At 42.2% G+C, this 144179-nt stretch overlaps 1 protein-coding gene and 1 long non-coding RNA gene across 3 annotated transcripts; one reads left to right on the top strand and one right to left on the bottom strand.

Annotated features, from left to right (window-relative positions):
• Window positions 23488-79673, bottom strand: BASP1 (brain abundant membrane attached signal protein 1). Of its 2 annotated transcripts, none has more exons than XM_003483806.4 (2): window positions 79455-79673; window positions 23488-25087 (listed from the first exon to the last, which is right to left on the bottom strand). In XM_003483806.4, exon 2 carries the CDS (start codon window positions 25076-25078, stop codon window positions 24392-24394), a length of 687 nt encoding a protein of 228 aa, XP_003483854.1. In that variant the 5' UTR covers window positions 25079-25087; window positions 79455-79673; the 3' UTR covers window positions 23488-24391. The 2 variants fall into 2 exon arrangements, with proteins under 2 accessions (XP_003483854.1, XP_013840158.1); XM_013984704.2 differs by lacking the exon at window positions 79455-79673 and adding an exon at window positions 62371-63156.
• Window positions 80270-98816, top strand: LOC102167846. Its single transcript, XR_308347.3, has 3 exons — window positions 80270-81185; window positions 89344-89640; window positions 96560-98816. It is a non-coding gene; the product is annotated as an uncharacterized LOC102167846 (long non-coding RNA).

The following is a 144179-nucleotide window of genomic DNA, read 5'->3' as shown; positions in this document are numbered from 1 at the left end:
CAATGAGGAGAAATGCCTGAGTCCATTATTAACAAACTGAGTCTACTGCCATGGTACCAATGAGCAAAAGAAATAAATCTTTTTTTTTTACCTGATGATGGGGCTTTTTGTAAGGACTTTGAAATGTCAAACTATAGAGTATGGTACCTTCCTTAAAAACACATTGGCCATGTGTACAAGACTTTATTTTTTTGTTGCTTTTTATTTTTTTAATTTCTGTTATAGTTGATTTACTTTGTTCTGTTCATTTCTGCTGCACAGCAAAGTGACCCAGTTATACATATATATACACATTCAAGCCTTTATATTTTATATATATATGGATGACTAGGTCACTTCGCTGTACAGCAGAAATTGGTGCAACATTGTAAATCAACTACACTTTAATTTTTTTTAAAATCAATTTAAAAAAGAAATTATGACTTGTGGTTGCCAAGGGGCAGGGGAGGGAGTGGGATGGACTGAGAGTTTGGGGTTAGTAAATGCAAATTTTTGCATTAGGAATGAACAAGCAATGAGGTCCTGCTGTATAGCACAGGGAACTATATCCAATCACTTGTGATGGAACATGATGGAAGATAACATGTGAAAAAGAATACACACACACACACACACACACACACGTATAACTGTGTCACTTTGCTATACAGTAGAAATTGGGAGTTCCCGTCGTGGCGCAGTGGTTAACGAATCCGACTAGGAACCATGAGGTTGCCGGTTCGGTCCCTGCCCTTGCTCAGTGGGTTAACGATCCGGCGTTGCCGTGAGCTGTGGTGTAGGTTGCAGACGCGGCTCGGATCCCGAGTTGCTGTGGCTCTGGCGTAGGCCAGTGGCTACAGCTCCGATTCGACCCCTAGCCTGGGAATCTCCATATGCCGCGGAAGCGGCCCAAGAAATAGCAACAACAACAACAACAAAAAGACAAAAGACAAAAAAAAAAAAAAAAGAAATTGGCAGAACCTTGTAAATCAACTACAATAAAAAAATTTTAAATAAAATAAAGAAATTATGCTCAAAATAAGGTGAATAGAGATGGTTTCCGTTGAGCACAGACACAGTTGGGACATTAATTTCCATGCCCTGGAGACTGGCAAGATGATGTTAGGTGGCTCTGGGAACCAACATGAAATAAAATTCACAGTGGTTTCCTTTTCAGTGCTCTTCTGTCCAAATGAAAGCCAGGGTAAAGTCTCAGTTTGTTCTACTAGCTATCTCCACTCTAGCACTGACTAATCTCGCCTGAGCCAATGCACCTCCCATCCAGAGTCTGTGTCAGCCCACACCACCTGGCTAAGATTCAAGTCTTCTATTATGTCCTATTTATGGCAAATTATAATGGCTTTCCATTTTTGATGGTGAAATGAATGTTCCCGTTTAAATAAATATGACTCAGTAGAAATAAATAAACCAGTGAACTAATTTGAAGAAAACATTTAAGTAAACAAGTCGGGGTGTTATAGGAATTGTAACAAAATTATCAAGTTTGTATATGAGTGACTGAAAGATAACATTGCCTTAGAGACATTTGTAATGTATGTGTACCATTATAAGCTTACATGTGTATTTATCATATACATATATCGCTTGTTCGGTTTAAAATCTCCTTAAATATGACCAAGAACATGCTTTAAAAGAAAAAAAAAAAAAACCTGGAGTTCCTGTTGTGGCTCAGTGGTATTGAACCCGACTACTATCCATGAGGATATGGGTTCAATCACTGGCTTCACTCATTGAGTGAAGAATCTGGCATTGCCGTGAGCTGTGATGTAGATTGCAGTCACAGCTTAGATCCCCCCTTGCTGTGGCTATGGCTGTGGCCAGCAGCTATAGCTCCAATTCGACCCCTAGCCTGGGAACATTCATATGATGCAAGTACGGCCCTAAAAAAAAAAAAAAAAAACTAAAAAGGAAGTAAAAAAGTATCTACAGTGCCTATTTTTTTAAACTAAGCTGTCAATTCCCAATACTAGTACAAACATTAAACGTTCATTTCACAGAAGAATGCTTTTTCATAGCCAATTGACATTTAACATAGTAGATGATCAAATATGTGTATTCTAGAATCATTTCTAGAAATGTCATGGTGAAGCAGGAGAATAAACTTTATTCCTCATGGTAATAGCATATATGTGTTTCATGAGTCTGAGTTCCTATCCAGATATTAGCCAAAGAATTTTTCCCTCAAATTTCTGTAACAGCCTTGTCTCAAAATTTCAGCACATGGTTCTTCTATTGGGCAAGAAATACTCTGAAACATTAGACACATATCCCTTCCCCCACCCATGTTTCATCTCAGAACTTTGTCAGGCAAAGTCAGATTCATGGTGGTATAAAGATTAGATCAGAGGAGGCAGACCCAGAAATGGAGAAATAAGCCTGCCCCTGAATTTGAGAATAAGGTCGACTCCTACAAGTTCAAGAATAAATTCTGAGCAAAACTCAGAATTCAGAGAATTTGATAAATTTTCTTTTCTTTTCTCTTCTGATTTTTTGGCCACCCCTCGGCATGGCATATGGATTTCCCAGACAGATCCAGGCCGAAGGGGCCACCTAAGCCACTGTGGCAGTGCTGGATCCTTAACCCACTGTGCCTGGCCAGGGAATCAAACCTGCATCCAAGCACTCCTAAGACACAGCCAATCCTATTGTGCCACCACTGGAACTGCAGAATTTGGTAAATTTTAATCAGTCCAGGCAATTTGTCAGTGTTAGGAGGCATAGGATGCAGAAACAAGAACAGGATTATCTCCACAGGTAGGAGGGGCAGGGGATCCAGGTAAAAAACGAAATTCAGAGATTCTATAGGCAGCCTCTGCAGAGTCTGTGGAAAGCCAATTGGCTGCTGGCTGGGATCTTGCCACTAGCAGTGGGCTCAGGACCTCCCAGTCACAAAGAGGACTGGCAAGATCTGAGAAGGACCTCAATTCTGGAGGAGCCCAGTTTAGGAAACCATAGGTTCTGGCATACGCTGCTGATCCTCTTTTCCTAAGTGGGTCCAAGGGTAGACTGGGCCTCCAAATCAAGGTCACAGCACCTTCATTAACCTTGAAGTTGGCAGAGTTCCCATCATGGCTCAGTGGTTAACAAATCCGACTAGGAACCATGAGGTTGTGGGTTCGATCCCTGGCCTTGCTCAGTGGGTTGGGGATCCGGCGTTGCCATGAGCTATGGTATTTGTCGCAGATGTGGCTCGGATCCCTTGTTGCTGTGGCTCTGGTGTAGGCCGGCGGCTACAGCTCCAATTGGTCCCCTAGCCTGGGGACCTCCATATACCATGAGAGCAGCCCAAGAAATGGCAAAAAGACCAAAAAAAAAAAAAAAAAAAACCCACAAACAAACAAACAAAAAAACCTTTGAAGTTGGGCTAAGGCTTTATGGGGATAATGGTGTAACTCAGGCTCTTGCTGCCTAGCACCATGTTGTTCTGGTGAGCTGTGATGCAGCAACTAACACATAATGATAGTTATGCATATGCAGTAAAATAGGATGACAACCACCCCTTGTGTGTTATTTTGGCAAATTGCCAGCTTTGTTGTATACTGATATAAAAGGTAGGTGGGCCTTTCTCCACTTGTGAAGCCAATAAAGGGATGTCTGACCTACCCACAGCACCTCGGCTCTTCTTGGGTTTATGTGAATCCAGGTTGAATCTGCCTGGTCTTGAGAGATGACAGAACAGGCTTCCTATATCCCCTGACAAGACTGAGATCAAGGAATGGTCCCCTCTGCTGGAAGCAAAGATGAGTCTTCATGTGAGAGTCAAGTGTTCCCAGAGGCAGGTAGAGGAGGGGTTCCTAGGATGAGAACCTAGAAGATGACAGCATGATCTTTCCATTATTAGCTGGAACAGTCATGACCTGGAAGGGTCAGTGGTCCAGCCCTCTAAGTCCAGTGGGTTATGCTCTGAACCAGTGGTTCTCAATCAGGGCAGGTTAAATTAGAGTCTATTATCTTTGAGAAGGCCACTCAGTGATGAAGATTCTTATGTGCCTCAGCATTCTATACATCCCTGCTATGTACAATCCAAAGTGATGCAGCCTTAATTTAACCTTATTTCTATTTGAGTCACATATGAATGTGGGGGTGGAGGGCATGTTGGGAATGACCAGCAATCCTCTGAGAAAAAGAAAACAAGAACTCTCCAAGTGTTTAAAGATACGATGCTGTCATTTAGCTGTTTCTTTGTGGAGGCCAAGCAATGTCTGTTCAACATTCTGTGACTTAAGCCTAGCAATCATTCAGACACCAAGCAGAATGCCTGGGAATATTTTTTTTAATACAAGACTGGAAAAAATTGGATACTCACCTATGACATACATTTCCAGAAGTAGACGTTTTTCCACTTGTGTAGGACAAATAATATTAATTATTTGATATCCCTTAAGACCTAGCTATTGATGGGTGGAGGAAGGACCACCAGAATGGACATCCTTTGGGAGGTTTTTAGAAATGATAAGCCTGGAGTTCCCGTAGTGGCGCAGTGGTTAACGAATCCGACTGGGAACCACGAGGTTGTGGTTTCGGTCCCTGCCCTTGCTCAGTGGGTTGACGATCTGGCGTTGCCGTGAGCTGTGGTGTAGGTTGCAGACTCGGCTCGGATTCCCCGTTGCTGTGGCTCTGGCGTAGGCCAGTGGCTATAGCTCCGATTCGACCCCTAGCCTGGGAACCTCCATATGCCGCGGGAGCGGCCCAAGAAATAGCAAAAAGACAAAAAAAAAAAAAAAAAAAAAAAAAGAAATGATAAGCCTTTGCCCCAATCCAGACCTGCTGAATCAGAATCTGTAATTTAATGAGAGCTTTAAGTGATTCACATGCATCTTACATTTGAGAAATACTCTGAGATATATATTAATACCGTTCCCTTTCCAGGGTGCTCAATAATGAAACTTCAGAAAATTACACTTACTTCTTATGCAGGAAACTCCATCATGGTTACCATTATTTACCTCTAAATATGGTTCTTTTCTTATACTTATTTATTTATTTTTCTTTCTGGTCTTTTCAGGGCCACACCCATGGCATATGGAGGTTCCCAGGCTAGGGGTCAAATTGGAGCTGTAGCCACCGGCCTACGCCACAGCCACAGCAACTCGGGATCTGAGCCATGTCTGCAACCTACACCACAGCTCACCAGCAATGCCAGATCCTTAACCCACTGAGCGAGGCCAGGGATTGAACCTGCAGCCTCATAGTTCCTAGTCATATTCATTTCCAATGCACCACAATGGGAACTCCTAAATATGGTTCTTGGAATTCTGGTCACATGGCACAGGGGAAACGAATCCGACTAGGAACCATGAGATTTCGGGTTCAATCCCTGGCCTCACTCAGTGGTTAAGGATCCAGCGTTGCCATGAGCTGTGGTGTAGGTTGCAGACTGGCTCAGATCTAGCGTTGCTGTGGCGTAGGATGGCATCTACAGATCCGATTAGACCGCTAGCCTGGGAACCTTCATATGCCCCAGGTGTTGCCCTCAAAAGACAAAAAAGACAAAAAATAATAATAATAAAAACTAAATATGGTTCTTAAATGGTAAAGGTAAATGCACTAAGCAACTACTTCCTAGCTCCACCTCTGCCTCTACCATATCAAAAAGGTAAAAATTCCCTTATACTCAGCAAACCTATTATTGGAATGAGGAATGGTGCAAAGAGCTGGGGGAAGGCCCACACATTCAGGAAAAGCCCTGGGAGAATTGGGGAGATGGCAAAAGGCAGGCAACAGTCTAGAGAGAACTTGGAAGCATTACGTATCCACGGTAAATACACACATGGTTGGGTATTTGGCTTCATAAATCACAGAGATCTCTGATTTCTGATCACCTTGCCTGTCAACTGGGTGCTTAAGTGGGTTACGAGCTTCTTCTTTTGATTTGCTCATTTACAAGGCTCATTCTTGGGCCCTATTGGTTTGGGGGGCATTTATCCTGTCTACAGCTATTATCCCTGCACTTTGATCTTCCTAAGTGATCTTCCTCAAAGATTATATGACTCTCACGTAACTCTTCCATAAAACAAATTTTCTCAAGGGACAATGCAGAGCCATAGTCGAAGATATAAAAAAGGAGCCAAGGAATTCCCATCGTGGCTCAATGGTAATGAACCAGACTGGAATCCATGAGGATGAAGGTTCAAGCCCTGGATCTGCTCATTGGGTTAAGGATCCAGCATTGCCAAGAGTTGTGTATGTCACAGATGTGGTTCAGATCCCAAGTCACTGTGGTGTAGATTGGCAGCTGTAGCTCTGATTCGACCCCTAGCCTGGGAACTTCCATATGCCACAGGTGCAGCCCTAAAAAGAAAAAAAAAAGGAGCCAAAATTCTCTTCAGGCTGAACTCAACAACATCATCTGAATCGTCAGCAATACTTTGGCTTCCTCTTGCCTTAGGGAGGGGTGGTGGCTTGTAGCTGGTATGAAATCTCTCCTAGAACAAGTTTGGCTTGCTTCAGAGAATCAGAAGATGGGGAAAGTTGGAAGAATTCCGATCAGAACATCAGAAGGACATTATGTGAGTCAGTGAATCTGAGCTAGGGAGTACAGATTGTTGGGCATCCAACAGAATGGTGGCCTTCAAAAAAAGGTAACAGAGATTTAACGTAGCAACTTCTCAGTTTTTAGAGCCACTAAAGATCCAGATGTTCCTCAAAGACCAAGATTATAAGGAAGTATCAATCAAACTAGGGAGCATGACCAGCTAAAATTTCTCCCTAAAATCAGATGCTCCGGATAAACAAAGGAACTACCCATCTGAGTGCTTTTTAAACATAATAATCCCTATGTCTTATTACTTTATACATATTGTTTTCATGGTATTATAAATTTGATAATTGAAAATTTTAAATATAATAACAGGATTTTTTTTCTTTTTAAAAGTAGAGCATAAGGAATTCCTGCTGTGGCACAGTGTGTTAAGTGTCTGACATTGCTGTAGGTTACAGCTGTGGCTCAGATTCTATTCCTGGCCTGGGAACTTCCATATGCCATGGGTGCCACCATGTATTAATTAATAGTTAAAAAATAAAAGTGAAACATGTTGAAATATTTTTGTATGCCTTATGTAAATGAAGAATAATAAGTTTGTTTAACTACAGATACATAATGAAGATACAGGTGAATGCATAGTAGCTTTATATACTTGATAGAAGTTATGAACACATTTTTTTTCCATCAAGTAGAAGGAAATACCATTGTTATTCAAAAAAAAGAAAAAATCTAGAAGAGAATCATGTACATTTCCATTAGAAGTTACCAAATTATCACGCATTACACATAAAGGGAAGAGAACACATATATTAGTTTACCCTAGGGGTTTTGCCAGAATAAACTTATGCTCTGGTTACTTAATAACTCCTATGGATTGATTATAGACTTAGTATGTAAACTCCTAGTTCCTTGTTTTAAAGATAAAGCTATTCAGTAATTATTAATTGTCTTTAGACAGACTTAGAGGATTAGGTAAGCAAACACCAGCTCTTCTAACTGAATTTTCTATGGGACCTTCAAGAAAAGGCTGAAACCAGATGTCAGATTTCCAGGAGCCCATGATGACCCCAACTATAAATGCTAGTTTCTCCAAAGAATATCAAGCAAAGCAGTTTGTTACCCTAATTGTGTTCCTTTTTTTTTTTTTTAACCCAAATTTAAATTGAATAACACTGTGTATTCAGCAAGATCACTGTAAGGCTACAGCTCTGATTCAACCCCTAGCCTGGAAACCTCCATATGCAGCGGAAAATTCTCACCAATAATACTCTCCTGCTCACTCAGAATCACCCTAATCTTCCCCAAATAAATACCCCTCCTCTGCCTGACCATTTACCTGAAATTGGAAAATTGAAAGTCATTTTTTTTAAAGTGTATTTTATTTACATTGTTGTGTACTCCAGTATTTTCTTTTCTTTTTTCTTTTTTGTCTTTTTTTTTTTTTTTTTTTTTTTTTTTTTTTTTTTTTGCTATTTCTTGGGCCACTCCCACGGCATATGGAGGTTCCCAGGCTAGGGGTCGAATCGGAGCTGTAGCCACCGGCCTACGCCAGAGCCACAGCAACACGGGATCCGAGCCGCGTCTGCAACCTACACCACAGCTCACGGCAACGCCGAATCGTCAACCCACTGAGCAAGGGAAGGGACCGAACCCGCAACCCCATGGTTCCCAGTCGGATTCGCCAACCACTGCGCCACGACGGGAACTCCCGAAAGTCATTTTTACTTAAACTTTTTGTCTTATGTTAAAAGGCAAGACTTCCTATTATGGAGCAGAGGAAATGAATCTGACTAACTAGTATCCATAGGATGTGAGTATGATCCCTGGTCTCGATTAGTGGGTTAAGGATCCAGCACTGCCATGAGCTGTGGTGTAGGTTGGAGATAAGGCTCGGATCCCACATAGCTGTGGCTGTGGTGTAGGCCAGCAGCTGTAGCTCAGATTCAAACTGTAGCCTGGAACTTCCATATGACACAGGTGCAGCCCAAAAAAGAAAGGAAGAAATAAAGAAAGGCAAATAGGTCAGGGAGAGGACATGAGGTCATATTACAGAAGTCAACTATATCTCAACAATTTTTTTTTGCTTTTTAGGGCCACACCTGCGGCATATGGAGGTTTCCAGGCTAGGGATCCAATCAGAGCTATAGCTGCTGGCCTACACCACAGCCACAGTGACGCCAGATTCTAGCCGAGTCTGTGATCTACACCACAGCTCATGGCAACGCCAGATCGATTCTCAACCCACTAAGCAAGGCCGGGAATCGAACCCACAACCTCATTTTTCCTAGTCGGATTCATTTCTGCTGCGCCACAATGGATGGGAACTCCTCAACAAATATTTTTAAAATACTAAGTGGGAGGCAACATTCCAAGTCCTAGAGATAAGGAGTTCTCTTGTGGCGTTATGGGTTAAGGATCTGGCATTGCCACTTCTATGGCTTTGGTTACTGCTGTGGTGAGGTTTCAGTCCCTGCCCTGAGAACTTCCACATGTTACAGGCACTGCCAAAAAAAAGAAAAAAAAAAAAGTACTGGAGATAGGAAAATGAGAAGGTAGGTCCCTGCCCTCAAGTCACTCACAGACTAGTGAGTGAGATATAGAGCACAGAAGCTTAAAAAAGTCCATTTAGACTAGATTTTAGGAAATATTTGGAGAAACAGAGTGACAAGACTGCAGGTTTTCTTTGGTCCCTCACTGGGTTCCTGGTACTGTGCTTCAGGTCTGTTACATTATTGATCTTGGTGACAACCCCATTAGTTGGGTGATATTATTATGTGCACTTTACAGATAAAAAGGTTGGGTAGCTTGTCCAAGATCACTGAGCCCTTAAAGCCTCAGAGACAAGCTTCAAACCAGGGAGTCTGCCTATGTCTTCTCAGCGTAGGCTGTGCGAGAGGAAGGGTCAAAGGGCGTAAAGGTACAGGAGGTCTTTGGAGAGATTTGAGGTGATCAAAGCAGTGTGTGCTGAGCCCAGGTGTAAAGCGGGTTCACCCACCACATGAGTTTGGTTTGAGGTCCAGCCTGCAAAACCTCCTGGGGCAAGATGGAGAATACCATTTTGGCCATTAGGGCCAGAATTTATTGTCCTCAAATTGCATGTTAAAGCACAATCACCAAATCTCTCATCTCCAGTTACCATCGATCAACATCCAGCTGCAAGCTATGGGTGGGCCGCATTTTGCTGCAGCACCATCTTTCCCATAATGCACTTGTTCCTTCACAGACCCGGCTGTGCTCTCCTCCTCACCCCCGAGACTCTGCCACTACATGCTCCAGAATCATGGCATCAGACCCAGGAAATTCCTTTTTCCCTTCAATCCTCTTTTGGGAACATCCCTTCTGCCTCCTTGCCCTAACTGAAGCCGCTGAGGATGAGTTCCCCACCAACGCTCTCAGGTGAGACTGGCAAGATTCTTGCTCCCTGCAGCAACTTCCAGAAGCTTATTCTCCCACTGTTTTGTGAAAAACATCACCAAGTCTGCACTGAAACATCTGCCCTTTGACAAAGCATCCCCTCCTCCTCACATTTCCATAGGCTCCTATTTACTTCTTTTCCCCCACATCTCAGACCAGCATCCTAGATGGCATCACCTTCCATGTGGACAACTTAGGTCCAGTCCTGGCTTCTCAATGTCTTCACTTCCTCTGATTCAATAACCCACTCACCCCCTCGGCCACCTTCTTCCTCAACCTCCAGGAAAACTGTCACCATTCAACACTTCCCCACCTCCAAAATTTCCAGCTTAAGTGTCCTGCTCCATTTCTCCAATGTGCTTTTCCAGCCTCTCTTACCATGTCTGTAGGTCAGATTCCTCAGGGTGTTTATCCCATCAATTGCATTCCTTTCACCCCTTGTTCTTTGCATTCTCCTGGTCTTATTGTCATGTGATGGCTGCCATATCAACAAGAGTCCTGCCCATTCCTTAATTGGTTTTTGAGGGCTGGGTGTCTGTCACATGCACCTAGAAAAATCCAGCCTTGGAGGCACCCACCTGTGCTCTTCTTATGTGTCTGCACCCAAGTAGTCAAAGGATTCTGGGGAAGAGCAAGCAACAGAGGATCATTACTCATCATTCAAGATCAACTATCTCCAGTGGGCCCTCAAAGTGTGTCTTACCACCTTATTAAACTTCCTTCTTCATCTTCAAATCCCCTACCGAGCTATCTGCCTAGCACCCATCAATCACAGTAAACACTCTTCCCTCAGAGGAATATTCACAACTTACCCAAGAACAGGGGTGTGGGTTTCAAACCACATGACTCAGTTTGGGACTTGGACCCAGGGACTCGAACCCACTGACCTTTAATTAAAATCATGTACCTGATCTCAGGACTTAGTGAAGTTCAGGTTTTTTGTGTCTTGGCACAGAAGGAATTCAACGAGAGGCAAAATGATAAGTAAGAAGTAGATTTATTGAAATACAGAGTATGGGCCAACCCAGAAAATGAGAGGCCTCGAAATATGGCGTGGTGAGTTTTTATGGCCAGGGTCCTTTCATAGCCTAAGGAGTGGGAGGGTTATTACAACCATTTCAGGGAAAGAGCAGGTATTTTCAGGAATTGGGCCACTCCCCACTTTTTGCCCTTTATTGTTGGCCTTAGAACTGTCATAGCAAGCGTGGGTGTGTCACAGCATATGCTAATATATTATAGTGAGACTCAAGGTCCACTGGAAGTCAAATCTTCCACCATGTTGGACCTAGTTGTTCTAAATAGTTTTTGTCAGGATGGAACTAGAGACTCTCATGCTAAGTGAAGTAAGTCAGAAAGAGAAAGACAAATACCGTATGATATCACTTATATCTGGAGTCTAATATACAGCACAAATGAACATTTCTACAGAAAATAAACTCATGGACGTGGAGAACAACTTGTGGTTGCCAAGAGGGAGGTGGAGGGAGTGAGATGGACTATTGTGTTTGAAGTGGATAAGCAATGAGATCCTGCTGTATAGCACAGGGAACTATATTCTGCCACTTGGATGGAACATGTTGGAGAATAATGTAAGAAAAAGAATATATATATATGTATGACTGGGTCACTTTGCTGTAGAGTAGAAATTGACAGAATACTGTATATCAACTACAATAGAAAAAATAAAAATAATTTTTAAAAGAAATTTAAAAAAATAGTTTTGTCATATCCTCAACAGCTATGTCATTTTTTTTTTTTTTTTTTTAAGGTTGTGCCCTGCCCCCTTCCCTCTGGTTTCATTTTGGACTCTGAACTGATGCAACATTCCTTCTCAGTAGTTTTATGGACTCTTCATGCTGTTATCATGGCAACTGTCAACTATCCTGGGATTGGCAGTGTGTCTTTAGCATGCTAATGTATTACAATGAGCCTATAAGAAGTCTCAAGGTCTACTGGAAGTCAAATCTTCCACCATCTTGGGCCTAGCAGGTTCTAACCAGTTGTTGTTTTGTTCTCTTTGCAGCTTCCTCCTGAAACTTAGATAAGAGTCATATGTTTCCAGAGTTCACTGGCGGTGCAGCATTTTACGGATCCAGTGCTCTTACTGCATCAGCTCAGGTTGCCACTGTGGCAAGAGTTCAGGCTGCAGCCTGGGAGCTTCCACATACCACAGGAATAGCCAAAAAAAAAAAAAAGGAAGAGTAATTTGTTTCCATTTGAGGGTGGGGCAATGGTATTATTCTGGGGCAAACAGCCTTGGTAATACTGCTGAAATTTGACCTCTGTCTACCAGTGCCGAATAGAAACTTGGAGACAGAATTTTAGGACTAGGAGAAAAAAATTGCTTTATTGCTTTGCCAGGCAAAGAGGGCCACAGCTGGCTAATGCCCTAAAGACTGTGCCCTCCCATGGGAGAGATTAGGAAGTGTTTTTATAGTTTGGGACAAGAAAATAGGGCCACAGATAAGGATCTGGATAGATGCAAGCTTTTATTCTTTAAATTTAGTGTTTAGTGGCCTCAGGACTGGTTCTGGTGGTCCTTCTCTCTGGTTTTCATTTGTCAGGGTTTTAGTTCTGCAGAACTCAGGGATATTTTTACGCATATTCCTTGAAGAGGAACCAGAACTCTCCCCCCAAGCTGCACTCTTGTTTCTCGGCTGTTCCTCCCTTGTCTCTGCATCCCCTTCCTTCCCTGATGAGCAACTGTTTGAACCTGCCCTTCGGAACTCAGGGAAGGTCATGGAGGCTAAAGCTTATTCCCTAAAAACAAGAAACGGAGGACACAGAAAGTCTTGTGCCCAGAAGCCCATAGGGCCCTGCTAGATACTCTGCTAAACAGGACCTTTGATTCTCTCCACAAGCCCCCAAAACAGGGATATTCTCTAGTTTTCAGACTGGCATGTTGAAGCTCTGAGACGTTAAACCTGTCCCCAGGTCACAGCGCTAGAATTCTGAGGTCTTTACCTGCCATACCCAAATTGATTCTCCCTCCTTGATGCTCTTGGTTATCTCAGTAACCTAATTTGAATATTCTCAGGAAAACGGTTAGGGGGTCCCCAGAGAAAGAGAACCAGGAATGGCTTTCTTGACATAAAAGAAGCCATTTTGGCCTAAGCCATTTTGTGACCTGAGCCTGGTCACAATGCTTGCCCTTGAACAGGTCTTGGTAATTAATGATCTGAAGGAAACAAAGGAATGAAGGAATGCAGGCTGTCAAAAAATAGTGTAGTGATAAAGCAGAGTCCCAGTTCCTCCCCAAGGGATACACATAAAAACAAAGCTTCCACAGGAACTAAGGCCCCCACCCAGGTGGAGGACAGAATACTGCTGTTGAGCCTCCTGGCTTCAATTAACTAAAGCTTGGACTCTGTTGACCTTTGACTCAATTCTGTGCTGAATCCTCCTCTGCTCAGACCCCTTCATGAATATGCATGTAGCCTTAGCTTAAATCTTCTCCAATTTTGCTGTTCTTGGAGACACTGCTTTGGGAAAGGTCACAGGAAAACCTTACTTGCTGCAAGTAATAAATTCTTCCAGAGTTCCCTTGTGGCACAGTGGGTGACAATGACAACAGCCCAGGTCACTTCTGTGGCTCAGGTTCGATTCCCGGCTCCAGAACTCTCACATGCCTCAGGTGCAGCCAAAAATATAAATAAATAAATTCTTCCTTCTCCCTGTCTTTGGCTCAGCACTCACCAAGAGACAAACCCAGTTTTCAGGTATAAACCCATCTTGGATTTTGACCTGCTTCCAAAAATGGCTTTCTTCTTTTCCTACAAACCAGGCTGTCTTGTCTAGGATAATTTGGGTTTCCATTCCACATTCATTTCCTTTGTATTAATATTAAGAAATGTCTTCCCACTGCATTTTCCTTTACAATTTAAGTAGGGTAGACAGGCCAGTGTTTACAAACCCTGCTTGCTTTAGAAAGTGAAGACTTTGCCATGGTTCATTGACTAAATATTAAGAGCTAGTTACTTCCAGCTCTTAGTAGAAATATTCACAGCAACTTATTATTCTTCCCGTTTTTTCTAACAAGGTAACTGAGCCTTTGAGGTGTTGAGTCATTTACTTAAGATCAGAGAATCACCCACAAAAATAGATTCTACCTGAAGTCTCCCTGCAAATCTTGGGAAAGTTGCACGGTCTCAGACAATTCCCAAAGAAAAGCTTTATGAAACCCTTCCCCTCCCTCCACCTTCCATAAGAACTACTGAATCCAAATCATGACTTTTTGCATGGAATGTTTTTAATTTTGATATCTAAAAAATTTTATTTAGCCAGGTTGTATGGCATTTAGGAACCACTGCCCTGCATTCTGGAATAGAGCCTCTTGAGGTGAAATCTGCCAGTTTTGGTTTTTTGTTGTTGTTGTTTTTAGAGCTGCATCCTCAAAATTTGGAAGTTCCCAGGCTAGGGGTCCAATTGGAGCTGCAACTGCCAGCCTACACCACAGCCATAGCAATGTGGGATACAAGCCATGTCTACGACCAACACCACAGCTCATGGCAACACCAGATCCTTAAACCAACTGATGGAGGCCAGGGATCGAACCTGCGTCCTCATGGGTACTAGATGGGTTCATTACTGCGGAGCCATGACGGAACTCCAAAATTCTTTTTTAATAAGCACTCTAGATCAAGGACTACTCCAAATGATGTTTGATCTTGAATGTTGACAGGTTTCCTGGAGGATGGAGACAGACCGCCCCCCCCCCAGCACCCCAAATGTGGCTGTTTGCCTTGGAGACCTGCTATGGACACCCTCTCCCAGAATGTGGATGCTCAAGTTGGGCAGCAGGAAACAAAGGCCTGGAGAAAGCAGTGGCCTGCATAGATTAACCTCCTACAAGGATTAACTGCCCTCGACCTCCTACCCCTCCCTTGACTTTACCCTCCTTCTTCATCGTTCCTGCCACAAGTTCCCACCAAAAACTCCATCCAGCCGCAGATTCCCTCCAAAGATCCTTCCTAAGTCTAGCACCTACCTCCTCATGGTCAGGGCTGGCACTATCTTGAGCTCAGCCCATGCCCCGCTGATGCCTTAATAAATCTCTTTTGCTTTACTAACTTGGCCTTGGGAGTTCCTCCCTCAGCAAACCTAACAAATGTATCCTCCATTAATTTCTCTATTTTTCTTATAGATAAATGGTGGGAGGGAGGAGATATAAGTAAAATGCAGGCAAGTTCCAAATAAAGTATATTGTTCTTCCTGACCAAAGAACAAATGGTAATAAAGGTTATGATATGCAAAGTCAAAAACCAAACAAAACAAACAGCACATTAACAGTATATTTAAGTACTTTTTTTTTTTTTGTTCCTTTCCAGGGCTGCTCCACAGCACATGGAGGTTCCCTGGCGAGGGGTCTAATTGGAGCTGTAGCCACCGGCCTACACCACAGCCACAGCAACTCCGGATCTGAGTCGCATCTGAGACCTACACCACAGCTCAAGGCAATGCTGGATTCTTAACCCACTGAGCGAGGCCAGGGATGGAACCACAACCTCATGGTTCCTAGTCAGATTCGTTAACCACTGAGCCACGACGGGAACTCCAAGTACACATTTTTTAAATGTGAGTTTTGTGGGGTTTTTTTTCTTCTCTTTTCTTTGGCATTCCCCACAGCAAGCAGGAATTCCCAGGCTGGGAATCAAGCTTGTGCCACAGCAGTGACCTGAACTATAGCTGTGAAAATGTCAGATCCTTAATCTGCTGAGCCACCAGGGAACTCCAAGAAGTACACATCCAAGTAAATGAATAGTTTTCACCTTCCATTTGCCAGTAAGTGACTGGATATTTTGCTGTATAAAGTACACTTTTGTTCACCAGAGTAGACCAAGAGGAGATTACTCCGGAGTCCCTGCTATAGCGCAGTGAGTTAAGAATCCGGCATTGCCCCAGATGTGGCAGAGGTTGCAGCTGCAGCTCAGATTCCCTGACCCAGGAACTTCCATATGCCTTGGGCACAGCTAAAAAATACATTTAAAAGGGGGGGGGGATTATTTCTATTTATCAAGCTTAAGGGAATTTTAAGAATTTTTCCCTTAAAAAAAATCATGTTACCTTAAGTATTTAGATATTTTGAATGGATTTTTTTCAGAGGGGGATGCTTATTATAATAAACCAAAAGACTTAGAAAATCCAGTTATTCTGACCAAAATAAACATTTTAAGAGACTTTTTTTTAAAAGTACACATCAATTTCTAGAGTTAGTTCTGACCATTTGCCTCAATCAGTGGAAAGAAGGAAAGAAGGAAGGAAGGGAGGGAGGAAAAAAAAGGCAAGAGGGAGAAAGGGAGAGAAGACGGTGACAATGTCACTTTAGAATGTAACTAGCCAATTCAGTTCCCCTCGTGGCTCAGTGGAATCGAATCTGACTGGTATCCATGAGGACGAAGTTTCGATCCCTGGCCTCCATCAGTGGGTTTACGGTCTTGCGGTGAGCTGTGGTGTAGATCACAGACGTGGCTCAGATCCAGTGATGCTGCGGCTGTGGCCTAGGCCGGCAGCTGCAGCTCTGATTCGACCCCTAGCCTGGGAACTTCCGTATGCTGCAGGTGCAGCCCTAAAAAGAAAAGAAAAGAAAAAAAAAAAAAAGAATGTAATTAGCTGATCAGAAAAAAGAAAAAAAGTAGAAGTGAGAGATTTGATGGGAAAGACAAAGTGCAGAGGAGACAGAATAAATAAGAGAGGAAATAAAAGACCAAATAAAAAGATATAATGAAGTTCTGAGTAGCATCAGAAATATAAGCAATTCTTTTTTTTTGTCTTCTAATTAGCTTATTTTAAATTTTGTTGTTTTTGCTATTGTCTGTGTGTGTGTATTGTGTGTGTTTTATTTTGAAAAGGTAGAATTTGCTCTGAATGTCAAGGCAATTTCAGCTCCTGCAAGAAAAGGCAGTTGAATAGGTAGCAAGCAAAATATAGTCTCTATTATCCTTAGCTAAAAAAAAAAAAGAAGAAGAAGAAGAAGGCGAAAAAGAACCCTCTGGGGAATTTGCATACTAGTCAGACTTTGGTGGCTGCGGTGGGTGGTTCCGGCTGAGAGGCAGCTCTATTCTTAGATGTCTCTGCTGAGGCTGGGTAGGATAGAAATTGTTCACTGCTGCTATAGGACATTCTGCTAGTCAGTGCTTTTAATGGGGTTCACCTGCCAGATCCAACTTCCCAAACCTGCCTAAAAGACAGCTGTATTCAGACATGTCATCCCCTTCTGCTCATGTTGTTTCCGTTAGTAAAATGCTAAAATGTAGTTTTTCCCTTTCATTTAGAGGACTGCTTTTTTTTTTTTTTTTTTTTTTTTTCTTTCTTTCTTTTTAGGGCCATACTCATAGCATGTGGAAGTTCCCAGGCTAGGGGTCGAATCAGAACTGCAGCCACCAGCCTCGCCACAGCCACAGCAATTCAGGATCCAAGTCCCTTCTGTGATCTATACTGCAGCTCACAGCAACGCCAGATCCTTAACCCACTGAGTGAGGCCAAGGATCGAACCCTCGTCCTCATGGTATTAATCAGGTTTGTTATGCCGAGGCCACGATGGGAACTCTGGAGGACTGCTTTCATTTTAGGGGCTTAAGAATGGTTTTTTTCAATTTCTCTGCACTGTTATTTTTGTTAACAAAAGCATATGACAAGTGAATCTATTCTCCTCTAGGTTAAAAATGTGCCTTTTCCCTTTGAGTAACAAGGGGATGGGCCTGACTTTTTGGATGTGTGAATATTCCATCCAATCCAATCAACATTTAGGATTAATTGAGTCAATTATAAGGCAAGCATCTTTGGCGTCTATTCCAACATATTTTCTTTTTTTTTTTTAATTAATTTATTTTTTTTCCAGCTGTACAGTATGGGGATCAAGTTATCAACATATTTTCTACTTGAATAAATCCACAGCTTAAAAAAGCCAAAAGATAGTGATATGGCCAATAGCATTTCTTGTGATTGAAACTCAGTCTTTAAGGTATATGTTTTTAATGGATCAGAATACTTACGTGAGTTTTTTAAAACAGACTTCTTTTTAAGCTTTAGTAGACTTTTCTACACCCACCACTTCAGGGAAGCACACAGCCAGACTGACCTTCTTGTTATCTGAAACTGCCTCAGAATTAGGGAAATACAACTAAAGTCATTTTCAAAATCAGCATACCCCAATACAGCATTTTTGAGACACTTTTCCTTTTCTGTTTTAAATCTCGGACTGTATAAGCAAAAACATAAGTGAAGAAAGCAAACAGGAGTTCCCATCGTGGCTCAGTGGTTAACGAATCTGACTAGCATCCAGAGCTCGGGTTCAATCCCTGGCCTTGGTCAGTGGGTTAAAGATCAGGCATTGCTGTGAGCTGTGGTGTAGCTCGCAGACGTGCTTTGGATCTGACGTGGCTGTGGCTGGCAGCTGTAGCTCTGATTCAACCCCTAGCCTGGGAACCTCTATATGCGTGGATGCAGCCATTTAAAAAAAAAAGAAAAGAAAAAGCTTTCTAAATAATTCTTTCTTTCTTTCTTTTTTTTTTTTTTTTTTTTTTTTTTTTTGTCTTTTTGCTTTTTCTAGGGCCACTCCCACAGCACATGGAAGTTCCCAGGCTAGGGGTTCAATCGGAGCTGCAGCCGACGACCTACGCAAGAGCCACAGCAACTCGGGATTGGAGTGGCATCTGCAGCCTACACCACAGCTCAGGGCAACGCCAGATCCTTAACCCACTGAGCAAGGTCAGGATCGAACCCACAACCTCATGGTTCCTAGTCGGATGTGTTAACCACTGCGCTACGACGGGAATAATTCTAAATTGGTGCTTATTGCTCCATCGTTTTGTCATTTGACCACTAAAAACATGGACCTGAAATAGTTAAAAGAACTAGATGCATTCTAGAAGGCCAATTAATTTATAAATGAGTGATATGAAACGTGAATTTTCCTGGACTCAGAGGGAAACATGGGAAACATAAAACCACCTTCAAAGAAAATGAAATGAAGAACAAATGTGATATTTGGACTTTAGGAAAATATGAAAGTAAAGGGTCCATGAGCTAGATGTAAGATATTGCTATTTGATATTTCTATTTCAATGTGAACATTTGTACTAAGTATTCTTTTTCAAGAGCATGGTTCTTTTTCAAAAAGATATTGCCTCTAGGAATTTAAATATGTGTATGAATGAAGTATACAGCTTCAGAAGGAAAATGCTTTTAATAATATGAAGACTGAGAAAAAGTTTGAGAAATGTACTAAACCAATGGTTCCTGAATTTTGAGATTTCATACACTAATAAAGTTTCTATCCTTAAAAAGGCATAAAGTGTGAGTTCCACATGTCTCAGCAGTTAACGAACCTGGACTAGTGTCCATGAGGACTCGGGTTCAATCCCTGGCCTTGCTCTGTGGGTTAAGGATCCAGTGTTGGCCCCAGCTGTGGTGTAGGTTGCAGATGAGGCTCAGATCCCACCTTGCTGTGGCTGTGGTGTAGGCTGGAGCTGTAGCTCCGATTTGACCCCTAGCCTGGGAACCTCCATACGCCATAGGCACAGCCCTACAAAGACAAAAAAAAAAAAAAAAAAAAAAAAAAAGGCACAAAGCATATAGGCTCACAAAAAGAAATACCTTCTTTTCAAAATTAAAGACATACATGTTTATGAAAAACTTTCTGCATTACTCTCTTCACTTTTCCATGAGCAGAAAGATTAACAAAAGCGAAAGTGACATCCTGGCCAAATAGCCATCTCTGAGCTAAATGTTTAAAGTATGATCTACTTGGCTGATCAAAAAGAGTGTCAGATGTAAATGAAGCAACTTTTGTTTCTTTTTATAAGGATACATATAAAAGCTCATCTGATTCAAACATTAGTGGCACTGTTAATTTGATACATTCTTCTCTCTCTCTTTTTTTTTTTTTTTTTTTTTTTGACCCTGCTCATGGCATGTGGATATTCCCAGGCCAGGAATCAAACCCAAGCCACATCAGTGACCCAAGCCTCTTCAGTAACAATGCCAGATCCATAACATACTGCCCCATAAGAGAATTCCTATTTGGGTTTTTTTTGGGGGGGTTTTGTTTTTTGTCTCTGTAGGGCCACATGTGCGGCATGTGTAAGTTCCAAGGCTAGGGGTTGAATCAGAGCAATGCCAGATCCCAGCCGAGTCTGTGACATACACCACAGCTCACCACAACACCAGGTCTTCAACCCACTGGGAGAGGCCAGGGTTCGACCCACATCCCCAGTTGGGTTCATTATTGCTGAGCCACAATGAGAACTCCTATTTGGTATATTCTTAAAATTATCTTCCAAGCATCCAATTTTCATTATTGTGCAAATGAATTAAAAATAAAGATCAAAATAACTGCAGTTACTTTTGCTCTGGAAAATAGAAATCAAAAGAATGCCGTTCGATTCCTGGCCTCGTTTATCATCAATCTTGAGACAAGAATTTAGATTAACAAAAAAATAGTGAATTATCTAAATAGTAGTTTTTTTCCCCATAAATGAAACTTGAATGAAATTTGTGTATGTCAAAGATTTTTATCTGTAAAGGAACAATCTAAGATGGGTGTCCCAAAGTTGGCTCCAACAATGGACCTTGATGTGTTGACTGTTTCAATGAATATAATGTATTTCAATATACCATGGTATTTCATTTAATGAAAATTAAGATTTCAGGATGCTTTATGAGAACAAACTTTATTAGTTGCTGGCACGTGATAATTTCCCCAACTTAGGCAGTGAAAGATTGTCTAGATCTTGTCAGCTCCAAACGGTTGACAACCAACTCCCTGATGTACACTGGACCTGGGTCTTGACCCCATTGAAAGGAAGGAGACCATCCAAGAATGGCAGATGGTGTTCTTGGATCATGGTCATGGAGGCCTCTGCCTCAATGGCTAGGGACAGGCTGAATTTGGTCCACTCTTAGGGTTGAGGCCAGGTAGGATCACCATGGAATGCATGGCACACTCCAGCTCTTGGGGACTTGGATCCATCCCTATCATGCAGAGGCAGTTTCGGCTGCTGGGCAGGACATTCGAAGTGGAGGGCAAAGCTGGTCACCGAGGACAAGTTCATTTCCATTCCTGTTAGTTTCCTACTTGCAGTGTGCACATAGGTTCCAACAAGTGTTAGGTCCTGGGACCCTTTCTTCTTGGTAAAGGAGATACTAAACACACATGAGTTAGTGAGCCAAACAGGCAGTGACTCCTCAAATAACTTGCCAGTTAAGCACAAGTCTGTGCATTACCTTCCCTTTACTTAAGATCATTCAAGATAAGGGAGCAAAAATTTTTTAATTAATCCAAAATCAAAATGGATGCTCAACATTGTCCCTTCCTGGCTGAGCCAATCATTCCCACACATTAAACACTTTCTGCTGAATGTACAGTTTCAAACTCAGGTTTTTGTTTGTTGGTTGGTTTGTTGTTTTTGTTTTTGTCTTTTTAGGGCTGCACCTGCAGCATATGGAGGTTCTCAGGCTCGGGGTCAAATCAGAGCTACAGCTGCCAGCAAAGCCAGAGCCACTGCCACTTGGGATCCAAGCTGAGTCTGTGACCTACACCAGAGCTCAAGGCAGCAACACCGCATCCTTAACCCACTGATCAAGGTCAGGGATCGAACCTGAAACCTCATGGTTCCTAGTTGGATTCATTTCCACTGTTCCACAATGGGAACTCAAGCTGTTTTTATTAAGTGTGGTAAAGTTAAATATTGTGAGCCATGGTTAGGTTAAAATTCTGATTTAAATATTTGGGGGACCACATTTCTCATACTTTTTTTTTGGCCATGCCCACAGCATATGGAAGTTTCCAGGCCAGGGATCAAACCCACACCATAGCAGCAACCCAAGCCACTGGTCACCGCGGTGGATCTTTAACCCACTGTGTCACAAGGGAACACCTCTCAAATTTTTAATTGCTTGGACACCTAAGTTAGAAAAGTAGCTCAGATTTCACTTCTCTCACACACTTTAAGTGTAAATAAACTAAGAAAACTGTCTCCTTAGTTTCTTCAACCCCTAAGCTGCAATTAATTGTGATATACAGTAACCCAGAAGGCTGATCTAATCACTCCAAAAATCTAGTGATTTTTTTATTAGAAAAGGGGGATGAAGAGTGAATTTATTAATTCCATTAGTTGCATCTATCTGCAAGAAATGCATAGTACTTAATATTAGCAACCATTTAAATGTCCTCCATGGTTCATAGAATCTGTTATCTCCCAGCCGTCACTACCAACCCACCCCTGAGCTATTTTATATATGCAAGAACACACTAATAATAATTTGGACATTCCTCTGGTATTTTTTCTTACCTAAAACAGTGCCTTGGTGGTTAACATGTTTACATATTTCTTGTTTGTTGTGCTTTCAAGCATCAAGAGTTTAAATTTATTTCACTATAGAAACAAGAAGCAAAAGTGCCAAAAAATTGATCATGAATTGTAACCAACAGGAATATAGCTCAGGAGTTCCCTTCATGGCTCAGCGGTAACGAATCCAACTCAGGATCCATGAGGATGTGGATTCGATCCCTGGCCTCAATTAGCGGGCTAAGGATCTGGCATTACCTCAAGCCGAGATGGGGCTCAGATCTGGTAGTGTTGTGGCTATGGTGCATGCTGGCTCCAATTCTACCCCTAGCCTGGGAACTTCCATATGCTGGAGGTGTGGCCCCCCAAAAAGAAAACAAATTACAAGAAATCTTTGTAGTGGATAGGGTTAAATTCACTTTTAAGTGTTTTATGTGTGAGGTGTGGTTTCTAATGTCCAACTGGAAAAGACTCAAACCACTACAAGAGATCTGAGACAATTCCTTATTTTCTTACGTTACAGAATTGATGCACACGACTGGCCACTCCATAAAAGCCACTGCTAACACCAATCCTCCAACCCCTTCCCTCATCTACAGAATACATGGAACTTGAACTGGGGGAGGAATCAAAAGATGGAGGAGTGATGTCACATCTGTTGGTACTAGCTATAGATCTTACAAGATCATCACCAGGCATATACACCAACTGTTGAATATTTCAGAAGAGAAAAAGGCTTTTCCTTAACCCTTTTGTAGGTGATGCAGGGAAGTCTGCAGGTTGGACATGACTCAAAAGCCATACAAGTCATTAATGCAAAACCTGAACAGTAATCTGTTCACTTCACAAGTCAGGTCCAGGCTTGTATTCACTCCATTGCTATCTCAAGCACAGCCTATACTCAGATCCCCTTTTCTGGGCTCTATCGCAATTTTGGGTGGTTTCACAACCTACATCTTACATGTGACACTTCTACAAGAACTGATAGTTCTCTTCTTCCCAGCCTTCAAGACACAGTCCATTTATATCTTTTACTCAATGTATTTGTGACTTTAAATTAATCACACCACATTTTTAAAGGGTATATCTCCATAGACATAGTAAGTTTCCAGTTTACTTTCTTCCAAGATTTACTGACACTGACTCAGCTGATTTTTAAAACAGATGACATTGAGATCCTGCTCTAGACTTCTGTCCAAACACACCCAAGAAAATACCCAATACATTGTTCTGTTCGCTATTGAGCCAATGACCAAGAAGGAGACAGAGTGGTGGTAAAACAAAACCAGCAGTCCTCATCACTTCATTTTAATTGTTTTAACTTTATTACTGTTGCACCATTTATACAATTACATATAATTTCAATGCATCCATTGTACTTTTTTTTTGTTTTTTATTATTATTATTTTTTCCATTTTCCAATGAGTGGTGTGTTGGTGTCTGTGACACAGAATGGAAGAGAAACTGGAACTGCAATGAACGCAGACTTTTTTTTTTTTTTTTTTTTTTTTTTTTCATTTCCACTGACCAATAAACAGAACTACAGGTGCACCCAACCACGGACATGCATTAACTCGTCATGAGAAATCTAGGGAGGCTAAGTAGGATGAGAGAATGTTTGTTCCTCCCAAAAATACCTGGGGAGGAAGAATGGAGTCTTGGTATCGAGATACATGTGGACAGGCTAAGTGGGCTGTCTGAAAGTTAGCATTCATCCACAACATTAAAAAAATATCAAAATAAGAAAGGCTGTAAATCAAAAAGAAAACACAGAAAATACTGCTTTCATAAAGATCTGATTGCCTTGGCACAGGCCCTGCGGGCAGAATCAAAACGTATCACCCCCGACTCCCCCTTGCAGAAGACAAGATGTTTCGGACCTTAGTGGTGGAGTGCATGTAACAGCAGTTCAGGTACAAAGAGATGTACTGTACTTTCAGACATTGCGCTTTAAACTCCAGGACTGATTGGTAGCGTTGACTGAAGGTATATTAGATATTTCCCCACAAAAATACTATTTGGATTCTCCCCACCCCCTCCCTCCCTCCCTTGATGGGACCACATCGTTTTTCTTGGGCAATACGTATCATTACTTCCAATTTGAAACGAGTTAGTGTAGGAGAGAGAGACAGAGAGAGAGAGAAAGAGAGAGACAGAGAGACAGATCATTGTTAAGCGGTATTCGTTTCTCCAGAGGCTGTCCTTGTTATTCTTTGACTGCTACGGTTTGATCGGAATTAGCTGCCGGGGTCTCGGCAGGTTTGACCTCGTCTGCGGGGGCTGCGGGGGCCTGGGCCTTCGGCGTGGAACTGGGTGCTTCCGTGGCTGCTGGCGTCTCCTTGGAGGATGGGGCAGCCTCAGTGCTGCTGGGTTTTGAGTCTGAAGCTGGGGCCCCGTCACTTTTCGTCTCCTGCGCGGCAGGAGCTGCGGGAGCCTCAGTCTTTGTGGGTTCCCCTGCCTCCTTGCTCTTGTCATCCTTGGTGAGGGCTGCGGGCTCCGCTGCCTCGGCCTCCGAAGCCTTGGGGGCTTCACCGCCGGCCGCGGGGCCCGAAGCAGCTGCCGCCTCCTGCTCAGCATCCTTTGGGGTTTCCTGCTTGCCCTCGGCTCCCTCCGTCTGCTCGGGCTCTGCCTTCGGCGCATCTTCCTTGGCCGCCTCTGCATCTTTCTCGCCTTCCTTGTCGTCTGGCTTGCCGCCAGCGTCCTGAGCATCCTTCTCTGGCTTCTCCTCCTTGCCCTCCTTCACCTCTGGGGTCTCTGCAGCCGCCTGGGTCTCATTCTCCTTCGGGGTTCCTTCCTCTTCTGTCCCGGCTCCTTCAGCCTTCTTGTCTTTGTCCTTGGCCTTCTCATCATTCACATTGTACCCCTTCTTCTTCTTGCTCAGCTTGCCTCCCATCTTGGAGTTCTGTAACACAACACAACACAACACAACACAGGAAAGAGTTACTTGGGGCTCTGGACGGATGCCTGAGTCCTCCCAAATTCATGAGTGGAATCCTAACTCTCAGGGCAACGGTATTGGGGGGGGGGGCATGGATGGGATTAGTCCCCTCCTAGGAGAGAGCCCATCACAGAGCTCTCCCAGCCCCTTACCCCACGTGAGGATGCAGCCAGAAACCAGCCGTCTACCGCCACAAAGTAGGTCCTCGCCAGACACCCAATCTATTGCACCTTTATCTGGGATTCCCAGCCTGCAGAACTGAGGGCAGCCTCGGTGTCAAGTCTAAGAGCTGTGGCGTTCCCATTGTGACTCAGCAGAAATGAATCCGACTAGTATCCATGCGGATGCGGGTTTGATCCCTGGCCTGGCTCAGTGGGTTACGGACCTGAGGGTGCTGTGAGCTGTGGTGTATGTAGCTCATAGACATGGCTCTGATCTCACATTGCTGTGGCTGTGGCTAGGCCGGCAGCTGTAGCTCTGAGTGGACCCCTAGCCTGGGAACCTCCATATGCCGTCAATGTGGCCCTAAAAAGAAAAAGGAGAAAGAGAAACACTTCCCTTTACAGGGTAAGGAGTTCAGAACACTACTGGTCTGTACACTAACGGTTAACACAGGAGTTCCCACTGTGGCTCCACAGGATTGGTGGCTTCATGGGAGTGCTGGGGTGCAGGTTTGATACCTGTGGGGCACAGTGGGTTAAGGATCTGGTGGCGTTGCTGCAGCTGCGGCTTAGGTCGAACTTGTAGCTGGGATCTGATCCCTGGCCTGGGAGCTCCCCGTGCTGCAGGGCTGCCAAAAAATAACACAGTAAATCTTATGCTACATGTATTTTGCCACAATTAAAGAAAAATTTTAAGTAAGCCATAAAAAAGTCAAGAGCTCTGTTATAAAGGATCTACTTGTAGCAAGCTGAGCACATACTAAGCTGCAAGCAAAAGTCAACAAAGACTCTGTGATTCAAAGGCTAAGACTGTCTGTAAAGAGAAGCTAGCAGTATTTGTTCATCTGCTTTCCAAGGTCCAACTCAAACATCTAATGTGCACAAAATGGCAGTGACAACCATTTTAGGTCTACAGTATAGTTAGTAAAAGGCTTCATAATTTTAACACACTTTCTAGAGAAATGGCACAGCTGGAAAATCACAAATCAGAAATTTCAAGAAAATAATCCCAAACCTCAAACTCCTTTCAAATTCCATTATTCACACACACACACACACATATTCATATAAGCACACATATCTTAAAGACCAAAGGCAAGGAGGAATCTGGTCTATCTCATTACTAAGTAGGTCCCATTAAAGGAAAACTATCATCCAAGAAATGAAAAGCAATGGTGTCATACTAAGTGAAGTCAGAAAGACAAAGACAAGTGTCATGAGATCATGAATATGTGGCACCTAATAAAAATGATACAACAGAACTTACAAAACAGAAACAGGTTCCAAGATTTTGAATCCAAGGGGAAATCTGGGGTGGGGTGGGGAGGGATAAATTAGGGGTTGGGATTGATAGACACACACTGCTATATGTAAAACAGAAGTAACAAGGACCTACTGTACAAGGAAGTTTTCTCAGTACTGCATAATAACCTATACGGGAAAAGAATCTGAACAGGAGCGGATATGTGTATAGGTATAACTGATTTGCTTCACTGTATGCCTGAAATAAATTAGCACAACTTTGTAAGTCAACTATATTCCAATATTTTTTCTTTCTTTTTCTTTTTCTTTCTTTTTTTTCCGTTTTAGGGCCATACCTGCCACATACGGAAGTTCTCAGGCTAGAGGTCAAATTGGAGCTGCAGCTACTGGCCTACACCACGGCCACAACACCATGGTATCTGAGCTGTGTCTGCAATCTATACCACAGCTCAGGACAATGCCACATCCTTAACCTACTGAGTCAGCCCACCCATATCCTCCTGGATACTAGTTGGGTTCATTAGCAATTGAGCCACAACAGGAACTCCTCTAATAAAATCTTTAAAAAGAAAAGAAAAGCAATGGTATAGTCAGTTACATTTAGTTTGTTAGTTGCATCAGACATGCATTCACTGCCTTTCAAGGTGTTTTTGGCTTATAAGAAATAGTTCTGTAGTAATGTACACATGCCCTTCATTATCAATTTCCTGATGAGAATCCAAACTAGATACACAACTTCCATGGTCATCAACAGGCTTTTTCACTCAAAGTTAAGTTTCCAACTTTCTGGAGGTTGACGTGATTGGGGTATAGTAACCTGCGAATATATTTGAGTCTTGAATTTTCCCCCCTGGTACTGAATCCACATCAACGATCAATTATAAATTTATAGATAATAATAAATTAAGTCCAGAACCATTGTTGTAGCTGAACAGGTGCTGCATTTCTTTTTGTTCACGTGTATTTTTATTGGCATCATGTATCAGCGGGAATCCACTGAAACGTTGTTCCTTAGAGAAAAATCACTTGCCTTTCCTTGATGAAGCATGGCAGCAATTCCATGCCAATATGCCCTTTAGTCCTTAGGAGGACCTAAATAAGCCCAGGGGTGAGGGAAGGGTGAGAAAGAGAAGAGAGCCATATGCCTTGCCCCATGTCCCCGCAAACAGGTGTACCAGGTGAGAGACCTCCTGGTTCTGTTCTGCTCTAGGTCAGGCAGGGTTGACTCCTGGAAGAGTTAGAATAATATAATGTACTCTTTGACCAGTCTTTTCTTTTTTTTTTTAAATATTATTCATTTATAACAGAGAATTGGCTGCTTACTCATTCCATTCCTGGGAATCATGATGACAGTGAATAACCTACATTTATTGTATTTGAAAGCCAAGTTTTGGGTAGGAGAGTACTGTTCATCAGTCAAAATTTGTCTTGCCACTCTACGTGTGAATTTCCTGTCTGGAATGACTTTAATAGTTGGGGAAGAAAAAAAGCAATAAACCAAAAGATGACGAAAATACTGCTCCTGTTCTCAATGAAGGCCTTTATCACATTATCAAAGTAAGAATTTCTCTCATGCTTTTTAAAAAAAGAGAGTGGGTTTTGGTCATAACCTACTTCAGGCATCCAGTGGGCTCTGACTTAATTTTTGGTTATTTCTCCCTCCGAAGTGGGAGCAAACATAAGTGGTAAAAATACTATTAAATGTACTGTTATCCTCTATGCAATCACACAGCAACAAATGAAAACACAGAAGTAAACCAGAGCAGTGCTTTAAATTACAGTTTACAATTCTTTCACTGAATTCTTAATTACCCACTATGCATGAATGGTGCATGTCAAAAATAAAATAATGCCAGCTCTGATATTTCAGGATATTTTGGTACATTAGGTTAGAGCTAAGAAACAGAAAATCTGACAGGTCTGCCTTTAGGCTCTTCACCCAGTTCTATAATAGAAACCCATACTCCAACTTGAAAATTACAGAATAGTAGACAAAGTACAAATATAGTGTGTATGAACATAACCTATGAATGCTTTTTTTTTTTTTTTTGGTCCTTTTGTCATTTCTAGAGCCGCTCTTGTGGCATATAGAGGTTCCCAGGCTAGGGGTCCAATCGGAGCTGTAGCCACCGGCCTACGCCAGAGCCACAGCAATGCGGGATCCAAGCCAAATCTGCGACCTACACCACAGCTCATGGCAACGCCGGATCGTCAACCCATGGAGCAAGGCCAGGGATCAAACCTGCAACCTCATGGTTCCTAGTCAGGTTCGTTAACCACTGAGCCAAGACAGGAACTCCTGAATGCTCCTTTTTAACCCCCATAGCATGAAATTCTATTCAGCTGTCCCCAGAGGCTCAAGGTCATGTTGGTTTACAAACCTAAAATCTACATTACTAACACGGGTGTTATGAAACAGGGCCACTTTTTTTGTCTTTTTGCTATTTCTTGGGCCGCTCCCGTGGCATATGGAGGTTCCCAGGCTAGGGGTCGAATCGGAGCTGTAGCCACTGGCCTACGCCTGAGCCACAGCAACACGGGATCCGAGCCGCATCTGCGACCTACACCACAGCTCACGGCAACGCTGGATCCTTAACCCACTGAGCGAGGCCAGGGACTGAACCCGCAACCTCATGGTTCCTAGTCAGATTTGTTAACCACTGTGCCACGACGGGAACTCCAGCAGAGCCACTTTCTATTCTTTGTTTACGGGTAGTAAACTGAACACACATAATCAAATTCTAAGAAAGTGTGCCTCCATTTCTGTTTTTCAAACACAAAGTTAGTGGACTCCTATTTTTTGCTAATTTTCTTGTGTTAATTATAGTGAGGTATCAAAGGGGGGCTAATAGAATCCACTAGAACCCTGCAAAAGCAGAGTAATCTAAGTATATTCTAAGACATTATGGGTAAAAACCTTGCCTACATCCAGGGATAAATTAAAATTACAACTTGAGATAAGCAATGAGATCCTGCTGTGTTGCTCTGGGAACTATATCTAGTCACTTGTGATGGAGCAGGATGGCGGATGATGTGAGAAAAGGAATGTATATGTGTATGTGTGTGACTGGGTCACTTTGCTGTACAGCAGAAAATTACAGAACACTGTAAACCAACTATAACAGAAAAAATAAAAATTATTATAAAAAATAAATTACAACTTGAAATCTATTAACTCAAGCTGTCGACAAGATTAAGGACAAAACCTGAATTTCAGGTCCTCTCTCTCCCCTAAACCTTTTATTACCCCATTTGCCAAGATCCTTAAGAAATAAGGAGCGGTGGGTATATATTCTACTTATTTCTCTCATTTCTATTGCTTCTAATTTTGGAAGAGATCAGTTGGTGTAGAAAGCCAGAAGTTAGAACTTCTAAGTTTAACAAAACAAAACAACCACAAAAAGCAATCAAATAGTAATATACCCTGGAAGTTACTTAAACCCAAATCTAAGCTAAGGGCTTGTATCTCTTCACGTTGGGGACATTCACTAGTCATTGAGTGGCAGAGCAAGAACAGTCAGACCCATGCTGATGTACTGAACTAAGCTTTATGTGCTGATACAACATCAAACACTAAAGTTGATTTATCAGGTAAAATATCTCAAAGGAAAGCACACTCGGAGTCATCCTTTAAAATCATAGGAGAATTCTATGCTACCAGGGCCAAATTTATAGACTTTGGGCTTCAAATTAGCATTGAAAACAACTAATCAACCGCAAGAGAGGACCTTCACTGTGTTTATTCTGGAAAATGTTGGGCAGGACTTATTTCACCGAGACTTTGCACATTGTGTCATTGTAGACGCAATAAGATATTGTGATGAATCACATCTGCACAGCACACCTGCCCTGAATTCCTGGGCAAGTGACTTAACTTGATTGCCCTTTCATTTCCTGTAGCATAGGAAATGTCAATCTTAAGAATGTTTGACGTTTCATGGGCCTGCAATAAATATTAGTTCATTTCCTCATCATTTACTTTTGCAGTTCTTAGATAATGCTGTGTTTGTAAAAGCCCAAAGGAACAGCAGGACCGAGGGCCCACACAAATACACACAGAATCAGGAATTAGAAGCACTGTCACTGAAATATTTAAAAACAATTTTCAAAGGGCATCAAGGAGATTTTAGGTATGTGTCCCAAGCATATGCTCCTGCGGACTGGGTATGTGTGGAAAAGAAGTCTGTACCATCACCTGCTGTCACCATCTTGCAAATATTAAAATCAGTCTACTTCTTTGGTTTGAATCTCTTATATACGTAAGATTCTTGAGGTTACAGTCTTTTAAAACTATAAACAGTCTATTACATTGAGAAATCATTTTCCAGATAGAAGTAAATATTGTAGACTCGTTATCAGATTTATTTCCTCTCAATGTGAGCTGATACTGGAGTGATCACAGAAGAAATACCATCTCATCTTCCCACCACCTTTTCATCACATGGTCCAAAGAAACAAGAAAAACTCCCTTTCAGTTATTAGGATGAAAACAGAATCCAATTCCTCGGTTACGACTGATTTACTGACTCTTATTATATACATAGGTGAAAGGCAAAAAACTTGAGCTATACCTCATCTCGGTTAAGAAATTAAACATGCGAAGTTCATGAGGGAAAGTAACAGTCAAATGCCGCTCACTGTTTTTTTCCAACTTTCCACAGAGGAAAATTTTCTTTTATCAAGTACCAATCATTGACTATCTTTAAGATACTAAAAAAGTGTTTTCAATCTCCCATAGCTGTCTCGTGACTTATCACCCCACCCCACTGCCCCATCTTATAAAAGCCAGCCGCTCTCTAGTTGATTCATCCCACTTGGCTATAAACAATGCAGAATTTTGCTTTTAAGTGAAGAGAGAAAGGGACATTCTCGTATGGTTAGGTGATCAAAGCAACCGGGGATGGGACGTGGGAAAACAGGGGAGAAGTCATGAAAATTAGAGGGAAGATGGATGGCGTTTATGAGCCCCCCAGCCTGGGTCTCTTTTGCCTGCACCTCCATCTGGGACTCAGAGAGAGAGCGCATCTGTGTCATACACCCACCACCTCTGCAGACTGACTTCACAGTGTTGTCAGCTTACATTACAGTCACTTCTGACACAACTTTTCTTTGTCTATTGGCAGCAAATGACTTGCTAATAAATGACAGTGTGTATTTATGAACCTATACAAAACTAAAGGTGTGTCTTCCAGGCACATAAGAGCTTAACTTCGTAGCAGGGAGGATGGGTAAGGTGAGGATTATTTTGTCCTCAAAAATAAGTACATGAAGTAAAGTAATAAATGGCCTCCGTATTAGGTTTTCATTCTTTCTCCAAAGCAAATATTTGGAGGCTTGTGCTGAGTCTTGGAGCTAACAAGCCTTTCTTTTGTAAAAGGAAATCCTGTTGACAAGCTAATGTTCAACCACCAAGTTGAATACTAAGATAGACCTCCAAAAAACAAACAAACAAACAAAAAAAAAACAAACAACCTGTGATGCTATATATTGCCACTATAGCCCCCCTAAAATAAATTGGGGGGAGGGGTTAGGGACAAAAAATAATTTGAAATGTTATGTTATAATAAAGATACCATAATAGACAGAGATAATAAGTCACCTCCCATCTGGGTCTCAAATTCCCCTTTCAGTAAAATGAAGATATTTAGGGCTTGTTCTCTTTCTGAAAGAAAGAAAAATTACATATATATGTATGGATGTTTATAGTACTAAACCAAAAGGTATATGTGAGATGAACGTGCTATGATCAATTCTATTTATTTTCTCTCCAAAAAAAGTACGTTGCAATCTAACCCTCCAGGTTACAGTAGTAGTAAGTAGGACCTTTGGCCAAGAGGTGGAGCCCTCATGAAAGGGATTAGCGCCCTTATAAAAGGGTCCCCACAGAGCTTTCTGGCCCCTTACACCATGTGAGGATAGAGCAAGAAGATGGCAACCCTTACCCTGAGGGCCTTCACCAGAGGCCTGGCACGCTGGCACCCTGAGCTTTAGAATTCTACAGCTTCCATAACGATAAGAAATAAATTTCTATTGTTTATTTACACCACCCAGCGGTATGGAACTTTGTTACACCAGCTCAAATGGATGAAAACAATAAAGTTCTATACTCCTGACCATTGTTATCATAAAAACTTAGACCAGGAGTTCCCGTTGTGGCTTACTGGTAACAAACCTGACTAGGATCCATGAGGATGCAGGTTCGATCCCTGGCCTCACTCAGGGGGTTAAGGATCACAGCATTGCTGTGAAAAGTTTGCAGATGTGGCTCAGGTCTGCTATTGCTGCGGCTGTGTCATAGGCTGGCAACTGCAGCTCCAATTCAACCCCTAGCCTGGGAACTTACGAACGCTGTAGGTGTGACCCCCCCCCCAAAAAAAACCACACCCACACAAAAACCTTATACCATCTTGCACCCTGAAGATTAAACTGACAACCAGTTGGTTTATTGCTATGATTCTATTTTGTTTTGTCTTGTCTTTTTCAGGCCACACCTGCAGCCTACGGAGGTTCCCAGGCTAGGGGTCTAATCGGAGCTGTTGCTGCCGGCCTACACCACAGCTCACGGCAAGTGTTGTTATTTCTTTGTGCATAATCTCAACATATATGAAACTCATTAGAAATTAGAAATAAAAACTTAAAAAACAATATCCAAATGTTTATCAAATCCCAGACATTCCTTCCTTCAATAAGTCTGAAGAAGTGACCACACCAGTCACCAGCACTACCACCACCAGTCGATTATACCACTTGCTTTGGGGGGAATCTTTTGTTTTGTTTTGAGTGCAGAAATAGGCAATATTGGTTCTAAGGAAAAAAATTTTCACTTGTTGAATATGGCCCATTGTGGATTTTCTCGAATGTTCAGAACCTGATTAGTTTTATGTTAAAAACTGAGGCTTTTTTTTTTTTTTTTTTTTTGCTTTGGCACGCAGCAGTGAAAAGAGCTGAATCTTAACCACTAGACCACCAAGGAACTCCCTGAAGTCAAATATTCTATCCTATAAGCTTCCCTAGCAGGACCTTCAGAGGCAAGAAAAAGAATCTAGCAGTATAAAGAGTTTAAACCTTGATTTCATTCTTCACTGAAGGTAAAGCAATGGTATTAGGAGTCAGGAAGCCCACTAGAATGGTTTCCCTGTTCCCCAGGGCTAAGAAAGGAGCCAGCTGAGGTGTTCCTGTGGTTGCTCAGTGGAAACGAATCTGACTAGTATCCATGAGGACACAGGTTCAATCCCTGGCCTTGCTCAGTGGGTTAAGGATCCAGTGTGGCCATGAGCTGTAGTGTACATGGCAGAGGGGGCTCAGATCTGGCGTTGCTATGGCTATGGCATAGGCTGGCAGCACCAGCTCCAATTCGACCAGTAGTCTGGCAACTTCCATATGGCATGGGTACAGCCCTAAAAAGACCAAAAAAAAAAAAAAAAAAAAAAAAAAACCATAAAGAAAGGAGTCGTCTGGCAGACTGGGGTGAGTGAAGCCATTGAGCTGACCTCAGTAGTCTCTTAGAAGTTCTGTCCCTTCCAGTTTCTGAAGTTCCCATATCCTTTGGCAACTAAGTGAAAACACAGCCCTTCTGCCTATATATTCCTTTGGTCAAGACAAATGTCAGTGTTTTTAGACATAGGAAGGCACAATCCTACCCACCAGGATAGACTCAAATCCATACTTTATCCACTATGGAAGTTGTTTTTCTGGCTTTCTAATAAAATGTGAGATTTCCAGGAGGTATCATTTACAGTTTCCTTTCTTTAGTCTTTGAAATAAAACACTAAGTAGTCTGGTTGGGTGTAGGTGAGAGAGAAAGGGGAAATTGTTGGGCCAAAGGTAGTTTTGAGTTGGACAAACAACAACAGAACTATTACCACTAACTTTAAAATCTCAGTCCTTTGAGGCAGATCTAGGTAGTAGCATGGTATCATACATCCTAGCAGAATCCCTCTAGAGGGTTGGGTCTTCAAAACAGCTTTCAACACCATTCTGCATTCTGGTGGTAGGCAAAATTACTGACAATTACATGTTAATGTTCATCTCAGCCCAGGTACTGAATTTGATGTTTTTGATATGCACCATTCGTGACTGCTGAATTTTCATCTAGGCAGCACTTTGTTGGGTTATATCCATTAGTTAGTGTTGTCCACATTTTCAGAGGAAAAATGCAAGCCCCAATTATAGCACTGTCCCTCTTCAGAAAACGCAATCTTGCAGAATGACACAGTTTTCAGGCGGTAGCTGTCCTCAAACTATGGGGGTTAAATGCACTATGTTCTTCTTGCAAATAGTCCACACTCCATGACCATCTCCCATTTCCATTTCTCACTAGCATATTTCTACATTTTTCACTGTCAATCAACAATAATACAATTCTGTGACAATGAAAATAACTGGTATATGTTAACTGGTGTATTAAAACGAAGTAAGAAAATGATAAATTCTTCACATGATGTGAAAGTTACTGTATTATGACTTCACATGCTATTTCTATTTATATCTTCTTTCTCTGAGCTAACATCCAGGCATTTTCTATATCGGACAATTTGAAGCACACGAAGGTCCCACTCACTGCTAATTTTCTGTTTTGAAAATACAAATTTGGATTAATTAACCATTTCATCGAGAACCAAGGGACTAAAGTTAAGGATGATGTTAACTAGATTATGAAGAAACATATGACTCTAGCAAAACCCAACATGAATATGCAACAGTATGTGTCACAGACTGAAGTGTTATTTTTGGTTTCATTGCTGCTTCATGGTGTGATCAAAGACAAGAAATAGTCTCCTTTTGATCCTGTTTCCATCTGTGAGGCACATCTATTTTCTTCTGATTATAAGATGGAAACAGAATCAAAAGACTATTTTTGTTTTGATCGAATCAGGAGAATGAATCAATGTTTCTTGACAAAGTTAAATATGTGGCCATAGCATATTAATTGTGTCACTCTGCAAATTCAGGGCTGCAAAAGTATATATGTACAAGGCACTCCATTATTGATTTTTTAAAGGTAACATATGAAGTTAGAACTGACTCATATGTTGCATCTGCAGACAAACATGGCCAGACAAACTGGGTTTATAATGACTCAGGCTGAAAGAATCCAAGTTGTTGGTCAATGCTGGGATAAGAGAATGCCAAAACTTTTATTCTGAAAGAGGAAAAGGAAATAAAGAAAATGTAGCCTATGTGTATTCTGGTATTCCTACCAGGATGTGCTTTGTCATAATGACTTGCTCAGGTTTTATCAATGCCTAGTGAGAATTTTCTTTATTAGAATGAGTGTTGTCAGTATCTAACAGGGTGAAAGCTTCTACTCAACAATTCAACATTTAGGGGACGGGATGTCCTCTGGGGAGAGGGAACTAAGGTAAGAGTTGTCAAACCATGTCTAAATTTCTAAGGCAAACCCGTTAAATACCATGAGTAAAATTTTAGAGAAAACTCTCAAAGACAATTTATTTCCTTGTCACAATACGCATGTTCAACATTGCAAAAATGTACTGTAAAATGGGCAAGAAATATTTGGAAAACACACAGACGCACAGACACTCACACTGCTACACCCTAATTTTCTCAAAGACATGATGAAAATGAGTTAGACCCTCAAAGTCAGAAAAAGCCTTCCTATAGGGAAGGAAATTAATCACAAGCAATACTTCCATTGATCTCCTTCACCAAGGACAGACTAGTCTCATGGAACGTCCTTAAAAGCATCTTTGAGGACCTCTCATCAAAAATCCGACATGCAGAGTAGCCTTAAGAACTTTAAATCTTCAGAAATTATTCAAGAAAAATGTTTTGAAGTTAAGACAAGGCAAAGGACCTAAGAACAAAAAACCTACTCTAGTCTAGCAAGAGGGTTAAGACATTCAGAGACAATTTGTTAAACCTCATAAGAGACAAAAAAAAATTAGTTTTTCCAGAAAAGACGACCTTCAGTTGGAGTGAAGAGATCAGAAAAGTCTTATGCAGAAGTTGGAGTTTGAGGTGGTAGATATATCAAAAGCACTCATACACAGGAAGTCCCTGGTGGCTCAGCGGGTTAAGGATTTGGTGTTGTCACTGCTGTGGCTTGGGGTCGATCCTTAGCCCAGTAACTTGTGCATGCCACAGCAGTAGCAAAAAAAAAAAAAAAGGTACATAATTATACACACAGTACTTACTCCGTCTAGGACTGTCTTACTATTTAATCACTACATCTATTCACCCGTTAACTGTCTCATCAATCCTACAAGGAAGGAAAGCATTACTACCTCCACTTTACCACGAGGAAACTAAGAGATGTTGGAGCCAAATAACTTACCCAAGATCACACAACTAGGAGTCTGGTGATGTGGTGGGGCTGAGAGGTCTCTTAACCATCATGATAAACTGCCTTGAAAGATGAACTGAGCTACATGGACACGAAGATGGGGAAGTGGAAAGTACTCATGTTGGAGCAAACAAACAGGAAGAACTCGGTAAAGAGTATAAAAAAGCTCTATTTACATTTAGGAGGTAGGTGAGGACTCATCTCCCTGGAGGGACGGTGAAATATAATGTACTAAGGTTGCCTAATAGAATGTTTGTATTTAGATGGCAGAAAGCAGAAAATCAGTTTTGTGCTTGTGTTTTTCCAGAAAGGGGAAAAAAAAAAAAGCCTCAGAAATCAGAAGAGAATTTGGGGAAGCAGCTTGGAGGAGTTATACTCTACAGCAAAAAGATAAAGAAAAAAAACCAAAAAAAACAAAAAACAGAAATTGTGCAATTTGATCTTGTGATGAGTTATTAAGTGCTGACCCTGGAGTGACTCAGGTAGGAGTGAAGACATAGGCCTCTTTGGAAGGGCTCAAAGAGCACGCAAAGAGCCAGCAAAGATACTCGCCAAGGTCCCCAGAGAAAGTTGTTATAGGGAGTGAAAGCACCATCAAGGCAAGAATTTGCAATTTTGTCAAATTCTGTGTATTTCTTTATAAGGATTTGGAAGCACTGAAAATATATATGGGAAGATGGGATGAGACAACGAATAAAGAGAGAAGTGGAAAGACCCATGAGAAATCATGGACAGGGCAAGGTTTTGGAAGATTCAGACAGGCCTGTCAAGATTAAGGCTGGTGAGCAAGAACCCTTACTATACAGATGAGAGGTTGAGGGGGGAGTACAATCCAAATCCAAGGATTTTCCAAGACTGGGCACTGGCATCACTCTCTTTCAAGTGCATGCAGTCAAGTCCAAATTATTCCTGACCAAAGACTCAATAAGGTCTCTCTCTCTCTCTTTTTTTTTTTTGTCTTTTTAGGGCCGCACTCATGGCATATGAAGGTTCCCAGGCTAGGGGTCAAATCAGAGCTGTAGCCACCTGCCTATGGCACAGCCACAGCCACACCAGATCCGAGCCACATCGGCAACATACACCACAGCTCATGGCAACAACAGATCCTTAACCCACTGTGAGAGGCCAGGGATTGAACCTGCGTCCTCATGGATGCTAGTCAGATTTGTTTCCACTGAGCCACGATGGGAACTCCTCAATAAGATGTCTTTATAGTAAATGTTTGATCATGCGTCTTTGAAATAGTCGTTTATCTTCTCGGTTCTTTCTTACAACAGTCGGGATTTCTCAAGTACTAGGAGGAAAAGGACAGATATTTCATCAACTAAAATGTTTTAAAATGTTAAAGAATTAACATAGTGACCACTAAACCAGGAGAGGTCTTGTTGTGAAACAGTTTGATGTGCAAAAGTAGAGCAAATAGGCTCACTGCATTACAAAGGTGTTAAGAGTTTCTCAGATAGGAAATGCATAGCCGATATCTAGCCCAGTATTCATAATAACTATAAATAGGACATTAGTTCTGCAGAACTAATTACTATCCTTATTCTTTCCTTACTAGGCCATCTAATCTTGGTCTTTAGATAAGCCTCCATCTTTGGTTATTTATCTGTATCATCGTTGATAATATCCCCCACCTTTTCTTTTTACAGCCACAAGTGTGGAATATGGAAGTTCCCAGGCTAGAGGCTGAAGCTGAGCTGCAGCTGTGACCTACACTGTAGCTTGTGGCAAAGCTGGATCCTTGACCCACTGAGTGAGGCCAGGGATCAAACCTGCAACCTCATGGATACCAGTCAGATTCTTTTTTCTTTTTCTTTCTTTCTTTCTTTTTTTTTTTTTTTTTTTTTTTGGGTTTTTTTTGTCTTTTTAGGGTTGCACCCAAGGCATATGGAGGCCCCCAGGCTAGGGGTCTCATCAGAGCTATAGCTGCCAGTCTACACCAGAGCCACAGCAATGCCAGATCCAAGCCGTGTCTGTGACCTACACCACAGCTCACAGCAATGCCAGATCCTTGACTCACTGAGCAAGGCCAAGGATGGAACCTGAAACCTCACCTCAGATTCGTTTCCGCTGCGCCATGATAGTAACTCCAATTAACCCTTTTGTGTTTATATTATATTATACTATACTAAACTATATTATATTGTATTATACTATATTATATTATATTGAGATGGAAGTTTTAGCAGTATATTTAGCATTATATTATATACAATAATATATTGTATTATATTGTATTATACTATATTATATTATATTGAGCTGGAAGTTTTAGCAGTAAAATGGATCTGACCCCCCTTCAACACTGACCTAAAGTATAACGTCAGAACAAATGTTTTGTTTCAAGGTTGGTAAATGCACAAAATATTACAGACTCACTATCCACTGAAACATGCAATTTTCAAGTTATATATTCAGTAGATGAAAGAGTCTATACAACCATATAAATTGAGTTAAGTAAATGGCCTCTACTTAGCAGTAGAAATAAGTATGCTAAATTAGAACCAAAATTTCCATTCCAGAAATGAGACATGGCCAAGTTCCAGGGATCATCCATAATGTCAAACTCTAAAGCACAAGGATGCATCACATAATTAAAACAAGTACACACAGAAATCACTGCAAAGACATTGACAAGACATTTTTTTAGGTTACTATGTGCATATCACAGATCACTTTTTCAAAACATAGCTCCTAATTAAGTCTACAAGATTTGAGCATAAAACTCTGAACTGATGGTGCTGCTATAAAATATGGCAGACGACAATTAAGCTTGTCTTTGAATATAAAGGTTATCTAAATGCAGACCTCATGCAGAGTTTTTCCCCCTTTTAATGTTTCCTGCCACATACAGCACACATTATCAGAAAACATGTATTATTCATTCTCATCAATAGTCTAGTATGCTTTTTAGAGTCTGCTGTACATTTACATCATTATTTATTTGCACTTAACGGGTGAGATGGTCCTTTCAAAAGCCCTGGTTACAGCATTCTAACATATGACTTTACATGAATCACCTGCTCTTTTGGTCAATAAAGCTAGTAAGTGAACCACAACTAGCCCAGGAAATGCAAACTACTGAGATAACTTCTAAACTCTTCCTCTCTTCCACATAGCCAGGAAACTATTATGTCTTATCACCACAACTAATTTTGAACCCTCAACACAGAGTTAAAATGAAGCACAGGGAAAAAACTTACAGCAGCTAAAATATATACCAACAGCAAACATAGTATTTCCAACCCCAAAGCTATTTCATATTTTAATCATTTTTTATGAAAACCATTCCAAAATTTTGTACACAAATCCTTCATTTTTAAACAAAGAATTTGGGTTTTTTTCCCCATGGTGTTATGCTTAGCACAAAGAAGGATTCAGTAAATGTATGCTGAATTTAAAAACAGTGTATTAAATCCACAGGTAAATAGTACATGTTGTATCAGTCTTCAAGAGGTTACTATGATGTTGAGTTTAAGCTTCACAGTGACAATTAATGTCATTTGTAACCCAGCCTCTCCTTACAAATCAAATACATCTCTCAAAACTTCTCAACCAACAGATCTATCCCAAGCTGTCTGTTCACACTTTCTGCCATGCTTTCAGCTTCTTCAAATTTGAGTATCCTGGATATTTACTAAGGCACTGAGCAATGAAGAAACAGTGAAGGTTTGAGTCCTACAGAGCTGTGAGATCTAAAAATACACCTGGGGTGTATTTCTTCCTAACCATGGAACTACTAAAGAAAAGCTTGTCTTTATCCCCAGACTTGGCATATGGCAAAAGCTTGATACATAGCTTTTCAAGTAATAAATGCATGAGTGGAAATGAGTTCTATCTAACTGAAGCATCTAGAATTTAATACCAATTTGTTCCTTATTCATGATATCATTTGGAACAAAGGCACTCAAATTTCCTTTTTGGTTGATATTTTGATATAATGTTTCAAATAGTAGTAGTGAAATTTGTGTATATGAATCACTTGAGGAGCCCGTTATAAGACACAGATCCACAATCTCATTACATAAATTAATTAGTGGATCCCAAGAATCTTTTAATTTTATTGCAAATAGTTGACTCACAATGTTGTACTAGTTTCACGTGTACAGCAAAGTGATTCGGTTACACACATAAAAATATCCATTCCATAAGAATCTGTTTTTCAGATTGACTGGGTAGAGCCAAAGCTGGTGGCTCAGGAGCCACAGGTTGAGAAATACATGGATTCTTGAAGTGACACAGAGTCAGTTAATGATCTTGGGTTGTCTGTAAAAAACTGAAACATGAAAATCCCAAAGCCCAGGGTGATTACTGCCGGTTACAAAGCTAAAAACAAGAATGGCAGAACACTTAGCTGGGGTCTGGGGTCTAGGGTCTACCCTGGAGGTAAGAGTGGACAGAAGGGGTTGGTGTTAGCCCCAGGGAAATCTCTTTAAGTTCTCTTTGCTACCAGAATCACAAATGAGACTCAGCAGGGCTTAGACTCCTTCCCTGAAACTCTCCCGCATCCCAGTGCTCCCACCCTCCTCACCATCCTTCCCACCTAATCCTCTCATCCATGCCACTGTGTAGCCACAGAAGGAGCACCACCCAAGCAACCAGTTTAGAAGAGCAAGGCTCCCGACCAGAGCAGTTTTATGAGCTGCAGAGAAGCCCCTGCACCTATACCAGGCTGTGGGGGTCCCTTGTCACCCCAGGAACTTCTGCCCCACCCCACCCCACCCCCAGGGCGGGGAAAGACACAGCGCAGCATGATGGATATTTGGCTTTTGTAAACACTCTTCTTATATAACAAGTGAGGCTTCAATTGTTGTTCAGAGTTTATGTCCACCCTGTTGAGACAATACTGTTTTCAGAAGCATCCATTTTATATAAATAGAGTTAATGTTTCAGAAAACTAATCCAAACATACTTTGATGGCTTGCCAACAAGTCTGCAGCCCTACTCTGCTGGAGAAAACATGGACAGTGGGGTCAACAGCCAAGTTCACCTCCATGAACTTGGGCAGGAAAGTTAACCTCAGCTAACTTCACCTCACCCATAAAAAGGAAAAAAAGGGGGGCAGGAGGTTATTAATAGCATTTACATGGAGCATTTGCAGGAAAGGATATAGTTCACACAGGACACACAGTAGGTATTCAGTAAATTTGTTTACTTCTTTACCTAAAACCATTTCGCAGCCCCGTTAATATGTAATAGGTAGTATCTTATATTACTTCATCTTGCATTTCAAAATGAAGTCAAAGAGAAGTGGAACAAATAAATGACTGTATTCAAAACAGGCCAACAATCACTTTTGTTTACGTTTAAGTTCCTGATTAAAGCCTGCAAGATCCACGATATAATCTGTAGATTGTAAAAGCAAGGAAGTGTTACTAAATGGACAAAATTTTACAAGGATGAGAACAGATGTTGGTTCTTGGACACAAGTCTGCCTTCTCCCCAGGCTGCCAGCCTCCAGACTAAAGCAACCTTCCCTTTCCAACCAATACGTGTCTTTCTAGTGTTAGCTTTCAAGGAGTGAACAGCAGAGCCGGGGTTCAGTAACACTGGGAAACGATGAATGCCAACAGGGAACACCAAACGATCCCTGCATGAGGAAAATACTCTACTCCAGGGAAAATCAAAAGGGACAATGGGCCCTAAAACGTGCTTTAAAGCAACCCAGGGAAAGGTCCCTTCCTAACTGTATTTCCATCTTACTTGCTTAAATTGAGAGGCTGTTTTGCCCATTTCACCTGTTTGGAGTTCTATAATAGTTTTAAAATGGAAATACCAATAAACCCTTTTCTTTTCTTGGGACTATTTTATGCTTCATTTACAGCTATAAAATAATACATTTAAACATGCCGACTTAGGAGTTCCCATCGTGGCTCAGTGGTTAACCTGACTAGGAACGATGAGGTTGCAGGTTCGACCCCTGGCCTCGCTCAGTGGGTTAGGAATCCGGCATTGCCGTGAGCTGTGGTGTAAGTCACAGACAAGGCTTGGATCCTGCATTGCTGTGGCTGTGGCGTAGGCTGGCCGGCGGTTATAGCACCAATTCAACCCCTAGCCTAGGAACCTCCATATGCCAGGGGGGCAGCCCTAAAAAGACAAAAATAAATAAACTAGCAAACATGTCAACTTAAAAAAGTCGAGAGTTAAGCAAAATGAGGACTTAAGCCTGGGAGACAGCATCTCAGGTAGCCCTGAGAAACTCCTCCGAGGAAAGTGAGGGGGAGCTAGGATGTGCGTTTTTGCAACAAAGGGAAGGTAGTAGGAACAAAAGGTTTACAGATAATCAGATTTACAGAAAACCAGCTCCTATGGGAAGATGTAAAGGTCTGGGCTTACTGGAATCACTGCTTTGATATGCACCTCAGTTGTGGGCCCTGTGTTGTTTGTTTCTTTCCTGAGTTTCCTCGGGGCTCACTGGCCCACCCTTGGGGGTGGCTGTTCTCACAGATGACCTTTTGTTTTTTCCACTCAACTACAGCCCAGGAGGCAGTGTTTCAGATAGATACCTCTGAAATACTACCCCAAGGGGAAAAGGGAAATATCAAGATATTAAGTTGTAAAGGTGAAGGGGGAGGGGCAGGCAGCCATGCACCCATTTTACAGAAGTTTGCTGCTGGTCTTGTGACGGTGACTACTACTCAGTCATGAGGAGCAGAGAGACACCACCGCGAAGGTTTTTAGTGTTTTTCTAGATACGAGATGCAAGCTTGGGCTCATAAAATCTTTTCCTAAAAATATCTAGTTATCTGAAGCCCCACTCTTCCAGTTTTCCCAGAGCACAGAGTGCCTCACTCCTGGTCTCCACCCTGAGCTCCACTGCTTGGGGGCTGCTGTGGGTCAGCAGGTGCAATGGCTCGTGATTTAATCCATGTAGAGGCAGATGGCAAGTGCCAAACTCAAATTCACAAACACAAAGTAAAGGAAAGAATTACCAGATATCCTTCCTCAAACTTGGCAAAATATACAAATAAATAAATAAATAAATAAAATTAAATTAAAAATTCGGACAAGAAGCCAGCCACCAGCCACTTCCTAGTTTTTCCCATAGCCTTAGAAAAGCAAGTTAAGAAACCCCATTGCCTGAATCCATGAGCATTTTTCCTGGACTTAGGCAGCTACTCGGGAATGTGGCACTGCATTGAATCACACCAACATCAGGCTAGTACTCAGCTGGCTGACCAAGTGCTAAATACCATCCCGACATGTGGAACTTAAAACAGGGCACCCGTTTAATGGCTCAATGGAGTACCGCTCGGCTTGTTCAAGCCACACAATAATTCACCTGAATAACTGCCTTCGAAAAGGAACTAACACCACTCCTTGCATAGGTTTTATAAACCTGAATCTTTATAAGCATCTGTTACACTTGGGCTTGAGCTTCACCAAGGCCACTACCAGCTGCTTGTGTTCAACAAGCCGCTTTTAACTCTCCAGGGCTTGGTTATTTGAATTTGTAATGTTAACGACTAGAACTACATCCCTCAGATCTCTAAGTTTCCATCTTTACACAAATATGCTATAACATACGTATATAATTAGATTTTCCTGAGCATTCAAACCCTCTTACACATTTATTTCAGAAATGCCACTAATGTCCAGACACTGTGCTACCTGCAAGGGCTGCCAATGGGAACCCAGGTGGACTCTGAGAGCCCATAGCTCTTTCAAGTCTAGGTTAGAGAAGATTATGCCTCTTAAACAGGTCAAAGGTAACAGCAAATGCTAGCTTGTGGGATGAATTCTGATGGTTCGGCTTACCTATTTTAACAAATATACTACAAGAGAAAGTCAACTTATTTGGCAAAAATTAGAGAAGAAATTGCATAGGTGGGGGCCCAAATCTTTGCTAACGAGGGGCCTCCTTCAAATTTTCTGAGCACTGTCTGAGATGTGGCCCAAGGTGGGAGCTGCTAAAAATGGGGTGCCGAAAGGCAAAGGTGGGAAAGCATACTGATACCAAACAAACGAGGGAAAGGGACACCTCAGATGTCAAGGAGAGACACCTCAAGAGGTGACTTGGTCCCCTTGGTCTACTAGTCAGACACAGATTCCTTCCGGCTGGTTGATCAAAGGCCCTATATCCCATGCACTCAACCTCCGGCTCCTATGTGTGGGTGTCTGGAGTTCACTGTCAATGTACTCTGATCTGTAGGACATTGCTAAATGGAACATGCCGATGACAGCATTGAGTCTTAAGCAATCCTAGAGTTGTGATAGATACAGTCTTAATAAGAAAGTCAAAGGCAAACACAGCATCCACTGAAAACAGAAGGTAGAGGTGATAGAAAAGATGTATAGAACATGACAAAGTTTATCCAACTTAAATAAGCAAGAAAAACAAAGTCTTGGTAAAGATCCCGAGGGTTCTACTTAACTCGATCCCATCACCAACCTTGCACTCCCACAACTTCCTACCCTGTCACACCAGCTGGGTGATGGGTAACAGATTACAACATTTCCTGACTGACACCAGGCATCCGCGTGGGGCAAGAGATTTCAAAACACACAACAGTCTTAGACTGTCACAGGTACCACAGACTCCATATGACTCTTAGATAGAAGGAGAGGATTGAATAAAAGCTTGGAAGGTAGTACTATGCTATGACTCATGAGTCTGTTAATGCGAAAAGCCTAGTGAACGTATTATAGTATTAAGTGGGTAAATTATTGTACTATGTCATTACCATGAGACCAAAAATAGATGAAGTTGAACCAAAGGGAAGAAGAATTTTTGTGAGGATGGCATCTTCTAGCTCAAGTGAATGTCCGCCCACCCCACACAGCTCTGGACCTACAAGGTTTTTCTCTATGACAAAGGCATTGAGCTATTTCATCCCTAAAATTCCATGTGTCTAAAATACTATTGCAGTAAGTATTAATGTCTCAAACTAATTACTGGTTTGCAAAAATGATCCTAAATACGTACATAAATAAATGTTGCCTGTTAGAATAAATGATCATGTAACATGAAGAAAAAAATTTAAGCTACACCTTCAGTTAGCCGGAAGGCTAAAAAGAACAGGTGAATGAAAATAACCTAGGACCATCCATAAGAGAGGGAGCATCTATTAAGACAGAGATCAACGTCAGAACATTTTTATTTCCTTTGGTGTCACTTGAAATAGGCTGTCCAAGCTACCATCTACTGAAACAAGAGCATTCAAGATAAATGGTGCTTTAAGACTTATTTCCTCTGTTTGAATATCAAACTTCTTACTAATTTAAACCTAAAATGTCTTCAGGCTCATGACCAAGGCAGTAAAGCTTTCTTATTCTAGATCACATGATTCAGATCACATGATTCACCCTTTGTAATGACGCAAACACAGGCTTTTTACAATTCTTACTGAATTCTTATCTGAGAAATGAATACAGTTATTCAAAATGTATTGAATTCTTCATTACATACTGAAGATTCACTGCAAATCAAACTTTTTTTTTTTTGGCTTTTTAGGGCTGCATCTGCATCATATGGAGATTCCCAGGCTAGGGGTTGAATCGGCTACAGCTGCCAACCTACACCACAGCCATGCCAGATCCGAGCCGAGTCTGTGACCTACACCACAGCTCCTGGCAACGCTGGATCCTTAAACCCACTGAGCGAGGCCAGAGATCGAACCTGCATCCTTGTGGATGCTAGTCGGGTTCATCAACCGCTGAGCTCTGCAAATTGGAACATTTCTATCAATTTCTGTCACCTTGCTTTACTTATTCAGACAGATTTATGCCATTTCTAACTATCTTTGAAAGCTGACTATGCTAAAATCCAAACCACCTTTTTTATTTGAAATAGTGAAACTTGATAGTCACGGGTGATTATAACATTCAGAGGATTCCCCAAACCCTGCCAGGTCTTCTGAGCTCCCCCAGACACTCTAATTTCAAAGACCTTCTGTAAGAGGAGGAATATTTAATTTCCCACAAGTCATGATGAGAGCCGAAGACCAAAGAGATAATAAACAGTACTCAACAGCAGTGAGAGCGAGGTTCATGAAGGAGTGACCTATATGTATTACTAGGTTGCATGCAGCCTGCCTGGCCTGGGAGGGCACTTTTAAATAAACACAAAGGACGAATTACAACTACTTCAGCAAAAATAGGCTTTTTCAATTACAAATAAATGAGACCGAACTACTAAAAATAATCAAGAATCTACTTAACAATTCTTTTACAAATGATTTGTGCTCCTTTGTCATAATCAGTACTTACCTGCACACAAGATATTAGAGACTTTCTAGTTTATTCTTTCACGAGAAAAAGATAGTTCCCTTAAAAATTTCATCTAGTTCACATCGACAACAAGTTTCAACTACAATACAAATAGAGCTGCAAGTGGAACCTACCAGAAAATTATCAACATGCAAATTCCACCTAGAATGCTGTTCTCAGATAGCGATGAACATCTGCATAATATAGCCAAAAAACAGGAGATAAAGTAAGGGATGTTCAAAGGTTTCCCTGCTCCATAAAGCTCCCTGAAAGTGCTAGTGGTTTTATCACTGCTGAGTAAAATGCATGCAATTTTGCTAAATAATTCAAGTATCCAAACTTTGTTGCACAGATTCCAGTCTAACCCCACAGATGCTGGGGTACACGCGGATGGTCAAGGCAACCCAGCAATGTCTCCGTTTGGAAATCAAGGCTCTCCATGATTTATGATTGAAAGAGAGGGATCAGTTTGAGAGATTAGGAAGGACCTTGATAACAGAAGTCCATCGAGACTACCCAGGAGAAAACAGAACAGAATAGTGAATCTAATTTCACACTTTGCAGCCATTCTCCTCAAACTGTCATTACACTTATAAAAGATCACTACAGAGATAAGTTAATGTGAAAAACAAAATTAGGAGTTCCCACAGTGGCACAGTGGCTGAAGGATCTGGCATTGCTGCAACTGTGGTCTAGGTCCCAGGTGCAGCTGGGATTCAATCCCTGGCCTGAGAACTTCCATGTGAGGCGGGGGCAGCCGGAAAAAGAAAAAAATTAAAATACAAACAAAATTAGTTAAATATTTTGAGTTCTGGAAATGAAAAAGAACAACTGCCTAGCTTCACAATTGTGGTGGATGATTTTACCTGTAGGATTAAAAGGGGAAATTCTAGAATTTAGCTTTCTTCTAGAGCAAGGGTCAATAAACTGGGCCATCAGCTTGTTTGGGAAAATAAAGCTTAACTGGAAGACAGCCATGCCCAATCATGTACATATTGCAGCAAAAGCAGAGTTAAGTAGTTGTGGCAGAAATTGTAGGGCTGGCAAAGCCTAATATAATTACTGTCTGGTCCTTTAAGAAAAAGTTTGCTGACCCCTGTCTAGAGTCTTGGGTGAACATACTTCACCAGTGACTCAGTTTCTACTATCAGATGAAAAGTGTGATTCAGGCCTAAAAGATGCTACAAAGATTAATCAGGCCCGTTTTGGTTTACAATATTATCAGCAAAGAAGAATGTCACATGGGAATGTTAAGATTGGGAAACAAGATAATTTTTTTTTTTAATTTTTTTTGGGGGGGGGGGGTATCTCTTATCACTTACTCTGAATTCTGACTGCCCAAGAGCACAGAGACTTTTATATCAACACAGCACTTCCAGGTCAAAAAACTCTGGACAAGCCACCAAACCTCTCAGAAGGCATGGTGTCACAGCACAAATTCCAGACCCGAACTAAAAACTAAAAAACTCACTTGGTTTCCAAGCCAGGGTTCCATTCCTTTCTGTTGCATGACACACACAGTAAATTTCTTCTCCTTGGTGAGCCTGCTTTTTTCACAAGCATAAAAATGAAAGAGGGCTATAACAATTAAATCAGACAGCAAAGACTCATTGTTCCTCTTGAGCAGAGGGTTTGGTCTTGTGACACCCTTCAGATTCCATCCTGCCTGGACTTCTCAGAAGTAAAAATGCTTATCTTTTTGATCCTCCTATAATATCAAATAATAGTGAAAGTGAAGCTGAAGGAAACACATACGTTGCTTTCCTTTTATTCTTCCCAGAACTGTCTTTCTTCAAGTCTCCACCCAAGTTCCTCTCTCCTGATCCTCAATCTAGCTGTCTTGCTTTTCCCAGGAGATTCACCCATTTGCACAGTTTCAAGAGCCTTCTGGGATGCTGAGGCACCTTCTGCCTGGCATCTACAGCTTACGATTTATTCCTAAGCTTCAGACTCACGCACAGTGTATACTACTGACCCCAAATGGATGCCCCTTGGGGATTTCAAACTCAAGATCTCACCACGTGACTCACTGCTACCTTTCCCACCTACCTGAACCTACTCCTTCTTCTGTGTCCCCATCGAGAGACTAGAATGGCCATCCACTCCATACATCCCACTGCACAGGCAGAAACGTGAGGTCTTTGTGGACCAACCTGAACCACCACCACCAACCTCACATCCAATTGCTTCAAAACTATTCACAATCCCACAGCTAAGTGCTGACAAACAAAACATGATCTAAAGTATTCTATGTTCTTCTGAAGAAAGATGACTTGGAGCACCAGCAGCCATTTTGAACCATGAGGACAGAAAAACAGCCTGGAATCTCGATGACATCACCGAACTGCCACCAGCCCATCTGGAGCCCATCTCTGGAATTTTAACTTTCAAGTCATTTAAAGTCATAACGATGGATTTTCTGTTCTTTCTATGCAGCAAAATCTAATGCTAACAAGTCGACTAGTCAAAGTTACCCCTGAAGCACCAAAAGTTCAGGTTAAAATATAGAAATATTAAGGAGTTCTCCTATGATGCAGTGGATTAAGGATCTGGCATGGTCAGTGCAGCAGCTTGGGTCCCCACTGTGGCACAGGTTAGATCCCTGACCTGGGAACTTCCACATGTCTCAGGCACGGGCAAAAAATATGTGACTTTTAATAGTCAAGCAGAACACATATCAAATTGAAGTGCATGTATTTTAGTACAGATGGACCATACAGCTTTAGCAAGGGTGAGTCTCAGCAACAAGCAAAAGCAAAAAAAGAGCTCTAAAAACACACTCGCATGACAAGTCTTAGGGATGATCAAGAAAAAAAGGAGTGGGTTGGAAAGAATTAATAAAGCAGGAAGGGACAAAAGCAAGCAAAAGTAGAAAAGTGTAAGTATGAAAAAAGCACCACTTATAGAAAGCATGATAGAATATAAATTGAAGTTTTAAAAAGGTAAAGAGGCTGTGTTTGAGTTCCTCTCATGGCTCAGCAGAAACAAACCTGACTAGTATCCATGAGGACTTGGGTTCGATCCCTGGCCCTGCTGTGAACTGTGTGTAGGTTGCAGAGGCAGCTCGGATCTGGTGTTTCTATGGCTGTGGTGTAGTCTGGAAGCTGTAGCTCCAATTTAACCCCTAGCCTGGGAACTTTCATATGCCACAGGTGCAGAAAAAAGCAAAAAAAAGAGAGAGAGAGAGAGAGACTATGTTTAGCAAGTACTGGTAAGTAGGGCTTTAAACAATGCATGATGAGAAAGTGCCTTGACATTGATTGAACAGGGCTGAGATGGTCTCTGGGAACCAGGAACAGACTTGGCTTTTCAAATTCCACATCAGTTCATCACATCCATCTAGACTTTTGCCAGCCCTTCAGCTCAGGAGGAAACTCCTTGAAGATGGGCCTGAGCACAGCACCTCAAGGTGATAGCTCTGACGTGTTGCTACAGGCCCATGCAAGACAGGAACAGATAGCTTCTCCCTGTGACCACATTTTCTTCCAGCGAAAAAACAAAGGGCTTCAGGAAGACACCTCACACAGATCAGACCCCCCCATCAAGACAAGAAGCAATACAGACCAGAAACACAGGTGGTTCTTACATCAGGCCCTGCAGGTACAGGGCAAAGTTGTCTGAGCTCTCTCTCCTTTGGAAAGTCTAAAAGTTTGCGATCTGGAAGAAATAAAATAGCACCTCCAAAATACAAAAAGACCTCCAGATTGTAATTTAAATTAATCTTACATGTTGCTATAGACCAAGTGTTAGTCCTCCCACCCACCCCCACCACCTGCACCAAAATTCACATGTTGAAACCTAACCCCCAATGGGATGGTATCTGGGAGTGGGGGGCGGGGGGGGGTTGTGTCTTTTCAAGGTGCCAGGTTATGAAGACAGAGCCCTGATGAATGGGATTAATGCTGTTATAAAACAGGCCTCAGAGAGCTCCTTGTCACTTCCAGACACCAAATCTTCTGGTCCCTTGATCCTGGATTTCCTGACCTCCAAAGCTAAGTGAAATGAATATTTATTGTTTAAGCCACTCTACAGTGCCATTTGTTAGAGCAGCCCAAATGGACTTATGGGTCTACAGTAACAGTTATACCAAGGAGCTTCTACAACTCAACACAGAGATTTAAGGTTATGCAAATTGTATTTAATTGGGGATGAGTGTCTCAACGTTTAAGGGGATGTGGAATAACCTCCCATAATTAAGAGATGCTAGAACTTGTGAATGGGGGTATGCAACTAGAAAAAGGTACTCCAGGAGACTAAAAGTATAGCTAAAAGTGCTGAAAAGCAAAAAGCCCAGCTGCAATGTTGCATGTACTTATATCAAGGTGCTATGGTATCGGAGTCATCCTGTGCCCTCCTGTTTGATGCAACCCCCATAGACAGTTTTGTTTTAGGGCACTGTGCTCTACTATGGGCTGTAAGCTACTCCCATTCTATGGGACAACATGCTCCTCCTTCCTTTTGAGTTTGAAAGGACACGTCCGTGACTGAACTCAGTTGTGCTAAGCCTCTGTTTATGCAATGGGAATGTTCAATTGCAGAATAAACACTGAACATGCCCCACTTAAGCTGAAGCAGAGGTTTTTTTTGATGGTTCTGCTAAAGCGACCTCCCCTTTGAATTCCGAGTATCAATACGCACTGACGTTCAGAAATAAATACCCTTTAGTTACAAAATCCTTATCCGGCACACACAACAACAGCTAGGCGACAAAAACACCTTTTATTTTAAAGCATGAGCTAACTGTTTTCACACCAAATCCAGAGATTAAGGTCACAACAGAGGCTGCTCTGAAACACACTTGCTGGTCACTTCCTCTGGGTAATAAGACACTGGGTGTGAGCTGGGTCCTTTCACCGCAATAGTTAACATGCAGTGGCTGAAAGTTAAGTGTGTGCCAGAGACACTGTCGCCTTCATAGCCCAAGTGAGAATTCTGGCAATGTGACTACAGGCAACCAACTAAAATATAGTCACTAGAATACTGACTAGCAGGAAACCATCTGTTCACTATCCCAGATCTGGAATATTTAATTGTTTGAACTGAGATGAAATAATCATAAGCCACTGAGAGAAGATAGACGAAGCCTCATGATCCTGGGGCTCCTGGCCAGTCTAGGGCTAAGACAGTCTCGTGGTGGCCCAGAGGCAAAGAGAGTCACCATTCCTCTGACCACTAACACCCCTTTTCCAGGAAACAGTGGGGCACTGCTAAAGAGACCACAAAAATGCTAACTATTTTCCAAAACCTCTGCAATACATTTACCCCCCCAATTCTCCTAACACGAAATCTACCAGATTCTTTTAAGTTAAATCTGGGACATGGGAAGTAACAGAGGATTGATTCAGCCATGCTCATGGACTATGTTCCTGCCGCCGTCTTTCATATTCAAAGAGATCTGATTTCAGTCACACAGCAGAATTTGACTGAGGGGTGACTGCATCAAAGGAGACTTAAGTGCCAGCCCGGGAAGTTTACAGGCCACATCAAAGTTGGTTCCCAACCACAGGTACCTTTTGAAGAAGCAGCATTCATGATAGTTACAGCTTCAGATCCCAAAAGCCCAGCGGGATATGGACCACACGCCCACTGGGCATGATAGTCACCTGATTTCTTCCGTAGTTGAATGAAGACATGGTAACATTTATGTTTTCTGATTCTCTAAGCCAAATAAAAACATCACAGTAGCAGGAGTTTGTACCTATGAAGTCAGAATCCACATCCATGGAGCACACATCCATGCTGAGGGCTCCTGGATCCTTTGTGTTTAGAACTTCAAGCCAAGTAAGAATCCAACATTCAGAAATCCAAACAACTTTTGTAAGGTGCTATCTCATAAATGCTAGAACACAGGGTAATTCTCCTCAACAGTCACGGCCAGAGTTCAAATCCCCAAGAGGCTCAGAGGGAGAAAAATGCGATTTTGAAAAAGACCCCTCTCCTTCAATTTCACCAAGTGACAAAGGCCCGTAGGAGCTCATATCTAGTCACAGAGGTGTGAGTTGACCCAAAGCACAGCACCATTTCCCTAATAATGAGTGGTACTTAACAAGGTTCGTATTAAATAGCAATAATTGAAATAATAACCAGAGCCAGATTCTCAATCTAAAATGCTCTCTCAAGTTTACTAGTTTGCATGTAGTTTAGCCCCCATGTAACAAGGTCATGCACTGGAGGGCACAGATTTTGGAAACTTATGGCTGCTCCATCAGTTACCAGTCTAACTCCCACTGCCCTTTTGCAGGCCCAAGTTTCCACCTAGTTCTAAGGGTTGTCTTCTGGGCCCAGAATCTCTCCCTTTCCCAGGGTCTTTTACAGAGTCTTTTGTTCTTGTCTATGCAGTTGAGACTGTCCTCTGAAGAGGCTAGAAGCCCATTCCCACAGCTGGGACAAGTCCTGCTGAAAAACTTCCTTCACCTGCCTTTGAGTATGCTGGAGCTCTACCCCAAAGCCTTCTCCAACGATTCTAGAAAATTCCAGAGCAATTCTAGAAAGAGAGAAACTCCCTTTCCTTTCCTAGACTCTTCACATTTTTTTCCTTCTATCCATACAGTTCACTGATTATCACCCACCGTTATCAGCACTTCACCACTGGCTCCCCCATCCCATTTCGTTTTGACTCTATGAAAGCAAACACACAAGCTCAAGCACCACATGCACGGTTGGGAGTCCTGGTGCTTCCATGTAACAGCTGAGTTTACCCTGAGCTACGAATTTATTCACCGTGATCCCACTGCTCCTTTTCTTGTCTTCCCTCCCTTGCTTGTCCCCTTTTCTATATTTATCTTTTTCCACCCCAGCGAACTTTCTCTGTATTTTTTTTTCCAAATGACATAAACAGTAAAGATTGAGGAGATTCTCTACCCAGAGGGAAAAGAATACCTAACTTTCTATGAGGAACCTAGTAATTTTTAAAGGCCTACGGAATTATAAATGTACCATTCATCTCAGAATCTCAGATATTAAATTGCAGAGGTGAGACTGCTTAGAAGAAATAAAATTAATAAGGGAGGCAAAATGTCATTTATGGATTTGTATAATTCATATATAAACATCGTGTATTTGGCATTTAGATTTAGTATTTATAGGACGTTCCCTTGTGGCTCAGCAGGTTAAGATCTGGCATTGGCATAGCTGTGGTGCAGGTCACAACTGTGGCACGAGTTCCATTCCTAGCCTGGGAAATTCCATATGCTGCAGGTGCAGCCAGAAAAATTTTACTATTCATAAAATGTCTGTTAACAATTAGAATAGGGAAAGCAGTGTTCATCAAATAGCTCCAATGAGATAAAATAGCATCAATAATGACAGTTCATAAACACAAATATACATTCAATGTCTATACACCTAATCAAGTACCATTTACGTGAAAACATAACTTTAGATGTTGACAGTATATACAATACCAGTGTGCTTGTGCGTAACTCATAGACCCTTTTGTCATCAGTTCGCTCACCCCTAAAAGGGAGAATAGGAAGAGAAATGGCTCCCAGAATTCAATGTTAGACCCCAACTCAGCAGGAGTTACTGACTAGTAGGTCCCCAAATATTCACGGATAACATACACCTAGGCCATTATGTGTCTTCCTGATACTGATGTTTTATCCATATTTGTGATTCAATATAACTTTAACCTGGACACAGAGCAAATCAAACAAAAACTAACATACCAAATTCAGTCTGAAGTTAAAGCGGATCACTCAAAAGCATAAATCCAGCTATACTTAGCATAAGTTAAATTACCTGTGTGTGAGTTCCTGTTGTGGCTCAGTGGTTAATGAACCCAACTAGTATCCACGAGGATGCTGGTTCGATCCCTGGCCTTGCTCAGTGGGTTAAGGATCCGGCGTTGCCGTGAGCTGTGGTTTAGGTCGCAGACGAGGCTCAGATCTGGCATTGCTGAGGCATGGGCCGGCAGCTACAGCTCCAATTCAACCCCTAACCCAGCAACTTCCATTTGCCGCAGGTGCGTCCTTAAAAAGACAAAAGACAAAAATAAATAAATAAATAACTTTTTTTTTTTTAAAGCATGATATTGGAGCATCATGATTTCACCTAATTGTTCTGTCTTCCATAACTTGGGAATATGTAATGTATTTATCTTATCAATAATTACTGGAATTATTGATATATATTGAAAATACTTAATACAGAGGTTCTCATCAAGTAGAAAGTTTTCTTCCGATATCTGAGAACCAAAAATATCAAACAGAAATCTGCAACTCTGTGTTAACGTTTCCAGTGTAAGGCTATATTTGCAGGGAATTAGTTTTACCTGATTTCACACAGTACCCAGCATGTATTACACTGGAGAAATGGTGCCCGATAAACACTTTGGCTAGAGTTCCAGCGTTTTGTTTTCTGCTGGCAGTGGATAATTATCCATTGAGGACAAGCCAGGTACAGAGTGCTGGAGACAGACCTGGGCGGGTAGCAGAGAGCTTATGTTACTGACTAGGAAGGAGATAGCATCACGCACAGGGAAGACAGGACCACCAACAATAAGGTCAAGTGATGAGACAGAGCCCACAAACAAGTTCCCAAACAAAATAATCACTCAGTGTCATAAGTGCTATAAGGAAACAAAGATCTAGATTAGAGCAGGGAGGGGAATAACAGCAACTCCTTGCAAGATAACTCCAGTGCCTGAAGAATCCTTATAACAACATGAGGCAGATACCATGCCATTAAACACAAAGTAACTGAAGCTAAGAAGATTGGAAGAACTGACCTAAGTCAATGTAGATATAAATAAGGCATCGAACAAAGACTTAAGTCTGGATGGGTTGATCGATTCCCTTTCGTCATCTACCACATGAACCTGGTAGAGACATAGGCTACAGGTGTTCCAGAATGTTCATTTCCCCTTTATATACATGGTCTACCCTTAGATTAAGGAAAAGAGTAAACTTCTGGGGACAGAAGGGCTTAAAAAAAGCCCTATAAGCACATGTTTACTTATTTAAAGATATGTCCTCCTCTCCCCAAATATTCCTTTTAGAAGGGAAAAGATGCTTACCTTAAAAAAAAAAAAAAAAAAAAAAATTGTTTTTTTTCCCCAAACTTCCATTCCACCAGTAAATAATATGTTACGGTAAATAACATTAATTATTTTTTGTTGTTTAAAGGTTTAATATGTTTAAATCTAATTAATAGTCATAATAGTATAACACACATTTACGATCAATGAATCCCCCTTAAATTAAGTGAGAAGGCTTGACTTGAATGTTTACTAAGAGACAAAGTTATGATGGTGGATACATGTCATTAAAATTTAGTCCAAACTCAGAGAACATACAACACCAAGGACGAATCCTAATGTCACCTCTGGACTTTGATGGTTATGACATGTCGATGTAGGTTTATGGACTGGAACAAACGCAGCAGTCTGGCAGGGGTGCTGATATCGGGGAAGGCTATGCACGTGTGCAGGCAAGGGGTCTATGTGAAATCCCTGCCTTCTGCTCCATTTTGCTATGCACCTAAAACTGCTCTAAAATATATTGAGAGTCAGACAGACAGAGCCACAGGCTCTCAACCCCACTCCTTTGCGGCACAGGTTAAGGATTCAGTGTGGTCACTGCAGCAGCTTGAATCACTGCTGTGGCACCGGTTGGATCCCTGGCCCAGGAACTTCAACATGCAGCCAAAAACAAAGGAACAAACCAATCAACCCCATCTATTGCTGATATGGATGTATATTAAACTTCTCCCTCTCCTTGCTTTCATCTTTTTTTTTTTTTTTTAGGGCCATGGCATATGGAGGTTTCCAGGCTAGAGGTCAAATCAGAGCTGCAGCCACCGGCCTGCACCACAGCCACAGCAACGCAGGATCCGAGCCACGTCTGTGACCTACACCACAGCTCGTGGCAACGGCCAGATCCTTAACCCACTGAGCAAGACCAGGGATCAAACCTGAGTCCTCATAGATACAAGTCGGGTTCATTAACCACTGAGCCCCGACGGGACTATGAATTCACTGTCGATGACAGTAATGTCAAAACTACAAACGGTGAACGCCTTCCACTCTAGGGCGTGGCCTAAGACGGCTCCTTACTGGGATTCTACTCCTTTCTCTATGGAGAAAACACACAGAATGGGAGGGAATGAGGTGTTTTCTCTGAGATAACCACTTTCCCTCAAACTGCAGTGCACCTCATATTTTGAGGGGAGATCACAGCACGGGTCAACACTTCTGTTAGGAGTTTTTAAGTCTGAGTCTCAGAAAATCCCAACTTTGCCCACGGGCTCCATGTACTAATTTCGCAAAACTGTCCCAAATCCCTCAGCTCCTGGTCAGTCAGGGGGTCTGGAGCCTCAGTTTTGTTTTGGTGAATGGACCCACAGGTCTGAATCCTACCTACTGCAGCCAAAGGGATTGGAGGAGGGGAGTCTATGACATCAGTGGTCCCTGCGGTTCCACAGGCACAGGGACCACTGTGGACTCTGGTCCCGGAACAGAGGAAAGCTTCCAAATAGTGCTCATTTCCAACAACTACAACTTAAGGTGTGGCACTTCCTTCAAGAAGTCAAAGAGAAGGGACCAAGCTGGAAGCAACAGATGAAGTTTTTCTATTGACTGAAACACTTCTGGAAAGTTAAAAGCATGGAATGTAGAAAGAAGGGTTAGTCACACTGGCCATGTGACCTGTTATTTCTCTGTGCCTCAGTCTCCTCATCTGTGCAATGGGAATAACAATACCTTCCCTCATCAAGTTACCAAATCTTAAAATGTCCAACTTTGTAAAGCTTGCAGCACTGCCTGCTTGACACCTAAGTTCACGTTCAACAGACAGATTATTTATTTATTTATTTATTTTTGCTTTTTAGGGCCGCATCCACAGCATATGGAGAGTCCCAGGCTAGGAGTCTAATTGGAGCTTCAGCTGGCAGCCTACACCACAGCCATGTGAGATCCAAGCCGCGTCTGCAACCTACACCACAGCTCACAGCAACCTGATCCTTAACCTGCTGAGTGAGGCGAGGCCAGGAATCAAACCTGCAACCTCATGGTTCCTAGTCAGATTCGTTTCTGCTGTGCCACAATGCAAACTCCTAAAAGGTTTTATTTTATAATAACATCATTTTAAAAGGTTACAAAAGGCTGTGAAATGCCATTTAAAAAATAGATCTCTGTCTAGCTTTGCCTTCGCTGTAAGGATGGTTTTAGGTTATCAACTTAGAATCAAAATCACCACAATCTAGGCCTTCTATTTAGAAGAATCTTTGACACTGCATCTCTATGAACAATTCCAAAGGCAGGACTACAGATTGGAAAACAAGCAAATATCACCATACTCTTGGGTGACTTTTCCAATGATACCACCACTACCACCACCACCCAGTGGTTACCAGTTAAGAGGGCTTTGAAGAGGTACAGATTCACAGATAGAGGAGGGGAAATTCAGACGAGTGATTTTGCTCCACTAAGTAAAGCTTCTGTTTTCGACCCTTAGAGGACATTAGCTGATGCAAACATGCCACACATGCACATCTAAATTCCTAACTGGATCCGAACCAGGATCAGCCTTACTTTGCAAGGTCCTAGAAGGAAGGAAATGGGAGTTGTAATTAAGACCGACTACCTGGTCTAAACTCATCCTTCATGACAGGGACACAGAGGCCTAGGCTTCAGAGTGAGTGTGGGACCAAATTTTATTCAGACAATTTGGCAACTTCAAAAATGGCTTCCAAAAAAACCTGAAAGTGAGTGAGGGGACTTTGCACATATGCCCTACTTTGAAAAGAGTGTGAAATCATCAATCGAGTGCTGACTGATTATTCGGGTAAGAATAAAGGGTCCTATGGCTTTATCCCCGCTACTCCTTTATACATTCTGTTGGCACAAGCCAGCTAAGTTGGCTTCTTCCCCTGATGAAATGAGCAAGCACTAAACCAAACCTCCTTTTCCAGGTATTATCAGAGAGCTGGTCAGTCTTCATCTCAGTGGAAAGGTCATTAAAATTTAATAAGGATAACCAATAAAAGTTAAATAGAAATTAAGTGGGTGGTTAATAATTTACACTCAAAAAAGAAGTTTTCACACATTCTTTGAAAAATCACTGTCATATCCATATCTAAATATATTGATAATTGGTCACATTAGGAGAGCCAGGCAAGCATTTTTTACTCCTAGCTTTCATGGATTCCATAGAAACTCATGACCACAGAGTCTCAAATGGGCAACAGAAAATATTAAAGATTTCTGCACACTGTTCTGAAGCTTGACACTTAACTACATGTTTCATCATGGCTTTTTTTTTTTTTTTTTTTTTGTCTTTTTGCCTTTTCTAGGGCCGCTCCCGCAGCATACGGAGGTTCCTAGGCTAGGGGTCGAATGGGAGCTGTAGCCGCCGGCATACACCACAGCCAAAGCAAAGCGGATACTTAACCCACTAAGCAAGGCCAGGGATGGATCCCACAATCTCATGGTTCCTAGCTGGATTCGTTAACCACTGAACCACGACGGGAACTCCCAACACTTAACTACATGTTTCATCAAATAAACATCAAATTACTCCCAAGATAAACACTGGTAGGTGTTAGTTGGAAGGGAGAGAAAAGATGCCCAAGCTTCTTCAGTCACTTTGAAGTTCTATTCTGCTTTCAATAAAAACTGAGATCGCCAGCTAGGTAAACTGAGTTAGTTGAGAATAGTGATCACTTTCCCTGTATTAAGACTAAGATGTCCCATAGAACCAAATGGATCTGAAATGACTTTAAGGAGAAGGGAAGTCCAGAGCTGTTCTGAAAAGAGAAAGCAATTGAAATAAAGAAGATGAGGAGAAAAAAAAAAACAGAAAGGCAGCTAGACAACAGAATAGCTGTAATTTCACAAAAATATTTCACAAACCCAATGAAGTGTTAGTAGAATGTGGAACTGCTCAGATCCATCCAAGAGAACGTGACTGAGAACTGGCAAAAGAGGAGAGACGCCCCCAGATTAGCATTTGGATAATTAATAACAGCCTCTTCACAGACGTTACAGTGCACTGGTTTGGTGACACCGCAAGTACACTGATTTTAGAAAGCGACATCAAGGAACACCTAGGAAGAGCCGGGTTTTGCAAACCTCATTTAAATGCATCACTTTCAGAGGTCTACACTCGTCACGCCTGCAAGTTCAACCCCACATTTAGGCAGTTTTCCTTCTTCAAAATGAAAATTATCCAAGTCATTCAGGTTAAAAACAGATCTTCAGTCTGTGTTTTAATCCAGAAGAGAATTCCAGAGGAACTCAAGGAGGGTTCTTTGCTTTCCTATCAGATAGCCTTATCTGTCTTCCTTACGACATCTCCAGCAAGAATTCTTGGTTGTTTACTGCAAGGTGGGCTGGAACATTCCTTTAACAAGCTTGCAAAGGTATACAGAACAATTCTAGCTCTTGAAAACTTCAGAGGAATTACACAGTAGCTTGTGAAGATTTATTTACATCAAGGCTGCCTAATAAGAGTTTTCGCCTGAAGATGGATCCAATCAGAACTGTGCATTACATCAAAACATGTGACCTACTCAACTTTCACATATTAGAGGCTATGAAGACGTAGCCAAACATATATAAATATATATAATAAAAATTTTAAATGTAAAAAATAATCATTTTTTCTCTTCTTCCCGCAGAGAGAATAATCTCAAAGATGAATACGTGGATTTACACTGAGCAATTATTCTGGGCCAACTACTGCCTTAAGTTCTAGGAGAACAACAGTCAAGCAGACAGGGTTCCTAGGTCCAAGGAGTTTCCCTGTGAGGCTGAGAAATAATCATTTGTCAAGCAGCCAGCACAGATGGCAGGTTGCACAAATCAGACCAGAAGGTGTAAGAACAAGAGATTGGCTAAAATAAAAAAAGTCACATTCATGAGTTTCTGTAAGCTATTTGCAATTCAGGAGTCAAGAAAAATCAGCACTTCAGGGCAAAAAGGACTAGACACTGAAAGAATTATCATTCCTATAACAAAACATTAATGGAAAAACAGTCTGCTATATGGAGTCCCCCGGGGCAGTGTTAAGGATCCAGCATGGTTACTGCAGTGGCTTGGGGAACTCCTGTGGTGTGGGTTTGATCCATGGCCCAGGAATTTCTGCATATATATCTCAACTTTAGCACTGCTAATTAACCCAATCCAAGAAGAAACTATAGAATTAACATTTTCCACAGCACATTCTATCAAAACAAAATGTTTTCTTTGTATAGAGACACCTCTTAGTCACATGTCAGAGTCATTTCCACGTACCTCTTCTTGAGTTCCTAAAGATTCCATCTCTCTGGAACAAAGAGAATAAAGGTTCGAAGGATCCCGCAAACCACTGTGCACTTTTCTTAGGCTCTCAAAGACAGGGACACCAGAAATTCTTCCCTGGGTCTCTCAGGTTGAGTAGCCTGTCTTAAAGCAGTTAGGCTAGCAGGAGGGGCTTCAGCTGGGGATATTCCCCAGAGATCCTTTAATGCCTGTGATATCTAAGAGATCTAAGACATTTTCCTACTGTGTTTTAACTATTCTCGAAGGCGATTTCTGCCATTACAATCCCCAAGTACTTTGTTTCTGATGCCAATGTAAGATACGTAAATGACTTTTCTACTAAAGTGATTAAGACCTTTGAATTAAATGAAATCAAGACTGAATTCCACACTCTCAAAAATGATAGTTACACAAAACTCTTTAAGTAACAGCCACTTGAACTTGGAATATCCCACACAGCTTAGTTAAGTGAAAGAGATAGAACTTCTGAGAGCAGAACAAAGGAAGGACAGAGGTAATGATTGATCCTTGTTGTTAATTCAATGATTCTCTTCTACCAGTCTTTCCTGTGTATCCAGAGACCAGCATTTGTGTCGCTGTAATTACGGGTGTACTTGTTTGCCTTCACTAACTGCAAGCTCCTTTAAAAACAAGGTAACAGGTCTTTGTCTTTTCCAGCTCATTCAGTAAACAAACATCCACTTTACAAGATTTTAATGTGGTTTGTATTTTCCCACGTTGTATTTAACAGAGTAGAAAACTCCTACATGAGTGGCTCATTTGAACTCTGAACTGCTTTTAGAAAGCATAGTCATAGAAATATGCTTAGGGAAACCACAGATTTTTTTGAAAATTTTTAAAATTTGTTTTGCATTTTTTAAAAGAAGACTACTGATCTTTAAAGAATGAATTCATGACCAAAAAATACTTCTAACTTCCCCTTACAGAAAATAACTTATGTCTTCAAATGTCATTGGTGTACATCATGTGCGTTGAACCCAATAATGCATTTATAGAGCAGAGAAAGGACAATCTTCACACAATTAAAGGAGAATGAAGAACATACCCACAAGAGCTGAAGACAGAGGTCCACACAGAATGCTTCCTGGGCTTGGGAGATGGTGGAATCTAAAACACGAAGCCAACTTCCCTGGTAGCCTAATGGTAAGGATCCAGCGTTTGTCACTGTTGTGGCTCAGGTTCCATCCCAGCCCGGGGACTGCCCTTTGGGGACTACCCTTCCATATGCCATGGGTGTGGCCAAAAAAATCCCCTAAACCAATCATACCTTGGGCTTCCTCACTGTAGCCACAGCAATTTTCTGTGTATATTCCTCAATTTCAACTTAAATGACACCTTTACCCTAGCAAGTCATATGAGAAGATTTTTTTTTTTTTAAATGAAGGAAAATACCTAGTCAGCTGCTTAGAAATACACATCCAAAGGTATATATCAGCCATTCAATTACTTATTTGTCATAAACTCAGGCACCAAGGCCATGTCATTGCAGCTAATCACATTTTCCAAGTATGCAATCTACAACTTCAAGGCTTCTGAAACAAAACACAAGTTTGGTGAAAAATAGCCCTTGGTCTGGTGAGATAGGGACCATCGATAGTGCATAACATTAAAAAATTAACTGCAAAGAGCTATCACTGCCCTTTTTATTCTATAACCCAATTTATTTATTTACTTTTTTGGCCCCAGTGGAAACTCCGAGGCCAGGGATCGAACCTGTGTTACAGTGGTGACCCAAGCCACTGCAGTGACAAAGCCAGTTCCTTAACCGGCTGCGTCACATGGAACTCCTTCTACTACCCAATTTATTTTTTTTTATTTTTTGTCTTTTTTTGCCATTTCTTGGGCCACTCTCGCAGCATATGGAGGTTCCCACACTAGGGGTCGAATCAGAGCTGTAGCCACCGGCCTACGCCAGAGCCACAGCAACGCAGGATCCGAGCCAAGTCTGCAACCTACACCACAGCTCACAGCAATGCTGGATCCCTAACCCACTGAGCAAGGGCAGGGATCGAACCCATAACCTCATGGTTCCTAGTCAGATTCATTAACCACTGTGCCACGACAGGAACTCCCTGCTACCCAATTTAAATTGAAGTGATTTGACCCTATGAAGTAGGTGATTCACAGCTATGCTCTCCCTTCCTCTGATAGCTAGTTCCATTTTAAGACAAAGCATTGATTTAATAATAAAAGGAGCAAGTGTTTATGGTACAAATGATGTAGACGGTATAAAAATGTCTTATAGCCCAACACAGATCACAGACAGAGTAAAGACCTGGCCATCACCTCAACTATAGCTGCACTTAAGATATGTAAAAGAAGCCTATTAAAATAAAAACTTTGCAAATAAAGTGCCAATAGCTAAAAATGCTTTAGAATGAATAAATTATATTGTCAGACTAGACTTGCTTACTGGAAGCTGGCATTATTATTAACTACACATTACTTTGGACATCAATTTTGTTTCATTGTAAAAAGCCATGAACTTTTTTTATTTATTAAGAATTAAATCAAGAGTCAACTTTAAAAAACTAAACACTGTCCTGTGAGAGATCACAAGGTTATCACAAAAATACTTAAATTTTAATAATCTTAGTTCAGGAGTTCCCCCTGTGGCACAACAGGTTAAGGATCAGGTGTTGTCTCTGCAGCAGCTTGGGTTGCTGCTGAGGCTCAGGTTTGATCCCTGGCCCAGCACAGTGGGTTAAGGATCCATGTTGCCGCAGCTGTGGCTCAGATTCCATCCCTGGCCAAGGACACTCAGGGATGAGACAATGAAAGCTGAATCTTGACCATCAAGGAGTGCTTGTAAACTAGGGGATGAGGAGTGTATTACAAAGTTGTCTTTATGTGTTATCACTGACACGTGATATCTAAAAAAAGGATACAACGGAACTTCTTTGCAGAACAGATACTGACTCACAGACTTTAAAAAAACTTATGGTTTCCAAATGAGACAGGTTGGGGGGGTGGGGGAAAGTGCTGGGGGTCTGGGATGGAAATGCTATAAAACTGGGTTGTGATGATCACTTACAACTATAAATGGAAAAAAAAATTCATTGAGTAATTAAAAAAATTAAAAATTGTCTTAATTGTATTCACCCCTTCCCCCAAAGAAAATACTGTGATATTGCTAAAGGTTCCTGGATATGAAAGCACAGCAAAGGCCAACACTCTGAAATATGCCTTATTTGTATAGCATGATGTCAAATAGCCATAAAACATGCCCTTCTGTGCATTCAGCCCAGACCAGACCATAGGTTTTATGCTAGAAACTCATATCCAAAGATGAAAGAGGCAAAGTCTTGTCAAAGAAGAACTCGCAATTTAGAATAAGTGGTCACAGCATAGAACCAGGGCTAAATTCATCTACACACCATTAGGTTTATAATCCACTACTGTGTCAAGGTTTAAAACCAGATGCTCATATTGGGCCCTAATACTCTTGACTTCACAAAGATGTTACAAAAATTCATTGGTTAAGATGTTCAACATGATTGATCCATATTAGACCCATGGCGTTCAATGACTTTGAAGAATGGGTGAGAAACAGAACCACAATCAGTCCTGGCTTTCACTCATCGTGGTTTATTTCTGAAAAGACCTCACAGTGTAATATTATTTGTCTCCCAAATAATAACACAATTTCATTCTTCCTTGGAGACTCTACCTTAGGAGGAAGCTTGGATGCATGAGCCATTAGTACTAATTATTCTGTAATGTCACAGGGCTTTGGAACAATTACCACTAAGGTTACTGCTTGGAAACAGAATAATTACACTAATTGGAGTTCATCAGCTATTCAATCATCTTCGTAGTAAACTAGCACAACTGATGAGGTGAAATTTAGTGTCCGTAAATGGAAGTTATCTCATCTCAGCTGACAAAGGTGACTTTCAGAAGATGTGTGCCCTCCGTGAATATAATGTACTGTAGGCAGCCTTTGACAATGAACAAATATGGAGTGCTTGGCAAGTCCCAGAACTGCTGTCCAGTATTGTTATGGGTCAATGAAACTGACACATCCCTGCCTTCTGGGTCTTTCCATCTAGAGGAATGGAGACATTAAATAATCACATCAGTTTTGAGAAGTGCAAGGATAAAAACACCAAGTACTCTAAGAGGTATGGGGGCAGGAAAGGCAGCTCTGAGAAAGTGGCATTTAAGCTGAGGAGTATTTGGACAGTGGGAAAAAGAATATTTCAGGCAGAAAAATGATGGCAAAGAGCTTGGAGCATTGGGAGAACTGAAAGGCAAGCAGTATGGGTGAGAATGGAGAGTAGGTTAGAGTGAGAATGAGATTAGTCTGAAGATCATAGCAAAGGGTTCTGATATTGCATTCTAAGTGTAACAGAAAATCATGCTATCAAAGTCTTCAGCACAGGCACGCCATGCTTAGATTTAGAAGAATATTACAGTAGTAATCAGGCAGAGGGGATGGATAAAGACTTCGACTAGGTTCATGGCTTAATGTAGAGAGAAATGGATGGATGTGAGGGGTAATTAAAAAGTAGACCTGATAAAGCTTTTCTAAAGAGCCCAGTGTTCTGGAATGAATGGAAGAAGAGGTTATTGACCAGAACACGTGCACTGAAAGACCTTAGACAACTGGCTTGAAAACAGATGTTGCCTAAGTTAAAAGAGTTAAAATAAAAAAATTCTACAGTAACCTACATTGCAGATTTTATGCAGAAAATAATTCACCAGTGACATTTTTTATGAAAGGTATTAAGCAGTACCAAATTTCAATGAGTTTAGGGCTTGTGGTTCATCTAGCATCATCAAATTGAACTACTGTATTCAATTAGACCATGGACTAATGAGATAATATTTTTATTGCCATAGTTAACATGATGTGACCTGAAGCTTGAAACAGAAAGGCAATGATTGAGTCAAGTGACAGGGCTTTTTCAAAAGGTGTAAACTGCTTTCTGAAAAAGAGGCTCTCAAAGAGTCAAATGAAAACATAACCACATCCACATTTGTTGAGAATGCCCCTCAAAGAATCCCTTCAGTATCACTACTTATTTTATTACTTGGAAAGGCCCCAAAATCCATTAGCCTTGTCTTGTATTGTCATCAAAGCCCTCATGTGACTCCTGACACTAACTTCCCATCCTTAGTGTCCCACTGTATAGAAAATTACCAAAACTCCAACCATTCTAACCACCTTTGCTTAAAGCCTGTATCTTCCAATGCCTTCAAGTCTCCATCCAATAAAACCTGCCCCATAGTAAGATACTGTGCAGGTGAATCCTTCCTAATAAGCATGGATGCTAGAATAGGATTTTAAACTGGCCTTGCCATCTGGTCTACCCTTCCATCTAGAGTAGGAGAGGCTCTTTACCAAGGCCACTTACTGGTAGATTTTTAAATGGGCTTTCCCAGAATAAGCCTATTTTAATTTACTCAAGACTGGCTAGTGCTTTACATAACAGGGACTAAATAACTTCTTCTCTCTTTCTTTATTCACTCCTGCCATATTTGGGTATAGAGAAAACCAAAAAGGAAAGCCTTCAAGCAGAGGGAAAGCACGATAAAGTCATGCTAGAAGGAAAAAATAGGTTTCACCACTTATTAATGCCTGCTGATTGGTGGCAACTGCCTAGAACACTGTTAGGAAGGATTCTAAGACCTCATCCACGTACCCACCACGTCCATCATGAGCACAACAGAGGGTACCTGCATATATCCTTTGCCATCCCACTATAAGGGAGCCACAGAAATGGGCTTTGCCTCCCACATAGGCTCTACCTTTTCTAGTGAGGTGCATCTTAAGGAAATTAACTTCTCTGCATCTCATGGTGTCAAAAGAAGACACTACTTAGGCTGGATTCATGAAGATTACACCACAGCTGATCCTACCCTCTCTACACTCTTCCTGAGGGCAGGGAACATCGTAAGGGGCTTCGTTCGAATGTTCTTCACTGTAAACCAGCTTTCCTAATATGAAACGTCATCTGTTAAAAGCTGAGCTGTATCCCTCCAAATTCCTATGTTTTGACATACTCAAATTTCCAGTACTTCAACATGGGACTGTATTTAGAGAGAGAGCCTTTATAAGGTAAATTAAGTTAAAGTGAGGTCATCAAGGTGGTTAATCCAATAGAAGTGGTGACCTTGTATAAAAGGAATTAGGACATAGAGAAGAAGACCCTTCTTTAGGGGAAGACCCTTGAGGACACAGCAAGAAGGTGGCCACCTACAAGCCAGGGAGAGAGACCTCAGGGCAAATCAAACCTGTCACCTTGATTTTGAAGTTCCAGCCTCCCAGTCTGGGCTATTCTGTTAGCAGAGCCCTAGTAGACTGCCAAGTCAGGAGCAAAGCATCCTTGTCTCTACCATTCCTATTACTGTGTGAGCATCTCTGCTCTCCTCTCCCTCCCCTTCTTCCTCAGGTTCTAGTCTCCTTTGCTCCCCTGAAAAGGCTAGAAGGAGGGGGCGCTGGGGCTTAGAAAGGAGGTTATTGACTACTGATCCAGAACAATGCCATTTTGCTTCCTGCAACGTATTAAAAATCCTGCCCACACAAGGGGAATCAGACACTCTTAGGAACAGAAAGAAATGACGTACCCCTCGCTCCATCCAGACTTGTGGCTGCAAAAGCACCTAGCTGAAATTTCCCTCAACTACAGCCATTTCCTCCTTTTCAGAAGGATGTTTTACAAAATTTAGTATGAAGTAAGAAATGCTATTGCTCTCAAGTGCCTCTCCCTCTCTCAAGATGAGACTGTTTTTTTTGTTTGTTTGTTTGTTTTTTGTTTTTTTAAGGGATGCACCCATGGCATATGGAAGTTCCCAGGTCAGGGGTCAAATTGGAGCTGTAGCTGCCTGCCTACACCACAGCCACCGAAACATGGGAACCTTAACCCATTGAGTGAGGCCAGGGATCGAATCCATAACCTTGTGGTTCCTAGTGGGATTCGTTTCCGCTGCACCACAATGGGAACTCGATGATGGAGCTGTTTTTTAATTAGGCAGGGTGGTAATTAAGTGCATTATCAGAATCAGATTTCAATGAAATTCATCCCCAGCCACTTACACCTCACACTAACCATGCTGCATATTAGTGACCTAAGGCATTTATTCTAGCAGTTATTTTCTCTACCAGGTAAACTATGCAAACAATGGCTAACGTGTCAGGGCCTGCCGGATTCCAAGCTGTGTGCTGCTAACATTAGCTGCATTATACGATTCTGTCTCAATACCCTAAAGGGCTTGGGGGCAGGTGTTTGATTTTTAGACATATTTCCCCCAGATCACACCCTCTTCCAATAGGAATCATGCCCAACTTAAAACTGGCTTGAGATGGGGTTTTTTTGTTGTCGTTGTTGTTGTTTTCCACTCCCCTTAGAAACAGCAATAACACTTTTTGTAGTGTTACTTCATTTTGGAATTTACCTTTGATCTGGAATTCTTGGCTAACTTACTGCAGAAACGACAAAGGATCCTCCTTAGGTGGCATGCCTGGCCACGGGGATCAATACCAGAAAGAGTCATGCAAGTAGCAGCTCTTGGTCTGAAAGAAGGCAGGTTAAAGGGGGTCGGCGGGAGCACAAATCCTAATCTGCGGCAAATCCTAACTTGTCAAGTGCTTCCTCCAATCACCACTTCTCCCCCTACCACGGTAATAAGAGGTAACACGGGCATATTCCCATTGCCGAAAATAAGGAGACAGTCAAAGAATGTTACTATTGACAACATCAAAGTTTAAAGCACAAAGTGCAGGAAGCAGGAAAGACTGATTAACAAGGTCGCAGGGGCAGGTGAAGCACGGAGAGGTGAAGTTTGTGGACATTCAAATTCCATTTTTTTGTTGTTTTGTTTGTTTGTTTTCCTTTCAGGGCCACACCTGCAGTACATGGAAGTTACCAGGCTAGGGGTCTAATCAGAGCTGTAGCTGCCAGGCTACACCGCAGCCACAATGACAGCACTGTGGGCTACAAGCCACCCCCTCCAGTGACCTGTGCTGCAGCTTGGGTTAACTCTGGATCCTTAACCCACTGAGCAAGGCCAGGGATCAAACCCACATTCTCATGGATACTCATCAGATTTGTCACCTGCTGAGCCACAACAGGAACTCCCATAAATTCTGTTTTTTAAATTTCATTTTTTGTTACATTCTCAGGATTCATAATAGTAAATTCAACATCATAGCTTAGAAGTAGTAATAAAACTCCTTTCCTATTTAAAACTACAACTCTTACCTTAATGAAATCAGGTGTTATAATCCCATTGTGTAGTTGCTTCTCTCTGAACCGTAGCCAGTTGAATTCTCCTAAGATAGTGGCCCCATACCGACCCACCCAGGAGACTTTGATATAGATGGGAGCAAAGCTAAGCTCTCCAGATGGTGGAAATAAAACCAGTTAGAATAGAAAGGGTGAGGGTAAATGGAGTGAGCTATTGGTTCTACCTCTTACACCAACAGAACTTTCAACGAAACTTTTCATTAGCCAACCACCAGATTGGAGTGGTGGAGGAGAAGAGTGATATTCAGACGTGAGACACATGAAGCACAGAGCTTGGAAACTACCCATCTGTTATCAATAACCTTCTGGAGACACTGCTACGAACACTTGTTACCGTTTGTCTGAAAACCACATGGCTGAAAGTTCTGGAACAAAGTTTCTAAAGTCCAGCTGGGTGAGCCCATGGGAATTCAAAGCTTGAGGTCTCAACAAAAGATCACCAGGGCTACGGAGGAAACCCTAGTGCCACAACAACCTCTGGTCAATAAGGCAAGTATTCACCAAGGTTGGGTGAGCATGAGACGTTCCAAGAGGTATTAGCACCACTAATTGCTAATTGAGATTCTTTATTTCTTCCTTAGGAAAATGAATCCTTCATTTAATCACTTAAGTCTGTAGTGAATACCCAAAGTGTCACATGACCTCACCCTTACCAACCTGATGGAATGAAGAATAAAGGAGAAAGTCATTTGAAATCTCCTCACCTCTAAGTCACTGGTTTCCCTTTCCCCACCTGTCTTAAACATGCCTGAGGCAAATACAGATGCTCTTATCCTGTACTGAAACAGGCCACAGACAGCAAATGTGCCTACAGCCCCTGAAGTTTCCAAGATAAGTTCAGAAGCTTAAAACAGCACTCTGTAAAGTCCCAACAATTCCAAAGAGACCTCTTTTCTCTGCGTCCTTAAGAAATACGGATGTTCTCATAGTTACTAGAGGGTTGCTGCTGTTTTCCCTTTTCATATACTATTTCCCCAATCGGATCCTGTTACTGTTTAACTTGGCTATTGTATTAGTCTGCACGGCAGTGGTGTTTATAACGGCTGGGCTGTCAACGGGGAAATGATGCGGGTCTTTTCAAAATCACTTTGCCAAGCAATCCAAGGAACTTGTAATTTAGGAAGCTCAACCAGGCAAAGCTGTTCTCTAAAGTCCTTCAGAAAACTTAAAGGAGGTTTTTGAGTTTTTTGGTTTTTTTGCTTTTTAGGGCCACACCACGGCATATGGAGGTTCCCAGGCTAGGGGTCAAATCGGAGCTACCGCTGCTGGCCTACGCCACAGCCACAGCAACGTGGGATCTGAGCCACATCGGTGTCCTAAAGGAGGTATTAATTTGCATTTAATTTAGGAATATATCCTTTTTCTGAGCCTGCAAAACTGTAATAATTAAAAGCACTACAAAAACTGCAAAGTCACTTTTCACTGCAGGTTTCTTGTGGGAAAAAACATAACCTCACCTAAAGCTTATTCTCTACTTCTTGAAAATGTCCAAATAGATCAGTTTAAACAGGAAGTTAAAACTGTCTCATCTAAAACTAACCTTATCACAGTTTCTCCAGACACAAATTCACATCAGCAGTTGACATTGCCCAAATCCATTTCAAACGTCTGAATATTAAGCGTTCTGAAGTGTTTTAACAACTTAAGTTCCATCTTTTAATGACTTCTTTTAAAAACACACAGCTCTTTTCAATCAGCCCAAGCACTATAAATGATAATTCTAAAGAAAAAAAGAGTAAACCTCATGTTTCATGAAGCTTTCAAACCAGTAAGCCAGATAACTCTAGTGATGGGCATAAAAGCTCGTGTCCATCACCTCTCGCTGGCACTGTGCCTGCTGGATCTTCCAAGAGATTCCAGGGCACCCACCATGCTTGACCACTTGATCTGCCCCCAAGTTGGTCTAAAACAAACTGGCTTTTTTGCAAATTCCCACCCTCCATCTGCAGCCTCTAAACCCTGCACCACTGCTTAGTTTAGGAGAACAAACATATGACACTAAAATGTTTTATGGCCAAAATTATCGTAATGCATGCTGTAAATTCTCTGGCATATGAAGGATACCATATGCCTATAATGTAAGACTATGAAAGAGAAGCAGCAGAGGGCAGGGGGTGGGCGGAGATGTCGCACAGATAAAGCAGGAACCAGTGTTCAGGAGACCATGAGCACATGTGGTGTCTAAAAGGCCAGAAAGGCTTCTCTCTTTCTGAGAGAAGAGACAGGGCAGCAAGGAGAATCAGGATCAGGGTTGGAGTCTCAAAACATGGTAGCAGAGTCAAAATAGTAGGATTTTTTTTTTTTCCCCAGTTTTAGACAGTGAGTAAGAGTCTGACTCAATTAGACAAAAGGGAGGGAGTGGTAGGAGTGAGGCCTTATTGGGAAATAACCGGGGTTTCTACTCAGCCACTAACCAGTTCGTGGGACCTTGAATAAGCCACTAACTCTTCTAAGATCCCTTCGAGTTCCAAAAGAAGTATTTAGTCATCAGCTTTCAGACCTTCTGTTAGAATGACACAAGTATTTACAAAGGACTGAGGTTGTATTTAAAAGGGGTCACTGACCTTTCTGTAAATGAACCCTGCAAAGAGGCAGAATGAAAATGGGGTAACAAACTTAGGACTTGGTTTATTTCTAATCAGGTAACCCTAGCTCGAAGAGAGCCGACTAATATCTCTGATTGGCAATTCAAAAGTAGAATTACAGGGAAGGCATCTGAGTGATTACTTCCACCTGCGGAGTGTAATGAGGAAAGAAATTTATAGAATTTGATTTTATCTGCTCTGTACAGTCCTAAAGAACCACCATCATCCCATCATCATCATAATTTAAGGGTGTCAACTCATGCTCACTATGACAGGAAGCATTTCTAATCTAGTGGTCACTTAATATATTGACAGATTAAACTGTATCTCTTCTATGATAAATGATTTTTTATTGAATAACTTAGTACAACTCTCACTGAATACTGAAGATGTTAATGTATTGGAAAGTAATCCACTTTATCCTCAAGTATCCATACTGTAGGAGATAAAATGGCCAAGGCCTATGAGAAATAGAGTATCACTGGCCAGCAGAGTAGGGCTGTCAGCCATGAAATCAAATTCTAGAAATTTCTATTACCTATAGGATCCTGTGTATGTTATTTAATCCTCGAGTTTTCATTTATTCAGATAAAATACATCTTGCAATATGCTTGAGGGGATGAAATTCAGTTAGAGTGTAAGACATACATAATAAATAGTCAAAAAGTATCCAATTTCATCCCTTGACTTCTCCAGACTTAAGGAAAACAAAGGAAGAAAGGAAGGAAGAAACTGAAGAGGAAAAATTTTTTGGCCACGCCTACAACATGCAGAAGTTCCCAGGCCTGGGATCCAAACTGAGCCACAGCAGTGACATTGCCATATCCCTAACCACTAGGCCACCAGGGAACTCCCAGGGAGGAAATTTCTTAAATGATACAATTACCTTATCCAAAACCTCTTTCCTATAGTGAATATCTGACCGATAAATAAAAATATAATTTCCCTCCTGATTCCACAAGATTCAAAACCCTGTTTAAAGAAATTAAAAAGTAATTTAGCCAAAATGAGAATAATTTTATCTTCACTCACAAGCAAAGCCCAGTGTCCAGAAAGCCAAAAACAAATCACTTAGGCAGATCCCTGAATTAAATGCCTGAAAGGTCAAACCATGACTCCAAGATGATCCGTCCCAAATATCTGAAATTCCAAAGAACTCTGGGGGTTTGGGGGTTTTTTTGTTTTTTGTTTGTTTGTTTTGTTTTGTTTTGTTTTAGGAGGCTACAGGGACTGAGGTTGCCAAGGGAATAATTATTTCCAAAGATTCTGTGAACAGGTGACAATACCTTTACATTCCTGAGTAAGAGGAGCTTCTTTCTGTTTTACTCCTGGTGTGGATGGCGGGCATGTGGGAAAGTGCAAACCTATACCTGCTGTATCCTTAGGATTTTAAATGTCTAAATTGGTTTGCATCCATCTTTGCACTAATGAGTATGATACTTCAAATGCTAACAAATACATCCCATGATTCAGGACACAACAAAGCCAGGTTATTTCAGGAATATGAATGAATTACATCTATACCCAAGGACATGCGGGGGAATCTACATCTCCCACATATCAAAACAGTGAGCCTTTCTCTCAAGGTCTCCAAAGTGCCAAGGGCTTTCACAATATTGTTTTTCATTGAAATACCAATTCAATATGGAGGCTGGGGTTGTATAAATCTACCCACTTTGGATTTCCAAGAAACTAGTACTAGTGTCCTGGCCACATAATCAAGGTATTGTAGCTACACCTGGAGGATTTTTCTAAACCACAGACTTCTGTGTTCTACCAACTCCTGTCCAAGGTACCACCACCAGCCTGTCTTGCAATAATGACCTTTGAAATAAGCATCTAAACAGCTATAGAGTATGAAGTAAAGAAAGCTGGTCCTCTCACCACTTTATAGTGAATGTGCATCACAAAAAGGCACAGAATATGTGGTGTGAGGCATCATCCTAAAGTGTTCAACTATTTTACTTAATCCTTACAATAACTAAATTGTAAACCCCATTTTATAGAAGAGCATTGAAGCACAGAGAAGCTAACCAATTTGCTAAAGGTCACACAGCTTGTAAACGGCCAAGACCAAGATTCTTAATCCAGTGAAGCTGGCTCACACCTAGCCTTCCACAACAGGCTTTCTAAATATACTTCCTTTCAGTGGTTGAAACCTATAGTTCAATCAACAAATCGATGAAGTCCAGTCCTCTCTCTCCCATCCAAAATGAATAAGAAAATAAGAAATCAATTCAAAAACAAGTTCATAAAGCGCTTGAGTGATAAGGAGGAAATACTGTGTAAATGCTTTGCCTTCCCCACTGAACACCATTTTCTTACATTACCTTGAAATGTTTCCTTATGACCTGGGTCCCTGTTATGCCTACATATGGCTTCCATTTCTAAATCTCTAAAGCTTTAGGAATTTATTCCTAGACTTCAAGGCAGGCTCAATCACAATCTCTTCCCTGATGGCCTTGACTAGTCAAAAGAATCCCTGCTTTCCCTGTTTCATTCAAAAAAAAAAACAAAAAAAACAAAAAAAACCTACTGCCTTTGGAAAGCTTGATTTTTGTAAGTTACTTAAATCCTTAGGATGCAGAAGAAGGAAAATATGCTATGAGATTGTCTAACATCCCATCATCCCATTTCTGAGTTGCAGAGGGAAGAATGTTGTTTAATCACATTGCTTTTTAGGCTTGTATCTTTTCAAAGTTACAATTTAACTATACCATAGTGAGAATTAGATTATCTCTATGATTATCTTTTACTTTTGATAGGGTTCGCTGGACATTTTTTCTCATGTGACACTTACCTAGATAACTGTCTTAATAGCAGTGGAGGAAATGGCATTTAACAGAAATCTTCCTTTGGCAGGCTGGGAGCTTCTGTGGTTAAGACAACGACTATATTTTCTCCAAAGAACTTAAATGCCATCTCTTGAGTTACATAAGCAGCCGTGGGAAATGCAGTGAGGGTGGCCATTCTGGCTTCATTCAATCTACATTGGAAGCCAATTCCCATAAATGTCGCACAGAATCTCAAATCTGTATCTACATAAGGTTTGAAATATTTGTTACTTCTGACCAATACACCGAAACCCGGTCTTGATTAATCAGCATGGAACAAAAATACAGCTCAATATACAGAAATTAGTTACCAATGTCAATCACACCGTGTTGAAAATGCAGACTGCAACATCAAAGAGCATCTAAGAGCCAGCCACTCTACTTAGGCATTATGCAGACATATATTTGTGGTCCTTCTTATAGCCTAAAATTAGGAACTATTACTCTGATTTTACAATTGAATTGAGAGTTTTGAAGGAATTTGCCCAAAAGTAGCCTAGCCAACGCCTAGAGACTTTTCAAACTGACTCTCTTTTCCAGTACACCCTAGGAGTATTTTCTCTTAAAAAAACAAACAAAAAAAAACTCTAGCTAGTCACAACCTCAGTTATTTCCTCATATTAATCCATCATAATTAAGCTGAAGAGGAAAGTTCGCATTGGATTGCACTATCCAACTATCCAACGTCTTAAGTCAGAATAAATGGGAAGGATTCAGTGAGATGAGAAAACCTGATAAAATGAGATTCCACACCCATTTCTCTTGAGTATTTCAAGTCATATATAATCAGCCATTACCTTGTTTCCAGTTTACCGGCTAAAAACAATCAGTAAGAAGATGTTAATCTTTTGATAAAGAGGGTGTAAAATGAGTGGGGAAAAGTTAACAATCTAAGCAAATCAGAGCATTTCTTTCAACAGAATAAGACATTCAAGGCAATTTAACCAACAATAGTTAGGCCTTTTCTGGCTATTTCTCAAAGCAAAATTTTACAAGCAACCATAAAAATAAGGCAGAGCAACTTTATAAATCTTTTATTTAGTAAGCTTTATTTATTACATCTTTTCAAGTTTAGTAGTGCTTCATGTGAATGTTTAAGCCTGTAAAATGAACATGTTAATTTATAATGCTTTATGCAATCTATTCTTTTCAGGGGTATAGCAGTAAAAATTGAAAATGAGCATCTTAGTGGACAAGCTGGGCTCTCTCTTCTATATACATACTGAGAAAAACAGAAAATTCGTTGTTTTTCCTAAGACCACTATGAAGCACTCACTATAAAAAAAAAAATCTACACCAACTAGTTTCATATCATTAATACAATTTTTATAGCATGAGTATATATATATATATATATATATAAATTATGTGTGTGTATACACATAGCAATTTCATTGCTTTCAAAATGGTTTTGGATTTTGTAGTTTTCTATAAAACTACAGTGACTATTACAGACATCCATTTTACAGTCACCAAATTGCCTCTAAACCTTAGTTTTTCATTCGCCACTTTATCTTGACCATGGAGTGAAAATGGCTTGAAGTTGTTCTTAAGGTGAAATTTTTTTTAAAAAAGACAGAAATTAAAGAGACTGAATACATCACATCTTAGACAATTATGTGGTTTATTCTAGTAAATCTAGGAAGACTATAAAGACTCCAAAGACAGGGAACCAAAGCCTATAAGACTCTTCCATTCCAGTTAGATGTTCCAATCAGGGTGGTCTGGGGAAAGGAAAGGTCCCCTTCTGCCCACACAATGAAAGCAAGAGCACTAGTTAAGGAAAGAATCACCAATGATGCTCCTGGTAGTATAGTCACTGTTGGCGCACATTAGCAAAAGGCCCAACTCATTTTCTCTACCTGCTAAAGCTTGCCCAAAAGCTAGCTGGATAAAAGGATAAGGTAACTGATCATTTATAATCCAATGTGAAAATTATCTTGCTCAATAACTGAAGACTCACTGAATTGGAGGCACATCGATATATACTTGCTATTGTATGTGGTCTCTATTACCACTGTTCCTCAAAAACACAACCTAAAGGAAAGGGGAGGGGACACCTACATCTAGCCCTCTAAACCATTAAAAAAAAAAAAAAAAAAAAACCCACTCAATACTATGGAGAGTGTAACCAAAGTCTTTATCCTACCAAGTAAAGACTCTGATATATTAAACTAGATCGATATATCAAATTTTTCATTAAAAAGAACAAAAGGATGATTTCCATTTTCCTGACACGTGTTGTCTTACCAGAGTGTACTGAGAATACCTAAAGCATAAAATTCTTTCAAGCATAACGTACCATTGCGAAAATATAGCATTTAGATCCTTTTTATGTTTCCTTTTGGTTAGTAAAAATTAAGAACTTAACCATTTTCACCCCAGTAGCCCCAGCTGTCAGTGGATTTCCATCTCCATGGAGTTTGTCTTTGGGATTCCGAATGAAACAATGAGGTTAGGAATCAAGAGAAAAGACAGGGTTGAGATCTTGACAAGGTAACCATTTTCTCAGCTCTAGGTTTTGTAAGCCATCTTGTTCACATAAACGCCAAAATGTCTTAATTTTTTCCAAGTAGTGGCACTAGGGGCCAATACCAACTGCCGGCTTGGAGACCGATGTCCTGCATTCAAATGGCCAGCAGCAAAAATCTGTCAGACAAATGGTTAATTGATGCAAATTAAGAGCCACCATCACCGCAGTGCAATATGTTACAGGAAAAAGAACAATGAACAGTACCAGAAAGGAACAGAGCAGGGTTAGGTTACAAAAATATGTAATCCACAGTTTGCCCTCATCATCAAGGCTAATCTTATTTTTTCATCAATTGAAATCACTAAGAAAGCAAAAGATGAGATAGCCCGGAAAAGGAGAAATACACACAACACGGGGCGGGGCGGGGTGGGGACTGTCATTTGGTCCAAGGGTTTCAAGAAACCTTTGGGGCTAACGCCTTTGTTCCAGGGCTTGGGAAGGGAGTGGGTGGGTGGGTGATGGAGGGATCAGATGGGGCTGCCGGGGCCCTCCACACCCTGCTCTGCAGCGCATGCGCGAGGCCAAGACAAAGGAATAGGTAATTACAGCACCGATTCATTCATTTTGCCCGCAGTACTGAGGATCTATTAGCCTCGGTTGTAATCCCCGGGAGGTTGATCCACACCCTTAAAGCCGGAAGACCACCTCGATGCCAGTGTTTGATTTTAACCCTCCACGGACGTGCTAGTGGCCTCACGGCAGACTGAGGTGTGGTGTCGATCCTGTTCGAGGTACTAAAAATGCACCCGTATGCGCTATGCTAATTTCAGCAGGGTGAAAATTTCAGCAAAGACTGTTCACAGAGTTCGTTTCAAGACGGAAATGTCTCTAGGGAAGCAGATAAGGAGCCTGGCCAAGTGTTCGATGAATATTCATGAAAAGAATGCGGTTTATAGCCACGCATTGTGTGCGCTTGGATCCAGGGATTCTGCAATTTTTATTCTTGGAGGAGAGGGGACGATTGGGCGAGAGGGGGGAGCTGGGGACGGGGGTCGGGTTTCAGTGTTAGCGCTTTAGGCAAAACCTGCTAAACCCCAAACCTTCTCTCACAGCAGGGCTGGGCGGTTAGAGGCCGCGCGCTGTCAGGTTCAAGCTCACACCCTCCCAGCCGGGACCGCGAGAGGAGGCGCCCAGCGCATTCTCTGAACCGAATACTCGAAAAAATTAAATGCTCAGATGTGGCCCACAGGTTAATGGCAAGGCAATTCAACCACGTCCGAGGCTGGGGCTTTAGTCTGCTCAGATGTGCTTCTGGAAGCGTGTTGTCCTGTGAACCTCGCATTCCTTGGCCACCCCAAGCCAAGATTCAGGAGTTCCATGGGTCAAGGAAGCCCATTTGCTAAGCCAAAAAACCACCTCTTTGCTTCCGATCACACCAGATTCCCCGTATTCTTTTCTCCCCCTTACTCCCGCCACACCCCACCCCCACCCTCCATCTTTTGCTGCTGCGCCCCTCGCACCAAGCGCTTTCTTCCCGGCCGTGAACTGTACCGATGAGCATACTCTCTCTCCAGCTTCACAAAACGTCTCTTCGGGACTCGAGGCTTAGTTTAAAGGGTTTCACATTCGGCAATTTCCTCCTTAACTAGCTGCTTCCCTCCCACTACCCATCCCCACCCCCAGCTCCATTTATCAGGCTCACCAACTCCCCATCCCCCCCCCGCCCTGCGAGTGGCTGAAGCCACCCACCTCGGGGCCCCCATCACCCCACATCCCCGAAGTGCGACGGAGCCTTCAAGAAGGGCCCCACATCCAGCGCGCTCTAATCGGGCCCCGCACCGCTTCCCCCAACCCGGGGCTGCGACGCCGAGAGAGAACAAAGGGCCTCGGGGGTGGGGCGGGGGCAGTAGGGGAACGGAGGCCCCCGGGTGGCCGTCACCCCGGGTCCGCGGTGGCAGCGGGGCCACCGGGGCGCGCCTCCTTACCGGGTCTGGGTGCCTGTGCCGCCCCTGGGTGAACGCGGTACCGCCAAGGGGCCCGGGTCGCTGGCGTCGTCCAGCCGGGTGCCTGGCTGCTAGCGGAGGCTCTCTCCCCGGCTCGACGGCGGAGCCCGGAGCGAGTAGCGAGTTGGAGCGCTGCCGCCGCCGCCGTCGCCGCTGCCGCTACTGCCGCCGCCGCCGCCGCTGCAGCCTCTGCATTTCTCGCGCTCGCGCTCCCCCTCCCCTTCCTGCCCAGCGCCCTCCCCCCGCGCGTCCATCCGCCCAGCCTCCCTCCTCCCGCTCACTCCGCCCACCTCGCTCCCCTCCCTTCCCCTCCATCCCGATGCCCCGCCCGCCTCCCCTCGACTCCGCTCAGTCCTGATGCCCCGCCTGCCTTCCTTCGAATCCCCTGCAGCCCCCTGCGCTCCCTACGTCTCCTTCCCTCCATCACGGGTCCCCCCATCTCCCATATCCAAACGGCTGGCGCTCCCCTTTCCCCCTCCCCTTCCCTCCATCTCTGTGCCCCTCCTGCCACTCTACGCCACCCCTGAATGCCGATTTCCCACTCCCTCCCCACCCCCGCTCCGCTCCTTTCCAGGTCTTTGCCCCCCACTCCTTTCGCCTCCCCTCCCCTCCCCCGCGGTGCTGGAGATGTCAGTGGGCTCTTTCGCTCTTGCTCTCGCTCTCCCTCTCTCTCTCGCTCGCTCTCTGTGTCGAACGGTTGGCTAAGAAGTGCTGGGGCTTTCGCTCAGACTCAAGGGGCCGCCAGGGTGGTGAACGACGCCCCCTGCCACCTGCTCCCCTCCTCAGCATCCCTACCCCGCCGCCCGGGACGTCCAGCTGAGATTCCTATATCTGGGCAGGCACCGAGGTTGGGGGTGACCTGGTGGCTCCCCTCAGCCCATCAGGACCGATGTCCGCGGGGTTGAGGGTGGCCTCCAACGGCAGACGCGCTTGGGCGGCGCCCGAAGGACCGAGTGCGCTCGGCGGGCGACTCCGGCACTCACTGGGCTGAGCCGGGAAGGCTGCGGCTTTGGGCGAGCGCGGCGCTAAAGTCCATCGGGCCGGGCGGGCTAAAGTTCAGCGAGGATGCTTTCGGGATCTGGGAGAGGAAGGAGGGAAGACAAGAGCCCCAGGGAAGAAACCGTCTGTTTTTTGATGTCTCTGTTTTAATGGAGGCAACCAGTTCTCAGGAAGACCGAGTTAGGAGTGGCCACCGGCACAGTGCGGCTCAGAAATGCACAGGTCAAAACCGTGGCTAAGAACGCTGTGTCCGGGTGTCCCGGGGGTGGGGGTGGGGGCTGCCACTTTGTTTAACATCGGGATACAAAATAATCACTAGGGTAGGGAGATATGCTCACCCTGCTTATTTGTAGGCAAGAAACAAATGCAAAAACATAACATGACATCGTCTGTAACACCACAGCGCTTACGACGTAGCTCTTTCACTAGACAAAAGCCCATTTTATCTTCTGCAAAACCCATCTGAACCTTTGGAACTTTCATTTGCGGCATTTGGGCGCCCTCTGGCTGTGTCTGGATTGTTTTCACGCTTGCCTACATCCCTGCAAAGAAAAACCGATTGAGCTGCTAGTTTTCTTCCTGGATGGTTCTGCCCTCTTGACCTGGGCTTGGATTCCAGGGTAGAAATGTTATTCAAAATGAGGTGACAAAATGTAAGCATATTTATGGGGGCAGACGCCAAAAGCAAGTGCATCCGCCTTCAACTGGGGAAAGGTAAGTCCATTTTCGATTAATAAAAGAATTAAATTCTTACCAGAACTTAATTACTGTATTTAAATTAAGCCAGATGTTAAGGGTTTACCCCAAATTAGGCTAGAAGTTTTGCAGTGAAACAAGGCTACCCTGCCGCACACGTATTTACAGTTTATAGGGTCACACAAGTTAGACAAAGGCAGGCAAGCTGGAAATGTGCACATGTTAAAGTCAAAGGGGCAAGGGGATTTTGCTGTCTTTTTCATTTTTTCTTGTGTCTTTTTGGCACTTAAATGAAATAATAAAGGAGTAAATATAAGCAGGGAAGCAAGTTACAACCAGTGTTTCCTCCAAAGCATTTATTTATTTGAACATAAATGTTCAATAATTTAATATGCTCCATATGTCTCTCAGTTCAGTACATTATCTATGAAGCTAGATATAAGGTTTCTCAACCTCCTGTTTTTGCGCAGATAATTTTCTGTTGGATGGGTAGGCTGTTCAGCATCATTATTAACCTTTACCCACCCACTAGCTACCAGTAATGCACACACCACCACCACCACCACCAGTTGTGACAACCAAAATATCTCCAGACATTACCAAATGTCCCCTGGCAGGCAAAAATCACTCCAGGTTGAAAACTACAGGGCTATAGATTTTTTTTTAACTTGTTGTGAGCAAGTCTCTATGTTTTTACCCTATTAAACTAAATGAGCATTTGCAATTTTATGCTCAAAACATGTACTGAATGCACTTGTAGGTATCTGCATAGTTATTTCATTTGGCGTTCAGTTTTTAGCCCTGTGATCCAGGCATGTAAATTCACATAATAATTAGTAAATGTACATCCCTATTGTGTTTGCAGGATAAGTCTCTGGGTGTTATCTTTTCTCTTTTTCCAGTTTTTTTTTTTTAAAAAAACCATAAAAATTAATGTTCGGTATCTTCAGTGCTCCTGGCTAAATTTTCACGATGAAGAAAACAAGGGTGTGATTGGAATAAAGATCACTGATTACCAGAGAAATGGGAGGCAAAAGCTGACACCAATGAGACCAAGGGTCTCCTCAGTTTTGTCCTCCATCAGATTTGTTTGTTTATTTTAAAGATTTTTAAAAGAATTCTTTAATGAAATAATGGTTGATAGTCCTATTGATCTTAATAATAGAAGCTTTTCCAGACATGCATCAAATGGTACCCTAAGCATTACATCCCAATATATTACCAGATAAAATTCAATTTGGTGATGCTTTTAGTCTCATTTTTAGTTATTCATCTAATATCTTACATTTTTAAGGTGTGTTCTTTTTGAAACTTTTTAAAAACATATGCTTAGGGAATTAATGGGAATTAATGAGAGTATTTAAAGCTGGAGAGTTTAGAGAAATTTTGCCATTACTGTGGATGTCACTAGCTGTTTAGATTATAGACTAATGAACTTGGGAATATGTTAAATTTATGGCAGATTTAATTACCTTTCAACATTACACTTATGAAAATAAAAATTGCTTTCCTCTCTAAAAGGAATAAATAATTTCTTTAATAACAAAAATAGACTTCCTGGCTTGTAAAACAAATTCCAATGTCATTTCCAATTGCCTACACAGTTTGCTTCAGTGAAGCATTACCCGCGTTGTGGAAATATTCATCAAAAAGATGAATGATTCAGTGACTACTGATTTTTGCTAAAGGATTTGCCATAGAATTTGCTTGCAATGCAATGGACTCACTGTCACCTAAATTAGTAGGTTTACAAAAACTCCAATGTGTGTTCGGCTTTTCAAATCGTATCTATTGTCAATTGAGACATGTATGATAGATCATTATACAGAACTCATCTCACCTCCAGATCTCACCCACGGTTCCTCTCTTGGTACCTCTCACAGCATTCCCTGAGGCTTAACATCTTCCCAGTTCCCCCTCCTTTCCTCCTAAACAGCAAAAAGAGAATTAAAGTCCCAAATAAAACATGTAAACCAACATGAATGAAGCAAATGTGTGGTGACAGTAGCGTCACCCCAGTGTTACCCCAGCCACCTTTGTTTGATATCTTTTTGACCAGCTCCTGTTTCAAGACTGCTGAATTACCGCAAACCTTCCCACACCCAGGTAGAGAATTTGATCAATTCACCTCAACAGCTCAGTATTGGTGGAAGATTGAATTGCTATAATTTGTTCACAAGCTCTCTTCTGCAAATGGCAAGCCAAAGGACAGATAACCAACTAATATTACATATGAAAGTAGCTAGCTTTTCTTTCTTAAATATATTGGTAATTTTCAATCAAAGGAAAATGCTGAAATCAGTGTATCTTATCTTTCTCCCTTTCTTCCCTTCCCCCTCATTATTACAACCTCAGCCTTTCCATAGTCAAGTGAAAGGACTTTGTTTCAATTTTTGGCTCCAAGGACATGTAGCAATATCTGGAGGCTTTGGGGGAAGGGAGTGTGTGTTGGCGGGGGAGTGCTGTTGGCATCTTTCTAACTGGTAAAGACCAGGGTCTCTGCTAAACATCATGCAACGCACATAGAACAGACTTAACAACAAGCAATTATCCATCCTGAAATGTCGGTAACGGTGAGCTGAGAAATCTGGGCTTAAAACCTGATTTCTTGGCCTCTTGCTGTGTATGGTTCAGGGTGACTGCAGCAGGCAGCAGGTTTGGGAGTGCAAAGATTTAAGAGATTTTCCTCTTAGCAGGGGCTGCATCACATCACACCCCAAGCTCCTCTTGGCCATCTTCCTTGACTAGGCAGTCATTCCAGAGCAATGGCAAAGGTTACCATCAGAGATTTTGAATCCTGCTCTGTTACTACACGCTAAGTAACTGGAAGAAACAGCTTAACCTGGGTCCCCTAGTTCACTTTCCTCTTTATGTCCTGTAAAAGGATAGCTGGGAAACCTGAGCAATTGTGTGTTTACCTCAAAGCATTGGACTTGAAATGCAAGGAGCAACCTGGCCTTGGCAGCCCGCTGGGAACATTTTTGCCCAAGATAAAGGTGGGCAAAAACCAATCGTATATATTCTACCCGAATAGCTCTCATATCCCTTTCATAGACAGGAATTTCCCCACCTATCCTTTCAATCCCAAAGCATTTTTTTCTACTTGCCAGCATTTTCTATTAAGAAAATAAATAACACCAGGGATCAAAATGTGTTTGCCTCACTAACCAGTGAGGGCTTTTTTCAGGCAGTGCCTACCTGTTTCTACAGACACAGGACAGGGGATTAGAACAGAGCGACCTTAGTCCTGGGAAAATACTCCTTAATTCTTTGGCTGCCCTTCCCCCATAATCACCTGTTAAACCCTTCAAATAACAAGTTACCTTACAATGGCATAAAGAATGCTGTAGGACATTTTTCACATGGCTTCCCTTTGCATAAATGAGACTACAGAGGTTCCAACATTAAATAGTGTGAACCTTAAATCTTGCCCTATTTCTTGTCACCACTTGCTTCTGCTCTCCAATCAGCCCCTCCTGGTAGTGAAAATATTTTTATTTTAACTGCAATGCAAGAAATGGTGCCCAAATCAATTGCCCAAAAGCAAGTTGCCAAACAGAATGCAGAGGGTGCACATTTTTAGCTGTAAATTAATTAAGGGATGGTATCTTGCACTTTCACTTTTCCAAATGCAAATACTGTCAAATTCCCAAGATCAACCTAACTCTGCTCTTTGGATCAACTTCCTGAGACTCCCAAATGACTGCTGTAACCTTCTTGCCTCTCCAGCCCAGGAATATCCTACTCAGACAAATTCAACTCCATGTCAGAAAGAATGATTTCTCCCCAAAGAAAAAAAGTAAAATGGTGAGAAAGGAGAGAGCCCGACTTAAAATGTATTAAGGAAAGAGCTGGCATAAACAGTTGAGGATATCCAAAAATAAGCCAACACCCCTCCGCCCACCCCCACCCCACCCCCACCCCGCCCCGAGCAAAAAAAAATCAGCTACTATTGTGTCAGTAGTTTTAAGGGGATCGAAATGCCAGCTGTGAAAATGAAATGGACCATCCTGGTAAAGAGACAAAGTACTGGGCGCAATAGGAAAATCATGGTTCCCATGTTAAAACATCAGTGTTTCTGGAGAACTTGGAACAAAAAAAAAAAAAAAAAAAAAAAAAACTGGCTCACTGACATAATTAAAATATTCATCTGATCAAAATCAAACCCAGGGAAAGATGTCAAAAACTACTTCCCTGGTGCCGAAAGTAGGTTGCTGAGCAATAAGCAGAATGTTAGTGTCCTGATATTATGCTATAAATAAATGCATGGGAAATGACTGCAGGATTTTAGCTCAAATTGTTAATAGTAGCTCCTGCTGGGAATTGGTGTCATTTCCGAGGTGGGGTAGAGGGTTGCTCATCTTTCTAATACCATGTTATAAAGTTCTATGTTGAATGAATGTTTTTGCAATGACCACCCATTACTTTGAGAATCAGAATATATAATTTTGTACGTTGCTCAAGAGACCTGTTTTGGGCTCAGAAATCACTACTTGGAAACTGCTTTCTCATCAGCTCTCCTGACACTCTGTATTTTAACACCGTACTTTTGCTTCTCACATCTCGGCTTCTTCACCTTTAAATTAGTGGCTCACTTTGGATGAAGAATGTGGCCACAGCCTTGCCACTCCACGTTTGGCTGCTGGCCCAGGTCACTTTTGGGTGTCCTAATCCATTACACTTCTTTTTTTTTTTTGTCTTTTTAGGGCCGCACCTGTGGCATATGGAAGCTCCCAGACTAAGAGTCAAATCAGAGCTGCAGCTGTCAGCCTACACCACAGCCACAGCAACGTGGGATCCAAGCTGAGTCTGCGGCCTGCACCACAGCTCAAAGCAACAATCAACGCCAGATCCTTAACCCACTGAGCAAGGCCAGGGATCAAACCTGCAACCTCATGCATACTAGTTGGGTTTGTTACCGCTGAGCCACATCGGGACCTCCCAGTCCACTTCTAAAGCAAAAGCCTTCTCTCCACCTCCCAGCTTTTTAGGTGATTGTCGGAACAAGATTTTAGTCCATAGTTAGCTCTTTCTACTCCATCCACGTATTAACTTGCTTTTTGCTTTGATCAGTGGACCCGTAATCAACACAAAGTTCTATTTTTTATATACCATTTTTGTTTATGTCTTCCTCAGTACATCAGTGAACCTCCAGCACACAGCATTGTTGCTGAATCAAAATCACTTAAGCATTTTCTCTTCTATTGAAGACTAATTATCTCCTTCTGCTTTTTATCTTAATAATTCTGCAGTGATGGCTTTGAACACATAATTCTCTCTCTCTCTCTCTCTTTTCCTTGCTTTTTAGGGCCGAACCCACAGCATATGGAAGTTCCCAGGCTAGGGGCCAATTTGGAGCTGTAGCTGCTGGCCTACACCACAGCAACGCCAGATCCGAGCTGCATCTTCAACCTACACCACAGTTCTCGGTAAATCCTTAACCCACTAAGCGAGGCCAGTTACTGAACCTGCATCCTCATGGATACCAGTCGGATTTGTTTCTGCTGAGCCATGAGGGGAACTCCAAATTCTCATGTTTTAAAATATTTCCTCAGTTTCAGTTTCTAGAAATGGGACCTATCTATCAGTCAATGCTCTGCTGATTTTTATGGCTTTTGCCCCTCAGTGAGATTAAACAAATTTGGTGCAACCAAAAGACCTGTCGCCCCACAGTTCCAACATCAAAACATGTAACAACTTTTCATAGGTGCAAAGTGGTTTGAGGTTGCATATGTTTAATTACCAACAAGATTAGACTCTGTTTTTTCATGCTGATTTGCTGCTTGCATTTTGTTTGGTGTAACATTCTCAGTCTCCTATGAAAGCATTAATATCAATTCTATGGATAAAGGTCTTCTAACTGTTCATCTTTTTATCATTTTTTCAATGGGAAAATTGATTCCATTTTTGCATTCTCCTTGGCATCTGTTGAAATCCCCTGGAGTGTGACTAAGGGAGCCTGTCCATCTCAGTGGTCAAGCTGACAAGCTTGCTTTTTGGATGATAATGGTTTCAAATCCTAACTTTGCCTTCACTTTCTAGCTTTATGGGTTTTAACACAATCCTTCCTGTCTTTTATCCTTAGTCTTTTCATCGGGAAAGTAGAAAAATTACCAACTTCATTGGGTTGTTCTAAATATTATATCAGAAAATGGATTTAAAGCTTTTAGCCAATTCATAAAACACATTCAGAAAAATGTGTCCTGAAGAAGCTAATTTTATAATACCACCAGTAGGACCATTAAGGAAGGGATAAAATAACAATAATTAAGTACTGAATATAGGAGGATGGGGCTGTGGGGGAGTACAGAAAAGCTGAAGTATGACACTATGTTTGCACAAAGGATTTAGCTCTAAGCTTCTTGGCAGCCAAGAGAAAAAAAATCAAAATATTATAGATTATTAATTTTTCCACTGAAGGAATACATTCCAAGTGTGTCCAGAAAGACAAAGACAAATACCATATGATATCACTTATAACTGGAATCTAATATCCAGCACAAATGAACATCTCCTCAGAAGAGAAAATCATGGACTTGGAGAAGAGACTTGTGGCTGCCTGATGGGAGGGGGAGGGAGTGGGAGGGATCGGGAGCTTGGGCTTCTCAGACACAATTTAGAATAGATTTACAAGGAGATCCTGCTGAATAGCATTGAGAACTTTGTCTAGATGCTCATATTGCAACAGAACAAAGGGTGGGGAAAAAATAATGTAATTGTAATGTATACATGTAAGGATAACCTGACCCCCTTGCTGTACAGTGGGAAAATAAAATAAAATAAAATAAAATAAAAAAGAAATGCAAAAAAAAAAAAAAAGGACAATGCTTCCTAGCAATCAACTTTAAGAAGAATGTATCACTAGATCCCCTTCAGTAAAAGATACTGAATTTCATGAAGGACAATTTTTCAATAACAATTTTTAACTGGAGGTATGGAAATTTACTCAGGAGGTCATTTATTATATCAACCTGAAAGCTGCAGAAACCATCTTAGAATAATTTTGCTAAAGCATTTTATTGAAAAGGGCAAAAATAATGTGGTCCAAACCAGCAGCAACTCTGTGTTTGAGCCCATAGAGAGATGTTTTCATGAGGATGGAGGGTACAAGCAGGAAGCAGGGTGCTGTCCTCTTCTTGGACAGCAAGAATGTCCTCTAGAGAAGAAAGTTCTATCTAAAATATGTGTCCATCTTCACCTCCAGGTTCTGATGCTGTCGTTTCTCCCCTTGGGTCTCAGGCAGAAATTTTCAGCCTGGGGCCCAGGATGCTAGGGCACTTAGGTGTGGCCACTGGCAAGTTCTCTACCCCTCTCCCTTAGCTTCTAACTCAATGCCAGATATTTTGGTGTAAATTTCAAGCAAACACTGCAGCATAAAAATTGACTCTTGAAGTTCTCTGGTGGCCTAGCAATTTAGAATCCAACGTGCCACTGCTGTGGCACAGGTTTGATCCCTGGACGGAGAATTTCCGCACACCTTGGGCATGGCCAAAAAAAAAATTTGACTTCTCAGAGTTCCCGTTGTGGCTCAGTGGGTTAAGAATCTGACTAGTATCAATGAGGATGCAAGTTCAATTCCTGGCCTCAGTCAGTGGGTTAGGGATTCAGCCTTGCCACAAATTGTAGTGTAGTTCGCAGATGTAGCTTGGATCTGGTGTTGCTGTGGCTGTGGTGTAGGCCAGTAGCTATAGCTCCGATTTGACCCCTAGCCTGGGAACTTGGGAACTTCCATATGCTACATGTGCAGCCCTAAAAAAAAAAAAAAAAAGGGAAAAAATTAATATTGACTTCTCAAGTATTGTGTTGGCAGAAAAATAAGAAAATATCTGTATTCTAAGGTCTCCTATGTCTTCTTTTATTTTTTTCTAATTTTTTAATTTTTACCTTTTTGGTTTTTAGGGCTACACCCATGGCATATGGAAGTTCCCAGGCTAGGAGTTTTATCGGAGCTACAGCTGTCAGCCTACACCACAGCCACAGCAATGCAAGATCCAAGCCATGTCTTCAACCTATGCCATAGCTCACAGCAATGCCAGATTCCTGGCCCACTGAGCAAGGCCAGGGATCTAACCTGCATCCTCGTGGATACTGGCCAGAATCATTTCTGCTGAGCCATGATGGGAACTTCTCCATTTCTTCTTTTAAACTTAAAACCTTTGCTTCTATTTTGGCCCAGGTAGAAGGTTGCCCCATTTCTGCCTGAAGGGATGCCATGGGAATCTGACAATGGACACCCCACATTTCCTTGTCAGTTGCTTAAAATCTGCTCAAGGGCTTGCAAAATGCTCCAGAGCCTGGAAACCTGAGGATGGAAGAGGCAGCCTGGGCCAAGAAAACTTAGGAGGGCCGTGATTACCTACCATCAAGCTGGGTGGCCTCAAGATGCCACAAGTGTCACCTTGGGAACATTGGGAGCAGATTCAGGCTGGAAGGGAATGGCCCTGACATCCGGCCATGCAGAGTGCCCTTCTGGGTGAGTCATGTTGAAGAACCAGCTGAAGGTGGAGAAGCAGAGGGTATAAGAAAAACAGGCTAAGGGCTAAGAAAAAGAGGGTTGGACTAAATTAGGACACATGTAAGTACTGATGGGAAATATGGCTCACTGCATGTTTATATTTTATACTATGTTTCCTAAAGCTGTGATCATCTCAAAGGGACCGATACTTTTGTTTGTTTGTTTGTTCTTTTTTAGGGCCACGCCTGAGGCATATGGAAATTCCCAGGTGAGGGGTTGAATTGGAGCTGCAGCTCCTGGCCTGCACCATAGCTACGGCAACGCCAGATCCAAACCACATCTACAACCTATGCCTCAGCTTGCAGTAATGCCAGATCCTTAACCCACTGAGCAAGGCCAGGGATTGAACCCATAACCTCATGGATACCAGTCCGGTTCTTAACCCACTGAGTCACAACAGGAACTCCCTGATACGTTTTTAAAGAGAAATTAAAAACCAAGTTTAGAACTAGAATCTCTGCCTTCAAAAATATGCAATCTAATGGAGAAGCTTATAATCTAGAAAAGGCCAAATAGTAAATATTTTAGGTTTTGCAAGCCATGAGATTCCTGTCTGCCACTGGGATGCTGCCATTACACAAGAAAGCAACCACACACATAGGAGACAAGTGGGTGTGGCTGTGTTCCAATAAAACTTTATTTACAAAAACACATTGGCAGGTCAGCTTTGACACAAGAGGTACAGTTTTCCCATCCGGGTCTAGATCATTAATATTCTCCTCCTGCTAAGAAAAGTATTAGCTTGACTTTTCACTAAGATAAACTCTGCATATTCTTTTAAATCTTCATGGCCATGGTTTTGCATCCATTGAAAACATTTATGACTGACCGACCTATAAGGTGATGAAAAATTGCATTGAATCCTGATTTCCATTAAAAGGGGCTTACACTGACTTCTGAGGTTCATTTTATCTTAATCTCATTAATTTCACGTTTATTGTCCCTGTGATTGAAATGAAGCCTGAAATATTTGTCAGTCTAGTCTGGACCTAGCGCCTCATAAAGAAGCAAAATGGAGGAAAAGGAAGTCAGCCAGCTAGAAGAGAAGAAAACACAGCTTAAAGGGAAATACGATAATAGGCATAATATATACCAGACAGTGCAGGACATTTTTCTGAAAGGAACATTTTAAATATACAATCAAATGCTTTTCCTTCGTGATATAGGCTATCAAATGAACTCTGGTTAAATAAATAGGTGCAGATCCATTTTCATTCATCTTAGATTTATTCCTGGAGATTGTAGTTTATAATTTTGAGTCTGAGCTGAATTCTTTTTTTTTTTTTTTTTTTTTGTCTTTTTTTTTTTGTCTTTTTGCCTTTTCTAGGGCTGCTCCCTTGGCATATGGAGGTTCCCAGGCTAGGGGTTAAATCCGAGCTGTAGATGCCGGCCTCCACCAGAGCCACAGCAACGCAGGATCCAAGCTTCGTCTGCGACCTATACCACAGCTCATGGCAATGCCAGATCCTTAACCCACTGAGCAAGGCCAGGGATCAAACCTGCAACCTCATGGTTCCTAGTAGAATTCGTTAACCACTGAGCCACGACAGGAACTCCTGAGTTGAATTCTTATTCTATCATTAAATGTTGAGAAGTGTTCAAAGGTTTAAGTCTAGTTCAAATCTAAAATGCAGTTAAAGCAACAACGTTTTGAGAATCTGTCTTTTTAAATCACTTTACATTTAGAGTTGAAGGAAACCATGTGACCTAGGAATGCATGGCCAGCCCCCCCTCCCACATCCAGGTGGGCATTGCTGATCAATCAATCGGTCAGTCACAGCATTCTCCTCTTGCCAAAAAATTCTTTGAAATACTATACCCAAGATGCCACTGCCAATTAGATCTTACCCCAAGGCTGCTATGTAATTGTCATCTCCAATAAACTCCATTCTCTCATTTTACAAATGGGGAGGCTGTAAGGTTAAAGCATCTTCCCAAGTGCTGAGCATGGTTCTTATCAATTTAATGCCTTTTCTACTGCTGTTTTCCAAATACCAGATTACTCAGAGACCAGGAGGTCTTGCAATATAAATTCATATGCAAACTAAACCTTTATCAAATACCTGAATACCTACTAAGTGCCAGAAACTCTACAAGAAGCTGAGAATTCAGCAATAAACTAGGTGGCTTAGATTCTTGTGGGCACGAGGAATAAAAACAAAACATTGAGAAGTTTTATTGTGACGGGAAGCAGAGAAACACAGCATTAGCTGGAGAGAATTGGGGGTTAAGGAAAGATTAATGGCAGCTATTGGAGCCTGTGTAGGTATGAAGGAAATGCGCAAGAGGGAGGAAGACTGAGCATGTAGGGGAGAGAAGGGGAATTACAGATGAGAAGCCCTTGAGTCCTTAAGAGGGCAGAGGCATTTGAATCCAGAGAATGAAAAAGAGCTGACCTCTACCTGAGCAGCGATATTTTGCTCACACAGAGCAGGAACAGTGGTAGGGAAGATGGACATACACGCTGGGAGAACATTAGGGGGTCAGATTTCCAGACTGTAACCTATGTATGCAGGTCTCTATACTTTAAAACATACACTGCAGGAGGGCAGAGATTCTAGTCCATTTCATTCACAGTCTTAAGCTGAGTGCCCAGCACATTGTGTGGCACACATCGGAGGGGAGGGGGTGAAACAGGAAGCATTTATAAAAGAACAAAATTATGGGGGCCTCCTTTAACAGGCATAAGGTTGAATTTTTCTCAATGCTCATCTCTTAAAAATTGCTTTTTGTACAGAAAATTTCTTGGCTCACCAATTAAGCATAAGTATTAATCATTGCAACCCAATTTCCTTAAAATATGCTATTGTTAATAAATGTTTTCTGGAAGTTCCTGTTGTGGCACAGCGGAAACGAATCCCACTAGGAACCATGAGGTTGCGGGTTCGATCTCTGCCCTCACTCAGTGGGTTAAGGATTTGGCACTGCCGTGAGCTGTGGTGTAAGTCACAGACGCGGCTTGAATCTGGCGTTGCTGTGGCTCCGGTGTAGGAACTTCCATATGCCGCAGGTGCAGTCCTCAAAAGATAAATAAATAAATAAGTAAATGTTTTCTGGAGGTAGATAAGTGGATTCTGACCCAGTTAATAAAAAGAACACAATTAGCTCCACCACCACCCCAAATGGTTATTGAAGGAAAATTACTGTAGAACATTTGTTTTGCCAAGTTTGGTTTTCCAAATGACCACAAGGTGGCAGGCTAGTATCAAGAAAAACACTGTCACCTGGTTAATTTCTAGAGTGAGACATGCAAAACACAGAGAAGTGGTGACTTTTTAAGTGAACATTCTAATAAACTAGAAAACAATTTCTCGTGTGGGGGTGTGTATGTATATACTTGCCTTGACAAGTATTTACTTGACAGACAAGACTTTGGGTAACCACGAAAAAGGAAATAAAAGGCAAAGATTGGCTAGGTACCCGAGTTTAAGATACTCTTCTAGTGATGTGAACTTATTTCCTCTTAAATTATTTCCCCTTAAAGCAGTAACATTTACCACTTCAGCTATTTCTCACATTTGTCAAGTTTCAGCATCACAGGGTGAATATAAAACACTAAAGAATCCCCAGAGTGAAACAGAATCCTCTTGGAGACCACTGAAGCCCTCTGAAATCTAGATTTTTGAACCTGAATTTAATTTGTAGAAATAACACTAGATTGGCCCTTCTATAAATAAATCTCTTGGTGTTATTCCTCATAGATATTATCTTAACATTTCATTTTTCTTTCCCAACTACCTCCTAGAATAATGACATACAGGTGAAAATTAATTCTTTCTCTTTTTAAAAAAGGAGAGTTCCTGTTGTGGCTCAGAAGGCTAGGAACCCAACACAGTCTTTCTGGTTTTTTTGGGTTTTTTTATGCTACCTTTTTTTTTTTTTTTTTTTTTTTTGTCTTTTTGCTATTTCTTGGGCCGCTCGCACAGCATATGGAGGTTCCCAGGCTAGGGGTCGAATCGGAGCTGTAGTGACTGGTTTACGCCAGAGCCACAGCAACTCGGGATCCGAGCCGCGTCTGCAACCTTCACCACAGCTCACGGCAGTGCCGGATCATTAACCCACTGAGCAAGGGCAGGGACCGAACCCGCAACCTCATGGTTCCCAGTCGGATTCGTTAACCACTGCACCACGACGGGAACTCCTGTTTTTTTTTTTTTTTTTTTTTTTAAGGCTGCACCCTCAGCATAAGGACTGAATCAGAGCTGCAGCTGCCAGCCTACGCCACAGCCACAGCAATGCCAGATCTGAGCTGCATATGCCACCTACACCACAGTTCACGGCAATGCCAGATCCTTAACCTACTGAGCAAGGCCAGGGATCAAACCCATGTCCTCATGGATACTAGTCGAAGAACCCAACATAGTATCCATAAGGATGCTGGTTCAATCCCTGGCCTCACTCAGTGGGTTAAAGATCTGGCGTTGCTGCAAGCTGCAGCATAGGTCACAGATGAGGCTTAGAACCGGTGCTGCCGTGGCTGTGACATAAGCCTACAGCTGCAGCTCCACTTCATCCCCTATCCCTGGAACTTCCATATGCCACAAGTGCGACATAAAAAGAAAGAAAAAAAGTGGCAGACAGGGTTTGTGTCTAACATTTCTGCATAGTCAGGGCCCTCTATGTTGTGTTTTGGTTTGGTTTTGCTGATTTTGTTTTGTCTGTGGGGGGTTGGATTACTCAAAACATTTGCTACTGTCCCTGTTGGAGGACTTTCCCACTCTCTGATGTTCGGCTCGGCCATGTGATTCAAGATGTGTCTCCACAAGTTCCCATCCTGGCGCAGCGGAAACGAATCCAACTAGGAACCATGAGGTTGCACGTTCCATCCCTGGCCTTGCTCAGTCAATTAAGGATCCGGCATTGCTGTGAGGTGTAGTGTAGGTCACAGATGCGGCTCGGATCCCGCGTTGCTGTGGCTGTGGTGTAGGCCAGGGGCTACAGCTCCAATTGGAGCCCTGGCCTGGGAATCTCCATGAACCCTAAAAAAAAAAAAAAAAAAAGGATGCATTTCCAGGAAGTAGAATAAAACCTCCCTCGTTGTAAATCAACTATACTGCAATAAAACTTAAAAAACACACAAACAAATAAAAAAGCTTCCTGATACATGGAGGTCAGGAGTGACCATGTGAATCGCGTTGGCCATTGAATGGAGAAGTGACAGGTGTCACTTCTGAATTGAAGTTTTAAGAACCCAGTCATAGTCGACCACCTGAGAAACCAAAATCCACCTAAATGCTGCCCTACCTTCTGGGTCCCTAGTCACCCAACCCCACAGTGGACATGTGGTGTGAGTAAAACAATCAATGTGTGTGGTCTGAGAGCTGGAGACTATTTTTTATTGCTGCAAAACAATTTAAATTGACTGATTCAATATCTTAGGTTGTAAGAGTACATAAACAGCCACCTATAAAATGCTTAACCCCCTATATGGTGTATGTTAAGCAATGGATAAATGTCATTAGTATCCTTGATCATTTTCATTCATTCATTTTTACCTCTCATGGGCATGATATAGACACACTTAGGCTTTATTTAACTTGTATTAGAAGATGTCAGCATCATTAAGAGGTTTAAAATGAGAAGCAGAGCCCAATAAAGAGACCAAGACATCTCTACCTGTAGCGTGATAGAAGGTGTGGGTGATTAAGTGCTATCCATGAAGATATACCTACTCGAGAATACTTATTGAACAACTAGTGTTAATTTCCCTGACTCAGCCACTCTGCCTTTACAGCCTCGGTCTTTCAGAAGGTACACATCTCTTTGGCTGCTAAGTAAATCCAGCGAGAATAAGTTACTTTTGATATTCTGATTTTAAAATTCCATTCTAGGGCGTTTCCAATGTGGCACAACGGAACTGAATCCGACTAGGAACTATGAGGTTTCAGGTTCAATCCCTGGCCTTGCTCAGTGGGTTAAGGATCCGGCATTGCAGCTGTGGTGTAGGTGGCAGACGTGGCTCAGATCCCGTGTTGCTGTGGCTGTGGCGTAGGCTGGCAGCTGTAGCTCTGATTAGACTCCTAGCCTGGGAATTTCCCTTTGTGCAGGGGCAGCCCTAAAAGAAAAAAATAATAATAATAATAAATAAATAAAATTCCATTTCATTACATACTTTTCTTCTCTTCACATATGTTCTTGGCAACCAGGAAAGGAAAGTACATACTCCCCTACTGGTCCTAGGGCAGTAACAAAGCAGAGTCTGTGTGGTACCAAATTTAAATTATTTTTATTTTTATTTTTTGTCTTTCTGCTATTTCTTTGGGCTGCTCCCGCGGCGTATGGAGGTTCCCAGGCTAGGGGTCGAATCGGAGCTGTAGCCACTGGCCTATGCCAGAGCCACAGCAACGCGGGATCCGAGCCGAGTCTGCAACCTACACCACAGCTCATGGCAACGCCGGATCGTTAACCCACTGAGCAAGGGCAGGGACCAAACCCACAACCTCATGGTTCCTAGTCGGATTCGTTAACCACTGCGCCACGACGGGAACTCCTAAATTATTTTTAGATCTCCTTGATGTTTCTGCGAGAATGCATTCTAGCGTTCCAAAGAATACACGTCTGTTGGAGTTCCCGTCGTGGCACAGTGGTTAATGAATCCAACTAGGAACCATGAGGTTGCAGGTTCGATCCCTGGCCTTGCTCAGTGGGTTAACGATCCAGCGTTGCCGTGAGCTGTGGTGTAGGTCACAGAAGCGGCTTGGATCCCACGTTGCTGTGGCTCTGGTGTAGGCCGGCGGCTACAGCTCTGATTTGACCCCTAGCCTGGGAACCTCCATATGCCGCAGGAGCAGCCCAAGAAATGGCAAAAAGACAAAAAAAAAAAAAAAAAGAATACACATCTGCTTTCAAATTGGTGACATTTCTGTTCCTAATACAGCTTTCAGTGTGTGCCTGTTAACAGCCAACTTCCTGAATCATGTAGATTCTGACCTGCAGTTCCTGCTGGTTCTTTCAACCCAGATCAAGCATCACAGATTTCACCCTGTCAGACCATTCCCAACAATACTTCTTCCACTGGTCCATTTAATGAGAAGGAAAATGGCTTAAACTGCAATTCTGTCCAGAAGGCTTGGAAAGCTAGCTTCCCTACAGGACCTTCAAAGATCCAGGACTTCAAGGTGGGAGATATCCAAAGGCCAAGAGGCAGAACAGGGGTTGATTGATCAACAGAAGCAACCACCTCCAGGCTCCCTGCCTCCAGCCTTGGCTAGAAACTTACTCTAGAGAAACTGATCCCAAGAGACACAGGCCTGAAAGTGGGGGAATCACCTGAGTGTTGGCCTAACGATAGTGGAACACCCAGCCCACTCCCACAACCCAATGCCAGAAACATTCCCAGAACTTGGTGCCTGTACATTCCTGCAGCCAGAAAACCCCACCCACCCCATAGGAGATTGGCGACGTCATTGGAGAGAGAGTTCCCTCATGAAAAGGCCAGTTAGCCAAAATTTTAGTTTGACACCATTATGAAGCCTGCTCACCCACAGTTCTGTCCACAGAGAGCTTGCAAATCGCTTTCAAGACCCCTGTTTAATTACAAAAGGGCAATCAAGGAGCACCAAGTTTTAAGAAAATGTGTAACAAGAATTAAAGGAGACCGGAGTTCCTGTCGTGGCTCAGTGGTTAACAAACCAGACTAGGATCCATGAGGATGCGGGTTCAATCCCTGGCCTTGCTCAATGGGTGGGGGTTCCAGCATTGCTGTGGTTGTGATGTAGGCCAGCAGCTGTAGCTCTGATTCGACCTCTAGCCTGGGAAGGGAACCTCCATATGCCATGGGTATGGCCCTAAAAAGAAAAAAAAAAAAAAAAAAAAGGACACATGTTTTAAACAAATTCCTAGAAAGAAACAGCATACTGAATACCGTACTAATAAAGCAAGCACAGACAAGCCACAGGCAAATAGCAGGGCAGATCCACCTGTACTCAGCATGAGGTAAAACTAAGAGTAATCAAGTCACCTCTGACAATAAGCTGGACAAAAAGTTTTAAGTGAGCAGGAAGCTGCATTGTCATGAGGATTTGCACGCACTGTTATTCAAGAAGAACCCCACCCCAAATGTGAAACGTGCCTCGAGGGGACAGCTAATGGCAAGATCGAGCGCCATAATTCACAAGACATCTAAAAACACTTTCTATTTCTGCTTAAACTCATCTTTGAAAACTTTTTGCTGTTGTGTGTTTTATCACCTATGATTAGTATAAATTGCATGTGTGTATTATTTAGAGGACACCTTAATTTTTTTTTTTCTCTACGGATTGTATGCAGTGTCAAAAGAGCTTTGAAGCCACTGCTGTAGACATGGGAGTTCCATGAGCCTTGGGGACTTTGCAGAAGGCTGTGCCAGAATTCTGCTGGAGGGAAACTACTTCATCCTACGAGTATGGGGGCCATGAATATTTACAATAGCACAGCATGAAACCGTAATGAGCTAAATGAGATTAATCTATTAGCCCTTGAATTGAAATGATGGAATAAATTTGAGAAACACAGCAAAGGATCAAGAAAAGAGACCTGACTGGTTTAATAAAGGAGGGCATTTGTCATGACACTGCCTGGTAAATACAACAATCAACAGCCTAAAGCACAATAATGCCACTAACTTTATGACTGTATCATTCCTTGTTTGTCCCTAGGCAAGTATCTTCTGCTTAAACCTTATTTTCAGGGTCACCTAGAGTTATGTACCTAGAAGCATTTTCTTGACACTCTTAGGCCTAAGGAATAACATCAGGTTATGAAAACTCAGGCTTTCCCTGTTTTTAAGGTACTTTCACCCTAACTGGATGTTTAAGGTATAAATGCAAGAATACTAGTTAACAGTTCTGCACCCTCAGCATATGCCCCTACCGGTCTTCTAAGAAATTTACACATATTACCTCATTTAATCCTCACCAAATTCTCTGTTACCATACCCATTTCACTGATGAGGAAATCAAGACCCCGAGAAGCTAAATAACTTGCCCACCATCCAATGGTAAAGCTGGATTCCTACCCAATGAATGTAGCTCCAAACCACACACTAAATACTGCAAGAGTGTAATCAGTGTAATTGCTCAGAAATGCCTTTTCATGACACATATTTCCTTCTGAGATGCCAAACCATTCAACTCTACAAATTTTCCAGGCTTTTGTTCCCAAATTTGTGGATTAGACTATAAACCAACTTATCTTTTGTTGACTGGTAGAAAACTCTAGACACAGCTCATAAATGGATACACAAAATAAGTAATGATTACAATACAAAAATGGGACTTTCCATGGTGGCTTACTGGATTACGAACCCGACATAACTCCACGAGGATACAGGTTTGATCCAATCCCTGGCCTGGCTCAGTGGGTTAAGGATCAGGCATTGGCATAGTTCACAGAGGCAGCTAGGATCTAGTGTTGCCATGGCTGTGGTGTAGGCTGGCAGCTGCAGCTCCGCTTGGACCCCAACCTTGGGAACTTCCATATGCCATAGGAGCAGCCATTAAAAAGCAAAAAAATAAAATAAAAAATGAAAGAATACACAAATGACTGAGATTCAGGAACTAAAAGGTGCAGTAAAATGTGGAGAGCTGGGAAAGGGTGTTAAACGTGGGAATTATGAATAAGCACTGTAGAGGAGACGTGTTGGACATGGTCTTAAAACACTGGGGGCTCTCGAAGTTTTCTGTGGCATCCTGAACAAATAGTGGCTTAAAACCACAGCAAGGTGATCTCTCCCAGTTCTGGAGGCCAGAGGTCCAAAGTCAAGGTGTTGGCCACATTGGCGGCTCCAGTGAAGAATCTTTTCCTTGTCTCTTCCAGCCTCTGGGAGCTGCCTGCATTCCCTGGCCTGTGGCCGCAGCCCTTCAGCCTCCACTCTCTCTTCACATCACCTTCTTCGTGGGTCTCCCATGCATGTCCTTTTGGGCCACACCTGCAGCATCAGAGCCACATCTTCGACCTACATCACAGTTCACAGCAATGCCGGATCCTTAACCCACTGAGCAAGGTCAGGGATCGAACCCTCATCTTCATGGATACTAGGCAGATTCGTTTCCACTGAGCCTTCTGTCAGGTTCTTAACCCACTGAGCTACAACAGGAACCCCCATGGGTGTCTTTTATAAGAACCCTTGTCATTGGATTTAGACACCCTGAAATAATCCTAGACAATCTCCCTACCTGAAGACCCCTGACTTTATCATATCTGCAAGTCCCTTTTTCCAAATAAGGGAACAGAGTTACATGTTTCAGGGATTAGGATGGGGCGGTGGGAGGGGGCATTATGAGACATCATCAAAACCAGCAAACTGAGCTAAGGAGTTGAAATATGCAACTAATTCGAAGGTTGGGAACATAAGACAAGGCAAAGAGAAAGACACACAGCCAATAAAAATATGGGTAAGAGTATGCAGAGCATAGACTTTCAGAAAGCACCGAGATGAGGCGAATGCATACATTGTGTAAATGTTCAATGTCAATGGGATATTAGGAGATTGCGGCCCATCTGGAACAGTACATGTGAAAGGAGAATTAAATTCGAAAAAAAAAATCTAACAAGTATTTGTAAAAGAAGGGCCTTAGAGACAGGATATACAGAATGAGCATGGTTAATAGAACACTTAAATATAAAATAACTGATCTAAGACCAGCAGAAAAAGGCTCTCAAGAAAGGCCTCTGATGTTGCTTTTTCTTTGGCTCAAAGGGGTACCAGTAGGTGAAGGATGCATCTCAGGGGTGGGGTTAAGTGTCGGGGACCCCGGTCCAGCCACCCACCAGCTAGAGGTGGTCCATGTTCAAGGTCCCAGTGTTGGGTGGTGGCACATGGAGGGGCAGCACCAGCCTCTCCAGAGAGCATGTTAGTGAACCTGTGCTTGTCTTTTTGCCTCTTTCCGGTGCTTTAGTGACTCCGTGATAGGGGGAAATTCAACCATGGGATTCTAGGCCCACTCTGGCTCTAGATCACTGATTTCCTTTCTGAGAGTGAGAGCTCGGAGGGTAGGACTGCCGTATTCTTTAGGGGTGCTTTGGACCCACGTGAGCATAGTCCGTCTGTCTGGGATGCTTCCTGCGGTTCTGCCCTAACCTGGGAGGATTCACCAGCCTGTCTCTCTGGGTCCTGTGAGCCCAAGGTTCTGGGAGGGCTGACTTTCTCCCGTGCCCTCCACACACGACAGAGACCAGCAGGGAGCAAGTTCTGGAGCCGCAGGGCTCAAACGCTCTCCCTCACAGTTCATCTCTCCTTATGGTGGTAGAGCCTGTGTCCCAGTTTCAACAAAATCACGTGGCAGAAGAGCTCTCCAAACCACGCCAGAGAGTGTCAAAGTTCAGGGGCAAAATTCCCACAGCATCCCCAAAAGCCAGTCCCCAAACAGCTGCCAGTTCAGGATGAACTTTCCTCTGTTCCATGGTGAAATGAAAGACAAAGAAGAGCAACTCTGTGTGTGTGTGTACAAAACATATATATAAAACACATTTTCAGGAGTTCCCGTCGTGGCGCAGTGGTTAACGAATCTGACTAGGAACCATGAAGTTGCGGTTCCGTCCCTGACCTTGCTCAGTGGGTTAACGATCCGGCGTTGCCGTGAGCTGTGGTGTAGGTTGCAGACGCGGCTCGGATCCCGCGTTGCTGTGGCTCTGGTGTGGCCGGTGGCTACAGCTCCGATTGGACCCCTAGCCTGGGAACCTCCATATGCCGCCTGAGCGGCCCAAGAAATAGCAACAACAACAACAACAGCAACAGCAACAACAAAAACAAAAAACAAAAAAAAAACCCCCACATTTTCAGAGTTTCCATTATGGCTCAGTGGGTTAAGAGCACCGCATGGTGTCATGAGGATGCGGCCTCCATTAGTGGTTTAAGGTGTTGCCACAAGCTTTGGAATAGGTCACAGATGGGGCTTGGATCTGGTGTTGCTGCGGCTGTGATGTGGGCCTGCAGTTGCAGCTGCAGTTCGACCCCCAGTCTGGGAACATCCATATGCTGCAGCTATAATGGAAAAAATAAAAATCATTTAAAATTTTTAAAAAGTTCAGGAAAGAAAAAGAAAACCACATTTTCCCTGGCAAGAAATGGCTTTCTTTAATTGTCTTATCTTTTATATTTAATTGTTCTCTCTTTTGTGAACTAATGTGGATAGTAGTTGTTTAATGATTACTTTTAATGCTATTGGTTGGGGACTTTTTTTAATTAGCAATCTTTTTTAAAATCCTCCATTTATATATTTATTCATTTTGTCTTTTTAGGGCTGCACCCACAGCATATGGAGGTTCCTAGGGGTCTAATCGGAGCTGTAGCCACCAGCCTATGCCACAGCCACAGCAACGCAGGATCCAAGCTGCGCCTGCAACCTACACCACAGCTCACGGCAACACCAGATCCTTAACCCACTGAACGAGGCCAGGGATCGAACCCGCAACCTCATGGTTCCCAGAAGGATTCGTTTCCACTGTGCAACAGGAACTCCTAAGTCCTCCATAAAACTCTTTCCTTTTTGGCTTGTCAAATCTCGAAACCTGGGAATCTCTGCAATATCTCGAGTTTTTTTGTTTTGTTTTGTTCTTGTCTTTTTGCCTTTTCTGGAGCTGTTCCCTCGGCATATGGAGGTTCTCAGTCTAGGGGTCTTATCGGAGCTGTAGCCACCGGCCTACACCAGAGCCATAGCAACGCGGGATCCGAGCCACATCTGTGACCTACACCACAGCTCACAGCAACGGCAGATCCTTAGCCCACTGAGCAAGGCCAGGGGTCGAACCCGCAACTTCATGGTCCCCAGTTGGATTCGTTAACCACTGAGCCATGACGGGAACTCCCTCTCTGCAATATCTTTACAATTACTTCAGAGAAGCCTTGAAAACCACCCCCTCAGCCCCAAATCTGTTTCCGAGAACAAGAGAAACCTTACTTGAATCCCTTGACTTGCTGCCCACTGAGCAGCCTCCTCGAAGCTACAGAGCAAGGAAGTGAGGCCAAGGCCTTCACCGCCACCCCAAGGACAGGGGGCATGCAGGGCAGCTGGAGATCCGGGTCTGAGATGAATAAAATGGGATAAAGTCACAGGCAGAACACATTTATGCAAAGCAGCAAGAAAGTGGCCTTTATCTGGGACCTGCTGTTTCCGCCACACACACTTGTCACAAGTCTGGCAGAAAAGAGAGGTCAGATGCTGGCTGAATGAATTCATATCCTTATCCTGCTTTTAAAATTGTTTAGTCATGATAATCTCAGTTTTAAAACTTCACTATAGCTGTATTTTCACATTTCAGTTTTCTATAGACAGATATCATGTTACCAACCACAATTCAAAAGCCCTTATGCTCATTTCGTCTGTGACCATTTTATTATTCCTCCCTCCCCTCTCCCCTCTTTCCTTAAACAAGGAAAGGGAACACATTTGTAGAGAATTTCATGTGAACAATCAGAAGATTTATATATGCATAATGTGGTCATGTATTGAGGTGAAGTTTAGCTGGCAACCCCCCCCCCCGAAAAAAAACCCCACCAACTCACTTTGGAAAACGAATTTGCTAAAATGTATTCTTTTGTTTCTGTAAAGCAATCAACCCAGAGAACTTTGTTATCAAAGGAGCCACTAGGGGGCACTGCAGTCAAGGCGGACAAGAATGAACGCCGAACCTTTGATCAGCTTGGATAAATTCGAGTCACTTCATTAATGGTGTCAAAAGCGAATTGCCTTCGCAAAATAAGAAGCCACATTTTCACATTTTGTAAAAGGAAAAAAAAAATCCATTTTCTGGCAGCAGAAGCTAAAAAGTAGCTGACTCTTGGTATCCAGATTTGGCCCTGTACTAAGGTGAAAGTAGGTGAACTTGCATGGGAATGTGAACCAAGAGGTCAGGTCACAGAAGACAGGCCCGTCTTGCAATTGTCACACTGCACTTGCTCTGTTGACAGTGTCCTCCCCCCACCTCCCCCCTCGCCCCGGACCCCATCACCCCTGCTAGATAATCACAGGCAAGAAAATTTAGGGGACTTGGAGAAACTTTAAAGTTAGATTTAGGAGAAGTTATTTAATTTCATAATGCATCTGAGATCACCAGCTGCCTGCAGTTGAGGGAGGTCATGATCTCCAGGGGGACATGGTCCCCGGCCATAAAAAGTCAAGAGTGGCTTCTTTGTGACTACAGCAAATGGAGCCAAGACAAATGAAGTGGGGGGCCAGAGGCCAGACACGTGTGTTCTGACACTTTTTTTAAAAAGGACATGTGACTTTTTCATTAAACTAACTCCATATTTATTTAGTTAGTTAGTTATTTTTTAGGGCCACACCTGCGAATATGGAAGTTCCCAGGCTAGGGGTGGAATCAGAGCTGCAGCTGCCAGCCTACAGCACAGCCACAGCAATGGGGGATCCAAGCCGTGTCTGTGACCTACACCACAGCTCACGGCAAAGAGCCATGACGGAAACGCCGTGATTAATTTTAAGTGGGTCAGTGCTGGGAGTTCCCATTATGGCTCAGAGGTAGTGGACCCGATTAGTATCCATGAGGACTCGGGTTTGATCCCTAGATTTGCTCAGTGAATTAAGGATGCAGCATTGCCATGAGCTGTGGTGTAGGTCACAGACATGGCTTTGATCCCTCGTTGCTGTGGCTGAGGTATAGGCTGGCAGCTACAGCTCGGACTCCACCCCTAGCCTGGGAATTTCCATATGCCTCAGGTTCGGCACTAAAATAAAATAAAATAAAATAATCAGTGCTGTGGGTTGAATTATGTGTCCCTCCAAATATACTGAAGTCCTAATCCCTCCCCCTAACACATGTGAATATGACTTTATTTGGAAAGTTCTTTGCAGATGTGATCAAATTAAGCTGAGGTCATTAGGATGGACCCTAATCCAGTATAACCGTTGTCCTTAAGAGAAGAGAAGGTGAGCCGCACAGAGAAAAGGCCACGTGATGAGAGGCAGAGACTGGGGTGGCAAATCTCCAGGTCAGGAACACCGAGTACTGTGGAAGATCCCAAGGGCTGGGAGAGGGGTGGACCAGGCGCCCCTTAGAGCCCACAGAAGAAACCAGCCCTGCACACCTTGAGCCCAGACTTCCAGCACCCAGAGCTGTGAGAAAACCAATTTCTGTTGTTTATTGATTTGCTTATTTATTTGTCTTTTTCTTTTCTTTTCTTTTCTTTTTTTTTTTTTTTTTTTTTTTTTTTGGTCTTTTTGCCTTTTCTAGGGCCACTTCCGAGGCACATGGAGATTCCCAGGTTAGGGGTGGAATCAGAGCCGTAGCCACCGGCCTACACCAGAGCCACAGCAACGCGGGATCCAAGCCACATCTGCGACCTACACCACAGCTCACAGCAATGCCAGATCCCTAACCCACTGAGCGAGGCCAGGGATCGAACCCTCAACCTCATGGTTCCTAGTCGGATTCATTAACCACTGCACCACGACAGGAACTCCTGTCTTTTTCTTTTTAGGGCCATACCTGCAGCATGTGGACGTTCCCAGTCTAGGGATCGAATTGGAACTTTAGCTGCCAGCCTACACCTCAGCCACAGCAATATCAGACCTAAGCTGCATCTTCAACCTACACCATGGCTCACGGCAGTGCTGGAGCCTTAACCCGCTGAGCAAGGCCAGGGATCGAACCTCATGGATACTAGTCAGGTTCATTAGCACTGAGCGGTGAAGGGAACTGCCAGTTTCTGTTGTTTAAAGCCACCTAGTGTGTGGCACTTTGTTACTGCAGCCCTAGAAATTAATTATTGATGACCAAATTCAGCTCTTTCTTTTTTTCCTGCCAACTCAACAGCACTATTCCATTTTTTAAATTAAATATAAAACATTATTTTAATTTATTTTTAAATGCACAGCTTTTCACGCTTTTTAGAGATGTGTCCTTCTATTTTTCCTGGTGCATTTTATGGTTCTCCCCGAATACCTAAAAACTTCACAGACTAGATGGCATTTTTTAAAACACTTTCCTCCCTTGGGTCTCTAAAAGTATTTGACATAAATATTACTCTATTCTTCATGACATCTTAAAGGAGAGTTGGGCTTTTTTTTTTTTTATAAACATTTTTTATAAACCTCAGGAAATATAGAGCCAAGTTAAGCATCTTGTCCTAGGGAGTTCCCGTCGTGGCTCAGTGTTTAACAGACCTGACTAGCATCCATGAGGATTCGGGTTTGATCCCTGGCCTCAATCATTGGGTTAAAGATCCAGCATTCTGTGAGCTGTGGTGTAGGTCAAAGATGCTGCCCAGATCTGGTGTTGCTGTGACTGTGACATGGGCCGGCAGCTACAACTCCAATTGGTCCCCTAGCCGGGAAACCTCCATATGCCATGGGTGTGGCCCTAAAAAGACGGGGAAAAAAAGCATCTTGTCCTAAATCCCATAGCTCTTCAGTTAATGAACAGGTTTTGGGAGACACCCCCCAACTCCTTGTTTATAGTAGTTCCCCTTATCCGAGGTTTCACTTTCCATGGTTTCTGTTACATGAGGTCAACCGTGGTCCAAAAATATTAAAAAGGAAAATTCCAGAAATAAACAATTCATAAAATTTTACGTCGCACACTATTCTAAATAGCATAATGAAATCTTATGCTGTCCCACTCTGTCCTGCCAAGGCCATGAATCATCCCTTTGTCCAGTATGCCCATCCTTTAGTGTAGAAAAAAATGTAGTCTACATAGCATTTCTTATTATCTGTGGTTTCAAGCATGACTGGAGGTCTTGGAACACATCCCACTGAAGTGGTTACTGCAGTCTCTCTTTTTCTTTATATATATATATATATATATATTTTGGGCAAAGTTCTGGGCATGTGGGATTTCCTGGGCCAGGGATTGAACCCGCACCACAGCAGCGACCATAACCATAGCAGGGACAATACCAAATCCTTAACCACTAAGCCACCAGGGAACTCCTGCAATCTCTTTTAAGTATTGTAAGTTCTACTTTATTCCTAATTATCCATCTCTAAGGGAAGAGTGAATAAATCTTCCAAAATCAGGGCTCAATCAATAATTGCCTTTTGGGGAGCTTTCCTATATTTTGGATAGAAATATGTCTGATGCTCTTGGAATTCATAAAACCTCAAATCATATGGTACAAGTAAAGTGTGATGATTTAATTTCCCAGTATCCATATTTCATTTCCCTCTCTTCGCCCTTCCTCCCCTTTCCACCCTGAGAAAGTACTCCACCTCTCGGAATAATGGGAAGGAACAAGCACCAGCCAGGCTAAACCTCCCCATCTTTCCTGGCTCCACAGGATCCCTGGCTAGGAAGGTCATTGGCTTGCTGGCTCGGTGCACCAAGTTCTTTCAGAATGCTTTCCTCCTCCCTTGGTAAGTCACCCTCTTATCCCTGTTCAGCCTCCCAAAGAGTGGGACCACCAGGGAGTTCCCTGGTGATCTAGTGGTTAGGATTTGGCACTTTCACTGCTGTGGCCTGGGTTCAATCCCTGGTCAGGGAACTGAAATCCCACATCAGCCTTCTGTGCACCAGGGCCCAAAAAAGAGAGGAGGTGCATCTTAAGAGTTCTAGCCCATGCTAGGACAGAACGCTTGCTTATCCTTTCTGTGACTCAGCTGGGTTGAGACAGACTGGAATTTCCAAAAGTACCAACGAAAAATTCAAGGGAAATCAAAGAAGCACAGAAACACAGCTGGGTTTGTCCAGTCCCATTCCTCCTCTGATTTCAGATTCTGAATTCAGATGACAAAGATGACCTCCTGGTGTCCCAGCTACTGAATCATTATCATGTGGAAAGTGCCATCCTACCTCCCTGCCAAGCCAGTGTCCCAGAGGACTCACCCCCTGTATCAAGGCCATTATTCACCAATCTCGAGGTGAGAGATTGAGGGTAAGGGTCTCTCCAGAGGGAGTGGTTTAGCCTCATATTGATCCTTAAATTGGAAGAATTATGAAAATGCAAACTTTGAATAAACATGACATTCATACAAGCAAAATCACATCCACACCACGGCCTGTTAGGTTGCAGGGAAAGTAAGGCATCTGACCAAGGCTGAAGGGTTCCAGCTAGTGAGACAAAAAGACAAGGACAGGACAGATAAGAAGCAGTGACACCGGCAGTGAAGGGGGCACATGCGGATCAGGACCTTGTCATTGAAACAGCATCGGTGTGTGGCATGGAGGCCCCCAGTTAGAGACCACAGGTGGGAAAAAGCGTGGGTGGTTCCAAAGGACACTGACCTTTCCAGACGATGGCGGGATTCAGGAAGGAAAAGAAGCAGCCAACGATGGTCATAGTTAACAATTCTTAAGTTATGCCAGAAACATGCCAATCACTTCACCTGGATCTTCCCGTTTCATCCCTGCCACAACCGTATCCTGTGAGAGGTACTTATCTGCATTTTATACAAGAGCTAAACATACAGTCACCTGGCCAAAGTCGCACAAACTGGTGAGTGCAAAGTGGAAATGAGAATCCAGGGCATCAGATAAATGGCAGCCATTGTCTTTACACTATATAGATACACACATGCTCACTCACATCTTAATTGAACTGGGGAGATGAGAGGGACCAGTCACCAGGAGATCCCAAAGGGAACAGCAAGGATGAAGGGAAGAGGAACCCCTAAAAGTCAAAGAGTCCACAGACTACGTGATATTTTTTTAAAAGAGGAGCAATGGCTTGCAAGTGACATAACCCTGAATCCCCGATCTGGCCGATGGAATGTGGAAAAATATCAAGAAAGCCAGATTTCGGTTTAAAGCCTCCTGTGAAGACTGAGGATGCAGAAGAGATTTTCTGCCGTGTAACCAGGATGCAGACAGTGCAGTGGGAAGAGGTGGCGTGGGAGCAGAAGAGAAGTTAGAAGTCCATGGGGCAGACTCACGGAGCAGCAAGGGGTAAAAGAGATTATCGGCAGGGCCAGGCCTTGGGTGGTCCCTGGAGACGACAGAATGGCAGGCAGGATGGGACTCGCCAGCCACCAGGAGCCCTACCAGCATCCAGTGGTTTCCAGTCCTCTGAGCCCCCAGGGCACTGGAGCTCTCGCTGAGTCAGTTGGGCGCTGCCCCAGGTAGAAGGAGCGTCTTCGGGGCTACAGATGCGTTGGAGAAAGAAGGAATTCTGCTTCTCCAGCTGACGGCTGGGAGCTGCCAGGCCCGAGGAAGGAGAATTAGCTGGTCTAGGAAGCTTACCCTGGTGTGGCAGAGGGAAGGTATAGTAATCTGCCTAATATCCATTCCTTTCTCTACAGGAAAATCTGAAACAGGGACCAAACTACTTTAAAGCACAGCTGTAGCTTCTGCTTGTCTGGAAGGGGTGAGACAGGGAGTTACACAAAAGAGCAAAACCTGGAGATATTACGATCACGAAGACCCTAGAACTGAAGTACTTTTTTTCTGTTCCCCAGGTAAAATCTTCTGTGGAGCAGCCACGTGACTGACCTCAGGATCACTGGTTTTAGCCCATTTTTTTCTAACCTTCCCGTCATGCTGCTATTTAGAAAATATCCCCACCCGTCACAGATGCTATGTCATAGGCTTTCTCAACCATCCTGTCCTCCTGCCATCTCTGACCCCTCCCAGGCTGGATTACATTGAAATCATTTTTGAGTGTGTTTTTCAAGTTCCAGGAAAACATTTTTATACATCTCCTTACAAAATGAGTTAGAACTGAATGGACTTTGTGATGCTGTTTAGCTCTCCTTTTTATTTTTGGCTTTTTAGGGCCTCATCCCCTGGCGTATGGAAGTTCCCAGGCTAGGAATTGAATTGGAGCTGCAGCTGCCAACCTACACCACAGCTACAGCACTGTGGGATCTGAGCTGCATCTGCGAATTACACCACAGCTCACGGCAACATGGGATCCTTAACCCACTGTGCGAGGCCAGAGATTAAATCCACATCCTCATAGATACTAGTCAGTTTCATTACCGCTGAGCCATGGTGGGAACTCCCACTTTTTCCCCCTCTTAACCCTCTGCTGAGATGCAAGAGAAAAGACCATGCTCCTGAGAGTCAGGTTTTGTGTGCTCTGCACTGTGTCAGGAACTTAAGATTCAGGATCTAAATTCTTCAGCTCTAATGCAAAGGGAGGAAGTGACCCAGGTGATTTCTGAAGGTCCAAAGGCAGCTTTAAATGAACTGTTAACAGAGACCAGGCCCTGGTGCCTGCCAGCATCAAGCCTTAACTCCCCATGTCCAAGTTCTGTGTCCAAAGGAAAGTCACTTGATTTCTTCTGTGAACCAGAGAGGAATACCTTTGTCATGGGTTCTTGGAAGGGCTGACTTTTTTTAAACATATATAAAGCCCCTGACCTATGGAATATGCCAAAATGCTAGTACACTTCTTCCTAAAATGCTGTGATTTCAGACATCAAGGAATCTGGGAAGCTGGCCTTTCTGGAACACAACTAGATCATTTAGTCAAAAATATTTCCTACTCTAACTTCTTACTCATAGTGGCATGAAAATTACCCAAATCTGGATCGGTTCTACTAAAAAAACCTCATGAGATCGAAGTATTGCATAGTTCATATCTTAAGTGAGATATTTTACATTCTTTCCCCTAACTTGTTTCAAGTCACTTAGAAATAAAGAAATGGTATCTGTTCAAACCAAGCTGAAAAAGTGAAATCTTCACAAAGTTTATATTGCTAATTCAATTAAGGTTTCTAGCAGATCAAGGACTAATGACTGGGTTCACAAAATATTTCCTTTGATCTCAAGATTTTTTTACTTCAAAGACTAACCAGCAGGATCACACAGGCTGCCCGTGGCCCCTCCTTTTCCTACAATGAGGGTCTCATGGTGAAAGAACTTTCTAGGGTCTGCTTCAGAGCAGTGACCCTTGCAGGGACTGACTCCTCCCAGGCTAGACATGGGGTGAGCTGTCTTGCTGAGAAAAGAAATGAGTCAGAAGATGTGAGTTCGCAGCTTGTGTCTGCCACTTAGCCACATCCCATGAGAAAGTCACTGGACTTCCATCTTCCTGGAAAACCAGATGATAAAACCTAACCTATTTATCTCAAGGGTTTGCTGTCCTTTTGGGTCTTTAGATCCACCAAATACTGAAGGATCCTATGGCAGTTTCTTTTTTTCTCCCAGGAGGGGTTTTTCCGCTGTTGTACCTTTGGTGCTTTTCCTAGTAGGAATTTCACCAATTCTTTGCTGAGTAAGCCAAGGGACAAATGACGAGGATGACAAGGGATAGACCCAGGACTCTCTGCCATTGAGGTTTGCTCTTCTCTCCTCTTGGATCATGCCCTGCATCTTGCCATTGCAGCCCTGGCTCTACTTACTCCTGGGATGTAGTAAAAGAAAAATACCAGGGAGGGTTGGTGGGGGGAGGGGAGGGGGGAAGGTGGGGCTGCCCAGCAGCAGGGGAGAAAAGAGGATGGCTCTGGGGATGGAAGGGGGTTTCCTGAGATGCCTGGGAAAGGGAGCCTGCTCTGTCCCAGCTCCACATGCCCCATGCTGTCCTGTAAAGCAAGCCTCAGCATCGTTCCTTAAAGTCTGTCTTTACTCCTGACTCAGTGGATCGAACATTTGTAGGTTTCCATATTTTCGTCAGCCTGAAGAGACAAACACCCTACTTATCAGTGAAATCTGCCTTTGAGTCCGTCTGAATTCTTCACCACCAAAGAGGTCTGGGGAGACTGGGAACCCAGATGCTAGCCACCTAAGAACAGAGGCAACAGACTTTAAGAATTGGCATGGCAGCCTTCTCTGGATGTTTTTCAAGGCTCCCCATCTCTTTGATTTTTCTCTCACTCTTTTTTTTTTTTTTAAGACCACACCCAAGGCCTATGGAAGTTCCCAGGCTAGAGACTGAATCAGAGCTGCAGCTGCCAGCCTCAGTGACAGCAAGGTGGCATCTGAGCTGCATTGGTGACCTACACCTCAGCTCCTAGCAATGCCAGATCCTTAACCCAATGATAGAGGCCAGAGATCGAACCCACACCCTCACAGACACTAGTCAGGTTCTTCATCTACTGAGCCACAATGAGAACTCCTCTTTGAGTTTCTCTTGACCACATCACCTCTGGACAAACTTCATTGATCAGTATCAGAGATGACAGCAGGTGCCAAAAGGCTGAACTTTGCTAGGATATGAGCTCCAGGGTCAAACACAGATGGAATCCCATGTGATTGTCTCTATCTAGATATTTCGACATCGGTGCTCCCAGGTCTCCAATGGGTTGTTCTTCACTGACTTTGAGAGGCTTTCCTAATCCATGTCTGCTGTGAATCAGCCCTTGATGGAGACATGATTCAGTGACTAGCATGGTCGGAAACTCTGGACAAAGGAGGCCAATTCAAAGACACCATATCAGTTAGAATGTTTGAGGGGAAAGTCACAGGAAACCCAACTAAAGTGGCTTAAACATGAGAACATCATTCCTCTCGCATACCAGGAAGTCTAGAGACTGGTGGTTCCAGGGTTATGTCCTCTCTTGGTCCTAGAAAGGCAGGATGGTGCAGCAGTGAGGGGCACAGCTTCTGCCACCAGTGTCCGGGTTCAAATCCCAGCTTTGGTGCTTCTAGGTTGGGAGACTTTTGGAAGTTAACCTCTCTGAGCCTCAGTTCTGAGGTAGGGGGAGGTTCCAGGAAGTCGAGAAGTCCCATTAGACTTCAAGTTACCATGCTGGCCTCTCTGTCAACTAGGCTCCCTTACACACAGGAACCCAGCTACTTGACTGTGGTGGAAATTGGAATTATCAGGAAGGACTTGTAGGCCCCATCTGAGCAGTTTCAGTTACTAAAGGGCAAAAGTGAACTTCCAGCCCTCTATAGCCTGACCCCAAACACCAAGGCTCTGCAAATCTCCACTCTGAGGTTGGCTATTTATACGATAATGGGGGTAATAACCATTTTCCACTTTGCATAATCACCATGAGGCACAACAGGCCCTCAGGAGAGTTCTTCGTGCAAAATGCAGCAATGGCTTTGGCTTACCTCAGAGGTCTTGGGCAGCAGTGAAAGTCCTCAGAGCTCCTCTAATGTTGGAGAAGGTGCTGTGGACAGCAGCAGGAATGAAGTTAGAGTAATAATTATGACCACCTATGGGGATAGACATAGATTGTGCTTAAGTATATGCCAGGCATCTTCCTAAGGTTGGGGAGTAGCAGAATGGGACTTGCATCCAGATGTTTGGCTGCAAAGCCCAGGCCCTCTGCCTCACTTTCTCCCCAGAATTCTAGGCTCTTTGGGGTGGTGTGTAAATTCTAGAATCATCCAGAATACTTGTTGAAACACAGCTCTCTGGGCCAGGAACATGCTAGAGCATGTTCCCTGGTCAGCTCGGGAGAGCTGATTGTGAATTTCTCTTTTCAACCTCGTAACATCACAAGAGATAACATCGCTTTGGTAGCTTGTAATTGGTCATAATGGGAGAAGTTAAACCACAAGAATCAGCCAACTCTAAGCCTTTGAGTTGCACACCACTGGCTCATTACCATTCCCAGAGTCTCTAATTCAGTAATCTTGGAGGGGGCCTGGGAAGAAATTTCTTTTTTTGCTTTTTAGGGCTGCACCCGCAGTTTATGGAAGTACCCAGGGTAGGAGTGAATCAGAGCTATAACTGCCAGCCAACACCACAACAGCAACGTGGAATCCAGGCCTCATTTGCGATCTATGACATAGCTCACGGCAATGCTGGATCCCCAGCCCACTGAACAGGGCCAGAGATCGAACCTGCATCCTCATGGATACTAGTTGGATTTGTTTCTGCTGCACCACAACAGCAACTGGGATTGTATATTTCTAATAAATTCCCAGATGGGGCTGATTCTGCTGCCCCAGGGACCTCACTTTGAGAACCGCTTGGAAAAACATTTCAGAGAGCCCTGAAGTGGACAGATTGGTTCTTGTCCTGACATGAGTCATCCATCACTGACATGAAGAATCCTGGAAGTCTCAGCAACATTGGTTGTAAATGACCCTACATCAAATTGGCACTAGTAAGAGCTAACATCTACGGAGTGTTGACTGGAGGTAGTAGCTACTGTCCTGGTCATGCCTTATGTAAACTCATTTAACCAGACAGCAGGTTCTATTGTCATGGGAGACACTGAAATGCAGAGTAGTCCAATGACTCGTCCAAAGTTGTACAGGGAGTAACCAGTACCACATATCACAAATGAGACCTGAGTAGTTCTGCCAAAAAAGAAGGAGGAGGACGTGGAGAAGGAGGAAGAGGAGAAGAAGGGAAAGTTCAAAGATCATATACACCAAAGGGATTTAAATTTGTTTCTCCCAACTAGACATTCCTGGCCTAATGGAAAATGTATAAAGAAAATTTCATATTTCTGATTGCTCTACCTCCTGCAAGTGCAGATCCACACCACCATTTATTTATTTATATTTATTTATCTTTTCCAGGGCTGTACCCATGCATATGGAGGTTCCCAGGCTAGGGGTCTAATTGGAGCTGTTGCCGCTGGCCTACGCCACAGCCACAGCAACACGGGATCCAAGCCATGTCTCCAACCTACACCACAGCTCACGACAATCCTGGATCCTCAACCTACTGAGCGAGGCCAGGGATCAAACCCACAACCTCATGATTCCTAGTCAGATTCATTAGCCACTGAGCCACGACGGGAACTCCCCACACCACCATTTAATGAGAAAATCATACTCCTAGATTGGGGGTCGATAAACTTTTTCTAGGAAGGACAAGAGAGTAAATACCAGAGGCTCTGTGGTTGCAGCTACTCAACTCTGCCATTGTAGTTGAAAGTAGCCATAGATGGCATGTAAGAATGAATGTGGGAGTTCCCTTCATGGCTCAGCAGTTAATGAACTCAACTAGCATCCATGAGGATTCGGGTTTGATCCCTGGCCTCACTCAGTGGGTTAAGGATCCGGTGTTGCCGCGAGCTGTGTCGCAGATTTGGCTCAGATCCCGCTTTGCCATGGCTGTGGTGTAGACCCGTGGCCTCAGCTCTGATTCGACCCCTAGCCTGGGAACTTCCATGTGCCACTGGTACAGCCCTAAAAAAGCAAAAAAACAAAAAACAAAAAACAAAAAACAAATGAATGTAACCATGTCCCAGTAACACTTTGTTTACAAAAGCAGACATTGAAAACTCATGGACTTAGAGAACAGACTTACCTAACAATTGCCAAGGGGGAAGGGGAGGGAGTGGGATGGACTGGGAGTTTGGGGTTAATAGATGCCAACTACTATATTGATAATGGATAAGCAATGAGGTCCTGCTGTGCAGCACAGGAAACTCTATCCAATCACTTGCGATAGAACATGATAAAAGGTAATATGAGAAAAAGAATGGATATACATGTATAAATGGGTCATTTTGATGGACAGTAGAAATTGACGGAACATTTGTAATTCAACTATAATCAAAAATTTTTTTAAAAGGACATTAACAAAAAGCAGATGTTGAGGCTTATTCAGCTGTGGCCTAGAATGTGATGACCTTTCCTAAATTCATCTAGAAGTTATTCCTTAGTCCTAACTAACTAGCAGTAGCCACACCTTCATTAAATTTTGGCAGAATTTTGTCAAGCAAATGAAAACAAAAAACACACCAGTACATCTGAGTAGTCACTTAACAGATTCCATAGGGAACATCCTCAGAAGACAGTCCATTTCTCTGGTTCCAGTTTGGTTAGAGAGTGTCTTCTTTGGTCTTAGATTATGGTAGCAGGCTCAGTGGGCTGGAAAAGCATGCTGCTGAAATGAAGGTCCACAGATCCAACGTTTAGCTCAGTTTCAGTTCTCTTGGTCAAGAGGGGAACCAGACCCATGGCCTCATTTGATCATCTCAAATACGTTATGACCAACCTAGAATGGATCAGTGTAGCTTCTAAGTCAGCAGTGTCTTCTTTCTTCTCAAAAGATAAAATGTTTATTCCATTTTATAAGCCAGCACTGATGCCAAAGAATGCGCTGACGATCTGTAAGGACCTCGAAAATGATGTATCCTTAACACTGAGATCACTGACTTCTTGTCAAATGCCCCCTATAACTTTTTTCTTTTTACAGCTGCACCTGCAGCATATGGAAGTTCCCAGGCTAGGGGTCAAATCAGAGCTGCACCTGTGAGCTCACACCACAGCCATAGCAACACCAGATCCGAGCCACATCTGCAAACTACACCGCAGCTTGTGGCAACACCAGATCCTTCACTCACCGGGCAAGGCCAGGGATCAAACACGCATCCTCACAGAGACAAAGTCAGGTTCTTAAACCACTGAGCCACAATGGGAACTCCAAACCCGCATAACTTTTCTGCTTGGCCCTACCTAACCTGTTCTCCAGGCCTCCAGGCCCTCATTGCCCCTGATTAGCTTTCTTAAGGCAGGTTCCTAATCCTTTTGCACTCATAATCAAGAATCACTTTCTGGATTCCCACTGCGTATTGACTTAAGGCCAAATTCCTCAGCCCAGCATTCAAGACCTGGTTTGACCTGGCCTCATTTTTCTCTCTCCCAGTTTAACTCACACTCATCCAATTTCTATACCCACAAAATCATCATCAAAATCATGAGTAAGAAGTTCCAAATACTTAGTCAAATGAGACAAGTGTTTCAACTAAGTCAACAAAAACCACATAGCCATGAAAGAATAATAATTACAGACAGGAAAAAGGCAGAGTAGAAGGGGGCCAGATAATCTAGATATCAAAGGAAGAATGTGGGACAAAGTTTCAGAAATAAAGCAAAAGATTATGACAATACCCCTCTTCTTCTTCTTCTTCTTCTTCTTTTTTTTTGCTTTTTAGGGCAGCACCCACAGCATATGTGGGTTCCCAGGCTAGGGGTCAAATCAGAGCTACAGCTGCCAGCCACAGCCATAGCAACACAGTATCGGAGCCTCATCTGAGACCTGCACCACAGCTCACAGCAATGCCAGATCCTTAACCCACTGGGTGAGGCCAAGGATCAAACCCACAACCTCATGGTTAATCGTTGGATTCATTTCAGCTGTGCCACAATGGAAACTCCCGACATTACCCCTCTCTTATAATGTCTGGGACTTGGTATCTGGACAGATTTGGGACCTTAAGAGAAAAATAGGGTTGATGCCCTATGTCAGTGCTTTCTAACCCTGCCTTTCTGTTAGAATCACTTGGGTGACTTTTGATCGTAAATATTAATAGTCCACATCCCAGACTCAGGAAAAGGGCCAGAGAATCTGAATTTTAATAAATGCTTAAGATCATTCTTACGATTGTTCAAGTCTGGGAATATGCTGACTTCAAATTAAAATCACCTGGAGGCCATGCAGAGCCACCACATGGCGAGGCTACACGGAGGTGCGTTGGCTGACAGCCCAGCTGAGGCCCAGCCACCTGACCTGCGTGAAGATGCCTCCAAGTGACACCAGCCTCCAGGCAGCAGCACACCCCAACGGAGGCCCAAACATCATGGACTAGCTTTGCCTTGTCTGAATTCCTGACCAACAGAATCCAGGAACCCAATAAAATGGTTGTTTTATGGCTTTTTTTTAATCATCTGGGGAGCTTCTAAAAAATGCTGTAGTTTAGGGCCTGTCCCTGAAGACATCCTGATTTATTTAGTCTAGAGTAGGATCTGGTATTAATTTCTCCCCTACTTTTTGTTATGAAAGTTTTCAACATCAAGAAGAGTGGAGAGAATAATACACAGAAATCTGTGACCCCCTCACAATTTTGAATATTTTGCAATATGTCAGATAGAGAGATAGATGATAGATATACAGAAACACAGATAGAGACATAGAAAGATACATAGATACACAGAGAGATACATATAGCTGAGCTATTTGATTATAATTTATAGAAATGACATTTTACCTATAAGCATGAAACGCTCCAAAAATAAAGGCATTGTCCTGCAGAAGCATAGTACCATTATCATGTCTAAGAAAATAACAGCAATTCCCTAATACTATGCAGTCCATGTTCACATCTCCCTGCTTACCTCAAAAATCGCACATTTTACTCTTTTTTCAAACCAGAATCCAGTCAGTTTTCATGCCTTGTTTTTGCTTGTTAAAACTCCTTAGTCCATTGTTCTCCCTTTTATTTATTTACTTCTTTTAAAAAATTATGTTGATTTTTTAAAGCAACCAGGCCAGCTGTCTTATAGCATAGTCTATAGTCTGTATTGGTCTGACTGCCTGTTCTTGGCACTATTTCACTTACACATTTATTCCTGGTCGCTCCGCAACTGAAATTTAAATCTAAAGAGACTAGATGCCGATCAAGATTTGGGGCAAGAATGTCATAGGAGGTGTCTATTTACACTATACCAGGTGACATTATAATGTTGAATTATCATGCCCTAGTGAGCTTGACCTTGATCCCTTGAGTAAGGGGGTGACCATCATACCTCTTTATAAAAACTCATTTTCCTGTTCACAATTAGCAAGGAAACTGTGGGGTGGTATTCTGGCACATGAAGGTCCTACTTCCCCCAACAAAATTCCATCTAGATGGAATTTAGCATCCACTGATGACACTTGCTTGCCTGAGAGAATTATTTGACTAGAAGTTGCAAAATGGTCATTTTTTTCTCGCTTGTGGATTAAGGCATAATCCATGTATAGGATTTCTGACCAGTTTTGTGGTTCTCAACAAATATATGTCTATGTTCATGCAACTGGCACGAGCTCTAAGGTATAGAATTGTTCCACTATCCCCCGATAAGTCCCCTATATCCTGTTATAATCAACCCCAACCCCAGCCCTGGACAACCTCTCATACATTTTCTGTCCTTTGGGATTTGCATTTTCCACAATGTCACATACATGGAATCATGCGTCATGTAGCCTTTTGAGTCTGGCCACTTTCATTTGACAGAATGTGTTTGAGACCCCCTGCATACTGTGTATCTGTAGTTCTTTCCTGTTTATTGCTGAATGGAATCCCATGGCAGGAGTGCCTTGCAGTTTGTTTAGTCATTCCAAGGTGAGGGGCATATGGGGTGTTTACTGCTGGAGGCAGTTATGAACAAAGCCATACAAACATTCTCATCCACATCTTCGTGTGAACTTAAGTTTTGGTTTCATTTGGGTAAATACTTAGGAATAGGATTTCTGGGTTGTTTAGTAAGTGTATGTTTAACTTTATAAAAAATGCTCAGTTTTTCCACAGCGGCTTTTCCACGGTGGCTGTACCATCTTACATGCTCACTCATGATGTGCAAGTTGACATGGTCACTTTAAAAATTCCATCATCTTTTAGATTTCTTTACTAGCAATCTCCTGTGGGGGAAAAACATTTTCTCATCAACTTGAGATGAGCTATATCTCTCTTAACAAAGGCAGAGTAAATGCTAATTCCTTTTGCTTAACTGCCAAATTTTAGAGAAGAAAGTTTTTATGGGAATCACTTCCAGTGGGAACAACAACGTTTCCTTTTTAATTCCTCGGTCTCTTCTCCTTTTCTATAACTGTGGACTTCTGAATTTATTCCATGTTTTACAATCATTAACATTTATCTTTCTTTTTAATTCCCGAAGTGTCCCAAATTTGCCTAATGGAAATGCTATCAAGCTGGTCCTATGACTTTTGATGACTTCATTAAACTTGCACACTTTTTGCCTTCCTGGCACAATAAGAGTCCCATCCTCACCTTGAACTTTCCTTGAACCTGCCCTACATCCATCAATTTCTCTAAAAGACTGATTTCTTTATATAATATTTAGAGACAAAGTGGGCAGGGGCTTTCTCATGGCTACTGAAATGTTATCACTTTTAAGTTCTTTCAGTAGAAATACACTCACATACTTTTTTTTTTTTTTGGCCAAGCATGAGGCATATGGAAGTTCCCAGGCCACAGGGCAAACCCGCACCACAGCAGTGACCCAAGCTGCTGCAGTGACAATGCCGGATCCTTAACCCACTGCACTGCAGGAGAACTCACACACCCACTTTAAATCAATAACTAAGATATTTACATATACACAAATCATAAATGTATATCAATATTCCCTGTTATGATTTAGTTTTCTCAACACTTTATGTTTTTGTAGTCTTCTCAATATTTTTTTTCGGCTGCCCCATGGCATACGGAGTTCCCAGGCCTGGGATCAGTTCCAAACCAAAGTTGTGTCCTATGCTGCAGCTGCAGCAATATCAGATCCTTTAACTCACTGTAGAGGGCCAGGGATCGAACCTGTGTCCTGGTGCTGCAGTGACACCACCACCCAGGTGCACCACAGCGGGAACTCCAGCATTTTCAACTTTTTAATTTGTATCTCTTTTCCATTTTACCAAACATTAATAAAATTAACATATTTACTAATCGGCTTTATTTCATCATACAAATAAGACAGTATTAAGGTCACAGTGCCAGTATGAGCACTAATAAAACTGCTAAAGAGAGTGTAAGATTTCTTTTTCTTTCTTTGCCTTCTTAAAATACTCCCTGCCAGAGATGGCAGGTCAGAGTACTGAGTTCAAAAGTCACTTGGTTTTTATTCTCCAGTTTGTTAGTGTGGTGTATCACACTGATGGATTTGCGGATACTGAAGAACCCTTGCATCCCTGGGATAAATCCTATTTGATCATGATGTGCAATCCTTTTAAGGTATTGTTGGATGCAGTCTGCTAGTATTTTAGTGAGGATTTTTGCATCGATGTTCATCGTGAAATTAGCCAATAGTTTTCTTTTTTTGTGGTATCTTTGTCTGGTTTTGGTATCAGGGCGATGGTGGCTTCATAGAATGAGTTTGGAAGTATCCCTTCCTCTGCGATTTTTTTGAAATAGTTTCAGAAGGCGAGGTGACAGCTCTTCTCTAAATGTTTGATAGAATTCACCTGTGAAGCCATCTGGTCCTGGACTTTTGTTTGTTGGAAGTTTTAAAATCACAGTTTCAATTTCAGTTCCTGTGACTGATCTATTCATCTTTTCTAGTTCATCTTGGTTTAGTCTTGGAAGATGGTACTTTTCTAAGAATTTGTCCATTTCTTCTAGGTTTTCCATTTTATTGGCACATAGTTGCATATAGTAGTCTCTTATGATCCTTTGTATTTCTGTGATGTCCATTGTTACTTCTGCTTTTTCATTTCTAATCTTGCTGATTTGAGTCGTCTCTCTCTTTTTCTTGATAAGCCTGGCTAAGGGTTTATCAATTTTGTTGATCTTTTCGAAGAACCAGCTTTTCATTTCATTGATCTTTTCTATGGTTTTCTTCATTTCTATTTCATTGATTTCTGCTCTGATCTTTATGATTTCTTTCCTTCTACTAACTTGAGGTCTTGTCTGTTCTTCTCTCTCGAGCTGCTTTAGATGTAAAGTTACCTTGTTTATGTGAGCTTTTTCTTGTTTCCTGAGGTGGGCTTGTATTGCTATAAACTTTTAGAACAGCTTTTGCTGCATCCCATAGGTTTTGGAGTGTTGTATCTTGGTTGTCATTTGCTTCTAGGTGTTTTTTAATTTCCTCTTTGATTCCTTCAGTGATCTATTGGTTGTTTAGTAGCATGTTGTTGAGTCTCCACGTGTTTGTGGTTTTTGCAGTTTTTTTTCTTGTTGTTGATTTTCAGTCATACAGCATTGTGGTCGATATGATTTCAATTTTCTTAAAGTCACCAAGGTTGGATTTGTAGCCCAGGATATGATCAATCTTAGAGAATGTTCCATGTGCACTTGAGAAGAATGTGTATTCTGTTGCTTTTGGATGGAATGTCCTATAAATATCTATTAAGTCCATCTGGTTTACTGCATCCTTCAGGGCCTGTTTTTCCTTATTGATTTTCTGTCTGGATGATCTGTCCATTGCTGTAAGTGGGCTGATAAAAAACCATATGATCCTCTCAATAGACGCAGAAAAAGACTTTGACAGAATTCAACACCCATTTCCGATAAAAACCCTTCAGAAAGTGGGCATAGCAGGAACCTACCTCAACATAATAAAGGCCATATATGACAAACCCACAGCAAACATCATTCTCAATGGTGAAAACCTGAAAGAATTCCTGCTGAAATCAGGAACAAGACAAGGATGTCCGCTCTCACCACTACTCTTCAACATAGTTTTGGAAGGACTGGCCACAGCAATCAGAGAAGTAAAAGGAATCCAAATTGGAAAGGAAGAAGTAAAACTATCACTATTTGCAGATGACATGATACTATACCTAGAGAATCCTAGAGACTCTACCAGAAAACTGTTAGAGATCATCCATGAATTTGGCAAAGTCGCAGGACACAAAATTAATACACAGAAATCAATGGCATTTCTATACACTAACAATGAAAGAGCAGAAACAGAAATTAGGGAAGCAATCCCGTTTACCATGGCATCCAAAAGAATAAAATACCTAGGAGTAAACCTACCTAAAGAGACAAAAGACCTGTACTCTGGAAACTATAAGACGCTGATGAAAGAAAACAAAGATGACACAAATACATGGAAAGACATACCATACTCTTGGATTGGAAGAGCTAATGTTATCCAAATGACTCTACTACCCAAGGCAATCTACAGATTCAATGCAATCCCTATCAAATTACCAAGGACATTTCTCACAGAACTCAAACCAAATATTTTAAAGTTTGTTTGGAAGCACAAAAGACCCAGAATAGCCAAAGACACCCCAACAAAGAAAAATGGAGCTGGAGGAATCAGGCTCCCGGACTTCAGACTATACTACAAAGCAACAATCATCAAAACCGTATGGTACTGGCACAAAGACAGACATATAGATCAGCAGAACAGGATGGAAAGCCCAGAATTAAACCCACACACCTACAGTCAACTAATCTATGACAAAGGAGGCAAGAATATACAATGGAGAAAAGACAGTCCCTCCAATAAGTGGTGCTGGGAAATCTGGACAGCCACATATCAAAGAATGAAATTAGAACACTCCCTAACACCATACACAAAAATAAACTCCACATGGATTAAAGACCTACATATAAGACCAGACACTATCAAACTCTTAGAGGAAAACATAGGCCAAACACTCTCTGACATAAATGACAGCACCATCTTCTCAGATCCACCTCTTAGAGTATTGACAGTAAAAACAAAAATAAACAAATGGGACCTAATCAAACTTGAAAGTTTCTGCACAGCAAAGGAAACCCTAAACAACACGAAAAGACAACCCACCGAATGGGAGAAAATCTTTGCAAATGAAGTGACCGACAAGGGATTAATATCCAAAATTTATAAACACTTTCTGCAGCTCCATACCAAAAAAACAAACAACCCCTTCAAAAAATGGGCCGAAGATCTAAACAGACAGTTCTCCAAAGAAGACATACAGGTGGCCAAAAACACATGAGGAGATGTTCAACATCATTCATTATTAGAGAAAGGCAAATCAAAACCACTCTGATGTACCACCTTACACCAGCCAGAATGGCCATCATTAAAAAGTCTACAAACAAGTGCTGGAGAGGGTGTGGAGAAAAAGGAACCCTAGTACACTGTTGGTGGGATTGTATATTGGTGCAACCCCTGTGGACAACAATTTGGAGATGCCTCAGAAAACTAAAAATAGAACTCCCATTTGATCCAGCAATCCCACTCCTGGGCATCTATCCAGAGAAAACCATGACTCACAAAGACACATGTACTCCAATGTTCATTGTAGCACTATTTACAATAGCCAAGACGTGGAAATAACCTAAATGTCCATCAACAGAGGAGTGGGTAAAGAAGATGTGGTACATATACGCAATGGCATATTACTCAGCCATTAAAAGGAATGAAATACCAGCATTTTTAGCAACACGGATGGATCTAGAAATTATCATGCTAAGTGAAGTCAGCCATACAATGAGACACCAACATCAAATGCTTTCACTGACATGTGGAATTTGAAAAAACGACAGACTGAACTTCTTTGCAGAACAGATACTGACTCACAGTCATTGAAAAACTTATGGTCTCTGGAGGAGACAGTTTGCGGGGTGGGGAGATGTGCAAAAAAAAAAAAAAAGGAGAAGTTTCTGGGTGGACAAAACCAATAATGACTACTATATACTGAAAAAAACTGCTGACTTCAAGTTGCTATATTTGTATTGATTATGTTTTTCATTTCTAATTTACTTTAATTGTAATAACTGATGCCTCATGAGATTCAAATTAAAATCATCATTATCAAAAAAAAGTCACTTGGAATAATTCTTCCTCTGAGTGGTTATATTCCAACTTAATATACCCTTAGCTGTATTTGTTCCCATTTGTCTTCCATTTTATGGTCTGGATTCAATATGGTTTTGTTTGTTTTTTGTTTTGTTTTGTTTCTTTGGTCCACACCCTCAGTGTATAGAAGTTCCCAGACTAGGGGTCGAATCAGAGCTGCAGATGCTGACCTGAACCACAGCCACAGCAACATGGAACCCAAGCCATGTCTTCAACCTACACCACAGCTCACGGCAATCCTGGATCCTTAACCCACTGAGTGAGGCCAGGGGTGGAACCTCCCTCTTCATGGGTTCATTACCACTGAGGAGGACGGCATCTCCCTTGGCCTCAATATGTTTTAAAAGCTCCCAGTGGGTCCTAGGGTGCAACTGTGGGTGGAGAGGCTCTAGCTTGGTTGTTGGCCCTTTCTTCCCTTTCCCTCTTCCTGACATTGCTTCTTTCCCATTTTCCTTTATTGAGATTTCACCTTTTCTTGAAGACTCATGTCCTCTGTTCTAAATCCTTCCTTTGATCCCATCAGTCAAGCAATAGCAGTTCATAGAATTCCCTGGTGGCTCAGCGGATTAAGGATCTGACGTGATCACTGCTATGGCATGGGTTCCATCCTTGGCCCTAGAACGTCCACATGCTTCGGGTGTGGCCAAAAAATAAAAAGGGTAGCAGCTCACATACTAAAATTGGAACAACACAAATACAAAGATTAGCCTGGCCCCTGCAAAAGGATGACACAAATTTGTGAAGCATTCCATGTTTTTCAGTCTCTTACATTTAAAATGATGAAGATTTCTATTGTTCAGTTTAAAAAATCATGGAAGCAAATAATAATGCTAATGTGTTATTCCTCAGGACGTCTCCCATGGCAGCTATGGCTAGGGAATTGAAGACAACCGATCACTCAGCAGGTGCTAGAAGAAATGACTCAACAAGTTGATTAATTAAATCTGAGGATGCTTTAGGAAACCCCAAGAGGACAAAAAGAAATTCTCTTTTGTTTCACTGTTTCTGCAGCTGCTCTCAGAGGTAAAGAAATTTCTATCCCCAAAGAATAATATCCTTAACTATTGCCATATTTGGAGTTCCCTGGTGGCCTAGCTATTAAAGACCAGTGTTGTCACTGCTGTGGCTCAGATTTGATCCCTGGCCTGGGAACTTCCACATGCTTCGGGTGCAGCCAAAAAATTTAAAAATAGCTATTGCCATATTTGTAATTTCCAAAGGTTTCAGTGAAGTTAAAAAACTGTATAGAATACGATTTGTTTAGTTTTATTTTTGTCAAGGAGAGTCAAAGTGTATATGTTCAGAGAAAACATAATTTGAAAAGATACATGCACCCCAATGTTCATAGCAGCACTAATTACAATAGCCAAGACATGGAAACAACAACCTAAATGTCCATCGACAGAGGAATGGATAAAGAAGATGTGGTACACACATACCGTGGAATACTACTCAGCCATAAAAAAGAATGAAATAATGCCATTTGCAGCAACAAGGATGGACTTAGAGATTATCATACCAAGTGAAATAAGTCAGACAGAGAAAGACAAACATCATAGGATATCACTTATATGTGAAATCTGAAAAATGATACAAATGAACTTACTTATAAAACAGAAACAGGAACTCCTGTGTGGCACAGGGGTTAAGGATCCAGTGTTGCCAGAGCTGCGGAGTAGACTGCAACTGTGGCTCCAGTTGTATCCCTGGCTGGTGAACTTTCAGAAACATGCTGCAGGTGTGGCCAAAACAAACAAACAAAAATCCAAAAAACAAACAGAAACAGACTCGCAGACTTCAAAAACAAACTTATGGTTACCAAAGGGGAAAGGTGGGAGGAGGGATGGATTGGGGGTTTGGGATGGGCATGTTCACGCTATTATACATGGAATGGATGGCCAGCAGGGACCTACTATACAGCACAGAGAACTCTACTCAATACTCTGTGATAACCTGTATGGGAAAATAATCTGAAAAAGAAGGGATATGTGTACATGTATAACTGAATCACTTGGTTGCACAGCAGAAATTATCAAAACATTTTTTTTTGCCTATGTAAAATTTTATTTTTTTTAATTTTTTATTACTCAAATGAATTTATCACATCTGTCGCTGTATAATGATCATAACAATCTGATTTCACAGGATTTCCATCCCACAGCCCAGGCACATCCCCCCACCCCCCAAACTGTCTCCTCCAGAGACCATAAGTTTTTCAATGTCTGTGAGTCAGCATCTGCTCTGCAAAGAAGTTCCGTCTGTCCTTTTTTCAGATTCCGCATGTGAGTGAAAGCATTTGATGTTGGTGTCTCATTGTATGGCTGACTTCACTTAGCATGATAGTTTCTAGGTCCATCCATGTTGAAAAAAAAATGCTGGTATTTTGTTCTTTTTTTCAACTCTACTTCAATAAAATTCAAAAAATGAAAAAAAAAAAGAGGGTCAGTTGTACGAAGAATGGAATTCTAGAAAGAAAAAAAAAATAGCAGCTACCTTCTCTGAAACCCTATAGCCTTTCAACCAGTCCTGATAGGACTTTAAAAGATAAAATATTTAAAATTCTATCTTGCATTACATCCTTATGTCAAGGGTCAGCAAACTTTGGCTGTGAGGGGCCAGATAGTAGATATTGCAGGCTTTGCAAGTCACAGGCACTCAATCACACATTCTTCTTCTTGTCTGTAATACTTCATATTCTCACCTAGCATGATGGACAAAAACAGGCGATGCCCTTGGGGTCTTGCCAACACCTTCCTTATGTCAGCTTCTTATTCTGCATTATCTCGGGGGCAGGAAAAGTCTTATTCATCTCTGTATGATCCACTACGGCAGAGCACACGGGAAGGGAGGTTCCCTCAGTGTTTGCTAAATTCATGAATATACAATATTATTAAAATGCTTCCTTCCAAGAATTAATCCAGAAAATTGAGCTGTACAGAACTACAGAAACATTATGTAGAAACATTGACCGCTGCTTACAGACCATACCACCCTGTGTGTTCAGTCACTTGCCAAGCCTTCTTCAGAGGGTGAGGGGAGGCTGGTGGCCATGCATGGGTGCTGATTGTCATGGATGTGGAGGTCCTTGGGACTACAGGCAAGTGGCCACAATGGAGAACTCACAGCTGCAAATGCACCGGAATGGACAAGACAGCAGAGGTGGGGGTCATTTAGCTTGTGACCCCAAAGGAGCTCCCAGGGCCGGTGAAGGTGTGACCTCCCCTCCCAAAAAGAAGATCACAGGAAGCTAAGAGGCGGCTCTGGTTTTCAGACACCTGACTCCACCTTCACCTGTTTCTGAAAGTGGGACAAACAGTCATACGATTTGGAAGAGCAGGAAAATAGCCTTGTAGCCCACCCCCAGCTCTTGGGCACTGTGAGTGTGAGGAAAAGAGAAAGGGGCAGGGTTAACAGTCTGAGGAAGGACAGTGGGTTATGCTAAGATTTCCTCAGGAGCATCTTCCTGAAACAGCTCTTGAGTGCAAGCTAATTTTATCAGGAAGGGGAAAAAAGAAAAAAAAAAAAAGAAATGCTTTTGAAAAATCTGTTACCTCCATCCTAAGCAATTTGCGTCTCACATTAAAAAGTAGATGTCTTTGCAGTTGCTGCCGAGAAATTTAAGTGTCCATTTGAAGTGTTTTCGTTCTAAGAAAATTTATATCCATATGTCATTGGGATGAAAACTGTATGAAATTCATTTGAAACAAGGTGTTTATAATAACAATGTTTGAAGTTACAGTTTTGTTTCTTCCCTTAGCCTGCCTTATCTTAAGCCATGCATTGCTGTAAATTAAAGGAAAGGGACATTTAAACCAAATGGTTTCTCTGAATAGCATTAATCTCATCAAGAGTAGTTTATGACAAAAGCTAAAGATTGGTCTCTTGCCTTTTAAGAACAACCAAGTTAAACATCTGAACTATTTCTGCTGTCTCTTAAATATTAAGAAGTAACACATTTGTGATATTTGTTGACATTTGTTATACTTTTGATGAACAATTAGCCTGCAAGAATATTAACAGGAAATTCCATTCATGAGATAAGCAGCTGTTCCTGCAAAGCTTCAGCCAGATCATGGGACCAAAAATCTTCTTTATGCAACTACTGTTTGTTGAATAGTCAGCATTCCTTACGTCTCTGAAAGGAAATGCTTTGAAAATAACTTTTATGGCTAATTTTGACTCTTACATTTTCGTAAGGAGAAAAATAACCTTTATGATTCATTTGGACTCTTATGCTTGCTTGTGGTTTATAAAATGCAAATATTTAATGGTGTCCTTAATCACCGTGTAAATTCTAGACAAAGGCACCAACAAGTGACTAACTCCAGTAATTTCCAACCTGCAATGCACAATCATAAAGCCAATCTTTTTTTTCTTTTTTTTTTTTTGGCTTTTTAGGGCCACATCTGTGGTGTGTGGAGTTTCCCAGGCCAGGGGTGGAATTGGAGCTGCAGCTGCCAGTCTATACCACAGCAATGTGGGATCCAAGCCACATCTGTGACCTACACCACAGCTCACTGCAATGCCAGATCCTGATCAAGGCCAGGATCGACTCCTCATCCTCACGGATACTAGTCAGGCTCTTTATCACTGAGCCACAACAGGAACGCCCCATAAGGCCAATGTTAACCACCCTAATTCTGTAACATAGCCTGACACATTCTTGTTTCGTTTTTGAGGCAAAAGGCTAAGAGTGTCTACCATTCTATGGAATACTCTCTCATTCAAAAATATGAGCCTCTCTGTCTTTGCGCTAGTAAAACATTTAATGTAAGGGTCACATGGCAACAGTCATTTTTAGCATCCACTAAATCGCTAGGAATCCTTCTCCAAAAGACAGAGAGGAAAACGACTGGTAAACAACTAGGTAGATTACAAAGCCATCGCAGAACTGATGGCAGTTGTGTACAAGTGTTAGAAAGGCAATACATTCTTCATGGAGGGCCAGGGTTTTATCAAAGATTCATCCACAAGCCGTCAGTCACCAAATCCTAAGTTACCACATTCCCCTCTACTCCTTCCTCTTTGTCCCAACTTCTTCACCCCCTCCTCTCTTCTATCCTGTACAGGACAGAAAGGGAAACCCGGAAGGGCTTTGAGGTTTATGCTAAAGTAAAAGCAAAAGGCTGTAATTGGATCCCCCTCAGTAAAATATTTCTGAGCAGGCATTCCCAATCTGTGTGCACTGACTTATAAATTATACACGTGTAAGACTCTGAAGTAGTGTATTAAATATCCATAAAGGGTCTTCTTTTTTCAAACAAAAGAGTACATCTGCAACCCATTTTCTTCCAATATTTTCTTGGATACTTTTCAGCGTATAAGCTTCCCCTGCAACTTGTGAGCACACGGTTCAACAGCCACCAGGGCAAAATTTCTGAAATGATATCAGACCTTTTTTCAAGTCTCACAGTATAGGATGGTCAGCTTTTACTTTAAAATAAACCCAAGGTCCTTCTGGATTTTCTTTTTGGCTCCTTGTAGCCTCCAACCTGGCTCTAAAGATTAGCAGGTATCTGCTCAGATAAGCAGACCCTCACCCTCCTCTTCGTGCCCCTCCCCCATCCCTCCATCCAGCCCTCCGCTCCAGTCCCGCTGAACATTTGGCAGCAAAGGAGTTAAGACAGAAAAGACGGTGGTTCCTGACTGCCAGATGCCAAATTGCTTTCCCGTTGAGAACACGCCTGAGGTCCGATTGGCCAGAAGTCTGAACTACTTTTCAGGAAGATTAAGACTTGTCCCTTTTAGAGAAGATACAAACTTCCAATTATGAGATAAATAAGTCCTGAGGCTGTAATAATGAACAGCAGGGTGACTTTAGTTAATAACACTGTGGTGTACATTTGAAAGCTCTCAGAGAGTAGATCTTAAGAGTTCTCATGACACGGAGTTCCCGTCGTGGCACAGTGGTTAACGAATCCGACGAGGAACCATGAGGTTGCGGGTTCGATCCCTGCCCTTCCTCAGTGGGTTAACGATCCGGCGTTGCCATGAGCTGTGCTGTAGATCGAAGACATGGCTCGGATCCTGCGTTGCTGTGGCTCTGGCATAGGGTGGTGGCTACAGCTCCGATTTGACCCCTAGCCTGGGAACCTCCATACGCCGCGGGAGCGGCCCAAGAAAAGGCAAAAAGACAAAAAAAAAAAAAAAAAAGAGTTCTCATCACAGAAAAAAAAAATGTGTAAATACGTAAAGCGATGTATGATAACTAAATGTGGAAATCTCTTTGCAATAATACATATAGCAAAATCATTATTTTAAGTGACCACAATGCTATAAGTCAATTATATCTCAATTTAAAAATATATAAATCATAATAAATCAAATAATATATAAATAATGATAAAATATTATAAATAATGTGTCTTTTTAAATCCTGGAGAGTGAGGTGAGTTCTATTATATGACAGATAGGAAATGGGCTCATGCATTTTCTAACTGGTTCCAAATGGCTGTAACTATAAGCTATAAATCCCAAAGTTAATCCTGACACGTATTCCAAGATCTTCACTGTTCCACATCATTCACATGGTTTCAATCAGTTTCTCTTAAATTCAGTAGAACCTTGAACCTCATGAACCAACTCTGCCTCTTGTAGTCAAGTTCTCTGTCAAAGGTGTTACCATCAGCCCTGCCTCTCATGCAGCAAAACCCTCATCCATGCTCAATTTATCCCAGGTTCATTTCCCTACACCTCCCTAGTTCACTCCAGGGAAATCTCTTAAATGCTGTCTTTCTCCTCTGCCACTAACTAAGCCAGGTCTTTGCCATTCTTTTTGTCTGAATAACCGACATGGTCTTGTTTGGTCCACCCAACTTCAGATTCTCTGCATACCAGTGTCTGCACAGCTCCCCAGTTACCTTTTTTTTTTTTTTTTTTTAAATCACCTTATGTCATTTTCCCCAATGAACAGTTCTCTTTACTACTCTCTATAGAGGTTGTCCTCAAACACTTTCATTCGTGCACTTCTGTTAGGAAGGACTTTTGAGCACACACCTCTAACATATGATGACTGGGCGCTCCCATCGTGGCGCAGGGAAACGAATCTGACTAGGAACGTTGAGGTTGCAGGTTCCATCCCTGGCCTTGCTCAGTGGGTTGGGGATCCAGTGTTGCCATGAACTGTGGTGTAGGTCACAGACATGGCTAGGATCTGGTGCATTGCTGTGGCTCTGGCATAGGCCGGCAGCAACAGCTCTGATTGGACCCCTATGCCATAGGTGCGGCCCTAAAAATACGAAAAGACAATAAATAAGTACATAAATAATAAAATAAAATAAAGTAAAATAAAATATGATGACAGTCATAAGTTACAAACATGTATTACAATGATAATATATTGTGCACATTACAAAATAATACACACATGAAAATAAATTTAAAAATATGACAATCTTTGTGTCATATTTCACGGTGATGAAACTGTCCTGTGTACTGATTATATCAATGGTTACACAAATATATATGTGTGTTTGTGTGTTGAAATCCAGAGAACTGTACATCAAAAAATTCAATACAACTGCATATACATTTAAAATTAAATTTTAATTAAATTATAAGCTAAAACTCAAATAGTTCTGGGTTTTTGGGGTTTTTTTTGTCTTTTTGTCTTTTCTAGAGCCGCACCCGTGGCATATGGAGGTTCCCAGGCTAGAGGTCTAATCAGAGCTGTAGCTGCTGGCCTACGCCACAGCCACAGCAACTCGGGATCCTTAACCCACTGAGCAAGGCCAGGGATCGAACTTGCAACCTCATGGTTCCTAGTCAGATTTGTTTACCACTGAGCCACAATGGGAATTCCTCAAATAGTTTTAATATATTCCCCCTTCTGACTGGATTACCTTTGGCATCTTCTGAGTACACACACCCCATTGGAGGATCACAACATTCAGTGACTTGGATTCTTATTTCAGTCTGCTCGTGTAAAAGAAATAATGGGAAAAATTTTAAATTGTTGAAGATCTTGTCTGTTAATTTCATATTACTATACCTCCAATTTCATGATGATATGGAAATACTGACAGTGAGTATGGATCATAGTGTGTTATAAAATAAAAGTTTCTATTTTTTTTTTTTTACAACCACACCCATAGCATATGGAAGTTCCTGGGCTAGGGGTCGAATTGGAGCTGCAGCTGAGGCCTACACCATAGCCACAGCAAGACCAGATCTGAGCCACATCTGTGACCTATGCTGCAGCTTACAGCAACACTGATCCTTAACCCACTGAGCAAGGCCAGGAATCTAACCCACATCCTCACAGAGAAAATGCCAGGTCCTTAATTCACTGAGCTATGACAGGAACTCCAGAAGTTTCTATTTTCTATTCTATTCTATTCTATTCTATTCTGTTCTATTCTATTCTATTCTATTCTATATGTGTGTGTGTGTGTGTGTGTGTGTGTGTGTGTGTGTGTGTGTGTATAATTCTATTATAAAGTAGAAGGTTATTTGTGTTACTCTTCTAGAACATATATTTGGTTGAAATTTACTTTTGTGACTTGCCCAAAGTAATGACAGAAAAAGACACTGACCATAGGGGGTACATTGAGGGAAGAAATATCTACATTACTAAGTGAATATCACCTATCATAGCAAAAGAGACAGAACACCAAAAATAGAGGTGGGGAAAGCTCCACGGAAGAAGATTAGAGAGGAGAGATTGGGATGGACCCTCTCCCAGGTATGATATCTATTCTACATCAACTACAGAGAAGGAGAGAAGGGAAGGAGAAGGAAGGCAGAGACCAGAAAGAGATCTCAGCAAAATAGCGGAGGAGTGGAATTAGAGTTGATGGGAATGCCCAAGAAATGTTTTGAAGAATAGGGAAGTTGATTATTCCATTTTAAATTAATTGCTCTGTAGCCTTGCAATGTAATTTTCCTCATCATCAAATTGCCAACAGAAATCTACTGCACGGCAGCTGCATCAGATGTTGTATTTTAAAGGAACGAGCAAATAATCCAGGGTTGTGTCCCATGTTTGGGTTGGTTCCAAGAAAAGGATAAGGGAACAGCTGCAAGACATAGAGTAGAGAACAAAAATTCAGCAGGAGCTGGAAGTTGAAAGCAGAGGTGACTGGCAGTGTGACACCAGGAATGATGGAAATTTTGGCAACAGCATTGAACTTCCTGGTAGACAAGGAGTTAGAGCAGGTCTGATCCAGATCTAAGAGGGGTGGGATGGGGGGATGGGGGGAGACACTGACACCTGATTTATTCAAATATGTGACCCCAGTGTGCCTACAAACTTTAACATCCTAAGCTAGGAACTTCTCAAGAACAGGAAGATAAAGCATTTGTTTTCTCCCAGCAGAACAAAGCATCTGCTTCATAATAGCTTCTGAAAGAATATTAATGCTTTACTTTATAAATTTCAACTAATAAGTAAGTACCAACTCATCATTTATCATAGTTGGTGGCCTCAGATTCTGTGATCACTAACTTAAGCAATTTACTATCTAAGGGTACTTCGGGTTCTTACATTTATCATATAATAATAATATATTGTTACATTTGTATTATTGAACTTTTTTGGGGGGATTAAAACATTCCGTTTTCTTTGGTACCACCAAGCAGTGTACCCTGAGAACATCATCCTTCTTCAGTGTAATAATAAATATCCTGAAGAAGTTTGGGTCCCCAGGACCTAGCAAGGACCAGAAGATGATCAGCCATGGAGGGACAGTCAGGGGGTGAATTATACCCCCATCATCCCACCCTCCAAATTTATACGTTGATGTCCTAACTCCCAGTAACTCAGAATAAGATGATGTGGGGAGAGAAGGTCATAAAAGGTGTAATTAAGTTGAAGCAAGGTGGAGTTCCCGTCGTGCCTCAGTGGGTTATGAAACTGACTAGTATCCATGAGGATAAAGCTTCCATCCCTGGCCTCGCTCAAGGATCTGGAGTTGCCATGAGCTGTGATGTAGGTCGTGGATGCAGCTCAGATCCAGTGTTGCTGTGGCTGCAGCATAGGCTGGCAGCTGTAGCTCTCATTCAACCCCAGGCTGGGAACTTCCATATGCCGCAGGTACAGCCTTAAGAAGCAAAAACAAGAAAAAAGAAAGAAGAAACAAAGTCATATGGGTGGGTCCTAACCCAACACGACTGATGTCCTTACAAGAAGAGGAAATGAAGACACAAACTTATGTGAACACAGAGCAAAACCACGTGACAACGCAGCGAGATTTCCATCTCTAAGGAATTCATCGAGGCCTCAGAAGAAACCGACCCTGCCAACACTCTGATCTTGGACTTCGAGCCTCCAGGACTGTGAAAAAATCGATTTCTATAGTTTAAGCCACCAGGCTGTGGTATTTTGTCATGACAGCCCTAGAAAATGAATACAGAGACCGTATTTTCCTGACTGAAAATGAGGGCACGTGGCCTGACAAGTACGAGTGATTTATAGAATCAATTGACTGGAATGCTCTAGATTTGAAACCCAGCCATACCTAATCCATAGTCTCACTTCCAAACAGGACATAACTTAATCCTGGAAAAATAACTTTTACTCAATTCTTTACAAAAGGGAGGTCTATCACCACCCTTGGCAATGTACCAAATCCCAATTCTGAAATTGAAGTGTTACCACTATGCATCATTTTGACGCCATTTAAAAACCAAACCAAATGTAATTTAGAGAATTAAGGGCAGAAATCCATGGACTTTTTGTTCTTAACATATAAGTGTAGGCTAAATGACTATAAGCACATACTGTTCTATTTTTAGGCAAGAGGAAATCTAAGAACCCCAAATGCCTTCAAGAAGACAAATCCTATAAAGGAAATGGCTAGGCCAGCATTTGCAGACTCTTAGGCCAACCAACCACATAATTAGAAAGCACTGAGGGAGAGGGGTCGAAAGGGAGTATTTCAAACTAAATACTTTTCAAGATCCAAATCAAGGAATGAATTGGCATCTGTCCATTTGCTGTTGATACAGTGAAGATTAAACACAATGCTTGTTTTCTCCCTTAGAACTAGAACTGAAAAATCAAAGCTCTTAATGATTACTATACACAACACAGAAATATAACATATATATGTTTAAAAGCCTGGTGGGGAGCCACAGAAGATAATGGAACATGTGAAGTCCTCATCAAATGCAAGCCAGGTGTGACCTTTTTTTGGCTTTAAACAAAAAAACCTGAGACTTACAGATCTCATATTGGGATCAGATGACAGAGTGAAACCAAATTATGAAATTGCTCAATGAAGGAGTTGCCGTTGTGGCTCAGTGGTAATGAACCTGACTCGTATCCATGAGGATGTGGGTTGATCCCTGGCCTTGTTCAGTGGGTTCAGGATCCAGCATTGCTGTGGCTATGGTGTAGGCCAGAGGCTACAGCTCCAATTTGACCCCTAGCTTGGGAACGTCCATGTACTGTGGGTGCAACCCTAAAAAAAAAAAGAGAGAGAGAGAAAGACCAAAAAGAAAAAATCACTCAATGATGAAAATAAGGATATGCATAAGCTAGAGAAAAAGAAATAAAATCAGCTGTCCTTAAACAGGTGAGGCGGGAAAACCCATGTTAAATCCTTGAAAAGTGTTACCCAGAAAAACCAGCGTGTTTACCAAGATGAGAAAGAGGCTCCTAGACTCCTCTTCCCAGAAAACAGCACCAAAATGAAAAGATGAGTGAGGAAAATGTTGGGAGAAAAATCTCCCAAATTTCTCCACAGTTTAAAGGAAAGCAGCCTAAGGAAACAGGTAGGCAGCCCAGGGGACCCAAGTACAATGTCTCTCTGGAATAAGAGTTTCAACCTCTCAGACCACTGACTCACCAACCCCCACCCCTACTCCCAGGACTATTAAGAGAAAAAAGAATGTGCATGAAAGCCCACACTTTAACAAATAGGGGTTGCCAAGGATGAGAGACAAAAGAGTAAATAAATAAGACAAGTAATGAGACCTCAGGGATACAAAGCCTGAGGCTATAGAGAAGTCTCACTTATTTTTACATTTTTAAAAATTTTTTTGGCCCATTGTTTGGTGGCATGCAGAAGTTCCGTGGCCAGAGGTTGAACCTGAGCCACAGCAGCGACTCAATCCACAGCAGTTACAATGCTGGATCCTTAACCTGCTGAGGAACCAGGAAACTCCAGAAACCTTATTTAAAATCCTCAACCTTGTGCGAAGGGGGAAGAAGTGGGATGGACTGGGAGTTTGGGGTTAGTAGATGCAAACTATTACATTTAGAATGGATAAGCAATGAGGTCCTACCGTACAGCACAGGGAACTATATCCAGTCTCCTGGGATAAACCATGATGGAAACTAATACTAAAAAAGTGACTGAGTCACTTTGCTGTACAGCAGAAATTGGCACATTGAAAATCAACTATACTTTAATACAAAGGAAACCCTCTCTCTTCCCCTCTTTCTGGGATGCGGGTGGCAGGGCCCATCATGGGCCAGGCACCACCTAAGATGCTGGTGATTTGAAAGCAAAAGATTCAAAGCCTGGCTTAGTGAAGCTCTCCATCTATTAAGAGAGGGGAGGGTCAAGCGTATAAACAAATGACCCAACGAGCCTTCAAGCTGTGATTGCCCTTGTCTGTCCATGACTGAATTTTTAAGCAGCCCTGGGAGGAGATTCAGTTGAGCAATCCCCCCTGCCAACACCAGTCATCAGCTCCTTGTTCAACAGCCAGTTGCTTTTTGGTTGTTTTTAATGAGTGTGTTTATGTTCTTCTAGGTCTTCCTGCTCTGGTGTTCTGCACGAACATCACCACCCTAAGCCAGCTCTTTCTTGTCATATTTCTTGCACAATTTGCCACTTAAGTATGTACATCAAAGCCTAGCAAACTTCTTCTTCCTTAATCTCCTGCCTTATACAAATAAGCATCCCAACTCAACTTGTACCCATCTTTGTCCTTTGCACCTCTTGAGTTAACATAGTGATCCTGCACATATAAATTCCACATATGACATTTCTTTTTCTTTCTTTTTTTTTTTTTTTTTTTTTTGCTTTTTTAGGGCTGTGCTTGTGGCATATGGAGGTTTCCAGGCTAGGGGTTTAATCTGAGCCACAGCTGCCAGCCTATGCCACAGCCACAGCAATGCCAGATATGAGCCGTGCCTGGGACCTACACCACAGCTCACAACAACGCCGGATCCTTAACCCACTGAATGAGGCCAGGGATTGAACCCTCAACCTCATGGTTCCCAGTTGGATTTGTTTCTGCTGTGCCACAACGGGAACTCCAACATTCCTTTTTTCTTTTTTTTTTTTAATTGGTGTATAGTTGATTTACAATGTTGTGCCAGCTTCTGGTGTACAGCAAAATGATTCAGTTATACACTGAATATGTATATTCTCTTCATATTCTTTTTTTTTTTTATTTTCCCACTGTACAGCAAGGGGGTCAGGTTATCCTTAGATGTATACATTGCAATTACAGTTTTTTCCCCACCCTTTCTTCTGTTGCAACATGAGTATCTAGACATAGTTCTCATATTCTTTTCCATTATAGGTTATTATAAGATATTGAATATAGTTCCCCACGCTCTACAGTAGAACCGTATTGTTCATCTATTTGATTTTTTAAGTTTTTTTTAACTTTCTTTGTTCATCTATTTTATATATAGTAGTTTGTGTCTGCTAATCTCAAACTCCTAATTTATCCCTCCTCCCTCTCTTTCCCCCTTTGGTCACCATAAGTTTATTTTCTATGTCTGTGAGTCTATTTCTGTTTTGTAAATACATTCCTTTGTATCGTATTTTAGATTCCACAACACCATCATGTCTTTGTCCGACTTACTTCACTGAGTATGATAATCTCTAGGTCACAGGTTGCTGCAAGTGGCATTATTTCATTCTTTTTTATGGCTGAGAAATATTTTAGTGTGTGTGCGTGTGTGTGTGTGTGTGTGTGTGCACATCTCACATTTTCTTTATATTTTCATCTGTCTGTGGACATTTAGGTTGTTTCCATGTCTTGACTATTGTAAATAGTGCTGCTCTGAACATTGGGGTGCATGTATCCTTTTGAAATAGAGTTTTCTCTGGATATATGCCCAGAAGTAGAATTGCTACATCATATATTAACTCTACTTTTAATTTTTTAAGGAACTTTCATACTGATCTCCAATTTACATCCCCACCAACAGTATAGGAGGATTCTGTTTTCTCCACACCCTCTCCAACATTTATTAATAATTATTAATATATCAGACTTTTTACTGATGGCCATTCTGACCGATGTGAGGTGACATCTCATTGTAGTTTTGATTTGCATTTCTCTGACAACTAGCAATGTTAAGCATCTTTTCATGTGCCTATAGGCCATCTGTATACCTTCTTTAGAGAAATGTCTGTTTAGGTAGGCTGCCCATTTTTTAATTGGGTCATTTGATTTTTTGTTGTTGTTACTGAGTTGTATGAGCTCTTTGTACATTTTGGAAATTAAGGCCTTGCCAGTTACATCATTTGCAAATATTTTCTCTAAGTTCATAAGTTGTCTTTTCATTTTACTTATGGTTTCCTTCCACATACTACATTCTTAACTTTCTTTTTATCTTTCTTCCCCATTCCTATGATCCTTAAGAACAATGAATGGAAAAACGGCTCCAAGATAATGCCATGATGTGTGTATGACTCTGCTGATTTTGTGAACAAGATACCTAGAGATGTGCAGTCCACAACCTGAACAACGCTAGGCAGCAGCTCTGCCAACATGAGTTCTAAACAGAATGTGACATGGTGTACTGAGAGCATATATCTATTTGGGAAGATTCAGCACTATTTAAAATAGCCAAGTATGAAATCTGTTCAAAGCAAGACATTGACCTGGACTTGGAAGCATGAATAGGGGTTCTCCATTCTTCCAAAGGTCTGGAGACAGTGTTGAAGGGAGAGCAAGGAATGGGAAATATCTAGAGCAGAGGGGATAATGGGAGACACAGCTGGAGGTGAAGCCGGAGATACAATCAGGTGGGGACTTGCAGGCTACGCCAATACATTTGAAAGTATGGTGAGCTGGGGGGGAAAGGATAACACAGGATCATATTTGTGCCCTGGAAAGATCACATAGCAGTGTAAATATCTGACCAAAGTGGGGCTGAGCTGACCTTCAAGAGTAGTTGGAAGCGCTCACCTTAGTCCAAGAGCTAAAGATGAATATCAAGACTGATTAAGTGCAGAGGTTCCAGAAACATTTAAGAAAAGCAATATGGGGAGTTCCCCATTGTGGCTCAGTGGGTTAAGAACCTGACTAGTATCCACGAGGAGGCAGATTTGATCCCTGGCCTCGCTCAGTGGGTTACAGATCTGGTGTTGCCCTAAGCTGTGGTGTAGGTCACAGATGCAGCTCAGATCTGGCATTGCTATGGCTGTGGTATAGGCTGGCAGCTGAAGCTCTGCCAAGGTTGCAGCCCTAAAATAAATAAATAAATAAATAAAAGAAATGCAACATGGAGTTCCTGTTGTGGCTCAGTGGGTTAACACAACATAATATCTATGAGGATGCAGGTATTATCCCTGGCCTTGCTCAGTGGGTTAAGGATCTGGTGTTGCCACAGGCTGTGACATAGTCCTCAGGTGTAGCTCCGATTCAACCTCTAGCATGGGAACTTCCACATGCCACAGATGCAGCCATAAAGGGGGGAAAAAATGCAGCAGACAAACGATACTGACTGATTAGAATATAGAGTAAATTGAAGGTGATTGGAATAACTATCAGAATCCTGACTTTGGTAACTGAGAGAAGGACAGAACTTTTTACAAGTTCTAAAAGAGTAGAGGAAGGGCAGATTGGAAAGGGTTGAAGTAGGTTGATGAGAAGAGCCCTTGAGACATGCAGGTAGATATATCAAGTCTCCAGCTGCTAATTTGGGTCTGGAATTCAAGAAGAAGATGTGGATTTGACTTTAAAGTGGTTAGAGAGGCTGACAGCACATGGTAATGCGAAGAGGAGAGAGCTAATGCGGGGGCATTGTAAAGGAAAAAGACAAAATTTAAGGATTTTTTTTTTTCTGATGGGGCTTGAAAATATAAATGGATGCAAGAAAGGCAAGAAGGAAAGATTCAATATGAGACAAATGGGACCAGATTGGGGAAGGCACATGATTAAGATAAACTTCTAGGGGGTTCATCTAGAACAGAGATCTTTATTGCAACTTTTGCAACTACAAGCTCATTAGGGTAGAGGCTGGAAAATGAGGGCATTCGCATCTATAAACTTGATCTTCTCTAGGAATAGAAAATTAGTCATTCATTAACTGTCTTTTTTTCTTCAATAAATATTTTCTGAGCACACGCTAGGTACCCTGGCACCACAATAAGCATCATCCTTGTTCTCTTGGAGCTTAAAGTCTGTTGGAGCAGCAGGCAGTAATCAAAATTCATACAAATAAATGTAAAATTGCAACAATGATAGACGCTATGAAGATGTACATGGTGCAATAAGAGTTGATAGCAAAGGGAACTGACCTACTAAAGTATAAACAAAGCTTTCTTGGCTAAGATAACCCAAGTAGGACATGACTCTTGATGAAGAGACCTGACTCCGATCCACAACTAGAGAAGAGATGGGGGAAGTAAAAGTCCTATGAAAGTGGGGAGCATTGGAAGAGCCAGGATGAAAAGACAGGAAGTGTGCCGAGAATGAGGTAGGGTATGAAGAAAGGTGAAGTTGGGGATGTAAATAGGACCAGATCAGGTAGGATCTTCTAGGACATGTCAGGAAGGCAATCCAGAAAGTACTAGGAAGGCACGAAGGAATTTTAAAAAGGGGCTGGGGGCCAAGCTAACATGATCACATTTGGAGCTCATAAAGGTGATTTTCGCTGTAGCCCAGAGAATAGATTAGAAAAATCAGGAGAAGACAAGATGGACCCATTTTTATGATCCTGGGAAGAAATAACTATAGCTCAACCAAGATGGTGGTTGTAGTTCCCTGGGAGCACAGTGGGCTAAGGATCATTATGGGCATCATAAGAGGACATTGTCACTGCTGTGGCTCGGGTTGCTCCTCGGCTGGGGTTTGATCCCTAGCCTGGGAATTTCTGCATACCAGGGGTATAACCAAGAAAGTAAAAAGGGGGGTAGTCATGGTAAAAAGAGAGAGATGATTTCAAGTGAGATTCAATAAGATAAGGTGAAAGAGTGTTGAGGCTGGCTCCTAAATTTCCAGTCTGCACAGTGGATTGCTAAAATGAAGTACACTGGAGGTGGGCTGGGTTTGGGGGAAAGATTATAATTTACTTCTAGATGTTGATTTTATTGCATCTTTGAGATATTAAAATAGACCGCTGGACATGCAAGCATGGGTCCCAAAGGGAAAGACTAACCTGTAGCTCAAAGTGTATGCATCAAGAGTAAAAACGCTAGGGAGTTCCAGGTGTGGCACAAGGGGATTGGCAGTGTCTCTGGGACCCTGGGATGCAGGTTTGATCCCCAGCCTGAGACAGTGGGTTAAGGATCCAGCATTGCTGTAGCTGAAGCTTAGATCTGATCCCTGGCCCTGGAACTCCACTCCCCATGGGGCAGCCAAAAAAAAAAAAAAAAAGATTGTTAGCCGCAGCAGTGAGTGACAATGCCAGATTCCTTTAGGCCACCAGGGAACTCCTGAAGATGATATTTAAGGTGATGGCTTGAGCCATTTTAGGGAGTTATTCTATTCTCCTGGATATTGCCCATATATATAGGAGGTATATAGATGTTATTAAAATTCTATTTGTTTTTCTGCTTAAAAAAAAGTAAGATTTTTTATAGAAAATGATATAAGAAAGGAGAGGGCTCAACACGAATTTTTTAAATTTGTCTTTATATTGTGGTATAATTGATTTATAATATCGTGTTGGTTTGGGGTGTACAGCAAAGTGATTCAGTTATATGCGTATTTTTTCAGATTATTTTCCATTACAGGTTATGACAAGATACTGAATATAGTTCCCTATACTATAGAGTGTGTCCTTGTTGTTTATCTGTCTTATATATAATAGTTTGTCCGTTAATACCATCCTCCCAATTTATCCTTCTCCCTTACCTTTCCCCTTTGGTAACTATGTTTTGAGGAGCTCAAATATTCCGTGGATGCATAGATGATGAGACTGTTGAGAGAAAGAAGAGCTGGCCAGAAATATAAGAAATTAAGGTAGTTTCATGGCACAGAAAACAAGAGATGAGGAGTTCCCACTGTGGCTCTGCAGTTAATGAACCCGACTAGCATCCCTGAAGACATGGGTTCAATCCCTGGCCTTGTCATTGGGTTAAGGATCTGGTGTTGCCGTGAGCTGTGGTGTAGGTTGAAGACGCGGCTCAGATCCTGCATTGCTGTGGCTCTGGAGTAGGTGGGAGGATACAGCTTCAATTGACCCCTAGCCTGGGAACCTCTATATGCCGTGGATGCTGCCCTAAAAAGACAAAAAAAAAAAAAAAAAAAAGAAAAAAAGAAAGAAAGAAAGAAGGAAAAGAAGACAAGGATGAGAAAGTTCCAGAGATAGAAAATATCCAAGCGTGTGCTAGGAAAAAAAAATGAGAGTAAAATGTCCATTGAGTTGACACAGTGTTTGGCATTACAGCAAAAATTGTTTTCTTGTGATAACAGAGCTGGAAATTACACTGGGGCAGGTTGAGGAATGAGAGAGAAAAGAAGGAAATGGAGGCAATAATATAGACAATTCTACCAATAAATCTGGCTGAATCATCGACAGAGACTGAGCCAGATAAATAAAGAATAATAAGGTGCCTTGAGGAGAGAGGGAAGTTTAGCTGAGGTCCTGAAGTTACTAAAGAGATCACTGACCTAGAATAAGTAAAAAAAATATGTAGCAAACTAGGGAGACAGACTTCCATTAATTCGTGGTGGCACCAGTGTGCCTGGGTGGGCAAGTCTTTCCAGCTATTATAGTTTGAACTTCATTGGGAAATACCAAATTGTGGTTGAAAAAGAAAAAAAAGGAAGAATCCAAAAAACATCAGCAATGAGACAATGGATTTGAGAGGCTTGCGAGAAAGAAGCTCAAATTGTCCTTGATCCCAGGCTCGTCATGGAAGAAATTTTGGTACCAAGAAGCTGATCGCTGTCCTGAAGATGAAGAAGTTAAGGGGTAGGGATCTCAATAAAGACAAAAGTCATGTTTAGGGGAAATGCAGCATTAAGAGACCTGAACTGGTGGGTGCTATCTGTGTCCCATCCTTCTATGTCCCCTTCTCTAGCCAGACTGCTTTTGGCTCAGTGCCTTTTCAGCTCAGCCACACCAAGCAGTTAACTTCCACCAGAAGCAGCCCTTGGCCAAGGACTAATGAGAATCAGTGAATAATGGTCCAGGTCCTTTTATCTTCTCCCAGATTCGCTAACTCTAAGGGATGTTCTGCTTTCTTCTCATCCATGTCTTAGTCGCCCCCCAGCCTGTAGTGGGATCAGCTTCCAATACACTGTACTGGAATCTTTCTTCAAGTTTTGCCTCTTAGGATACTCAAACCAAAACATTAAGTTATTGCTGTTGGAGGTTTCAGAGGTGACACTGTTCGGCATAAAATAGAACAGGATGTGCTAGTGAAAGAGGGATGCTAAAATGCCAAGGAGCTAAACTCCTTGGTTCTGAGATCAAGAAGCCTTAGAGGTCACATGTCTGGGATCATCCATTCAGACATCAAAGGGACTTTGTATGTTGGAGACGGTGACCAAGAGGAGACCAAGAACCAAGTTCTAAGGTTTTCCATAATGTGGGAGGGAGACAAGAAGGCCAGTGGAGAACAGTGATCCACAGGGTATAGGGTGGGTTAGGTGGATGCACAACCCAAAACAAAGAGCGTTTCTCCCCAAGGGACATGGCATAAAATCCAGGCACAGGAAAGGGGACTGAGGACAGCACTGACACCCTCTCCCAGATGAAGGATGTGTAGACTGTAGAAGAAAGAGCAGCCTCCACTAATTCAAGAAAAACAGTGTCCCTCTAAGAGGTCAACAGATTAGTCCTTGGAGGGCCAAAGGTACAAAGAAAGTCTTGACAACAGAAAAATCAGGAAGTTCTGGATGCGCAATTGAAAGGCTTAGAATGGAGGTTGACGGAGAAGGGTATGCGATTAGGGGAGAAACAGTGGCTAGAGGCTGTGTATTTTTTGTTTGGAATCTACAGGTTTACTCATTTTTTAAGTATGGTTGATTATGATATTATATAAATTATACATATACAATATAATGAGCCATAATTGTTAAAATTTATACTCCATTTATAGTTATTATAAAATAGTGGCTATGTTCCCCGTATTGTAAAATGCATCCATGTAGCCTATCTTATGCCCAATAGTTTGTACCTTCCCCTCCCCAGCCTTATGTTGCCCTCCGCTCTTCTCACTCCCACTGGTAGACACTAGTTTCTTTTCTATATCAGACTCTGTCTCTTTTTGTTATATTCACTAGTCTGTTATTATTATTTTTTTTAGATCCCACATATAAATGGGCTCCAAAGATTCTCTCCAAGGTGGAGGCAGGAATTTATACTTCTATCATGCAAA

This window comes from Sus scrofa, chromosome 16 (assembly GCF_000003025.6).
Source record: "Sus scrofa isolate TJ Tabasco breed Duroc chromosome 16, Sscrofa11.1, whole genome shotgun sequence".
Lineage (NCBI taxonomy): Eukaryota > Metazoa > Chordata > Mammalia > Artiodactyla > Suidae > Sus > Sus scrofa.
This window is presented reverse-complemented; position numbering and strand designations above follow the sequence as displayed.

Excerpts from the sequence above, each read along its gene's own strand:
- BASP1 (XM_003483806.4), bottom strand. The coding sequence starts at position 25,078 with ATGGGAGGCAAGCTGAGCAAGAAGAAGAAGGGGTACAATGTGAATGAT.